The sequence below is a fragment of the Anguilla anguilla genome, chromosome 6 (genome assembly GCF_013347855.1).
Source record: "Anguilla anguilla isolate fAngAng1 chromosome 6, fAngAng1.pri, whole genome shotgun sequence".
In the NCBI taxonomy this organism is placed as follows: Eukaryota; Metazoa; Chordata; class Actinopteri; order Anguilliformes; family Anguillidae; genus Anguilla; species Anguilla anguilla.
Genome location: NC_049206.1, coordinates 47,423,582 through 47,540,549, shown reverse-complemented (window position 1 = coordinate 47,540,549; position 116,968 = coordinate 47,423,582). Strand labels below are relative to the sequence as shown.

Sequence of the window (116,968 nt, the reverse complement as noted above, 5' to 3'; positions counted from 1 at the left end):
GAAAATCGTGTGTATCAGCAAGCGTGCGTGCGAGCGTTGCGCTTTTTTTATTCTGCATTGTATGTTGTCCTTCAGAAAATAAAAAGGTCACACGGTGATCATTTTACTACGACATTCTAAATGGTTGTCCACATCAACTAAAATACTGGATATTTTAGCATGTCAGTTGTCGCAGTCAGTTGAAATTATTGTCTGTTCGAAATTTGAACCGGAGATGTCCCAATAACTGAATTCTGATCATTAGAAGAGCACGTGCGTGTCTGGGGGAGAGAGATAGACCCCCAGTATTATCAACGAATTTATTGTCCCCCTCAGTTGGAGAATATGTTGCCCAGCAGTGTGTTTCTCCCAAAGTTGAAATGAAACATACGCGTATGCCTGAATCCGCCATGCGTAGTTTATCAACAAATTTAATATTTTTGCTGGTAGAGCAATATCCCTGATAACTTATTCATTTCTTCCATTACTAGGCCTATTGTTACGTTTTTCATTTTAGAACGATGTGCTTTGTAATACAGATTAAATATGCATTGGTCAAGTTTACTTTTACTCAGTAACCTTTTAATTATTTTAGTTATTTCATTGTTGTTTTTTCACGTATACGTTCTAAATTATAACTTTATTTCACCACTGTCTGTATGTTCTTGTCGTAATAAGAGGAAGACAGTGTTATTCCTCAAGGAAATTCAAACGTTTTTGCGTATCTTCATGTAAAACAGAGCTTGCCTAAAGTTGTAGGCTATAGCTTACAACTTGCATCTGTTGCATCTGTGGATTACAAACTTACACATATCTCCTAATAACAACAAAACTCAATCAAATTTATGAGTGACCTTCAATGTATGGGCCTATATCACTTTATTGATAGTGATATTGGCCTAGGCCAATAATATACACATATTATTATTATTATTATTATTATTATTATTATTATTATTGGTGTTGTTTATATTGCTGTTATTTGTATTATTGTTTTGAATTTATTCGTTTGTAATGATAATTGTGAACGCTGATCATTCGTGTGAAGATTGTAATCTTGGGGCAAAGTCGTGGCATCAAATTAGCCTAGCTAGCGTCGCATGTTGGTGCTTAGCGCCCCTCCCCCCTCTGTTCAAATGAGAACTTGCAATAAGGAATTATAAGTTGCTACTTCCATGACTACAATACAAAGCCCTTGCTAGCTTCCACTATTTAAGAAAACATGCCGGTGTACAGGTTGGTACAATTTTGTCCAGAAAAATTAAAGGCAATGAGCACAGGTACATATTATTTTGGCTTATTAAGGTTGTTTTTCTTATTGGAGAAATAATAAGCTGAGCTTTTCAATGGCCTTAATCAACGAAAGGAAAACTTGTAAAGCGTGATTTAATCGCGTCCATATTGCTAAATATTTGGCATTAGCAGAACAGCATAGCCATTGGGGTAAAAATTCATCCTAAAATGAAGAAATAAAGCGATTCGATCTGATGCAGTGGAGTAGACTATTGCCAAATAGACATTTAGGTTCTTACTTCAGTCGTGTAACTATTCTTAAAGTAGCATTTGTATATCTACTACAGCGAGCTTAAGGTCTGCTTTGTTTCCCGATGAGCTTTGAAGAGGTATGCTCGCATACAGCTCTCAGAGAAGTGCTATTTGTTCATTTCAGTTCCCGCAAGGCAGTTGAGTTGCTTTTTCTTCCTAAGGTCGAGAGCACATGTAACTCATTTAGCTCTTGGTATATTCTGTCGGACTATTTTCGTTTTGTCGATAGCCAACGCGTCAGTTTCGCATGCCTCCAAAAGCCATAATCTTTTCTCCAAAGAGTCGCCAAGAGGATAGGTGTTTTAGTCTTAGGTTGCATGACTTTAGGTTGCATGACTTCTACTAAGTTGGAATATCCGTGGATGACCTTCAATATCTTGTCCATCGACTGTTATGGTCGGCTCACTAGATTAAAAAGAAGTAGGCCGCAGCCTCTGCACTCATGCCTGCACCGTGCAATTTGTCTCTGTATGCAAATGGAGCAAACCTCTCAACCCGGTGGGTTATTAAGTCAGAGAGTGTGCCCAAGGACCACAGAAGACGCCGACCACGATCACAAACACCAAATCTGATTGTAAATGCAGGATGTCCAGGGTGCACATTTGGTTCGAAAATGATTAGTCTTCCTAGACTTCACAAATAGAACGGAAAGAATGTACTGTAAACACTAAATCGACTTAAATTGCATCTTGTTTCTTCTTGGGAAATTACCTTGCAAAGGAATCTGACATTACATGCGGTTTCTGTTGAAGGTCAGTCACGGTGCTATTTTCATTCATTTTACATATGCTTACTTAAGGTAATGATGCTTAATTAAAAGATTATTTTAGCAAATAAATAAATAAATAAATAAATAAATAAATAAACACTTACAAGCCATAGAAAAGAATATGGAAAAACAAATTCACGATTATATTGTGTGTTCTTCAATCTGAACTATCAACGCGTCGATAGTTTCCATTCCCACGGGAAGCTCAGCATTAATACTATACATGGAATGAAGGAGTGATTGTAGAAATAATAATAATAATAATAATAGCGTTTTAGATAGTAGGACGTGCAAGGCTAGAACCATTCAGAGAAGTAATGTGCGAATGAAGATCGTCTTATAGACTAATACAAATTTAAATGTTTTATACCATATATGAATATTTAAAAATAAAATAAAAATAAAAAAACTTTAATAGCATTATATTATCTGTAGGCCAATGTTATTACCTTTTTACACAATTCTTTTAAAAATGCAATCAAATTTAGAAGTAGTAGAAATACATTAACTATAAATAGAATAAATGGGGCAAAATTCCATATGTCGTGATACTTGACCTATGACCCCCATGAAATAAGCGATTTACATTACAATAAAATTGCATTAACGTTTCACTCAAAAAGAATGTTTCAAGACATATGAAGCTATTTGTGGATGTGCCTATTCCTCAACTTTGTACTCGCTCGACCTATTTTGCAATGCAGCCTTCTCTTTATTATTGAATGCAAAACGAATGCTGTTGGTTGGTTGGACACCTCTCGCACTGAAGAGGTTACAACATTGGTACAAGTTAATGTAAAAACCTGCTCTCAGCAAATGACCAATTTGTGCCTGTATGGAATTCCTCTTTTTTTACAGAATAGTCACACCCTAATATCCAATAAATGCATGTAATACAAAGTTCCAAGTGTTCAAACCAAGACTGGAAAGAAAAGCCTTATGCATTATGGCTCATGGCCTTGAAATGGGCTGTTGGCAAAACTTAAAGTTTAGCGTTTTGTGGCATCACCACCTTTCAGATTGGCATGACTGCACACTTACTCATTCACTGCTTTATTTTTCGTATTTCTATTTAATTTCACAGCAGTATTGAAATTATGTTTCCACATAATGCATTTTATATGATTGTATAGTTTGGCTTTGATGTTTTTTTTTTTTTTTCGACAATGTTTCTCTCTTTTCTGTTGTGCTTTCTTGGCTAGGTTTCACTTGCAAAAGAGGTTATCCTAGTAAAATTAAGTTCATAGTTATTAATTAATTTGTTAATTATAGAAACAAAAGAAGTGAATTAATTCAAATGAATTTGATCCACCCTTCTCTTCATAAAGAAGAGGTAACATGTCAAAGACACAAAACCTACTGCATACTGCGGTGTTTTCTTTGATGTATTTCATATTGAAACAAACCAAGACCAACGTGTAGACTAAGTGCCAACAGAGATATTCAGATTCCATCTCAAAACGAAACAATGTGTTAATTGCTTCACTTGGTTAAGTTCTGAGCACATGCTACTGTTTTCAGTTGTCAGGCAGTCATTAAATTTACAAAAACTTTATCTCCTTAATCCTCAACAGTAACGACAAAGAGCATTTTTTTATTAACTGTGGGCCTAACCTAATTTTATTTTTTATTAAAATTTTTCACTGAAAGCTAAGCCAAAGTCGTTTGAGGTAGAGACTGAATAGACTCCCAGTTGGACGAACAAATCTGCGGTCAATGGAGTACTTGATGCACCCCAGCATTGCTGGTTCAATAACAGGAGAGAGATTTGGAGAGGTCAGTGGAGGGCCAGTGCGCTCGGTGTAAGAGCCGGGGTCCTGAACCGGCACCTCGCTCGCACACCAAAGATGTAAGTGAAACAAATGAGGTCGTTTGTAAGCTGCGAGGTAGCACTTGTAAACTAAAACGATCCAAATTGCCAATTTTAACAACCCGCGGGCATCTAGAAGAAGAAACTTGGATACGAGCTGAAATTAAGTAAAAACCTGTCGGTTGAAGAGATGCAGGCCACGGTACAATCTGACGTGCAAATACTTGTCTCGGTGATAACTGGCTTCATTAAAAGCCGAAACATTCTCTTACAGGAGTATTTTGATCTTAAATTCTGAGTGACACCTGTCCAGTTTGTCCGGCTCCATTTGAAGCCATGCATGCATTTGGCTTTCAAAAGAGGGATCACTTACCCCATGGAGTGTTCCTTATAAACTGTTATATAGTAAATGCATTCTTAAAAGAACATGCCAGCCGTGATACGCAGATGCTGCTCTACTGTTTACCAAGTCTTAAAACAATGCAAACAATGACAATGTAAATGCAATACAAAGAAAGATTAGAAACAGAAAACCACAGAAATACAAAAGTCCTATGGGATTAATGTTTACTGTTTGGGCTGCCATGTCTGTAATATCAAAATCTTATGGAAAACTGGTTAAACAATGCATGTTTTTTTATTTTTTTATTTTTTTTATTTTTTTACCTTACCAAGTCAGGCCAGTAACATTTGTAAACTTTTGAAGTGCACAGCCATATGCATCAGCCATATTTGGGCTCTATCAAGGTAGTGATTATTGCACAGTAAAATGTCCAGCGTTAATTCAACTGTAACATAACACATATAAGTCCAATAGGGACCATATTTACCATGTAAGAGCTGATTTAGCTCTGAAAACTTTACTGCGTGCATGTCAGTCCTTAAAAATTGCATTTTCCAGATAAAGTTCAGACAAAATTCAACAAAATTTCATCTTTCCCTGTGAGAATACAAATCACGAAATGAATACCTTTGTCTGCTTCTGCACATGTAATCATTTGTTTTCATTTTAAATGGAATGGCCCGGCACGTATGTCTAAAATTATTTGAATTGCCATTTTACCAGCAACATTCAAATGTCTTTACGTTCGGGAATACAGCGTAAGGTCGTTTGTGCAGGTAAACGTTCAGTAATGCCAAACATCGTTTTCCTCATAATGAAAATAGGAAAACATTATTTAGCACTTTTAGTTCACTTACAGGACGGGTTTCTCCATCAAAATTGGTGAAGTAATCTGCTATTAACTGAAGCGCCGCAGGGAGTTGCGCTCCACCTGGACAAATGGAGGAATTCCAATAGCGACCTAAATTTTCTTCATTCGCTGAGAGAATAGCTTTGTCGACTGCAGTACGACATTATTGCAATCTACTTAAAATTAGGAAATTTAGCATGTACTAGGCGAAGAGCAGAGGCAAACCAGGCGAAACTTTAAAATAAATCAACTGGAGTTGATACAAAAGCAAATATATCAAAGAATAAGTACTGTTCAGCTTTTTTTGGTCATAAGGTCTTTTTTTTTTGGAAGTTTGAAGCGTAAATAAACCGAATAAGGTGACAAAATGGTGAAAAAGTTGTTTTAGACCGCAACATGATGGGCTTGGATTTGTTTCCCCATTCATCTTGATTACCATAATATAATGTTCTTTCTTAAGGAAATTGTTTTATGAGACCACAATACCTTATGTCTTCTTTTACATTTATTTCATAGTACTCAGTAGTTTGCACAAGCACTTAATGGAATGAAAACTCAGTTTGTAAACAGGACCCATATGCGTAGTCTATGAGTGTAGGATTTGCGAAATAATATATGAGGCCAATTAGGCCGTCGACCAATATACAGTTTACACGATGAAAACAGCAACGTCGGTAGAACTATATTGTTTATTTATAATGATAATCCTAATCGTCACCATCATCAAAGTGTAGACGTCACTCCTAATTTGTAAAATTGGCATCTAAATGATTTATTATTGAAAGCACGGTTACAAATATAAAATTAATTCTTCACTTATTTTATTCACTTCGAGGCTAGTTAATGTGGTTTATTAAATTATGTTAGAGGTATTTGTTATTAAAGAGTTAATTTAATTGTTTCTACTACTGGTGCCCTGCATTCCCTACTGAACTAAAGATGTTCTTTCTTTCTGGCAGCTGTGCTCAAGATGAAACGGTCCAGGTGCAGGCGTGTTTTTGCACTACTTGAAACTGCGCATAGCTACCTTCCACCGAGGAGGTGAGAGGTCAATCCGAAAGCACCGAGTATGTGATCAGCCTCTCTGAGGCCATTTTCTTCCGCACAAGTTTTCATTCATCCACAATTAATTTTACTTAATGGACGAAATGATGCTAATAGGTTACAAAAAAACATGGGAGATACGAAGGAGAAGGAGATGTAGGCTAGGAGCCTAGACGAAGCACTGGGTCCTTTCATTAAACCAGAGGAACACTGGACAACGGAGCCAAAATGGAGGGAAATTTGGAAAACAGTAGTCGGATCATTGCATTTTTTTTCCTACAGTTTATTTCATGTTCAATTCGTATAATTGATATAGGCCCACTCATCACTTAGCTGTAACTTTAGAGAGTGTATGGATTATTAATTGCCTACAGGTAAGACTGAAATCCCCTAAATTGCAGTGCTCATATATGGAACATACCTCCGCAATGGGTTCACAAAGGATGAAACGTTTGGACTTTATAAAATGGCCTGAATCGAAGTCATTTTTGTCAATGCGTTTTTTTATTATTATTATTATTATTTATTATTATTATTATTATTATTATTATTTAGAAAGTAAGAAATTAGTAAATTAAATTAATAGAATATTATGTTTTTCAGATCTTCCTATATTAAAATGTTATATATGATGTCGAAAAAGTGTACGTATTTTACATGTATCAATTTAGCCCAAGGGCACAAAAATTAAACGTGTTTTCAGGTATTTTGAAAAAGAAAGCTATTATCATTTTGTTATTTTATTTAATATTTTAAATGATGATATACCGTAGGTAATTGAAACTAAAATAAGGCAGTTATGCATGTAGCTGAAATTTATTGATCTGTTTGTCCTCTCCAGAAAAAAAGACATGTTTAGTACCTTGAAAACAAAATGAATCACTTTCATGACCCCTTCTTATATGATATTATGCGTAAATCGACAAGTTTATGTCTGTATAAAAGTTCGATTATTTTTAATAAGTAATCAGTGTTTTGTAACGAACACATGGGAGAGAAATCCGTAGGCATGACAACAGACGGCTCAAACAAACTTAAAGAAAGAGGGACTGGTCTTCTCAAATCTGAACATTGGTTAATGTTACAGTTGTAAGTACAAACACATTGTTCTGTGGCATGTATCTTCAATTCTGTACTACTTAATTTAGTGAGTGTTTTTCAGAAATAGTAGCCTACGCCGAAGAACGTAAAAAATATGGGTAGTTATATTTCTCGTTTTATGAAACGATCTGCAACTGATTGTGGTTTCCTCGCTTCATTTTTATAGTAATTGTTGAGCCCAAATGAGCCCATATTTTAACTCAATAAAAAAAAAAGTCTGTGGATGTTCTACTGTTCATCCCAGTTAATCCAAAACTTGCTTAACAAGCGGGATACGAACACAGGCGTGATTTGGTGGATATAGTCGGCAACAGACAGTAGGCCTAAGCGTGAAAATCTTACATGTTTACGTGTTCAATTCCTTAAATCTATCCGCCTTTATTTCATTCTATACTTCAGTCTTGAAAGTAGCCCATTTCGTCGGCAATCGTGGGGCTAAATGCGTCCGTAATTGTGTTCTGCTGATGCACTCAACTTTGAAATGCAAGCCTAGACTATATCTCACCCATACCGCCCATTAATGGTCGCATCTTAAAAAAATAATTTAAAAAGTGTTCAAAATTCAATAAATGAGTTTACTTAAATTTCAATTAGCTAATATATAGCATAGCTTAGATATTCAAGTAATATGCAAATATAGGCTCTTTACGTTTTCATGTGACCAGATTTCATTCTTATCTCATAAAAAATGGAGAAAGGTAGATAAATTCAAAATAAAATTGGCTGTAGGAGCATAATGGGAAAGAAATATACAGCAAACATTGAATAATATGTTCCCACAGTTTCATAGGAATATGACAATATTCAATTGGCATATTCTCGTATGTAGGCCACAGGGCACATTGTTGTTTATTTATTGTGTCATTGTTTCGCTATAGGTATATGTAGTAATTTTTTTTTTTTTTTTTTTTTAAGATATGGATTTTTTGCAATATCTTGACAATCTTGCCTGGGTTGTTTCAGGGATTAGGTGGAGGATATGAACCAAGCATATTTCCTAAGATTTTCTTTGGCATATTTGACTAAGCACATTTGGAAAACTCCTGCCTGTTGTGGCTAAGTTTTCGTACGTTTTCTTGTGTATAGTAGAGTAGTCAAGCAAACACTACTAAAAACGTATATTTGGGAACACAGTGTTATACCAGTATCCAATAACAGCAGCACTAAGTACACACCAATAACAAGTGACAACAATTACTATCCAAATATCCACTGCAAGGACTACTAGCCAACAAATATTAGTAGTATAGCTGTTATTGCTCAAAATAATACCAGTTGTTTTAGAAGTACTTAACAATTTTCCTATCATTTTACAAATACTATAAAACATTAAAAGAAATATTGAAAGCCAATATAAAGATGCAGACAAAGCACCACATTTCAAATCTACAGTCGCAACTTAAATTTATCATCACAGTATGGCAAAAGGAGACTTTAGTGATTGGATTCAAATCTGCCCGGTCTTTAAAAAAGGTGCAGGAACCACTATCGTTTCTGTGTTCCATTTGCTAAACTGATAATAGAAAATAATGATTTCAATGCCATTTTATGAGGTGTGCTTGTTCGAAGTATATTGCAGATATCTCCATGCATGTGCAAGGGCATTATGAAATAGCAGAACAATTTGATGCACTTAATTCATTTTCAGAGTTAGTTATTGTCATCTTCATAAGATTATGCTTTATCTAACTGTAAAATTTAAATAAGAAAAATCAGTTTAAATGAAAAAAATACTAGCATTTTTCTAATTATCCCCACAGGCTGTAGTCCAGTGTAGTGATAAGTATAACTATCCCGTTAGCTCAATCTAATTTGCACAACATGCACTAGAGCTTCCCCTGACTGTCAGGGCCCTGGTAATAACACTGTTTATTCTCTAACCACATTACTTTTTCCCAAAACATGGGGATGCCAATAGAAGGCTGGACGTGATTCCATGTTTCTAAAGCAACAGCCAGCATTTGTTTGTTTGCTTAATCTTTATTTATTGTGTGTGTGTGTGTGTGTGTGTGTGTGTGTGTGTGTGTGTGTGTGTGTGTGTGTGTGTATGTGTGGTGGAGGAGTGGGTGGTTTTTGTATGTGACTGTTTTTGGAATATTGAATTGCGCTTCTCGCACTTTACAACAACAGAGCGCATTTTCGCTGCAAGAAGATCATGGCCGATAGACCTTTGGGGCCTTTTGACGTTCATGTAATATTCACTCGAAGCCAGGTGCTCTGCTGAGAGGTCCGAAAGTTTGACAGGACTTTGTTGAATGCACATCATAGAGGGATGTAGAGAGCTCACCATAAAACGTTTCATGACTGCACAATGAAGGTTAAAAAATTCCGACTTTCGACGAGGCGTGCGGTCGATTGTTCTGGCTTTTGCGTTTATGAATCTGGCATCCAGCGATATTTCAGGAAACAGACCAAGCAACGCAATTACACAACTCAATGACAAAGGTAGCTGCAATACTCTAATCTCCAACCAGGTGGGGCTTAGCACAAATACACAGTAAATCTTTTTTTTTTTTACTAAACAAGAAAACAGTACATGAGTTGAAAACCATCTTGGTGGTATAAAAGGTGTGTTTTTGTGTTTTTTATTGGTTAACAATATACGCTGGATCCTCTCCACTCAAAGTATTTCACTGCTTAGTTCTGCTGCTTTGTCCTACATCCATTCCAGATTATATAAATTTGAACATTTAAAAAATATTTTTGAAAATGTGGTTGTAAGGATTTGTGGCATGCTCATTGGAGTTAGGAAACAGGAAAAGGCGTGGCCTGGAATGAGGCATGTTTTAGCAGAAAGAGCATGTGATCCTTTTTCAAAAAGCAAGTGGCAGCTTTCGTCCAAAGATGACTTTACTGCTTTCAGTTTTAACAAATCCCATTGTTTTAACCCTTTCATAATATAATGACAATGTGATGTAGGCTATCATGTTAATCATAAACTCAAATATTAATGCACTGAGATGGAATACACTAAGGAATGTGATCTAATATCTGGTGCATAAATATAAGAAAAAAGCAATCAAATGTTTCCTACATCATATCCAATAGAACGCAGTCCACAGTGTCAAATCAGTGTTGTCGTGAGGCCTGACTTCCGGTGTCACAACTGCCACACATATTTTGTTGTAATGTGGAACAGGCTTGTGTCTTGTGTCTGTTTGATTGAATAGCACTTCTCCTTCATTTGAATGAATCGAGGCTAACGGCTGTACGTGAAAGCACTCGGTTCGGTTCACGGTGTCTTCACTTCACTTGTGCCCTGCTTCCTTTCCCAGAACAATAGAACGCTGTTTCACCCAGAATTCAGATGGAGGTCCAGAACACTAAATATTCAGTTGAAAGGAACATCCAATCAAAAAGCTTCTCTGCTTAATGTCACAAATTGTTTCTAAAAAAAAAAAAAAACAACAATAAAATAAATGTAACTGTTCAACCTATAAGCACAGAGAGAAAAAAACATGCGCCAAAATATGTTACTATGTGTGGCTGTTTGTTAAAGTCAATTCTGATTGTTTTACAGGGAATATTAAGTTTTATAAGCATCCCAGTCAGTAAAATATCCATGATGACAGGGAAGGGACACCTGGAGATGCATGCTCTTTTACTTGTTAAGTATAGTTTTTTTTTTTTTTTTGGTGTGCTGGCAACATTTTATTATCTCCGCTGATAGTGAACACGAGTTCCTCCAAATGGAACATTTTGATGACAGATAGGCCGGGATTAAAAATGATGTTCAGTAAAACCTTTGCATGGCTGATGGAGAGCCATCATTTGTATTCATTATTGCAAATACAAAAAAAGAGAGATTAGAGAGAAAAGAGATGGATCAGGTGTTCAATGGGTAACCTTTTTAATATTCAGAGGACCATGTGCGCACCCCCTTACAAATCACACATTTTGAGGGTATGCATATGAGGGGATATTGTACAGAGAAGGCAGGCATTTTAAGCCCGAGTACTACTGGTGCCAGATGTGTCCTTATAACATAAGTAATATAAATAGGTAATATCCTTATTACACAGGTGATGTCAATAAATGGTGATAAATGAAATAGAAACAAACATGGTAACATGAAAACTGTACAATTGCCATATGGATTTAGTGAAAACAAGGCTGATATTGCCAGCCTTAGGAAAACCAGTGACAGAAAAGTTTTTGTTTTTCTTGTCAGATCTGCACTAATAAATGCATACTTTTGAGTGTGGAGTTCTGTTTCCTTCACTTCTGTGATGTGGTGTGTTTGGCATGTCTCATTTTTGATTGCTGTTTTTCCTGCTGCAGCAGTGAATATAATTAAAACAGAGTTGTTAGATACATAATTATTATTTAATTTAAAAATGATTTCTGAGTATACACATTATAAATACAAGTGCACACATGAAACCATAACACCAAATGTTATTGTTTTACATATTTTCAATTATAATACAAATATTATAATCCATAGTCTCCATTGTCTTCAAACACAACTTTTATTTTTTTTGTCAGTCAAACACAGTTCATAATTAAAATGCTACAAACATGAGACAATGGTGTATTTTTGTCAAATAATTATTGATATTGCTGAATATCAGTGATACATAAACAGGCAAATGCAAATTAAGTAATTATCATATTTTATTGTCTCATTAATGCATAACTGGGCAATTTCAATTGAACCCATCCTTTCATTAGTGTTCATTCTAGTGACATTCAGGAAGAGCACAGATATGACTAGGTAATAAATAGCACTTGTTTTTTATTGAAGAGTAAATGTGCTATTGTTGATGAGCTTCCTTAAAAACAAGGTTTTCAACATAAATAGCGTACAATGCATCGATAAAATGCATGGCTACTAAAAAGGGCACTTGAAATACTGGAATAAACATGAATATTTACAAGTAAGAATTTGATTTTTAATATTTTCCATAAAAAAACAAAGACCTAGGTTAGTTCTAAATTAGATTTGCATATGCTTTCAAATGAAACAAGTTTTCAGGTATATAAATGTTCAAATGCATCCCACAAAATAACAAAAAAAAAGAAGAAAAGTGCCCAACACACGTTGTTGCAGACCAGACTTCATCAGTACTAGAAAAAGAGCCAATGTTGTTTCAGGGCTCTTGCCTTGGCTGTTGCAGGGTAAACTTTTCTGATTGAGACCCGTCTCAAACATGCAGTCATTTGCCATTATCAAACTTTGAGGCCAAGTGGCAGTTCTCAGTGTTGGCATCTCAGTCAAATTGATTTCTCGGCCTCACTTTCTGAAGCGTGCGTTACGATTCGTTTAGTCGGCCATATAAACACTTAAACTCTCGAAAGGTAATAGATTTCTCGTCCTGGACGTCTATCAATCTGCGAGGGAAACTTGAGAAAATTGGTTTCATCATGTCGGGCAACTCAAGCCGGGGACATGAAACGCGGATAGAAAGGAGGCACAAAAAAAAAGACAGGAGTTCTCTATTGACGCAGTAATTCAGCTTTGCTTTGTTCCAGGGCCGCGGTGCTGGCACTAAGTTTGAGTGCGTTCAACCTGTGCGCGTTGAGCAAAGCACGGTGGACGCCGCGGCGCTCTCGTGATGCACTTTTTTCCTCGCTGAGATCGAATGCGGCCGCGTCCGTCCTTCGGCGTGTCCGGCTGAGGCCATGTCAGGGGGCCCTTTACACCGATGCCTGCGTGAATCGGCCAGTCTGCCGCAGGATCTTACTCCACACCTATTTCTAATGCAATGAGTTCCCTTATTACCAATCTCACCATTGCACTATCCATCTAAACGCTCGTTCTGTTTCACAGGCTTTCCTCTCTTTTATTTAGAGTCTGGTTCTTATATGCATCTGTGACATATCCTTTTCACTGCAAAAACCAAAAAATACAAAATACAAAAATTACATTTAGACTTCAAATCATATTTCTACACTTTTTGGTTAAATAAGACAAAAACATTGCCAATGGGGTGAGACAGTTCAACTCATTTATAGATTTGCCAATGGGGTGAAACAGTTTCACTTGTCAAGCAAAAAATAACTTAAAGCAAGCTAATATTTTCTATTTGAGAAAAAGAAATAAGATTGAAGTCTCATTGCAGGATTAAAACACTTGTTAAGAGACAGACTTTTCTTGCTGTTTTCCCTCTGTTGTCTGCCTGGTTTCACCTACCTCTCTCCACTATTGGCATGACACATATACTGTAGGCACTTGTGTAGCCAAAGCATAGGTTATATAATATAACTATGTACAATATAGATGATAGATTATGGATTAGTCAAAAAAAATGGCTGCTTTAAGAATGCTACTTTAGCACCCGGTTCTGCTCCCTTCCATCCATCCTTCATTTGCTCAAGGTCCCGGTTTAGTGCTCCATTTATGGAATCCTGCAGGATAAACAGCTCTGGTCCAAGAGCACTTGGAGAGAGTGTGTGTGCATTGGGAGCCCCGTTGGCCATCAGTCAGACTCCAGGGCAGACTCCAACCTCCCCCCCCCCCCCCCCCCCCCCCCCCACATCCCCCCCACCACCCTCACTCCCGGGCACTGAAGCGTGGGCCACCCCAGGGCGCCTTCGCTCCTGGTCCCCGGCCCTAATTCTCGGCCCGGACCGGGACCGCTGCCCTCGACCTCTGACCCGTTACAGCCGCCCTGATCGCTCGCCGCCATCGTATTATTCACCTCTGGAGGACACGCCGACGTCCACTTCACTCGAGTGGCAGCGGTGACTCACGGTGCGGATGAAACAACCCCGCTCGCTCTCTTTGTGACAGGGTTTAACCGGCGAAAACAACGAGGTGCGCTGTAACTAAACATAACGATAAAGGACGACAAACATGTTTTACTGTTCACGCCAATTGCTTTAACCAGACGGCAATGTTGACAATGTGGTGATACTTTCTGTATTTCTGTGTGTAAATAAAGGTTGATTTTTGAATCCCTGAGGTCAGGATTAATATTATACCAATTACAGAACGATAACAGTGTTGATGCGGGGCCTGCGATTATTCTTGCTAACACACTTTACAATCAGTTTTGAATAAACATGAGATTGCATTATTACACAAATGCACATACAATTCATTGTGATGTCAAACGGTGAGTCCAACACACTGCTTACAGCAACACTGTGAGGCACATAATGCTAGAGTAAGACACAAAGCAAGCTGTATTAAAACAGGAGACTATAACGAGACCCAGGATGCTAATTCAGTATTATTGCTCCTTTCCTTTGTCTATCTGTACTGGCATTGCATTGTTTACTTTCCTATCAAAGGAAACATATTAATCAATTAGAGACAAACATCATTTAAAATGAACTCTGTCAAAGATATCCTGGAAGCCCAAACACCTGCATACAGAGTCCTCATATTAATGTCAATTTTTCTTTTTTTGTTTGACCTACAATCGCATCCAGTGCTTACATTTTTACACCTTTAATACCTGCTAAACACTTAGTAAACGTAAAAACAGCAGTTTCCTTGTCAGGATTTGTATGCACAACACTTAGTGTCAAAGTCCTTAGATTCTACTTACAGCATTACTAGGACCACTTCAAATATGATGTAATAAAGAAAACACATTGTAAAATCCAGTTACATTAAAAAAAGAAACCTGAACGGTTCATAGCTCTTGCTCAGAGCAAACATCCTTTCTTAGGTTTCATACAAATGGCATTCTGAGGTCAGTGCTAAAATAAACAGTTTAGCCAAGCTTCCACTGAAAGTTGGGCTGGTTATGTGGATCCAGACTGTCTACCTGTTCTGTGCTGAAGGGCTCTTGTGAAAGCAAAGGAGGACATCCACGTACAACTTCTGACAGAGTGGTCTTAGAGCACTAGCACTGAAGGAAACATTCCCAGACATGACCGAGGGCACCTAATCCACAGCCATGGGGGGGGTCTGGAGCCTATCCCAGCCTGCAGAAGGCAAGAGGCCCAAATACACACAGGACAGGTTTCATTGTAGGGCCCACACACCATTCACACACACACACATACACACATATATATACACTGTATGTATACATATATATATTGTCCATTTATAGCGAGGCAACAGTGCTATTCACTGCACTACCATGCTGCCCTACACACACATGAAGCAAGTAATCATGCTGGCATTTACAGTTTGCATATATGCAGCAGTAACAGCAAGATAGTCACTTTCCTCATGTATGAAACACTGAATTCCAAAAATTATTATGGAGCTCGAAATTTCTGGATAATAATGGAAAACCAGTCTCCTGTATTAACATGGAAAACTGAACTGAATTACATTCCAATGCCAATGGACAATAAATTCCCACAATGTCATACTGTAAACTGAACACCCAGTACACACTGTGATGGAACACTGTACACCTACAAAATTAATTTTTTCACCATTTTTTCTGTCCTCCCAATTTGGAATATGTTATTGTATTTCCAAGTCCATCTCATCAATTCAGCATTCTCAGTAAATTTAGGAGGGTGTGGACAAGCAGTTCTTGTCCACAGCTGGCACAGACAGCCGTGCCTGGTCGGTCAGATGGCACTGAAGTCCAATGAAGACACTGATGCTAACTGATACTCTCTCCCTCGCAACTGTTACGGAACCCTGAACACGTGTGTACCGATGGAACACTGAAGACCCGCTCCGTGATGGACTGCATAACAATGTCTGAGTGCATTGCTGGTCTCGTGATTATGACCTGGATATTGGTGATGAGCACTCTGAGCAGTTGTGATTTTCATTTCGTTTCTCAGACTAGTGTTTAAGTATCGGGGAGAAATTCTACCAGCTTCAAGTTAGATTTGCATATTGAGGCAATGCATAATTGCACATTGAGATCACTAGCTATTACACACATCATTTAAATATAAATAATCTCATTTCTGTTCATTATCTGGTAGCAAATTTAATGATGTTCACCGTTAGCTGTGGGTCACTGAATGTAGGATCACTTGCCAACAAGACTATTTTAGTTAGTATCCTTCTGACTCACAACTCAATATATTGGCTTTTTAATGCTCACTGAAACATGGTTAATACTATAAACGTGTCCTGCTGACTACAACCAGTGTTACAGGTCTGGGTTACATGGACAAGGCAGATGACTAGCGCTGCCATATTGGAGCCCTTTTCTTGTCACTTAGTGTGCCTTGTCATCGTTTGAATTACTGTCTACTTCTAAAGGGCCATTCCACATTCAATGCCTTGGTTTATTGGCAACCTAAATCAAATCAATTATTCATGTCTGAATTTGCTCAAGTGATTGTGTTGAAATACGAGATAGCCGTTCTTTGTGATTTTAACGTTCAATTTGACATTGAGTCAGAGTCTAAGGTTATGGACATTAATAGTCTTTGGAACCTATCCCATAATTCAGCAGCTAGATTTTCTCATCTTGTACGAGCAGGACTGAAAGATCTGCAAGCTCTCTTAATTACTTTACAGACCATTGAGCTGGCTGAGTGCTTTAACAGCCATGTAAGAATGGACATTGCCCTTGCTGCAAATTCATAAAGTTCCACATAGACATAAAACGCCTCGGAATAAATTATGCAGTTTGTACCCTGAAAAGAATATGCGGCAAATAACTGAAATGTACAGCTGCAAATGTTCAAACACTTAAATATCTTGAAACAGAGTCAGGTTAATTGTATGATGTTGCTTGTTAGAGATCCTAAAACTATTGAGGATAATAAAAACAATTCAAGTGCCCTTTTCTCTACCTTTAACTGCTTAATGCATCAAATTATATATCTCATACAGCGAGCTTTATAATGTTTGGGACAAAGCATGCTTTTTTTCTTGATGTGGCTCTGTACTCAATAATGTTAGTAATCAAGCAATTCAATTCAAGCCACCAACTCTCAGTAATCTGGTAGCCTCACTGTACTCTGAAGAGAGACCGCCCAGTCAAATGTCATTTGGGAGAGGTCGACCAGACTGGAGGGCCCTAACCTCCTTGGGGAATGAGTCCATCGGAGCTTGTGCTAGAATTAGTTTTTTCAGCGGAAATGTAGTCAGCTGCTTCACTAGTCTGACAGGTAAGTGAATCTGCTGCCCCATGCAAGGACCTGACTGTGGTCTGAGTGAGCTCCCTCCATGCGGAGAACTTACCGGTATCCAGAAGCGGGGGACCAACAGTGGTGGAAACACTCCCAATGAAGGCAGACTTTCTCAGCTCACTGTAGTCAGGCTCTGGAGCTGTGATGGACATGCTAGGCCACTGATCTGCAGAGGGCAGGCTAGGCCATCGATCAGCTGAATGAAAAAAAAACTCTTGACCTTGATGCCATTGATGTGGGTGCGCTAGTTCTTCCAGTTGCAGGCCCTGTGTTATTTCATCTGCCGAGTTGTTCGCTTGCTCCATGTATCTCCGGTTCTCTTCATCAGTCAGGTTCTCAATCTCACTAACATGAAAGCCTTGTAACAACAAGATTCTGATCTGATCCAATGCCGGAGTGTTGTGGAGTCTGACCAGAGGGTGACTTGATGGACAGACACTGTGAGTTCTGTCTGGAGAACACAGAACAGCTGGGCACCGGTAAGTGCCATGCAAAACTCAAGGTGAGGCATCGACAGCCGCTTCTTGGGCACGACACAAGATCTAGTCAGCACAAAAAGACACGCAGAGCATAAACTGTGCAGCAGGGTCTGCATACATGGTGCAGCAGGGACTGCATATTGTTCCAAAGGGCAGTACTTGCCACGCATAGATGCTTGGCACCTCTGTTCCCTCTAGGTCCCTCCAGATGATTTGCAGTGCATGCTTGTCAGTAGGCACAAGTGGATCTGATGAAACATGTTTTATATATCTCCACTAACCGCCACAGTATGCTGGCGAAACCAGAGGAGGACACCAAGCAGGGATGGCCCTGATGTCGGTCCAGGCAGGAGAACGCCATTCAGTGATTGTCCTTGATATTGGAATGAACAATTGAACACAAACACATGCCTAACAGAGAGTGGATAGACAAAGCAAAAGTTCAAAGGCTTTAGCCTCACCAAATTTAATAGCTCGAGAGTTCAGTATGGTGCCTAGTTCACACTGAACAATCTGCTGGGGATGGCTGTACTTATCGTGCGCGGCTTGTAGGGCGGTTGTATATGGACTTGAGTTGTGCATATAGGCTTTAGCAAGGTGGAGTGCACTTGGTCATTAAAGGTGTCCTAGAAGCACCAGGTACTTATACTCCTATCAAGTGCCATCTTAAGAAGGGTGAAGTCACTTTCAAGGCCACTCTCGAATGTGGGGAGTATAGGCTTGGGGATGCCGTACGATGACAAAATCAACATTTACATCCCCAGGTAGCTGTGCATGCTCAAAAGAGAACAGTGGCAGGTCTGGAGCAGCATATGGTGTTGCATGCTCATAATAAGGCATGCAGGGCCTGTATTAGCCTGAGGCACAGTATAGGCTGAAGTCGATGATTGGTGCATAACGTCCAACAGTGGTGTAGTGTGCTGCTGACATGTGGTAAGGTGTCACGGGCACTGGGTTAGGAGGAAGAAGTGAAGGAGTTGCAGCAGGAGCTATGTCCTGCGACGCAGGGGGTACCACGGGGACTGGTGCTGCTGAAGGAGGTGTAGCAGGAGCACGGTGTGATGCCACAGGGATTGGTGTGGCTGAAAAATGTGCAGCAGGAGCAGGAGCTGGGCGAGGGGGTAGCATTGTCATATAGCAGAGTTCAGGGATGAACCTCAGTTCAAGTGCTGACAGAGAGAGGAGATCACTAGTTCTGAATGACGCAGGATAGTAGCGGTAGAGCAGCCTTCTGATGAAGACTGGTCTAACTCAGGCGGTGCCTTGGCACCATTTTCTCTGAGGAAGGACGTGACAAACTTAGCTACTTCTATTTAATTTTCGATCTTCTTCAAATGCCTTCGCCTGTCTAGTTGATTGGCTATGGATCCTCAAGCTTCATTTGCTTCCTCCTGTAGATGCTGTGGTTCCCAGACTTTGGCAGTGAGGCATTGGCATTCAAGGTCAGCCTTACAGTCATCCCCTGCCTGCTGTTGCAGCTCCTCAAGCTCTATGTGCTTTATCCTCTCTTCTAGTAAAGCTAATAGAATATCTGTAAGAGCTTGGTTGGGAAATGCACTCAATGATGACTGTACTGAGCACACACATGACCTGGAGGTGGTTTCACTCCTTTTTGTTGAGGTCCCAGTTTTGCCACTCCATGTTCCTTGAATAAGTGTGATGCAGTTGGAGGTGGATCCTGGTGAGGGAGATATTCCACTTTGTAGTCAGCCAGGTGTGTAGGGGTGGTGGTCTCCGTGGGGGCATCCATATGGCTAATGGGTGGATAAATGCAGGAAATCCCACACGTCAGGCGATGCATAAATGCACATTGAGTCATTTTCCAGGAGAGATTTAATTGCAAGTGCAAAAACATATTTGTGAACCAATTATTTTTATTTGTGAACAAGTTACATTTAGTGTTGAACCAGCTACATTTATTTGTGGATCAGCTGCATTTTATTCTGGATCAGCGACATTCGTTTGTGGATCAGTTACATTTTTTTGTGAACCAATTACTTTATTTGAACGTTACAAAAAATATTTTTGAATCTCATTTAATTTGTGGAACGCTCATGCTATTTATTTATTATTTGTTTACGAGACAATAATTCTCCCTATACCAGAGCTACCAAAACACTGCATACTATACATGTTTCAAAATCGAATCGTTCTACCAAAACACAGGCATTAGTTATCTTCCAACAAGAACACTTTGTCATTCATAACACAATGACCACCGCAACGACAGAAAAACACAGCTAGCATTGCACTAGATCATTTTATGTCAACCTTTGAAGTAGTGAATAGTTTTGGGCTCTCTAATTTCTCTTAGCATATATATTTTTATTGTGTTGCTGTTGATAGTATAAGAAATATGTAGATTGTGTCTGACATGCAGTGCAGTCAAACACCCTTGCAGAACACATACCTTACCTGCCGATTCGCTGGAAATTTCTCACAAGAGAGCCACTGTTGTGTGGTCCAGGTTTGGCTGCGCTCTCAGACCTGCCTCTGTCAATGATAAGACTTACCGCAGGATCAATTATAGTAGCCTACAGACTAGCCTGTGCCTGAGACGGCAGCTCTTGGTCTTCCTCTCTGTTGTTATTCACCATGCATGCATATTCCTCTGCCTCTCCAGTCCACTCTTCGTCCTCTGTCAGCCACTTCTCTATCATCTTTACACATAAATCACTCCAAAGATGTCCCCTTTTCTCGTAGAGATGGCAGTGGAATTGAAAACACCAGGGTAAGTCTCAAACTAAAATGGGAATGTGCTGTGGTTGATCTCATTCAACAGTTTTTCACCATTCACCATAGCCATTATATCTACTTTTTTAGGATTTTGAATATATGACAATATGGTATTTGCAATGTAAGAAATTGTTGTGCACTTCAATTTTTTGTTAGATTTTTAACGTAAATTAACAGTTTGGAAAAGAGGATGTAAACATTAGCAAAATGGGCTGTAGATACATACAGTTTTCACAGTTTGCACATTACATATCCACTTATACCCATTCTTGCGCCCCAGAATTCCCCAGGCATTACTTGACCAAAGTTCTGGTGAGTTTTCTCGGGAGAAATGTTTTAAACAGGAAGAAGGGGAAGAAGGTTTGATCCTCCAGGCTCCCATCCCTGTCTGTTATTGGTCGTCTGGCCTTCCGTGTGGCAAGTCATTTGGTAATATATTTTTGTGGTTGCTTGGCTCGCCCTTCTCTCTGTATAAGAACATATGTTTTGAAGAGAACTTTAGAAGATGTTGCAGTACAATGAATTTCAGCTGCTGTACATCATTCCATGCATTGCCAAATAACCTTCATTTTGAATTAAATAGCTTATGCTGTTTCTCCAAACTGCTAAATCTTCTCTAATCTCTGCAAAATAGAAGATTTCATGCCAAAACTGCTGTAAACGAAATAGGGACTGAGATCAACAGCTGTAAACTCAGTTTCTTGCAACTCAGAAGTTCTTTATCAGGCTATTATAGTCTTGCCATTTAATTACCATTATCATTCTATTTCTGCTGGCACTAAATTCTGCTCAGGCGGTGGTGGCAGGTATCGTGTTCTCAATTGTAAAAACAGAAAAAGTGTATACTTTGTCTTGATGACGATGTCCTCCGAAGAAGGTGGGTGGTAGTGAGTATAAGTATTCTGATAGAAAGGATTGGTCTTGCTTTAAATACCTATTCCTGGATTAGTCAGTCTCCCTCATGACAGCCTTCATTTCCGATTCCTGCTTCCATTGATTTTATATTACTCAACACCCAGCTCTAATTCTGGTCTTAATCTAAACATTTAAAAACCTAATTCATTTTCCAAAATCCAAAGCTGAAGTGGGCAAACAAATAAGAACAATTGAAAAGCAAATACCATACCTTATCTGTAGATGTGTTGGAAAATTATTGTCAATTATAACAATTGCAAGTGTTACGGACCACGAACAGTGATAAACTGTACGATTCATGCAGCTTTGGCGCCACCTCCAGGAATGGTCCAGTAGTTCATTTATTTATATAATTATTTATTTATTTATTAGAAAACCTCTATCATCAAGACACTGCTCAATTTATTCAACGATTCATCATTTTGTGCTCATTTTCTATTGCTGTGGGATTATTATTTTTCATTGGAATGGTGGGTTTGTAGATTAGAGTACTAATACAAGAAATGCGCCACTTTCCGTGCTGAAGATGGTACCCCAGCCTACTGTACGAAATATCAATTAATGATAGCTAAAATCACATTCATCTGCGTTAATTTACCCTACGGCGAATTTGTTTTTATTCCAGAACATTTCTGTTTCTTAAAGGTACGAAGTTTGGCAACGCATCATGGCGCCATAAACTGCAATAAATAAATGCTGACTGGATGGGCATAGTTTGTTAAATTCTGGGGTTTTTTAAACACCTTACCTATATTAACCTAATTCAACTGATTGCGATATATTGATTTCAAATATATTTCACTGATACATTTATTAAAGACCTCTTTAAAAAGCAACTCAAGAGCATGTTCAGATCTTTTCAAAATAGTGACACTTCTAACTGGATTCAGCACTGTATAATAAGTTGTACAGACTGTAGAAGAAGAAGACGATAGTTAGTCAGTTACGGATAAAATATAGGTAAACAGTAAATAAATATATGTATCTATATCCGTTCTAAAAACAAAAAAGTTTCAATAAACTATTCTTTCCATATACAATCAGTGGAAAATGTTCTTTAGAAGACCTCTGCCTCCACCTTGTGGCAATAAGGTTCATTACCAAACATATTAAATGAAAAAAAAAAAACACCCACCCCACGTTTTCAGTGGTATTTTCATTGATAGTCCATGCCACAGTAGTATTTGGGTCTTATAAGGTAATACCTTATTAAGTTCATTACTTCTATTAAATGAAAATCCCCTTAAAGTACAGGTATATTCTCGGTAATTTCACTATATTCATAAATGTTTTGTAAGGGTTCCGAACGCCATTACTCTGAAGTTTCTCAGTTTCAGAAATGTGATTAAGCTGTGTGTTTGCTGGTGTCCACGAGACAATTGACGCTGGGGCGCTTTAGAATGATTGCATTAAGTCAAATTAATCACACTGGTATGATTTGATTGCACTGTATAAAATGCTATTTTGGGCTACTCAAAACAGAAAGAGAGAATATATTAAACCGAATACACAAGTAAATCAAACTTCAACTTCATTCTGATTTAAGTAACACAGTGAATTTTAGTATAGGCGTGTATTTAGTATGATTGTCCAATTTTACGCAAATCTGACACTTAAAAAGTCCACATCTTTCTCCATCTGAATCAAAGTGTTACTGAGTATTTCGGTTGTATATGGACCAAACAATTGTATACATCGCGAGGACATGAACCACATATCTTTGAGTGGTATCAACGGATATCTACGAAATATTTTCCAAGGAGACGCTTAAGTGAAATATGCCACTGTCATACCGACAAAACACAAACAGGATATAAGACACCATGAAATGAATGGTTCTAAAAATGTGCGCGTGTCACAATGGATGCAGATTGTGGCGAACAGACAATAATCATTCTCTTTCAGTAGGCAGAGCATGAGGGGAGAAAGAGAGAGAGTAAGAGAAATGACAGGACTGTTGTTAGCATAGCTATATCAAGGAAGAAGGACTCCCTGTTATCTGTGAATGGGGGTTCTTTCTCCAGAATAGATATAGCACGAATTTGTAATTCGTTTTTCTTTGAGAGACAACAATGGCGCATTTGAAAGCGGAGCACAATTTGGGTCTTGTGAGAAATCCTTTTCTCCTTCCCCGGCTCCAGCTGGCCATATGGAATACAGCGTATACAACAAGAACCACAATGGCACCAACTGACGAGCAAGACAAAACCGAAGGATACCTCTTCTTACTGAATCTGGGATGTGTTGGCCAATATAAATGAAATGAATAGTACTATAAAACTGCTCTCTCTCTCTCTCTCTCTCTCTCTCACACACACACACACACACACACGTTGCCACTTGAAATGTATGCATACAACATCTACAACCTCCAGTTTCTTGCCACAGTAAGGTGTGTAACGATAGGCTGCGCAAGTGTTCCTTCCCAGTCTGTAATGTAAGGTCAGTGCATCCGGTCACGGTGGAATAATTTAGCTTAAGTGGAATCTAAACAGTGTGTACAGGAATAAGTGCAATCGAACGAATTGCGTGAAAACAGGCTATACACAAAAGCCCCGACCTTATCCAAACGTAATGCGCATTGTGCACACACAAAAACACACACCTGATCTGAAAAACAGCTCATCTGCATACACATATAAACTCGAAAATACATGAAGGACCACGTGTCTTTCACTTGGATTGGATTTGGATTACAACTATAAAGTACAGTATAGCCTCCCTGTGTGTGTGTGTGTGTGTGAAAGGGAATTTGTAAATAATTATGAACGCCATATGTTGTTGAGATTAAACGTTTAAATATGTCCTATTACAGTAATTTAACCGTAATTAATATTTAGCAATTTAGTCGGTTACCTTACATTGCATTGGTTGCTATTCAGTAATTGACATAGCCTTGACATAGCCTATACGCCTAATTCAAGCTTGATGTATGGAATGCTGTTGTGCATGTAGAGCGGTGTAACTCACAAGTAAAAACTCAGTGGCCTAGGCCGTTCCAAAACTTGATGAATGTATATTTTCAGTTCAAGTTCCGTTTTGCAAATAGACAACCCCCTTGAATGTTCTGTGGTCATTCACTGTGATCAGTATTCTGAAATCATCATGTTTGTCTCGGTGATGTGGGATTAGTTGTCAATTATTCCTCTTCTTGGGTAAATACACTGAAGTTTTTATGTGGGTATTGTGTCAATTCGATCGTCCAAACAGGTGCATGTTTAGTTGCAATGCGCACGGGACTCATTTTCTTCCATTCCTTCCTTTTGTCTGTTGTTACGGCTTTAAAGTTTTCGATGTCATTTTCTATCCATGATAATTCAGCAGAAATCACAGAATGCTTTACTCATGTATTTGTATCCGTAAAAGTAAATGTTGCTTTTTGAATTTAGGCTAAATCGCATAGAAGTCGGTATAAAATCGAAAAAAACTGGTTAACTGTCAACTAACAAATGCCAGCATAGGCCTACATGATGTGCCAATCTCTTACTTTACTTTACTTTTATAATACATTTTTAGGCAAATGAAAAAAAAAACATGGTGCACATAACTGTTTGACAAATGCATGTTAAATGCACTAGTAAGATATACAACCTCGAGAACATGAAAGTGGGAGCCTTTTAAATTGCTAACCATGCACACAAAAGAAGCATAGCTGGCGAAGCCCTCTTCCGTGGGTAGATTTCCCTAAATCTTGGTAGCTTGTAAGAAATATGTTACTACGACAATACAACAATATGCTCCAATACATTATGTATGTTTAAAACGACTGTTATTTTAATCTAGTTTAATCTTGTAGTCACATATTAAAGTCCATGTTCGACACCCAGCGAACATGGTAATTTAACGGCAATTTATGAAAAATATGTATTATTATTATTATTGTTATTGTTATTGTTATTGTTGTTGTTGTTGTTGTTGTTGTTACAAATTCATAGGCTATTTATTTATTAGATACATATTATAATAAATTACTAAATTGTAATATGAAAAAAGCTTCATCCAGGTACGTTTAAAATGCTCTCTGATCGCGTATCTTTGTCTAAAGAGAGTTTTTGTTTTGTTTTTCATGAAGAAGATTAATCGGCATCCATGTTAACTCCATAAAAGGTGCTTAATTACAGCAACATATTTATAATGAAAAATAGACAAAATAATAGGACAATTTAAAACTTGCCAGGGTTTATTCGTGGCCATAAATAATTAGGTTCAATATAAAAGAAAAATAGCTGTAATTTTAAAGTGTTGCGCGTGCTTGATACACGAGTGACATTAAAGAAAACAGGCCTACCTATAATACATTAGCATAATTTACCAAAAAATTACACGAGTATTGACATTCTTAGTGATAGGCTTGACCCGATTTTTACGACGAACATTCTGTAAACGTTGCGTAAATATCAGCTTTTAAATAAAGTAGCTGATATTTTTCAAACTTCAAACTGCAAATACTTTCTTTTCCTCCGTATCTTTTCCTTGACGCAGGCCCCTTGCTGTCTCAATAGTTCACCAAGTCCAATGCTGCACCAAGTGATGCGCTGCGGGAAAGTGTGACATTGTTGCAGAACTGTAATGCGCATTATATTGCATATGCTGGAGGGAATGGGCACTGTATGCTGAGAGCGGGATCCCAGTCTGAAAAGTCAGGTCCTGAGCTTTATGGGAGTGGCAAGGCTTACCGTCCTTGACCAAGACAGGTATAGCTACACGCCGTGGGGAAGGGAGGTGGACCATCTCCATCCCTTTCTCCGCCCGAGCTCTCTTCATTTTATAGCGATGGTTCTGAAACCAGATTTTCACCTGAGTCGGTGTCAGACGGATCAAGTTAGCAAGGTGTTCTCTCTCGGGTGCCGAAAGGTATCTCTGTTGCCTGAATCGCCGCTCCAGTTCGTATGTCTGAGCTTTGGAGAACAAAACCCTCCTTTTTCTCTTCTTGCAGGAGTCACTGGCGTTGCTTGAAGTTTCTTTGTCATTGTCTTGCGATTCGTCGGCGGAAGGTTCGGGTGATTTGGCAGACAAGTCCTGGCGAGAATTAGCTGACAGACCATGCACTGCATGAAATGCAAAATAAATAAATAAGAATCCATATGAGGATTAACAATTGAGTGTATTAATTGAAGTACATCTATATGCAGTATATCTATTTACAAGTAGTCTACACATATACATGGTATCATGCCTCCATTTTTCATAATGCTATAAGCTTAGACTGTTAAAACCCAAAATATTTCAAAAAGAAGAGCGTCGTCTAGTAATTCTGTTATATGGCCCTGGCTACAGGGCATGGGGTTTGCTATAGTGGAACTTCGTTTTAATGGAAATAAAATAATACTCAGGCATGATTTATAGGCTAACAAATACAGATTATAGGATGGCGATACTTTTGTAGATAGATCACGACAGATTCGGTAGATTTGTCGATTCAACACTCATCGTGATCAAGTCGAACAATTAGGAATAATTCTGCAAGATAATGCCAAGATATCTTGCAGAATTGCCAAGACAACGTAAAGCAGACTGGCGTGGCAGAAAATAATAATACACACATTAATGCTTGCAAACAAATGTAAGAAATTCATTAGGATGTATTGTAATCACCCAGGGATATCGCAATACCCTCCCCAAATTAACAATGAAACATCCTTACAAATCCTTACAATTGACCCAATACATTGAAATATATCTATTTGCAAGGAACGATTTATCTTTGGGACAAAAGTAAATGGACTTTAGAGTCTTAAAAGGCACTTACATGAATATTGAAAGCTGTCCGTTGTGGCAAGCCATCTTGTATAAGGATTATCACGCACATTATAAAATGGACTCTTTACAGACAGGTTTTTAGCATTTTCTAAGGGACTTTGCTGTAACACGTCAGTCGGTTTTGTTTCTTCGGATCCCTCTGTATCCTCCTCTGTGTCCTCAGTTATAGATCCGTCTTCATCATTCGTATCAGGGAGGTCCAGAATGTCCTTCACAGAAAATCCCGTCTTCGTGTTGGTCAACGACATATTCTGTGGTAATTTACGCAGGAAAGTTGCGCCACCAGTTTGGAAATACGATGTTCCAAAGCACAAAAAACCGATTCAACGCTTAGATTATAAAACAGTCCGAGCAGTGCCTTTTGAGATTGAACAGTTGCAGAAAAACGTAGAACGTAAGTGCTAACCATTGGCTGGTAAAGTAGCGGAAGATTCAGTTCCGTAAATCCAGGAAGCCTGCCCAAGACGACGGAGGAGTTCGTGGGTACTGTGCTGCTGCTGGGTACCAAGGGGGAAACAATCACTTATCGGACTGATCAGTCCATATAAGGTTGGTTTTAGCATATGAACCTGCGGCAAAAGCGTCCGAAACGTAAAGGGTTGGCCACACGTGGGCGGGTCCAGAGAGTCAAGTGGATGAAGACTGTTTGCGAACGTGAAATTGTGGGTTTTGGGGGAATCCGAATCTCTGCCATTGGCGCTTCTGGATATGATAGGTGGTATAGCGTGTCAATTCATTATAAAAATGAGGAGAGTCAGTGTCGTATCTTGTTTACATGAACGCTGATTTGAACACATTGCACATTGTCGGTGTTTGCGATAATTAGCCTGTGTGAGAGTTGAACTATATAATATGCCAATGAAATTCAGCAAATGATCATTGGTCACAAGAGCTTAACTGTGGTCTCAACGAAAGACAATTATTTTCTTTGCAAAAGACCGAGCTAAGTAAACCTCTTGGGTCAATATTTTAGCTCAGGCTTAGGGACAAGGGGTAGAAATGAGCTATTAAGTCATCACTTTTGTTTGTTTCAAGTGACAGTGTTCTTTTTCTCAATGAGCTCTCTGGATTATTATAGTTGGTCTTTTGAGTAAATAATTCACGCAAAACCCCAAACACACTATAAGAAAATATGCATACAGAAGTATAACTACAATAAGATTTATATGTTGAATACATTAAACTAAATAGGCTACGGCTAAAGCAGAAGGGTAATTGGCCATAATTACTGATCATGAATTTGGGGATGATTACAGATTTTGTATATGGTTTTGAAGCAAATATGACTTTTTGTAATGTTTGTTAAAGATTTTATGAATTCATACATTTTACATTGGTTGAAGCCTAGAAATAAAAGCATAATTTGCGAATTTCCACTCTGTACCACGTCTGTTTCGTTTAAAAGTGGTATCCTGTCTAATGCGTGCTTAGAGGGTTGCGTGCATTTGGGTGTGAGTAAAAAGTCAGATAAATAGTTCAGCTTTGCAGGGGTTGAACGAATCATGTTAAAAAAGAAAGAAAAACTCCAATTTAAGTGTTTTAGAAATTTGAAATGTATTCCACTGATTTCTTTTCTTTTTTAAATTTCTTTTTAGGCTGGAAAGAACGAGGTCAAATATGCTTTTTTAATTAATGTTTTGGAATAGCTGTATTCAAGCACATTTTGAACATATTTTTTCTACAGTACAAGAGAGACACTTTTATTCCTTCAGAATTATTTTCTGTATATTCATTTAAATACGAAAGGAATTCATAATTTTTTTTATCTGATTATTTGTATTTCTTGCCTCTAATGCAATAGGCTATGTGACGTGGGTGACAATGTTTCACGTTTTTAACAAGTCCTCCGGGCATCCTGGGTGGTCGGACCAGGGCAAACACAAATACAAACCGATTGCTAAGCTGCAGACAATGAGAGAAATGTAGACAAATGTCCGGCTCCTGTTGGAAGCTTTTGTGCAGGCTCAGTTTTTGCATTTATTTCAGGGGCGAAAGAATAGATGATTGACGCCCCTGTACAATGTGTTCTAACTGTTTGGAATAAATCTGAGGTTGTTCCTAGTTGTCATGGCATTCAGCTGCTTTCAATGGACTATCTCTTCATTGATCTCTGAATCCCTCTACAACATTAAGGAAAGTCCTTCATCTTCTCCCCCGCCCCCCCCCCCCCCCCCTCTCTCTCTCTCTCTCTCAAGATCACAACTGGGCCAAAACAACTCATCCTGAGGCGAAACATTATTTTTTTATTCTAAAATATACGAGCATACGCCATTATTCTAGTTTGTATTGCAATTGCAATTGCTAATCTACAAACTTGGCAATGCATTTTCTAATGCACTATAAATATTATGGAATAACAACATTTACTAAACAAATAATAAGAACAAGTTTTTTTTTTTTTGCTTAATTACATAGACAGTATAAATATTAAATTATAGTACAGATTTAAAGATATAAATATATCATTACATTGTGTGTTTTGTTACCTACAGTGGTGCCGAAGCTTTGAACATACAATCTGCAAGCACCACTTCTGCTGTTCGCGCAAAATATTTACTAGGCCAAACAATTAATGGTCATTTCTCCCATTCCTGAACCCGTTTCACTGACTGAAAGCAGCTAATAGGTAAATATTTCCCAGTCTAGGCCGAGGGATTTGCAGTATGATTAATCAGCAGCAGTCTAAGATCAACCATGGTTCTGATGACAATGGCTCCATTGAAGTTAAAGGACATAGACATGGTAGAACTGTGACAGAGGATTTGCAAGGTTATAGCCTGACCTCCGTGTCCAAGCAATTCCACTCAATACAGATATTCAGCTTACCCTAGAGAACATTAAAGGGTGCAAACAATATTTAGGTGTGCGAGCACGAGCCTGCAACAAGAGCGTATAATGTTAAATTGATTACCTCACTATAAAATACTAGAATTATAACAAAGTCTAGAAAATACGAAAATAACGCAAACACAATGCAATATCGAAAGCTAAAGTGGTTTATGCAGATTTTTGCACATGCATAACAACGTTTAGGCCATGCATTGAAAATGAAGACCCACCCAAATTGTTGAACTGCTGTTCAACAGCAAGCAGAGGAGATCACAAGTGCGGCTCATGTACGGTTATTTGTGAATGTAGTTGAACAGCCAGTGGATGACTGAATGAAAATGAGGAGTTCATGGGCCTAAGAAGCCGTGGGTAATTTCAAGAGCCCTAACTTGTGTTTACAGTCGTCCAAAACAGGGTTGTTACATCAGAGCAAGCATGCGGGATATATATATATATATATATATATATATATATATATATATATGTGTGTGTGTGTGTGTGTGTGTGTATAGAGAGAGAGAGAGAGAGAGAGAGAGAGAGAGCTAAAATGGGTGGAATATTTTGTCGTGAATAAACTAAAACAAACCTACTTAATATGGAACCCTTGAGGTAGATTTACAAGAAAAGTGATCATGACTTCCTCAACCGTATAATTCCAGAACGTAGAGCCAACGCCCCCCAGTTTCGAAAGAGGCAAATTAGTTTCCCTTGGGGGTGCTGGCAAGAAATCTTTACATTGTAAGGATTTTCCCACACGTCTATGAATGATATCCATGCCAAAATGATTTTCGTTTCGTGCCTTTAAAGACTGACCTTTGCTTCGGGCAGTCCCCTTGCGGCACAACTTATTTCGTCCGGTTTCGTATTTGTTATCTAAACCCATTTTGTTTGATCTGATTTCATCCATTTTATATCCATTAATGATGAAACATGACGAAATGGGATTATCGCTGCGGCCGTGCCTTGAGGAAAGAGACTTCTCATTTTGCCAGACAACCAGTTAATTTGGAACGGTAGCCTAATATTCATACAGGCGTTGCGTGTTCAATTTTATCAGCTTGTCTGTAGCAAATTTCTGAATGGCTCATGATTCTTAATCACTATCAAAGTAATATCCTTCAAATCGAGAACCTCTGGTAACCTGCGTTGCGAGCGACCTGCTTTAACTAAATAGGTCAATATAAGATGCCACTTTACATGTTTGATTGATATAGTGAGGGAGTGTGATGATGAAGGAACTCCTACAAAATCATTCAAATCACATGGATATTAAAGCCAGAAATAATATTTATTGTTCTCACAAGACACACACTCCGTAGTGACACCCTTGTACCGCCAAGACATGCATAGTACTCTAGTGACATCTGCTGATAGTAGTGAGCTGTAGAAGGAGATCATATGCGCACAATAGCGTCTTTGTTGAAACGCCTTAACACGCAATACAGACCACAACGAAGAATCCTTCTGACGAAATTAACATTTACTCCTGAAAAGTGAAACGTTTTAAGAAATACGTTATTTGTGATGTGTAGGCTATTAAGGCGACAGCGTTGTTTTTTAATTTAGAATTTTTAGTTTTTTTTTTAATTAGGCTATTTGGGCTAGGCTATATGCTTGCTAAACTTGAATACACTCTTTAACTTAAATAAACAAGTTATACCGTTACCTTTTTGTTACTGTTACCTTCCCATTAAATGTGACATAACGTTATAGATTCTTTAAATTTATTTTCCTAGGGTCGCACAAAATCGTTCCGCTCCTGTGCCTTACACACATACTCAGAAGCCTAAAATGTGGTCACATTGTAACGGAAAAATTTGCACAGTACACCGGCGTTCAGTGATATGTTAACTCTGAGAGAGTACATACTCTGACAGTGAAAAATTGATTACAGCTGGACTCACATAAACGGTGTTCAATTGCATTTAATTGTATTTACTACATGTACTGGGTTGTCTTTTTGTGTGCATTTGACGTTCTTATATGTAGGCTACTGTATCTCTACGTGAGCTATGCACCAGCGGAATTACTGTTTGCATTAATGGACAATAAAGTTTTGAATCTTGATGAATGCAACCTTAATATTTATATAATTTGATATAAAGACCACATGCTAGGGGTTAGTCTACGCAGTTGTATGCAACAACTCCTTGGTTTCCCTGTAAAGTAAGCGATAGCTTTGTTATAGAACTGCACATTTTGCAACTAGATTAAATTTATCAAATTTGTCACAATTTCCGGATTATATATGTACACACCTGCATTTGACTGTGGCGTAAACATAACCCAACCAAAATGCCCCATGCAAGGTAGGCTATTCATAAAATCCCAGGATACGTATTCATTAAGGGAAAAAAGGAGGGTTCATGTGAATGACTTTCCAGAACGTTCCACATAAATATAGTTATAAATAATTCAAAATGAACTCATTCATGTATGAAAAACCTAAATGACAGCCCTAAATAACAGTCAATAATTTAGGGTTATCGTTCCTGTTATCACCTTAATACAACGCAGGCCTAAGGGATGAGAGCGCTTACCCTAGCTAACCTTCCAGAAATGTATTAGGAATCACAAAAATGCGTGTTGGGTAGGCTGTGGTTACTCGCAAAAAGTAAGCAAGAGAATAACATGAAGACAGCTAGTTATATCATCAAATATGAATGGAAATTCTTAAGGCACAATCCACTGACTAACGGAGCGTAGTGTGTAATATCACTGAAACAGGCAATTTTGTTAAATAATTTAATGTTATACGAGCGATTAGCTACTTCCGAAGGCAGCGTAAAAACCGTTTGGGATGAATAATCCAACAGTAAAGTGTACGTGGATTCATTGATGTTGCGCTCTGTTGCCTATTCAAAAAGTTATCCCCTGTCACTCTCCACGCGGGTTCACGTACGCGTGCAGATGCCCAGGTACCTTTGCACCCCGTTTTGTTTACATTGCATTTGTCTTCACCTGTTTTCTCGTGCGATAAAAATGTACCATATGTTCATCCACGATAAACTCGATGTGCGTGCAAACACAAATCCGGGGGAGGGTACTTCTAGTCGACGTGCTTCTTCGCAACTGGCTTGTAAAGTAAGGTTATTCTTCGCAACTGACTTGTAAGGTTGTTCTTCGTTTTCTGGTTGTATTTGTGTGTTACAACTCAGTTAAATATCGTTATCTACGAGCTATTTAGTTTCATTTGTGATAACAGAACGCGGACTCTTAGCCGTTTTAGATAAAAACGAAATGTTCTTTCATTGTAAACTCTCAATTATTATCGTTCCCGGCTTACGCCTGCAAAGTAGATCAATCACTTAGTAACTCAGTGCAGATGCCGCGAGGCCAGGTGCAGCATGCTAGATGACTACTATATCAGTCACGGTGATATAGGCCTATCAGTTGATACAGTAGTTCAGATTAGCGGGGCTACATTTTACATGTTATTCATCGATTGTTATTGTTCCAATTTGCAGCATTTACGCAGAAGGTAAGGAGCTGAGTACACTGTCAAAATTATTTGAGATGCATAACCCTTTGCTGCAAAATCGAGTCAGTATAGTGTAAACATAATTCATTCATGGCACTAATAGAACATGATAAAAAAACAAAGGAGCATGGTCAGTTCAGTATGAATGCTTCAAATCTTTATATAAAAGTATGCATCGACATTATTAATACTAATAATACTTACAGCATCATGAGTAATGGTAGTCATAGTAATAGAGATAGAAATAGTAGTAGTTGATAGTGGCAGATGGTTTACTTTAGTTGCAATAGTGTACATGACTATGGAAGGGGTAGAATATCTGTTCTTCACCTATACTGGTATTTCATTATTTGGACCAAACCCTCTCGTGACCCACAGTTTGGGAAAGACTCATTTAAAGTGGTCAATTCTGGTTTTAATATGTATCTCATTTTGAGGAAGTGCAGAAAGCGAATGCATTTAAAATACTAATGGGATTCATAGAGGATGCACTCTCACCAAATGTTCAATGGACACAGGGCCACACTTGTGCATTCTGTATAGGCCGAGCAAAGAGGGTAGACTCCAGATCCACCACACACTAATGGACACTATTTGGTGGCGCAATGGTAAGCGCTCTCATCTGAAAAGGGAAATTATTCCTTTCTTAATCAAACGGGCTGTGAAAAAGCCTGTATTGCATGGCCCGTGAATAGGGGTCTGCATGCTGAGAGCTATGGGGAAATAAAGCCTTATTTAACTCGCAAGTAGACAATGGGGCCGATTCAGATCATCCCATAGTTCTATCATTTCTTGTTTGGAGTGACATGTAGAGATGTCAAACAAAGATGTGTGTCCAGAAACTGCTCAGACAAACCTGGTTAGCGGATCTCAGTTAGAAACCCACCACGTTGTGTGTCCCCAGAACCAAGTTTGAGGAGCGCTGCATATTGCATATCAGAAGTGTAGCTTCACGTTGTATTAATATGTAAGGCTTTCCATGTTGAAAGCCAGTCACACTGTGCAGGCTGAACATATTATTACGCTACTGTTCCATGCCATAGTAGCATAAAGTGTGATCTATAGCTCTTTTTTGCATAAATGATTTGGGAAAAATTCAACAGCTCTATCACTAAAAAGTATCCACACCATTGTGTCTTGCAGAGAATACAATGAAAGGTCTAAGCAGCAAGAGTGCATCCATAGAAGATTTCCATACAAGTCCCCATAGCAAATTTGAGTGGCTTTTCTAATGAAGCTTTAAACAATTCATTTAAAAAAATCAGTTGTCTGGAAAATTAATAAAATTTTAAACAAATTATTAGAAAATCAATTGTACAGTAAATGATTAAAAGTTCTAATCACCTATTTTCTCATAGGCAAAACCACCTACATAAAAACAATGGACTACAGAGCCTCCCGTCTAGAAGGTGTTTGCTACAAAATGTCTTTGCTCATCCACCTTTTCTGGTTGAAATTTAAAGGCCTCCAATTAGTAATTCTCTCAGTATTTCCAAGCAACAACATAATTTCTGGAATACATGGTACAAATTGTCATGTTTTGATGTGATACATATTCTCCTAATGATATACTTATGGGGGTTAAAATGTAGAATTGGTGCCCCTCATGGTGTGATATGGGTCTCAATCACAATGTATCTGCTTGAAGTGGGGTTACATATACCACTGACACCTTTCCAGAATGGAAGCACACCAGCGACTCTGAAGGTCAAGGCTGAAGGACTGCACAGGGATTGTTTTATCGCAAACATGTCCATTTGCCTAAGCTGTGCCCTTGTGGTTGCTAGGTTACAAATGAACAGAACATGGTGGAGCATGCACCTGGACAACAGAGGTAAGATGTTGACTTTGTGCTAAGTGCCTCTCCAAATGAGACTGCTTCATCACATCATATTCAACGCAATGCTTCTAGAGGTTAACTGTAATAGTCCTACTGGAAAAATATGTGTTTCGAGACTGTGAGTCACAAATTTGCATACCAGTTATTGTGGGTGACGAGCCAATTATTATTAGTGTTTTAATTGGACAGCACTACAGGGTTGATGTTATCCCTGGTGCTTTGTGTTTAAATGTTTCTGGAGTGCTTGGACCTCCCCTTATTAAAGCAACAAAAAGATAATAATACGCTATCCTACCCGAACACAGGCACTGAGCCACTCCACAGATCATAACTGAATGGGCAGTGGAGAGGAGAGGCTCTTGATAAATCATACCCTCGATCCCACTGCACACATGCAATTGTTTATAGTGAGTAAATTCATTCTCTTTCTGTTTAAAGTCAAATGTCACACAAACTGTTTTGACTGTACCGGCAGGAGCACCAATTGTACATATAAGCACGTCACACCACCACCCAAACACTGGCCTTTTAGCAGACCAGATAACTTGCTCATTACCCCACACATTGCTATATCACCTGCCTGTATGTGCCTAAATGTCCTTTACTAATGAGGAAATCACAAAATGTGAACCTTCGTAAAATACAAGTCATATATTTGCACACTTGCCTATACTGCTGAAGCATTTTGTGTGAGGAACTCCTTAAACATAACAGACATCGATCCGGTTTCCCGAACATGGATTAAGCCTAGTCCTAGACGAAAAGAAAAATTCAATAAAGATCTAAATTGAATTTTTTTTAGTCTATTACCAGCTTTTTCCGGGAAACCAGCCCTTCATGAACTTCAGAGTACTTACTGTAGACTTTAGAAAAATAAAAAACTGCACTTATTCATTAATGTACAAACCTTAGGAATGGCAAAAGCTCCTGACTTTATTTGACATAATTATTTGTGGTCATTTCACTGTTTTTTATGCTGATATTCCTTACAGATGACACCTGTAGGTCCAAGTCTGATGAAAATCTACTGAAGTTCATTTTGGATGCCAAAGTGAGCTCTCTTTGGCATCCACCATGAGACACCCTCCACCATCAGACACCATGGGAAAGGATGTCCTTGTCACAATGAGGCCATATTGATCCAACTTCAGAAGCAACAATGCCTGTGAAGAGTGCCTGTAAAAATGCATGGGTGAGCCCTTTTCAGGACCAGGTGCATTTGTGTGTCTGTGTGTGTGTATGTGTGTGTACGCGCATGCGTTCATGTGTGTTCAAATGTGTGTGTGTGTGTGTGTCTCTGTGTGTGCAGTCTGTTTGAATGAGCATGCGTTGTCTGGGGAACCAAGATGATAGAGGACACTAAATGGGCTTGTGTTAGAGTGGACAGAAAGAGCTGAACTCCCATGAACTGGGATAAAGTGGGCTGTCAAGTGGTAACCTTAGCCACTGTGTCAATCAATTTCACTTCAGCAAGACTGCTTTAAAGAGAAACCCACACTGGAAAAGATGCATCATAGATATGCCGCCCTATGAATGCTGGAATTCATAGGGTATCACTGTCTATCAAAATATGTGACCCTATGAATGCTGGGATTTCGCTGATGCCATTGTAGGATGATGATTAAATGCAAAGCTACAGAGATAATAACCTGACTGTTGTTGAATTAGTTTCATGTACCGGTCACACTCACACATTTATCTCACAGCCTGCAGGTTTTATTGTTACTCGGCTCTTAATTTGTCAATTAAAGCAGCTTAATACAAATATAACTCCCTTCTTCTGCTTCTTCTTGAGTCTGAATTGGTTGCTGATTTTTTAAGTCTTTAAGGGAAAATCAACACACCCAGTAGCTCTCCAAGATCAGCATTGCAGGCTGTTGTTCTATAAGGTATATGCTGCCCTCTGCTGGTGTAATGTAATGATTTAATTTGGATGAATTTCACAAGTTTACTTAAATTCATGCCTTCTATAAGCTTTGTTTGAATTTCAGGTCTTATTGTTGGCATCGGACTTGTCTTTAAAATCCAATCTTTTCGGGCAACTGTCTGCACAATAATTTTTACAAGTGGCCAGAAAGACTAGATTTGTGTATTTCAGACAAGTTATGTTTCTTCTTTTTGTCATGATTTTTCTAAACATATCCTGTGTTAGTAACTCATTATATACGTTTATAACTCATCATATAAAGTTTTAAAATGTATTTAATAAATTCAATGTTAAAATAGATGTTAAAATAAAAAGATTTTATGTATTTGCATGCTCCTGATGAGCAGAGGCATTTATCTGAACTCTCAACCAGCCACTGTGAATATAGCTAATCCATAATTCATACATTGACAATTCTACATGTGCTACATATTTATTGGGCCACCAGTGATGATGATGGCAGTGCTGCAAAATTGCAATCCTCAAACATGTTGTGAGACATGCAATGCAGGCAGATCGTTCACTAGTAAATGCGAGGGTGTTGGCACTGAACTGAAGGTGATTTCATGGCGCTTTTTTTTTTTTTTGCATTCCTTTGGGCCCTGAAATTATTGTTTAGAAATTATTATTACATGTCACATCAATCTAACATTTCACAAAGAGACAGCATTCTCTTTTGGCTAGATGGTTTAAGTGATGGTTTAAGTTTGATACTGTAAAAGGAAAGGAAATTTCATCTTAGTGCATATTAGATACCAAAACATTAATCTGGAAACCCTAAGTAATGACTGCAGACAGTTTTGATGCAGTGCGCCCAACAATACCATAGCAACAAAGCAAACCTGTACAACAGAAAGCTCAGCTAAGGCCAGGACCTTCCCTGCATGTAAATATAGAGGAAGCTACTGTTTTGAAGTGCCAGACACTCCCTGAAGATTAGAGGATACAAGCTACATAAAACGTTCCTTTTAAAAGGCTGATTGAACAAGACTGATAATTCAAAGGGCTTTCTAGCTCAGGCTCTGGGTACCCCCACTGCGTGCTGCATTTTATAAACAAAACTGAATTATTCACAAATGTTCATAGAATTGTACAGAATTTTGCATAATCTGTAATGACGTGGTTTTTGAGGTGGGAAAACAGAGGAAATGAAAGGCATTTCTCCCATTCATTGTTGTTAATTCAGACCCGTATAACCTTCCTATACAGGCCAAACCAAGTAGCCTTCATCTTCGTGCATTTTCAGTAAATTAATAGCCAAAAATGACATGAATTTTTAGATGGATATGATGTGTAGCCTCAGACTAGCTTTAGGGGCACCACTGGAAATAAACACAAAAGTTTATTAAAATCCTTCACTCTGATAATAACATCAAGATAGCTCTGTTCTCACTCAACTGTAAAACACGGATCTGGATTCAAGAAGCCATTTAATAAAATAACTCGTCAAGACAATGAAACCAGAACAAATGCTAAGCCTAGTGGAACAAGACCATCAAATATCACACTGGGGAATATGCTGCAAACTGGGCTCAAACTGCAATTAATATTTATTTCCAGAAGGTGGCATCTTTGGGTTGACAGTACACGCTGGCTTGAAAAAGACATGTTGGGCTATTTTATCACACCTCTATAACTGTACGTGGTGAATAAGTAATCTTTGCATATTTCTTTTCACACAACATGAATTAAATTTCCTGACCATACATGCTACCTCTGATGATTTTGTCTGATCTCAAGCAATTGTGTATGGACTGGATTTCCAAATCTGGCCTGAGCCATCTCCAGATTGGATTCTGCAAGTAGGTTTTTCGGTTATTGGCAGAGTCAAGAGACACTCTGCTGCAGAGCTGATCTTCAGGTTGGACAGAATATGGCACTTACGCACATGATAATTAATAGGCTACAGAAGAACTGGGAGAAATATGATCTTGGTCTGTATAACGATAATGAGAAACATATGCATACATTTGGGGGGGGGGGGGGAGACATGACAATTCTTCAATATTTATATCAATATCATACGAAATCATTTTCTCAACTCTCAACTAGTATAAGGACATATGAGCTAGGCACATGCACAGATAGACACCAACATATTCTGAAGCAAACACCCCCTGCGTCAGCACAGTACCCCCCCCCCCCCCCCCACCAAGCCTGATTTTCAGCATATGTCCTCTGTGCATGGCCCTGATATATGACCTGTGGGTCATTCGTCTCCCCAGTTGAAATTAAACCTATGGCTACAATAAGAAATAGGAAATATAGCACATTGTAAATCATGTAAGAAGGTACAATATATCGCATATATGAGCAATACGTAAAGCCAATTCATTCACTGTGCCGGAGTTGTGTGTGAACAGGCCATCGTTAAACGGCTTATTGAGTCAAACACTAAAAAATCTACTCCTATTCAGGGCTGCGAACACCACTGCAGGCATTACTGTTTTGACCAACGCGTTTATGAAAAAAAAAATGGCTCCAGTGGATTTGTTCTTTGCCGGTGAGGACTGGAGGAAGGTTCACCTGTCTGTGGACATGGTTGGATGGTCATCCCCTAGGTTTGGGATTTAAAGCGACAGTGCGTCCATTTACCGGAGGGCCGAAATCCCCGGTGCATTACAGCTGCAATGGGTACCACTTTCTGAGCCAGGGTGCTGCATGGGACCACAGAATTTTGCCTTAAGGGCCGTGAATTTCTAACCATGTAACTGAAGATGCTTTGTGTTTGCTGATACTGCATTACATTATCATTATTGGCCCTTATTTTCACCAGCAGGTTTAGTGTGTTTATGGTAAATGGACTGCATTTATAAGCATAAACCGCACAGGAGCAGCTCCAAACATGAGTTCGCTTTTCATCAGAGAACACGTCAAGGTCATCCAGTCTTTCTTTCTGCTTTTTAGTCCTGTAAGGTGGAATGTTCCGGCAAAGTAATATGCACACACACGTGCGCATACAAACCCAGAGACCCTGCTCTCTGGTGGCAAGACATAATAGCCACCCAGTGACACTTAAAATCTTAAATATCACATTGTCTTTGTCTATTTTACGTTCTTTGGCATTTGTTCTTTCCATTTTAAGTTTTTTTGCATATTTCTGAAAAACCCATTTTATTGTATATTATTATTAGTTGTGGAGACTCCACAACAGTCTTTTAAATAAACAGATAAGCCTGGTCCTCTATAAAGAAAAGACCAGTTAAAATGTAATGTATTTAGAATATATATATATATATATATATATATATATATATATATATATATATATATATATATATATATATACAGACATACTTGTGATTCTCACATTAGTAAAGTGCCTATGAGGACAGATAAACAGATAGAGAAAATGAAAAAGGGAGAGGCAGTGGCTCCTGTGAAGGAGAGGCAGGATTGACCTTTCTGACAGACACATTCTAATTCACCCGCATCGCACACCTACTTACAGGTCGATGCGCCAATCATGTCACCACTTCACACCGCCTTATCGACAAGATCTCAGCCATCCCCATTCCACCCGAGAACAGCACCCATCTCATGCCATGGCTCACCTAAGGAAAAAAAAAAACCTGAGCAACTGCCAGAGAGAGAGGAATTAAGGCCCAGCTGAAATGTTCAGGTCCTACTCAGGCAGTCATCTCACAGACCACCCTGTGGAAATCCAGCATCGCTGCTTAATTACGGTCTCTAATCGTAAAGTGTCTTTGTGAAGGACGCACTGTGACAAGCTCTATTCAAATGGAACTGAATTAAAACTGAACTGAAATGCAGTTCAATGTCGAGGTTCTATAAACAGAGAGTTTTCAACTATCACGTTCATGTCCATTACATTACAAGTATTTAGCAGACACATTTACTTGACATTCACCTGACTGTTCAGAACCACAGTGAAACTACATAGTCAGGATACTGTACAATGTGGACACACACTGAAACACACACAAACACGCAAATACATACACACACACACACACACACACACACTTTTTTTTGATGCATCCTTCAATACTTTCAGGTGACGCAAACAGAATACTTTCCACAAAACCTGCTGCTTCTGCTTGATTTGGCTCCAGTTCAGAAAAAAAGGACAGGGAAAAAATGGTGAAATAAGGACACCGAACAAACAATTTGTGTTACCTCAAGCACGTCAACGCTAGAGGTGTAATAAGGACACCTTTAAATTACAGTCTCTTAATTTATCTTTCAACCTATTTTCTTTTTTGGTAGACTAAACTAAAGACACTTTTCATTTAATGCTCCGCACCTAGCATAATACTGGTCAGTCTAAGCTATACACTTGTTGGAAGAAAAAAAGAAAAAGAAGAACTGAAATACTTTCCAGTTTATTATTTAACAGAACATAGAGAATCTAGAGTTAGGACAGAAATAAATGCCAACATAAAATTAATTTAAATCCCATAATTTGAACTCTAATTTCACTAATCTGAATTTGTAATGTTTAAACTGATGTAGTTAGTATTTTGTTTGATAGTATTTAAAAAATTGAACTTGAATTCCATAACTAGAATTTGTATTTCACTATTTGAAATTGAATGCAACGGTTTAAAATTGAATTCGGTTTTCATTGCATTCAATTTTCACTTTTAATAATCTTTTAAAGTTAAAAAATCTCATTTGTTATGCTTTCAAATTGCGTCCTTACAATTCAATTTCAGTTTTCTGTAACACACATCCATGTACTTGTATGGCACTAATTTCTGCCTATACTGCAGTGGCAGCATTTGTCTATGTTTATAAACGCTAGACTATCCCGTTAGAGAAGAACATCATCTAAGGGAGTAAATCTGTGAGCCTGTGTACAGAACGAATAAGCAGCAGGAATGGCATGGTCTTGGTTCCAGCGGGAGGCTGCAGGCTTAAATCCACTGAGAATTGATTTAGTTGTATCTGGCAGTACTTCAAGTCTTTGGCAAGACCCTCATTTTTTGTGCACAATTTTATGTCAAATATCTCAGAGAGATATTTTTATGGCATTTTTATTTGCTTTATTTTTTATTTTTTACCGATTATACATTTGTTATAACGAGAAGAAACAAGACAGGAATGGAATCAAAAAGTATGAGATTCAACAAAAACATCAGACTGTTCAAAGGAAAGCCCTAAGCTCGAAGAGCAGTATATATATATATATCTCTATTAAATGTTTCAATGGCTGAAGACATTGGACATCAAATGCTTAACTCGTCGTATAAACATTCTTTCTGGACTAGGGGAAAAAAACAAAAGGTCTGGAACCATTCAATGATTTTTCTGTCAAGTGGCAGCAATCGTGGCAAAAAACTAGAAATGAGATATGCTCTCCCACTTCTTTCCTGACCATTTGTGCCATTTTTAGGAAGGCTGCCTAGAATGAGCTGTAAACCTGCCTCAGACGCTTTTCAGCCTTGTCCATCACTACAACAATCGCTGTTCATCACAGCATGTCCTGAAGACACGCCCCTTGAGCCATCGCAATTCCAGGGATTCAGCAGAGGGCAGAAGCGGGGCAAAGGGCGGGGCAAATGGGGGGGGGGGGGGTGCAGAATAGGCTGTGGCACAGGCAGGCTAAACCTGTTAAGGTGCAATACCAATGGCATACTGGGCCCCTCTTACACAATGCAGACTCAGACCGATATTGCTGTTTTGGCATGTTGCTCAGTTAGTTCCTTGGAATATTAGCCAACATCATCGGTTTATCTTACATTACCATGATTAAAGACAAAATGACAGGGCTGCTTACTCATTTCACAATCCTGTGGAACAACCGCTCAACGTTAAAAAATAATAAATGTTGATGGAGGATGTACACAATGGCTACCTGATTCACAAGCAGCCCTGCATGCATTTTTGATCACAGTACAGCCCATTTAGCCCCAGACAGAACACCTTGTAACTTTGGGCAATGTCTTTCTTTTTCTTTTTCTAAAGCATTCAGACTAATTACGCAGATGACTTCACTGCTGAAGATATGTATCACTGGAGGTATTTCTGACACACAATAATGCACTAAGAAGTCTTGTAAGTCTTGTGTCGGTGAGAAAAGCCTGCCAGCTGTCAAAATATCAACCTCACAAAATGGCATTTGACCTCATGTCCTTGCACTCATGTACCTTACCCCATTGTGATGAAAACCACACTCTGAACTTATGTAATGTTGGATACTTCATCTTTTTTAAACTCCCCAGAAGGCTAAATGGAAATCCAAATCCAGTCAGATGTTTGAAAGATATTTCGGAGTTTTGGAATACATGCGCATATTTGTTTTTGTTCTGGAAAACTAAGTACCATACAAACAATAGGAATTATAGTGCTTGTTACATGGCTTCAACTAGTTGACTGTTGGATCCACTTACAGTATCTCGATTTTTGCCATCTAGCTGATTACAGGGACATATCCAAGTCAGTTAGTCAGTGAGTGAATAAGAGATGCTACCATTTCCAAAAATGAATACAGGTGAAATGATCACCTCAACAAGTGAAACATAAAATACCACTTAATAGAATGGCAATGGGGTATGCTAAAGTTATCTGAATTAAGGGTTCAGTGTCCACTGTGACCATGGATACTGTGGTAGTAATTTACATTTTCCTCCAGAGATACCCCTATTTCCTTCATACTTCTTGGACTTCTCCTTCTCAGTTTTTATGAAAATATTTACTCGTTGGCATTCAAATCCTTATCGTGTTATTTCAAGAAGGCTGGGTGCGCTTTCATCGTTCGAACCTGCATGCAGAAAACCACAAACACCCACCGTCAGGGGGACGGCATTTGTTAACGAAAACATAAAACAAAACAACTGCCTCTCCCGCTACTCTTCCAGCAGAAGGGAACAAAGTTTGTACGGGTCACAAAAAACCCTATCAGATTTCTAAAGAATGCTTTGTGGAAAACCACATGCTCTTTTTCAGAGCAGGGGAAGTGGGGAACAATGTGAGCTCACTGAACAGTTGCTGCAGAAATTCAAGGACAGTGCGATTCTCCTATGAGCACGTGTGCACTCACTGCCTAAAAACCTAATTTACGCATAGTGTAGAAGCTGCGTGTATTTGGATGAGAAAATCTTTCAATCGGCATTGCGACTGTCTTTAGCGATGTGGTGAGCCAAAGAAATCGGTTATTTTCAGCTTCAAAATTCTAAATGCATTTTTTGAATTCTTAGAGTTCCAAAATCCAAAATAAGCTGAAGATTCACATTTGCAGTGTTTGTTTCACCCCGCACTGAATTAAAGACACCATCCGTGGTTTGCGTAGCCTATCCCCTGCAAATATTTACCGATGAAATGAGTTAATAAAATGCACCCGTACATGAATGATGCTTTCAACAGACATAATACATGTTCAAGATGTTTCAGATGGTCAGTTTATGAGAAAAATATTGTGCGTTCCAGCTATTTCAATCCTTCGATAAGTAATCCAAGATGGCTGCCAAACCCACAGAGACTATTTTAAAGACCACGGTGATGATATGACATTGATGCTGTCTTTCAGATTCCAGTGCCAAGATTGCACTATTATACGGGTAATGCTGACAAATATCGAGTCTGGCTTTCGGAGGAAGACACAAGGTTTCCATAAGCTTATTAGCCTTAAAAGGAAAAACTGTCAGAAACCATACAGCTCTCCTACGTCTGATACAAACAAGGCCCCTCCGAGTCCTTGGATTTTTTTTGGTTTAGCGGCAAAACGATATCACACTGCCCATGACAGCATCCTTTAAATTACTCTCTTCAGGGCAATTCCCCAAAGGCTCGGTCGTTTATCACACGCAGCGCGGAGAGCACACTCTACAGCTAGCATGTGCTGGCGTATGTGAGAATGCACAGCTTCTCTTCAGCTGAAAGACGCCGCAAAATCCTGAGAGCCGCCCTCATTAGGACTTTTCATATTCAGAACAACACATTGCAGCCAGGGCCCGTGAATGATTCCCTCATCGGCTCCGCCATCTTGGCTCCAGTGTTCACTGGTCCACAGCACAGAGGGGCCTGGATCTAAGCAGAACTTAATGGGAGCCTGGCCCCAGTTTTCCCTTAAGAAGAATCAGTACCCAGGTAATTACTCCATATCTGGATAATTCATTGGAAGCAACTGCAGCTCTGCAGTCAATCAAAGTGTAGTTACAATGTAATTACACAAGAATTAAAGTGGGTCCCAATTCTAAAACCAAAACTTTCTCTCAAGCGTTCTGGCCCGCAGTGTTCCCACTCTTTGCTCAAAGTAACCAGAATTACGGTCTAACAGCTCAGGATAATAATTTGGTAAACATGCTGTAACAATACAATGTTAAGTGGCAATTGTGTGGCATGTCACACAGAAACAGGGAAAATTACAATGAAAGTCATATCAGAATGGAAATGTGGCCTGAAACAGCTGGGCAAAAAATCACTTATCCCCTCTGATTGGACTGTGACCCAAAGGGTGTTTATCCATCTTACACTCTACATAAAATGTAAACACTATTATTTAAGATGGATGGCATGGTGGTGCACTGTTGCTTCACAGCAAGGTCCTAGCTGGGCCTGTGTGCTTGCATGTTCTCCCTGTGTCCATGTGTGTTTCCTTCTACAGTCCAAAGACATGCAGGTTAGGTTCAACTGGAAAGTCTAAATTGCCCCTAGGTATGAGTGTGTGAATGAATGGTGTGTGTGTGCCCTGACATAGATGGGCGACCTGTCTAGGGTGTAATCCCACCTTTCACCCAATGCATGCTGGGATAGGCTCTAGCATCCCCCATGACTGTGACCAGAAATAAGCGGGTTAGATAATGGAAACATGGATGGATAATTTCAAATCCCAAATGTAGTCAGGTGTGTTCTCTACCACAGAGCTTGTAAATGAATGCAGTTAAAATATTAGCCTGCTTTAACTTTTTTTTCACTGATTGACTAATTTTTCAGCACTGGTGGTATCACTAAAGCCTTAATGCAAATTAACAGAACCAAAATACAGCGCCTGTACAGATTTTGTTCCAGCGGGGGGTGGGGGGGATTGCCATTACAGGGAGAGGTGACAACAGAGGGAGGGGATAGCCAGTGTCCCAAGGTTGCCAAGTGGAAAAGTGCAGCAGGTTTGTACACATATGCATCTATGGTGGGGTTTTTTTTTTTATATGTCCAAATCAAGCCTAATCTGAGTCTGTTTAACACTTGTGTTTCTATGATGCGAAACATTATTTGGCAAGAGTCAACCATGTACAGCATTAACTCTATTAAAAAGGCAAACAAAGCTTCATGATATGAACAGAATAGCAAATAAGGAGCATACCGAAAAATGATTAAGCATTAATAGATGATACATTTCAAGGCAAGTATTCAAGGACTTAGTAGTTTGTGGGCGCTCGTTTCATTCTTACATGATGTAACAAGTGTCGATTTCACAAGAGAGATATCCCGTAAACGATTTCCCAACGCCTGATGAATTCACGGCTGCTCGCCTCGCATCGTGAGCACGGGAGGCTGTCGGACTGAAAAACTCCACGCACGACGTGATTTGTAAATATTCAGTAGCCAAGCTGCTGCCGACCAGTATGCAAAACATGAAAACAGAATGGCAACAGTGCCTTTAAGCTGTGCTTCATGGTCACTGAAGCTGTAAAGAGAGGGATTAGAGAATAAAAGATACCACATGATCTGTGGCACGGTTGACTGCGGTAAATAAAGACATTCATCATCGCATTGCTGTCCCTTTTTATTCGAATTCCATTGGTTAAAGAAAATACTTTGACGTGACTGTTTCAAGTAAAATACTGAAAGCTGGTTGCTATAAACAGGGATTCCTGCTGCACTCTAAAGTTACTGGGGTCCATGAGTTTTACTTTCTTTTTCCCAAGTGTTTGACCTCTCCACTGTTTCATTATGTCCACATTGTACATTCTGGGTACAGTTTATCATAATGCTTTACAGAGAAGCGGACAATTAACATATAAACACTACATTTTATTTGCAAGTATTTTGCATTGCAAGTATGGTTAGTGCAATGGTAATCAATTTAGAGTTAAAATAACTTTATATTTTTATCATTTAATGTGTATCATTTTAAAACTGTTATGATACACACAATTGTGCAGATAAAAATATGTATTTACAAAACTAAATTCATTGCCAGGAAACACTGAATCTTCTTTCCATACGTTTTCCAGTAGGACGGAATACAGGGACTTTTATCTGGCATTTATCGAAAATTACTCCAAACGGAAAACGAGGAATGAGCATTACAGACGGAAATGACTGCGAGATAATTTGCCGGAGGTGGTGTCCACATGCCCAGCAGCTGCATATCTCCGTACTGTACAAAGGGCTTCTGGCAGTTACTGGACTCACATGACCCGTGATCGAGCCAGGTGTCCGTGACAACCAGAGGAACGAGCGCAACTATTGGACTGAGTCCACTGGTGATGTCCACTGTGAATATCAGCAGAATTCTGCCCAATCAGTGGGCCTCAACCAACGCGATACTGCATTGTCCATTCACTGCAGGACACTTCAGTCCATCCTGGTGACTGAAGAGAATTACTAGGTATAGGTACCTAGATTAAGTGGTTGGAAAATGGCGAGATTGTTGGGCTGAATGGCTTGTTGTGTTGTATTGTGTCGTTGTGTTGTGTTGTGTTGTGTTGTGTTGTGTTGTCGTGCCGTGCCGTGCCGTGCCGTGCCGTGTCGTGTCACGCTATGTTAATTGGTGTTGGGGGAGAGGGGGTATATATTATCCTGGCCATAGATTTAATTTCCTTCTGTGTTACTCTGGAAATAACCCTTTAATAAACTGTGAAGTCCTGTTGTTAATTGCTTGTGCCAGTTTCCCAGCCAGGAATCCATTGAGGGTGCCCTAAAATAATGCCCTTAAGCAGGAACATTTCATTTGTATAATGGCGTCACATTTCACTGACACCAGGAAGTTCACATTTACAGAGGACACAGATGAGCGTACTTTGGACCCCACCCAATAGAATACACACAGGTTCTTGCTACAGTTGAAGTACACTATTTACATATAGTGAACAAGAGCACAAAAGCACAACTTTTTGATGCAAATTCATGCACACACACACACACACACAAACACACACATTGATATTTCCAAATGTGACTTCCTTCTGTACGGTAATGCAAGACGACATTAATAACATATAAGTACACATCCAACCACACTGCTTGCATTTCTTTCCAGTACCCAAGTGGGTTGGAGAAAATCATTTTTTCACTTGACTTTCTGAGCTAGTTTAGCAGTGAAAATGCCTTCTTCTAACAATAATAAAAATAAAGAAAGAAAATAGCTGGCTATGAAACCTAAAACACGGTTTGACTTTAATTTGTATAAAATGCTTTCACCAGGGGACACTCTTTGACCAGAGTGTAGCCTGATGGTGTACCAGCCTACAACTCAGGGTTAAATGATTGAATCTCTGCATGAATATAATTCCTGAAATAATTTCTTTTTCACATGAGCAGAGCACATGAAGGAATAACTGTATTATAATCTGCGATTGTTTCCTGACCTGCTTCAGAAAGTAAATGGTTCCACGTTCACCATGGAATATGTGAGTGACTTCCTCCCTTTCGTGCAAGTTAGAACAAATTGTGAATTGTATGCTAAACAGATACTCTGAACTGTCTTGATGATGAACACTCACACAATACACCCATATTCTTCTTTATTTAAATGACAGGTGGGGACACACAGGATTAACTCAGAACACTTCGCCAGTGCCTTAAAGTTAATTTCCTTTTAAGCCTTACCCCATGTTGAAGCAGTCTGTTGAATGCATTCAATCCTGGCCCTACCTAACGTTTTCCTGAACTGGGAAATGAGATCACAGAATCCAAAATTTCCACACTATCCAATATAAATCTCTGTGACCTGCTGACACTTCCTGGGGCTTCTAAGTAAAGTAGAGGCCTGTTAGTTATCGCTACTGTAGCTACACCGTGGTTGAACGATAACAGCTACGCATGTCCATGTAGATAACAAAGTTTCAATTTAGCTCAATGGATTTTCAAATGTTTCTTATGGGAACTCGTGCATTTTTAACTACAGGTTCAGTAGAAGATGTTTTACGAGTGCTATAAAGGATTTTTTGTTCTGCAAAATAAACATAAGTTTCATAGACTTTCTGTCATTTATGCAACTAAAAAAACTCTGCAACCTTTGGATTTATGGACAATTGGGCTGCAATAAAAGGTTTAATTTGGCCCAGTAAAATGTTCAGTGTTAAATCAATACAAAGTACATATGGTCCCATTTGTACGCATATTTGCTTTGTTAAGGTTAAATTAACACTGGAAATTTTCAAATGTACACTTCTCTGTTAAGTTATTTACAGGTTGTTAGAGGAAAAAGTGGCCTAATTAGGCAATTGAAGTCAGGCATATACACGCAGAGCAAATTGCAAACTAAATCAAGCACTTTAGAGGAAATAAACACCTTTCAGTTACTTCTCAACTCTTTCAATAAACATTTAATGTGACAAACAATATATAATAAAGAATATGGAATATACGTTTTTGTAATAGAAAAATGTATACTATGTCATGAATAATCAAATAATATTGCATATCGAAAAAGGAAATGCAATGTGGGTAAAATAACCTTTGACTGTCTATGATCTGGCCTCATTGAAATCTGCTTCAGCTCAGATGAACAGGGTGAGGTTCAGTTACAGCATACACATGCAAAAGTGTTGGTAGCATAATAATTACACTTACAGGGCCAGTTCTGCAGACACAGATCAAGCCTTGTCCTAGACTAAATTAAATTATAATGGAAATTCTCCATACAAAATACAATTTAGTCCAGGACTAAGCTAAATCTGTGTCTGTGAAACCAGCCCATAATGAAATACAATACACTACCCTGAATCCTAATGGGAATCCTACCATCCTGTTATAGGTGCATTTTATTGTACAAAAAATCCATTGAATTAACTCAGTGTTGTATTGTTCATTTGTATCATTCCTGCAATAACCAATCAGACATCAGAAACAGTTGCACCTGACCATTAACCTGGTAGCAGCAGGTAGTGCCAAGGTCTAGAACCTTGAACCTAGAAGAGTGCCACTGCATCCTGGGAAAGCTTTTTTACCGTGAGACTGCGGCCCAGTATCACACATCCACGTACAGTAGAAGAGCCTATTTTCATGCATTCAAGAAACACTGATGTGAAAAAAATATCGGTAACCATGGCAACTAGGTTCCAACCTCTGCCTGACTTAATACGCGCACACGGATAACTTGTCCAGACCTCGGACGGCCTTGGGCTGCGAAGAACGGGCTGAAAGATGTTCCACAACATGCCATTAACACACAGCGGACTCGTGTTACATCTAAGAGCTCCTCTGTCAGTGACACATGCAGGCTAAGAGGCGGCGGACTCAGCCAAGCTGAATCCGCGTCGCCTGATCTGGCCACAGATAGGGTCTTTCCAAATGCACACGTCATTTCACACAAAATCACCTACTTTCATCGACAGGCTGTGACACGGAGGCTCTTTGCTTTTAGAAGCGTCTTTTTCGTGCATCCCTAGCTTGTGTGTTTTACTTCTATTCTGAAAGACAACGTATTGTAAATTCTTCATATTTTAAAATGATAATATACTGGAATTGCACGAAGGGGTGCAAGAACTGAAACACACAGCCTTCGTGTTAAAAGCGTCCAAATTGTTTTCATGCTTCAGATCAGAGAACAGGTCTCATTTAGTCTGCAACCTTCTAGTCCTATCGACCATTTTCCTTATATATAGGTATCTGCTGAGGCTAGCCCCTTTCTAGATAATTCACTGATGTGGAAAGGCATCCACACAGCATTTTGACCAGGATCATATGTGCACTGAATGGTATAATGTGCAGCAGTTGTGCTAAATATCTATATTTCAATTTCAGTGACACTGAAAACACTCCATTCCCTTTAAATAAAATACTACGGTAAGTAACTTTTTAATTTATTTTACATATCATTATATAATTTAGAAGTAAGACCGATATAATACATTGAAACTGTGCATTCTTGTATTTTACAGAAATTAAGAAGGCATAAAAATGAATATGTGAATAAAATAATGAATAATTCATAAAAATTACTGTTACAATATGGGACATTCGGATGTGGTCCGACCAATGCAATCTCTTTTGAAGAACGACAAAAGCACAAAAACGCTGAATAGCTAATGGTAGAAACGATTTTTTCACACATTTACAGGCATGGCTATAACACACTCACTCACTTGGTTACATAAGCGTTCTACAATATGCATTTTATCAACTTGTTTTGTGGCAATAGTGCTTTTAGCTTGACAGTACAAATAAACAAATGCAGCATTGTTTTTATTCCGGTGCCCGGCATAGAGAGCATTTCTATGTACACCCAAGGCATTAATTATCAATTATGCTTAACAATGAGGAAATTAATTTAAAGGGTTATGCTATTTCAACACACCTCGCCAACAGACAGCAGATTTATTAAATACATTTTTAATGTATAAAAATTGCTGTCAGTATTACATTAGCTTAGCCGTCTTATAAATGAAGACAAAACTAAATAATTTCTTAGTCTAACACCGTAGAACTTTGACCACTTAGCTGTGACGCTACTCCACACCACTTCCAAGTAGACAGACATCTGTCCAGTTCAATACCTTCTCGCAACATCATTGCTTTCTTTTCATTAACATGACGAAACGCGAGTGTGCCCAATTATTGAATGTAGCCCTGACTACAAATAAAATAATATTTCACACAGGCTACAACTTAATAAAGCCTATTTTGAACGTGAAACACAAATTGTTTATTCTGTGGTCAGAGCTGTCATTTTCTAACAAAATTTTCCAAAACGATATAGAGTAACTTAATCTTTATATAGAATATTACATCAGATTCGCGATACTTTAAATTATCTTCTCTAATAACTTTTTTCGTAGCATTTAATATAAAGAGTCAATAACACACTTAATGTAACACGTTTCTACGCGTAATAATCCACGCTTGACCTGTCTTATAGGCCTAATGCGTAACATTTCATTGCTGCATAGATATTAATCTAAACAAATAAAGAGCAGTCAACGCTTTTTAAACGGGCAAGCAAAGCAAGAAGCATTTGTGGCCAATTATAAGATACACTGTCAGACAAAAATCGTTATATAGCTACATGACTCATGATGAAAAATGAAACATACCTGAAACCTTACACATTCCCACTTGATAACGTGCTGTCCTCCGTTCTTAAAAATACCACTATTAGCAATAGTTCAACCATCGCCAGAAACTTTTCTCAGCTTCGACGTGTCGGTAATTCACGGTTGCACGAAATACAGCCCTTGTAAAGTCAAAATAATCCAGAGGGGGGCGACTTTGTTTTCGGGCATAAAATGGCTAAATTGTTAGTGTTCTGACTATAGCACGAGCTGGACAGGGATTGTAATAAATGACTCAAGTAGGTTAAATGGCTTCCTCACCGAAGCCAAATATATCGCCGTAACGCGTTACATTATATGCCCTCTAATAGCATATTACCTTTTCATTTCACTCGTTGTATTGAATTAATCTACAGTTTAATGTTTTTCCCATAACAAAAATCTAAAGGTGGGAACGAAGATACTTTTTTTAGATAAATGCTTATTAATGGAATTTTGTTTATTAGTAATTTTCGCGCGAACGCGGTCGATCCACTTATGCTCCAGTTCCATTAATTTAAATGCTGCTGTTTTGAAACGAGGTGATGTTTTCCATGTGTCTCCCCACAAGACTAGTTGTGAACGAGCTGCGACAGAACGAATAGTGACATAGCACGTTGTTACCCTTGTATCGACAATAAAGCTTTACAAGTGACATTTTGCGATCTTATAAATGATGCCTTCTTTAGGCTACTTACACGGGAAACACCGATTACGCAGCGTTATTTCTCTCCTTTGGATTGTTGCCAGTTCATTGTGTGTAAAGGTAATAAGAATTTCACTTAAGGATGGGGCTGAGTATTCTGAAGGAAAAAAAACATTTTATGAACTGATGTTTGGATCCTAATCGGCATCCAGTGATAAATACATATGCAGCTATCTGTCTAGAGTCGCTTTATACTTGAAGCATCAAATGTGCAATTAAACCGCCTGCCACCAAACTCGTGCGTCACATTTTCTAGTAGCCAAAATTACGTGGCTGTGATTTCAATCAGAAAGAGGACGACCATGATACTACATGTAAAGAAAATTCGCATTTCTATCAAGTAGTTAGGCTATAGTTCCATGTTTTGAACTTGGTAAAGTTGACAAAATTATGCAACTGAACTGACTGAAAAAGTCCTGCTGTTCTGAAATTAACTGGAATTATTTTGAATCCCCGCGTATGATGATACAAAATGTACTTTTTTCTAAACTTAGGTTTGCAATCTAAAGACTGAGCAGTAAAATTGTATTATTGCAGAAATTGTATCTCAAGATAGTATTCCATATGAATACGCTATTATTTATTTATTTTTAATTTCTGGAGTCGATCAAGCATTCAGCGTTTTCGTTGGTAGAAAAGCTTCATACAGATTTGAGTGGCCATATAAGTGACAGTGATTCATATGATTGATTTATAAAGCGGTGCACAATGCCTCTTAACAATACTATTATGACTGTCAAAACCTCAGCCGTCTTTCGTTTGTTATATTCGTTTAAAAGATAGCTTACGACAACGATGCAGGGGATAACATTATGTTTCCCTGGAATCTCCTTGTTAGATTGGATTTTTTTTTCTTCTTCTTAAAAAACGACGTCAGCCCAAGTGCTGTTATTCTGTTTTATCCAAGTAAAGAAGGCCTACTCATAGAGGTTGCGATGCGCATACCGGAATCGTCTGCGCTTGTGCGAAGTAGCCTATCCAAGTTGAGGGTAACCAATGAAATCAAACCGGAGCTCCCACTGTTGGATTGACGTGGATGACGCGTCAAATTAATCCGAGCACTTCAGACTCCGGGACAGGCATATTTGCCATTATCGGATAAAGATCACAGTGGCCCATTTGACCAAAACGCGTTCTTCTCAAACCACTCATTCTGAAGTGGGAGTGAGGCACAGAAAGGGAATTACTCCGCGAGACTTTCAACTGATTTCGTTTTTCCTCTTCTCCTGTGCAGACGGGACACCCAGCTCTTTTCAGCCATTGAACGGCAACTACTTGAAAGACGGCATCTAGAACTAGAAGCAAATGGGTATGCATTCGCTTTTCTATGGCTCAGTGGCAGAAAAACTGTAGGATCAGAAAGTCTTTTCTTGTCTACACGGTAACACATAAAACCAGCATTACATTGTTCCCTGGAATATAAGTTATATTTCCTTTTTAATGCATGCATTGTTTTTTATGCTTGTTTTCAATGCATGCATGTCTATCTGCAAAGTTGTAGTTTTAAATATAAAAATGTCAGTTGTGCTCCTTTATTCAGTTTACCTTTGATTAAATAAGTAGGGCGACTAGTATTTGTTACATGATACTTGTCACGTGAAGAACTTCTGTGTCAAATTGCTAACATTCTACGAGCTGTAATATTATGAGTTTAAAAAATACTATCTATATTTGGTAACCACGCAACATAATCTCAAAGAAGATATTAAGATTATCATAGTGATCGTTTTTATGAATCGCGTATTTTCTTGCCAAATGATAGACTACCGAATTTGTTTATCTTTTTCTAGATCAGACATACGGAGAAGTGAATCAATTAGGTGGCGTGTTCGTCAATGGAAGACCCCTGCCCAATGCCATACGTATCAGAATTGTGGAACTGGCCCAACTTGGAATCAGACCCTGTGACATCAGCAGACAGCTCCGCGTCTCTCATGGATGCGTGAGCAAGATTCTGGCTCGTTACAATGAAACTGGGTCCATATTACCCGGAGCCATTGGAGGAAGCAAACCCCGGGTCACAACACCCAATGTGGTTAAAAGTATAAGGGATTACAAACAAGGTGACCCGGGAATATTCGCGTGGGAGATCCGGGACAGACTTCTTGCGGACGGAGTTTGCGACAAGTACAATGTTCCGTCAGTCAGCTCAATTAGCCGCATTTTAAGGAACAAGATTGGAAACCTCTCCCAGCCAAGCCAGTATGAGAGCAGCAAGCAGCCCCCTCCTCAGCACGCGCTTGCATACAATCACATGTACCCGTATTCATATCCCAACACAATGTCACCCACTGGGGCCAAAATGGGCAACCCTCCTGGAGTACCAGTTACGGCGGGCCATGTGAGCATCTCGAGGGCCTGGCCTTCGGTGCACACAGTCAGCAACATTTTAGGCATCAGGGCCTTCATGGATCCAACAGGTTTGTGCAATGCAGAGGTGGATTTTTATTTTGTTTTATATATATATTTTCTAGTTTTTGGGTTACATTCGTCATCATTTTTCAGTTTGATGCGTCAACTCATTGGTTTTCACTTTAATACATGACAGTGGAATTACAGTGTTGTTAACAAATGTAGTTTTTATTGGCTGCGAGGAATATGCATACTTGTTAATTAGAATGTGTTAATATATTGTATACCATGGAAGCAGGATGGCTTTAGAAGGCCTTATACAAAAATATTTAGGCTATACACTTGAAAATGGAAAACGAGTAGCAGATTGTAAGGAAAGGAACCATGACCAAGCACTCCAGGCACATTTTTAGAATTCTCTTTGACTCACCACCGTTTAAAATGCAGAACAAATAATAGGTTATATGTTTTCTTATCGCTATAGACCTGCTTTATCTAGAAATAGTTTTTCTTCTTATTATTATTATTATTATTATTATTTGTGTAAGTGGCTTGAGTGATACATTTTATACGTCCTTAAAATGAAATCGTGATATTTCTTCATTCTATATTTAAGACTCGATCTGAGTATCAAATGACTTATTAAACTTTAGCTTTAATAGCGGATGGTGCAATCATCTTTATAAACACGGGCAACAATTAGGCCAAACCGATATAACATCTAAAGCCTGTAGCTTACATTAAATGGCAAATAATTAAGATTCAGTGTTCTCTGTGTTGTAATGGATGAAAATGGGTCGATTGCTGAGAGCATTCATTTAAATCTATTGCGAATTGCGCAAAAATATCTCACAGTTGACTTGCATGCAGCTAATTATTTTCAGTAGGACTTCACCACGGACATGCGGTTCTCCCTTTGCGTTTCACATGTTGTATTGGAAATTTACGGACTTTTTTAAAGAAGAGTTTGCCTCAAAAAAGTTTGTATAAGTGAGCATGTAACGGTTTTCAACAGCCATTGCCGGAGCCGAAGGATACCCACCGAAAATGGAGGACTGGGCTAGTGTTAACCGATCGTCGTTTCCCTCAGCTCACGTTGTCAACGGAATTGACAAATCAGCTATTGAAACGGACATTAAATACCCACAGGTAAGCACGATGAAATAATCGACACAGCAGCTTATCAAACTACAAATGAAAACGTTAAAAGCAACGGTGGACGAGCCACAATGCCTTTCAATGTAGTGTTAGCTGTAACTCAAAGCAATACGATTCTGGTGACGTCAAGGTAAACGTGAGAGTTATGGAACGTTTGTTTTTTGGAGTTTAAATTAACGCATGAAACAGATGTTCATTCCGAAAGATTGTGTGTGTGTGTGTGTGTGTCTGTCTGTTTTCTTGATATTGAACAGTCTTATATTGTTTCTATATCTTTAGCCTTCGTCAAATCTATCCAGTTATGTCCCAGCCTGTGCCTATTCTCCCTCCAACCAATACGGAGTTTATGGTGGGCCAGCAGGTAGCTACGTTAACCCAGGGCACCATTGGCAGTCTCAGACCGCGGGTCTTTCCCACCCAAGTAGCGGAGTGATGCATGGGGCAGACATCCACTCTGCAATGGCCTTCAAACATCCATCACGCGACGGTAAGCGTCTATTTGATAAAGGTGAAATTGTGTGCTCAGTGCAGAGCGCTACGGATAGACAAATATACAACTTAGGAAGTCATCTGACTGATTCACACTATCGTTATGCTTTTATTCTCCTGTAGAAAAATGTGTAGGCTAGTGTTACTAAATTATAATTTCACTGAACCATGTTCAGTGTAAAATATGTCGACCTAAAAATAGGTTTTGAAACCTTTCACGTGGAGGTTGACACCACGTTTTTAAAATATATCAGAAAAACACCAATCTGACCTAGTCTAATAAAAATAACTAGGCCTACACGGCATTTAAAAATCAGAGTAGCCTATTGAGTATGGGTCTACCTTGTAGTTAATTGATTTATGGTAGCTAATTAGGTTACTTTTAGCTGTTGGATATCTCCCTTCTAAGGCGGGAGATATCCAACCGCTAAAAGGAAGCGAACTAGGCCTACCGTGTTCACTCACCCGGCAAAACTGGTTGGTCTCGGGAATATAATCGTTTGTTACTTCTTCATTTTCGCGACGCTAATAAACGTAATTCAATAAAATAATTCATTTGAAATATTTCGAATCTATTTACTACGATTTAAAAAATGTTATCGTTCGAATAGTCCAATATCGTAAGTTATTCGACCCTTTGGAAATTAAATTTAGTAGTTCGTAGCTTTCAGTACCGAGTGACGCTAACCCTAACTAACTTAATTTTCTGTTTTATTTTTAAACCCATCTAGCGACAACACAACAGCGGTGTACGCGTGTGTGCGCGCGTGTAACTATTAAGTAATAGACCCAAGCCTATTACCCGTAGTGCTTTGACAGAATGTTTCAGAGCGTATATAGCTCTGAAAAATAAAAATAAAATTAAGCCATTTTGTCAAGTCATCAGAAAGAGTATCAGAGTATATGAGATTAAACGTATGGAAACTATTATTATTATTATTATTATTATTACTATTATTATTATAATAATTAATATTAATTACATTCTGAGAAGTTTCATAATTTATATCATGCAGATAAATATTAGCGTAAAAGTAATATAAGCTAATGACGATATTACTTGGACTGGACCAGGCCTTTGACAGCACGTGCCTAAATACAGGCCTATCGCTCATTTCACGGCTTCCAAATAGGTGACATGGTTATGGAAACGCAACGTTCAGTTGACCGAGAGAATTACGACTTATTTGCTATATAAACAGGCCTCTTGTTTGTGTTCTGCAGGAGACAGAAAACCCCCCAGCCCCTTAAGCAAGCAGCAGCACGAGGCATTGAGCAGCGTACACGGACTCACTCTTCCTACCTCAGCATCTTAACTTCATGAGTGGACGCAACGCCACGCAAGAGGATTTCAAATGTCTCGTAGCTTAGGCTACAACAGAATCCTAATTTAGTTGAACACATTTCAAGAATTCAAAGAGTAAGTGAAAGCACTATTTATAAATTACCAGTCATAGTGTTAACTACCCTGGGGCCCCAGTATGTTCTAACGCACGTGCATATAAAGCAGCCTTCAAAGGAATAATCTGAAACAAGTGCATATTTTCCACGTGCAGCGATTCTTGTTGCTAGACGTTTTTCCATCGTCCAATTTTTGTTACCTTTAATTTATGTACATTATGTACGACAAACCAATAAATGCAACAATGATATCATGTTAGAACATTAGTTGTATCAATGTCATTAATGACAATAATAAAACAACGTATGTGCAGAACTATATTTGTGGATTATCAAACCTGTCATAATTAATTTGTGGCTTTTGCAAATCAGACAAAAAGGTTAAGATGTGGAAAAAGTCATCTATTGTATTGTATTTCTGATTGTAAATGTAAACTATTTGCGAAAGCTTTAATTAAATATTTTTTATAAATCTTTTTTGTAAATATGCTAAATAAAGGCATCATAAAACCAAGAGATCCCACTGAATAACGCTGGAATTGTTTCCAAATGCCTACACATCCGCTCTGTTCATTGGTCACAGAACTTCAAGACAAACTTTAGGTGGCTACCCTGGTTACATAAAACAAATTTAATGGGTAGGATGTATGTTTATTCGTTGAAAACACGATTGGCCTGGACTGTATGCCTACGCCCAAGTTTCTTTATATCAATGGCACGTGATGAGTTGTTCAATGAAAGAAAGATAGATGAGGCATTTAGTGTATAGGTATGTAACACACGAAACAAATAATTTCTTTGTATTGGTGTTTTTCCCTTGGACAGTCGCCTTAAAATCCTAATGGAAGTTAGCAGAGCTTCTCTGATTTAAATGGTGGTTTGCACATTTCGGCGGCTCTCCTGATGGTTTCTCTGCATATTATTGGATGGAAGCCATAGGCCAAGACTCTATGGGTCTTACCTTGTTGGTTGATAAGTGATATAGGTGCAAAAAAATCTGTTTATTTTATATGCTTTAACACATGCGTGGGCATACACATAAAAACATTGTTATTATTGTTGCTATTATTAGTAATAGTAGCAGTAGTAATAGTATTAAAATAATAATGAATTGTTGTTATTGTTGTTGTTATCATTATTATTACTATTATTATTAGTTAATGATGAAAAAAATAGGCACACGTAAGTTAATCACACATAAAGAGGTCTAATGTCGGCCTATTTGTCATGGACCATTTACATCAAAATTATTGCACGGTCTAATCTAAACTGGTAATAACAGCTATTGTAAAGTTATCTTTCAGGGAAAACAGGTAAAGTTGAAGGCAAAGATAATACTATGTGAATACCCATAGCAAATATGTAGACCCGGCGTGAAAAGTGTCATTTCGTTCCGTCAAGTTGAGCACCAGTGGTGGATTATCTCAGTCGCTTTCCGGTCAGATAACGTTAAAGATTTTACACTATAAGTGAAGCTGGACAAATAATAAAAATGCTTTGCTGTCTCAGAAACCCCCGAACTTTACAAAAAAATAACTATTCCTATTTAGTTGCAGGCTACTTAGTCGAGCATTCTGTATGTATGCATTAGCCTACCTGTTCGTTATGCTTATGGCATATGCGAGATACGTCTGAAGGTTGCATGACAAAAGAATAAATAAATTATACTGAGAGGACGATATACAATTAATTTTTCCTAATTATGAGACTAAATATAGGTATAAGCTGGGTGCCCTGAACATTTGGCATCATTTTAAGACAAGTAGGCTATGTGCTCTATGCTTACATTTTATAGCGCATTTCAAGAGAAATAATTTCAGTTCGTCATGGATAATCACTTGTCAAAGTGTGTAAATAATGATGCATAGAATTATGTACAGAGCAGGCAAAGTCTGCGTTAATGATTGATTATTATATTTGTTTTTCAAAAACAATGCAGCTGAGACATTGGGGTCATTGGGACTTGCCTTGCTTTCGGCTTGTACGTGGAATATGGGAACACCAGCCGTTTTAAGGATGTACATACGCAATATTGGGGAAGGAAGTGGGGAAGGTTGGCATTTACCGGTGATTACGTGCCAGTTGAATGTTTGATTTAAGCTTAGAACAACAGGAAATATGTTGGGGCTAGCAGTTTTATATGGTGAGCATCATGTGCAACGTACTACGGAATGCGTACAATGAACCGTGGTGAATCTAAAACAAATAAATTAGTAAATATATTTAAATAAATAAATAATTAAATGAGGGCAACAGCACCTGTACAACACCCATGTTGCGCCTTATTTTACACAGAAAACACAGTTCTTGTGACTTTTCAAGGGGGGTTGGGGGTGGCAGCTGAGACTCAATTCTTTTCAACAACACTGAATTAGAAGCGTGATGTAACAATTTCCATTACTCGCTACCTATTCTCTCTTTAAGTCTGCTGTCGCAAGTATAGTATCTTTGGCTGGATAATACGGCTTACATACTCCATGAGTGTACTTTGCGTAATTGATGTAGTTATTTAAATGACTATCTATTTGAAAAAAAACCCTGTCCATTATTAGAAAAGACTTTCGTTAAATCGGAAAATTAGCTAAATATATTTTTTGAAAGAATGTAACACCTCAACTTAGAGCAGTCGTTCCCAAACATTTTGAGTACAGGGCCCAATTCACGAGCAAATGTATGTAACGTAAGCCACATCTTATTTAACATGTGGATTAAGATATGTTCAAGGCCAACACAATTAAACGTTTTACCACATTGCAAACAATATCAACGGGGCTTGCAACTGCAGTGGTGTTTAATTTAACTGGGAATGGATTTTTTTTTATTTATCTCGAGCATTTCAAACGTCATCTGGGTCAATGCAGTTCTGTGCCCAGGAGAGTCGCGGGCAAAATATTGTTCAGTATTTGCGCATGTTTCATGGACCTTGCACCATTTTTGCTAACCTATAAATATACATAACTGCTGTGGCGCCTATACTGTTTTCCACATCAAACCTTCTCGCGGCCCACCAGTGGGTCTCTACTCGCATTTTGGAAACCGCTGGCATAGAGGCCTCAAGACAAATATCACTTACACACAACAAAATAGGTCTCCGAAACACTTCTATTGGCACTTATATTATAGCGAACATATTGTATGCATAAGCCATCGTCTTGCTTAAAACATGTTCCTGTAAAAAGATTTAATAGTGGAGAATTTCTAGGATACTTTTACATTAACTGAATTCTTATTCAACATTTTTAAAACGTTTCTTAAGAGACCCTGTCAGTTACTGAAGTCTTATTTCCTAAATGCATGCACCGTTTACTGTAAAGCATATACAGCGGTATAAACGTTCTTGCCCAATTCTACAGCACCACCAAAATTACTATAAATAGTCTAATATGTTAATTACAACATAATATTGATAGCCGTATTGCATTGCAGAAATTACAAGCTGCTGCATTAAAACTGCACTGATAATAAGTTACGTTTCATAATAGATTTTATGAAAAATGTTGGGATGAACAACTAATGAGAAGGGAAAATGGCTGACAACCGGCTAAGAACACCTTGCACCGACAGCGAGGTCGATGTGGGCGCTCACAGAATAATGCACGCGAGTGTGAAGCTACGCAGTAAAACTTTATTATCTCCCAGAAGATAATGAACTCACATGGGAGTCTGCAAACAATATTTTCACTGGATATCGACGGTCAAGAATTAGGCCTATTTAATAAATTCAGGAAAACGATCGACAGTTTAATTGGACAAGACAAAACTACAGAAATGAACCAGCTCTCTGAACCAGTTAATTATAACGTATATAATTATAATCATACACGGCTTTACGCCAAATTTCCTGAGCTGTGAACTACAAAACAAGAACTTACATGTGCATAAGGAAAAACAATTTATAAGTGACAGTAGTCTTGGCGTACAACACAGTTCTGAAAATGTGAGGTGAAGCGTTTCCTATAAAATAATTGTTTTTGCGTGTTTTGGCTATTGCTGTGCTGTGAAATTTTGTGGACTCACCCTTGCAATAATTCGCCCGTCGAAGTAAAGTACGAATTGAAGAGAGAATGAATACGAGTAATTGTGTAAAGAATCAAATTCTATATGCATAAGTGCTTCAACAAAATGGATACAGATATCTGAAAAATCCTGATGACTGGGGAAGAAGAGGGGGTAGCAAGGGGTAAAACAACAATAGTATATCTTCAGAACAACACACAGATGAGAAACAAATAATGAAAACTTGCAAAAGTACAGTTGTGGCTGATCATTGATCGCATATGTGGTCCACTTTAAATGTTTGCGTCACCATGAAAATACATGGAGACCTACGACATCATATAACATGTAAAATCTCAATTAAAATAGTTGTTTAAGCATAAGGCAAGTGGGTACAAGCTTTAGGTGCTTTTCTGCAGAACGAATGCACAGTTACTTACTCATAACTACCTCATTGGAGAAGATATGGGTATTTATGTTGTGTACCCAAAATAATTGCCTGTTTGTTATTGACCTGCTCTTGTGCTTTCAATTTCAAGGAATTTTTTTAAGGAATTTTAGGAATTAATAAAGGACACTACTGAATAAATTTTCTTTTTAACCTGCAGTAAAATAATGAATTCTATTGGAAAATCCTAGTCATATCAATCTTCATTTGCGTTTGAAAGTGCAGCTCGTTTTAAAAGTCGAATAAAATACACAAGTATGACTCATAATAAATCATAAGATACATCAATAGCCCTAGTTGTGAAATTTTCCGTGTACGAAAAGATTAGTCTTACGGCTGTACATGTTCGTGAAGAGCTGCGTAAATGATGAAAAAACAACTATAGGCAAGCTCGTTGAAAAGTAAGGACAGAGTCATGGATCGTTTCTTTAAAATTATTGGGGGTTTGTGATTATACATAACACAAAAAGGCATCTACGAAAAATAGTTTACAGAACGCGCAGCATCTGTATTATTACGGACAGAGACTGTGATCATTCTAGCCCTTAGGCCTATCGTTTCCATATGTCCATATGACTACATAAAATCATTTCAAAACCCGAGCAAAAGCGCATGCTTTGTCAATAAAGCAGTAAATCAGCACGGTTTTTTGTTCATCAGACGTAAATCAGAAAGACACGAATATAGCCATAATTAGTTTAATTAATTTTCAATTTACCACGTCAAAAGAATACATGTAAATAAGCAACAGGGGGTATATATTTTTTTGTTCATCGTAGCAATAGATCACAGGTTAAATTATTTTCTTTGGCCGTTATACATTATTATACTCTCTACACATTTAGTTAATTATATATCGCATTGGCCTACTGCAGCTATAACGGAAAACAACTACAAGATTATACAAAAATTACGACTCTTTTGCTTACGTTTTCTAATGCATTTAAAATATTATTATAGCTTAATTTTGTTCCCCAATTCAATATTATTGATTGTTATTGCTAAGGAACAACATTCATTCGAAAAAATTATTTATTAAAATCTACCATTAAGTTAATGAAATATTTTTTTTGCACAATGCTTTTTTGATCCCCATCTCGTGAAAAGTTTGATAGTTCATACCCAATGTAAGCGTAAGGCTTTCTCCGCGACCACCCCCGAATGTATTTCACTGCGATGCCCGTTTGTATGACTTACTATGTGTGAGAACTGCTAATTGCTCACACATTCGACTACCACTCGCCGGGTTTGTTTTCAAACAAACCCTTGACATCACTGCTTCCGTATTAGTCATCTGTATTAGTAATCTGTATCACGGCTTAATAAAAAAGACACTGAAATAATGAAATAGTAAAATAAAGGAATTGAAGAATATCAGAAATTCTGATGTGGTTCAGGAAGATACAGGAGACAAGCACACACAGAACACAGGTGCAGCTTTTTCTCAAGTTGTGCTTTTTTTTTTTTTGTAAATGCAATCAATGGCATAAAATGTTTCTTTTTATGTCTGGTGTTTCACTAGATCTCAACACTTCTCCTCATGGTCACAAATGGTGGCAGGGATCCTCAGATCCTTCTCCCTAGTGCTCTTATTCACCCATAGTAAAATGTAAGATTTTGCATGTCGACCTTGCCCAATGTCAAACATTGATGTTGATTATTTAGGGACGTGCATGGCTGAAAAGGCAAACAGTAAACCAGGTGGCTTACTGGGAATTTGAAAAAACACTCCCATATGCCGATGCTCCAGGAGTTGTTTTTTGGCACGCCTGGTTCAGAGGGCTATCCTTTGGCAAAGGAGATCCCTCTGGTAACCAGAAATTGGGCATCAAGATGTCAGGGGAGGTAGTCCATTGCGATGTATGGAGGACATGTGGAAGATCCTGAGAGTGGAGTTTGTCTGGTCTCCAAAGCCAGGGAAACACTGAGAAACCCCTTCTGTGAACGGGGTTGAAGCGAGTACACACATTAGCAGCAGAAAGCTTCCTTCAGGCTGATGTTTTGTTTGCTTGGTGTTCAACTGTGACAAGCTTTCCTCATATGCCTTTGGGGATTGGCCACAGCCCTACCTGACACATGGTTTGTGGCCTTCTGTCTGTGGGGGGACTACATTACCAGCAAAATGGATAATTAATATGTATCTATAACTGAAACTTTACAGTTAAAGACCATTGTAAAATTTGAATTTTGAAGGTCAATGCAATGGAAGGGAGGTCTACAGAAACAGGTCTCAGTATCTTAGTTCTCAGTATCAGAGAAGCAAACTATTGACCCAATATGCAATGTATGAATTTTCTGATAACCCTGACAGAAACTGCCAATCAGGCATATGCTACGAATTCAAGGTATTACAGGTAGGCTTGTATTTCATAGTGATGGAGCTGAGAACATTGCACCTTAAGACTATTTAGACTGACCTGACTGGAGGTGAGCAGACAGATGGCTCAGAAAATCAGCTGTATGGTGTTCATTGGTCCAAAACGGACGTAGTCCAGAGCAGTCTCCCAGTAGTCTACATAGTCAATCATGTTCAGCGATAGCAAACAGCCAATCAGAAAGAATGTTAGAAAAACGTGAGGATCATTTTAGTATCCATGTGAAGCAGTGAAAGTGAACATAGGTGCCGGCAATTATTCCATTATTCAAAAGTGATGCTGACAACAGCTTTTCCATAAATTAACCATTAACCTTTCAGACCTTCCAGGTTCAAACTCAAATATAAAAGCAAAAAATGTTTAGGCTTGTATTTTGAATTACAGCTAATGCAACAAAAATAGCCTCCTGTGCCATTGTTCTGCCATCCAGTAACTACCATCCCTATATAGACCATAACTAATTCCCTTTGCAAGCAGGGATATGAGTGTGCCCCTTTCTGTTCACCAAGGCCTTAGTTCTGGCTTACTTTAGGGACATGCACAAAATTATTTTCATTAGTAAATGATATGTTTCCTAAGGCAGAACAAGTGGTTTTGTCATATTTTATTATAAGTATATGTTTTCTGTCTTTAGTAGTGACCATTGTGGATATGAGATACATCCTCAATTCCCCACATGAACGGTTTATATTCAGCTGTTATAGCATAGGCAAGCTAATTTCAATTGGCTTTGCATATTAATCATTCCATATCCACACAGAATCTGGTAGGGTTGATTTTGAATATTTGAATGGTAATTTACTTGAATGATTCAATGATTCATTTAATCTACTGATTTGTGTAGGCTGCTAATGAGCCAGGGTGGCAGGGCTGTATGGGGAACTGGAGTTTCATGGAGTGCATTCAATTCCCAGTTACCCTTGGGTAAGGTCATTACTATAACCCGCATTGCTTCAGTAAGTATCCAGCTGTGTAAATTGAATGAATGCTAAATGTAATTTGTAGAAGACTCTCTGGAATAGAGGATCTGCTAAATGCAGAAAATGAAATGTCTACATTGCAATCACATCACTTTGGGGAAGCTGATAAGTGTCTCATGCAGTTAATCTGATTATGTCATTATTTCTGGAAGCTTGTGCATGTCAAAAAAACTATAAAGGTGCGCTATAGGGTAAATAAACAGTGCTTGCTAGCTGTAAAAGACCACTGTTAGTCTTGAAAATTTTATAAATTGGCTCATAATAATATCAACAACAACAACCATACTACTACTACTACTACTACTAATAATAATAATAATAATAATAATAATAATAATAATAATCACAACAACAACAACAATAATAATAAGAATAACACATCAGGAAAGAATAGTAAGAAGCAACACAAGCAAAGCAATAATGCAACAGAACAAATAATACTGAACAGACAATGATGATACTGCAAAAGCAAAGAGCTGTGTTTTGACACGTTTCCTCATTCGTGTTTGAAAACCTCTCATGGAGGAAAAAATTAAGTCCTCAGCTTCGATTCCACCAACAGTTTACTTTAACTTGGCGGACCTACAAATAAATATTATGAATAGATACTCGTTTTCGCAGATGTGGTGTGAGGGGCCTGGGGAAAAAAATGAATCAGGGGAAAAATTAATTCACAAAATTAACCCTGCTTGTGGAGAGAAAAACAAATATTTTCACTTGTTCGGAAGTCAAACTCAAGGGCAAATGCTGATTGAATCCAGAACATTATTTCTTTTATATTTTAAAAGTTGTAGAATATGGTTCTTTGTTCTGTTTCCAAGTACAGGAGACTTAAGTGAAAACATGGACAAGATGGCTGATTAGATAGGCGTAGCTAATGTCTAGCTAAAGCATGGTTAATATAGACAAAAATGTCCGCACTTATTTTTCTTTTTCAACTGCGGAAGAAAGTCGCTCTCAAGGCACTCATGCAGATTATTTTTCCCATTTAATCTTAAAAGGACGCACTGGAACTGCAGTATTTAATTGATACTAATGGTTAGAATACTAAGCTTCTCTTGTGAACTGAAAAAGAGAAAGCAATTTGTCCTCAGAAAATTGGAAATAAGAAATGATACTATATATCATTCTTTTTTTTTCCACATAAACAGTTTATAATTGCCTGAAGTGTACATGGGAGAAATCTGGCTTCCTTTGCAGACACAAGATCCCAGTTTATGCTTTGACACTTCTCAGAAGGCCGATCCCTGAACTTTCATCATTATCATAACACTACCAAACATCTTCATAAGAGGAAGGCAGCTATCCTTAGCAGAGTGAGCTGAGTCACCTGTTAAATACTATAGTGACGCCACTCTGTTCTCTGTACTAGATGCGATGTAATTTCAGGACAGACTCAACGAAAACCAGATGACCCTGAAAGAAAAGATTATATCTACGAAAACTGTATGAGTGGAACTGAGAGGAAATTTGGCAGAAAAAGACCACACTTAGAAGTTTTAAGGTCAGCTTCTGGATTGTTTTCCAGCCCACAGCTATACCTCTTAGATGTAGCCATGTAAAACCATGGAGCTAACTTTTCTCAAAATACATATTAACCTGTACAGTACACAATAAAGGAACAAGCCAATCACGAGATGCAGCAAAATGCAAAAGTAATGGGAGAGTGACACAAATTTTGTTTTTTTTGGCTCTGTAATCCAGCACATTTGAAATTAAATGAAACAATGAATATGAGTATAAGTGCCGGTGTCGGCTTTAAGTTGAGGGTATTGACATCCATATCGGCTGAACTTCGTAAGATTTACTGCCCTTTTCTAACACAGTCTCCCTGTGGTGGACGCCTTTAGGGGAGTAAAAATAATTGGACAAAAGGACATAATCTGAAGTCATCATATTTAGTACTCAGTTACAAATACTTTGCATTTGATGACTGCCTGAGGTCACTTTTTTTTTTTTTTTTACAGGTTTTAACATTTTTTTAACAGTTTTTAAATTGAAGCATATTATTTCCTGTCTATAATTCTTACTCAGGTGAACTTTGTGGTTGGAGATCTATCGATTGTAAATTGTTCAGGAAAAAAGACGGAGGAGGCTTCTGAATTACCATAGGATATCTTCGAGCTGCAAGAACTTCCCACCTCTACCCCATCCTCCCATACCCATACCCATCCCCGCCCCTACCCCCCCACTTCTATTCAGATGGCTAAAGAAGCATGAAATTACGCTTGTTAACACTATAACATTTTTCAGAGTATACTCATTCAGCTGGCGGAACAGTAAACTAGAATTATGGTTAGAGTGTCTGTGTGACCTCAGTAGCAATTGTGTGTAAATGGCTACAGATAGGTGTGTTTCATGCATGTAAGAGAGATGGTTCATTATTGAGAATTATTTATTGGACTCTGGATTAAATAAATAGATTTTTGTGTGAGGAGAGCCAAATGATTTAAAGTGCGATTATATTTCATTGTGGTAGCCGTGTGTGTGTGTGTGTGTGTGTGTGTGTGTGCCTGCATGTGTGTGAAATACATGACAGGGGTGCGTATGCCTGCTGAGCATTTAAGATTTCTTTTTTTAAAATTTGTGTTTGCGTGTGTATTCCTCCAGACAGCGCCTTAAATAAAATCTGTAAGATTTCCACTCTTAGCTCAACAACTGGGAAAGATGGTGTCATCAAAAACATCATCTGTATCATGTCAAATCTGACTCAAATCTGAGTTTCATTCACTCTTTCATGCCGAAACCAGTGTGCTTACTGCGACCGCACACAAGCTGTGTGGCACTAATACCGCTGTCAAAATTAATCACCTGCCAGTTCCTTTGTGCGAGATGATATATTTCAGAGGCCGTAGGGCAGAGCTTCCTGCACTAGGAGCAGATTCCAGGTAAGAAGCTAGTTTTGCTGGCTAGTTTTCTGAGCAGTGAAGAGTCCTGTGGTCCACAATCAACTCTAGACAGTGGCAATGGTGGCTGTGGTTGGCAGACCCACAGAGAGGCGTAAATTGCCCATAGGATCACCCTGGTAAGGCATGCTTGGTCTGTAATTGTTACAAGACACCAGCACCAATAATCAGATCTTCTGGCTCGGTGCATGTACTTCTGTTTTGAATTTAATTTTAAAATAACTTGGGAAATATAAAATATGTAAACAGCACATAATGAGTACACTAGAAGAAGAAAAAGATTTGTTTTTGTGCATGTATTTTTTTTCTTCTAATAATTAAACCACACATTTTCCGTTTGTCCCTTGTGGAAAGGACATTTATGCTGTTGTTACACATTGGATTGGTCATATTTTTTCCGGCAAAAAAAACACGTGGCACATTGAGTAATTTATCTGCCAAACAAATCCACGCCAATTTCCTAAATTAATGCACACAATTTGATTTAATTTCTCATTTCTATCTATAAATTGTGGATTGGATTTTCACCAAGTTTGGTTTGTTAAACTGCACCACATGTCCTCTAACTTAGCATGATTGGTCACTGGGTTCAGCAGTCATTTTCTATTGGCTAAAAAAAACTATATACTGTAAGCACACCAGCCAGCTGGCAAATATTCCCGATCTGCAGTTTCGAGGTGGCCCTTATGGAACTCGCACTCATTTGACTGGCCATATGTTTTGGATTTTGAGAAGACTTTTTACATTACGTTCAACTGTGTGAACTGCCAGGCAGATTTACTCAAAACGGTTTGTCAGATGTATCTTGTGAAATGAGACAGCTTATGGCTTCAGTGCTGTAAATTCGCACGGCATTAGATCCAGCTGTCTTTCCTTCACTGCCTGTATGTTCCCACTGTGATATAAAGTGATACACCTCCTCATTCACAACGGGTTCAGATGCCACCTCATGCAGGTAATACCAGAAAACACAAAGCCAGACATTTAAACATTATCATTTCATCCTGTTTTTGTTCATTTCTCTTCAGAGAAAGCATAAATGGCTTATCTGGCCTGCATAATGGTAGCTTGGTTCTGATGCTGTGTATCATGTCTTAAAGGTATTCCGTTACAATTAATTACAATAATTACCCCTTTGCTGGGGGAATACTGGTATTTCAATAGTAGTTTTGTTCTGAGTCTTCCAATTTCAGCTCATTAGATCTTTGTTAAATTTACAGGAGCAGATGATCTGTTCTCCATGCAGTATTTATTTATAGAAAAATGTCTGCATCAATTGTATCTCAGTAAAAGTTACATTAATACAATACGACAACTACAATTTGACACTGATATTTTCAGTTCTTGCTTCGCCATCTTATTATCTTGCCATCTGTACATGATACACATCAATAGTCAGTTTGTTCCACACCATTCAGCAAACATGTCATTTATGAAATATCAACTATGTGTGACACAGGTGTTATGATTGCTGCATTGCTAAACAGAGGATAAGGTTAAATGAGGCAAGAGGCAAGCCGATTTTCCTGAGACCTTTCCCATTCTGACTGTGTAAAACCGGAGTGCATTCTATGGGACAATAAAAAATCCTTTATGGTGCTTGGATGCACCAAAAAAATCTTTCATTAATGAGCCCATTCTTTCCTCTCATGAGTTTTTTTTGTTGTCAATTTCATTTAATTCAAGTTCTCTGATCACAAAAATACAGCAAATGTTAATTGAGAAAGTACCCTGGGTAAGAAATGAGACCATGCATCTTGGCAATAACATATTAGCGGCTTAAAGGTGGTAATAACAGTAAATCTGCTGCACTTTCAATTGTGTGTACGTGCACTTATGTGCATTTGCGTGTGTGCGTGTGGTGTGTGTGCACGACATTTGTGTTTACAACACTTGGTGGAGCAGGAAAAGTTTCAGATATAGCACTAGAGAAATTGGAGAAGAATGCAGAAATACTGATCCAAACATGAGACACGGCGTTAAAAAAAAGAAATCGACGTCAGCAAGGTCTGGAATGAACATTGTCACCATGGAATCATTTTGAGTGACACAATAACAAAAGGTAAAAGATCAACAGAATCTCAGCTTCATCAATCACACAGTGTCATGGAGACAGGTGCAGACGCACCTACTGCCGAAGGAATGCAAGGACTTTAGAGTTTGTTTCTGTCTCATGTCTTTCTCCAAGTCTTTTTTGAAGAAGCTTCCCAAATTTGACACCATCTGGCCTTCATAAAATATTTCATAGCCCAAGCCAGTTAGTCCGAGGGCCCTTTTATATATATGTTTCTTATATAATCTAGAAAATCAACGAAAAAAGAATTGGGTAAAAAAAAATGTAACGTACGTGCCTGGTCTTTCAATATATACATAAGGCATTGAGAGTGACAAGTCTCACATTTGAAAGTGTGTAGGCACCAGAGAAATGTCCTGTTCAGTCCAGGGCATCCCTCAAACACGAAACGAGAGAGAACAAATACGATAAGGCAGGATGAGGCCACAGCAAGAGCGGGAAAATGGGTATTATTTGATAATTCCATACCGTCCTTATTTGGACGTACAGTAAAGCTAGCTCTCATTCTCTCATGGTTTTGACATTTATTATCAACACGATTTGGAAATTCTCAAACGTGACGTGCTCTCATCGTATGTGGAATGCAACACTGGGAGATTTAAGAGACAAGAGCACGGCCTGTTCATGTGGTTACAGTTTAGAATGCTAAAACATGCCAGCTAGAGTTAACATGCACTGGAAATATTACAATTACTGTTGCCCTTCTGCTCTTATGTATGTCTACATATATACATGTATAACTGTGTATATAGGCTTTGAGTTTGCACAGCTCTACATTTTATATATGCATTATTATTCTAATGTAAAATTTTTTCCATAATTTTCCCATTATTTGAATTAATCGGGCAATTCATTGGATTTTAGCTCTTAAAATTTGCCTCAGTCTCACATTTGTTTATAAGAATTATTAGTTTCCGAAAAACTCTAAATATTATTTCAAAGGGCAACACATGACTGAAATTGCATCAATCACTGAAGGCTTCCTCAGAACAGCTCAGGCTTACTCATGTCTCCTGGTTTCTTTACTTTGCCATTACCCCTGCCAGTGAGAGGGTTTTTTCCCCCAGCCGTTTGCTGAAGCAGCCCCTGTAGCCTCCGCCAGGTAATGAGACCTGTAACGCGATCCGTGTGCAAACAGCTCCATTTTGAATGGGAGAGCACGCCATTTACCGGGGCAAGTCCCAGCTTTGCTGGAAAAGAAAAAAAAAAAAAACAGGCTGACAAGGCAAACAGCACCCACTGAAAACAATCTCCTCCTAAGTGTTTTCAAATTCATCATCAGCTTTATCTTTGAAGGAGTATTTACAACCCCCCCCCCCCCCCCCCCCCCCGATATCCACTGGTCAAACCTGATCTCTATTTTTACTCCAAACCTGTGTCCGTCATATTCTGGAAAACACAATGAATTTACGGTAACTCCCCCACCCCCCCACTGCCCAATATAATACAGTTGGCCCCAGGTGCAGACTTGAAATGCCTGATTTACACTAAAGTGTCTGGTGAAGCCGTCTTCTGTCGGGTCCAGCCCTGTGTCTTCTGTGGAATTGACACCCAACCAGGCAAACAGTGGAAAAGAATGCATGCAAAAGGGCTTTCCAATGGAGAAAACACCTGTTTGTTTAGGGATTAAAAACATACATTGAAGACACTTGTACATTGTTGGTTTGCGTGCCCCATGGATGACTGCCTATATATATATATATATATATATTTAGGTTTATTTATATATATATTTAGATTTATTTATATACTGTACATACACACACACACACACACACACACAAGGTATATATAACATAAATACTGACTGTGGTTGTATATGATGTACATTGCAGGATATACAGTATCTTATAGCGCACAGTGCAAAATGCTGGGTTTTCAATTAACAAACTTAACGAGGAGGGATCAAATGTTTCCTGTCAATAAACTGTACTCTATGAACGTTGAATTAACACTGAATATTTTACTGCGCAGACAGATCGCTGTTGAGGCTAATCATTGAGTAGCACACAATGATAGATTGCTGTCTATGATGCAACGTTCCTGCAACAACATATCAAGGTTGGCACAAGCACCAAGTCGTCCCTTATCTGTCAACACATTTACGTCATTGTGCTCATTTATTTATATTTTGCGACGAGGAACTTGTTTAACCTCATTAATCGCACCTCGGCTATGTCAGGCGTCAAACGAATGGACATCTGAATGTTTCGCTCTTAAACAAGCACAGACTGCAGGCGCCGCGAGAGAAGCTACGGGTTAGGCATGAAACCACACGCTGGCACCCTTCCCCATCCCTCTCTCCGCAACACACCTCTCTCTCTCTCTCTCTCTCTCTCTCTCTCCCTCCCCCGTCCATCCGGAGAATGGTCGGCATACGTCGTCCATGTTTAAATAAAACAGTCGATAAAAGTTCTTGAATGTGAATCTGGACTCATGTGTGCCCCTGCCAGTTGATCCACTGCAGGCCTAGAACAGACCACCAACCGCTGCAGCAGCCATTGGCCTCAGTGAAAACCCTGCTATCAGCAGTTACCACCACTGGTAACGTATCACTCTTCCACTGTAGTCCACGGGCATTGGCGTGGCTTTCTAATAACACTCACCTACTCATACAGTTGCTGTGATGATGTAACATAAAGCACTGTGTCTTAGTCCATCATTTATTGTATTTAAATAATATAAATATTTTTCACACATGAATTCACAATATTCTGGATCTCAAGAAACCAAAAAAAAAATGAATTTAATAAAGTTAATAGATTTTGTATATTTTATTTCCTCACAGAATACAGAATGTGTCTTTCCATTTCACACAGAGAAGGAAAAGTAAGACTTGTAATATTTTATTTATATGTATAATTATATATTGTATTGTATTTAGCTCTTACAGTATTTACACGTGAAACATGCCCTGCTTCAGTGCTAGGCGGTATAAATGCGTTTCGGTTTTCAGCATGGGTGATTCTGGACTAACCTGTCAACCCTCAGCCGGGAACCGAGTCCCTTCATGGGAAATGCAAGCGAGTCATCGTCAGCCTCCATCCCCCCCTCGGTGGTTATCTCCACCTGGCTCAAATTACATCATCCATTCTCCGCAGGGGACAAAAGGTGTACGTGTCAGCAGGGCTGAAGGAGCGCTTCCTTTGCCTCGTTCCTGCTTCTCCCGACACGGACGTGAAAAAGATCTATCGGTTTCCTTCCACAGGTAAGCCCGGTCCTCAAAGTCAATTCTAAGGCTGTCTCCCCTTCTCTCCTTCCCCCCCCCTTACCGGAGAGCATTGAGCAAACACCGGCCGGGTCAGGCGAGGTCCCCCCCCCCCCCCCCATTTGTGAATGGTAGTCAGCATTCCTGCTGGTTTGACTTTGCACACAGAGTTCTTCCACCATAACACGACTGCAGACACTTGCAAAATATACAATCCCGCTCCTGCCAGCAGAGAAGAGCACATTTCTCATTGGGTGGCTTTATTTCCCCAAAGACTGAGTCTGATGCAATCATAATTAGCATTCAAGCTGCAATTCATTAATTTCAAACTAACGAAATAATGGTTTTGCTAGTCGTAGTGTCAAGCTCCTTCGAGAGATGCTGTTTATAGAAGAAACATATTTACTAAACACAGTCACATCATGGTTCGAAAAAACAGACCTTTGAGAATAAGGTAAACAGGATAGCAAACACAGAGTTTGCTAATTACGAAGAACAACTAAAAACTGTCTCTGAGAGAAACCTCCTTATTTATTGAAGCCTTTAAATACTGAATTAAAGTCAACACATAGATGTCTGACAGACAGGCAGATACCACTGATCAGAGAAAGGAAAGGTCTAAACCGTATAGTAGCATTTGCCATCAGACGTGGTGACCATGCCAGGGCTATTTTTGATTTCCAAGGCAATGCAGAAAAGGCTGTTGCCACTGTATTACCATTCTAATGAAAAACCTGTTCGAAAGAAGATGGAGAATGATGAACATTGAGTGGTGCATGTAATTATGACTGATTTATTATGGCCAATTGTACGACTGAATAGTGGTAGATCTAACACAATCGGTCATATTTAATACAATTACATCCAAATGATTCGCCAAAGTTGAGAGATGACAGACCAGCTTATCTAAAATAAAGACTTACAGAGATGAGTCAGACATAGTCACTCCTAGGGGTTTATGGGATGTGTGTGAGTGGTTGGTTGTGGGTGTCCCTTTGTCAAAAGCTGACAGAAGATATGATCTGAGCAATATTTACTGAAAGACCGTGGTTTGGAACTGGTCTTAGAGCAGGGGGAACATCTATTCCAACTCCCAAATTGAGGGATCGAGGGTGCACGAGCAGCCAGAATTTTGTCGGATGATTTAACATAATCAGCACGAATCCTGTCATGTTGGTTTTCCACTGGTCCATAGAGACCAGGGATTTTTTTTGTGACAAAGTGAGAAATAACAGCTTGCACTCATCAATGTCATCGCATTCACCTGCTCACATATGTTGCAGAACAAATAACATAACTAACATTTATTCCTCAGAATACAATCACAAGGAACACTGCAGGAACAGTCTAATAACATTGTTCGGTTTCGCAATTCCAATTTTTAAATTACTGCCAACGATCATTCACTTAATTTTATTCAGAAACTAACATGTAACAACGTTAAATGAAACAGGCAATCAAATGCTTATTTTTAATTGTTCCCTGTGATGTTTTTTCATGACTAAATGATAACCATCAGGAGACATTATTAGTACGTTTGTGTTCAACATGCCTGGAAGGTTTTTTTTTCTGTTACTTTGACTGAACTTGTTTGGGACAGCAAATACATTCGAAGACTGTTCAGGGAAAGATCTCGTCATGATTTTATCTCAAACTGGAATCGAGAGCTGCCATTAAAGTCATCACACAGAGCAAGCTTTTTAAATTCCTTTCCCTCCCTTTACTGTCTTCTCTGTACATCTGCAGCCACGATTAATCTTTGCCATGCTCGCCCAGCGATGTCTTTCAGATCAGTTAAGACAAAGACCTGATACTGTATAGCACAGAAAAACAAAACGCATCGCCCTTTCTCTCCGTCTCTGAGAGAGCCGCCGTGCTCCTTTCCTCCGTCGCACGGAAACAACAACACGAGAGGTCGAGTGAATACTCCTTCCCCCCGCGCGGCGTTGACGGGCGCCCATGAAAAGAAGACGGATGGCGCGGGTGTCATCATCGCAGATGTTTGCTTTATGTCAGAGCCGTTCCGAGAGAAGGTTCACGTTACTAACACAAGAGAAGCGAAGCCCTCGTGACTCCCAGGCTCGTACAGTGTACGGGAGCGCGCCGTCCAGGGGACCGCGTCGAGAACCACCAATCATACTTCATTCCAAGTGGAGCCAACTCGAACAGGGATTCACCACAATGTGGCTGGACTTCAAACCAGTTTATTTTCTTTCTGAATTCTGAACCTAACTGACCAAAATGTTCATTTTAAATGTTATTTCTGCCATGCTTTGAAATTGGCCTCTTTGCTACACCATTTGAGGAATAGGCTCTGTGGCGGTCAAAGAGCTATCAATAGAGTAGAGGAAGTGGCAAACTTACGTTTATTTGACAGTTACCCGGAACTTGACATGGTTCACAAACATCCCATATCAAATAAGAAGCACATTAGCAGTCGGGCATTTCATGTGGATGCTCTAACTCTTATTCACATGAAAGCATTTTAATAAAAGGAAGAAAAATAATTAGTGTTAAGCAAGAAACACTGCGGTATCATCATTATTCAATTATTAAATGTTGGCCACCCTCGCTTATGAAATGCTGTTTAAAAACTGAAACACTAGAAGATGTTCACCATATATTTGGCACTCTTTACAGTGTACATCCCATATACAAACATTCACTGTGAATTTTGGCTGGTAATAGTGATAAATAAAAATACATAGTAAATGGGTTCAGGTGGCTATGATTATGCAAGACATTTTCACTTAATTTACTGCATCAGAAGCTTTGCCTCTCCAGCGCATGTACTGTATGCTGCGTCATTATACTGGCCATTCATACCAGCCATAATCATAGCCATCAAGCTGATAGCAATAAGTTTGTTTTAAGCTTTTATTGGCCAATACAGTCAAAGCTATGTCACTACCATGCATCCCTACTTCATAGTCCCACAGGACGTCCTTTATGTACGCGTGCACCATGGGAACATCAGCAGAACGAGCCGGTGCTTTCCTAAAAAGTTAAAGAATTCAGAAACATGCAGAAGACACATTTAGAAAATTATGTTTTCTGTTCAGTACAATAAATCATGTCACTGAGGAGCTAGGGAGCCAATAACTGGGGAGCTATTACAGTAAGCTGGTGCTTTCTTATTGTATTTATGTGCAATATATTTCTGCACCTGAAGCCATTGAGGATGTACGTGTCTACCCATGGGTTCCCGTCAGGAATCCTCCAATCAGAAGAGAGGTGCGGAACAGAGATGGAATAATACAGGAGTAGATAAAGCTCATAGCATTTTGCCCTGTAGTTTTACTGAAGGCTCAAGCGTCTGCTCTATGATCACAGCTAAGAGCGCATCCACACTCGCGCGTGAGGGATGACTGCAATTGAAGCCTTCTCGAGTGTCCATATCATCAGTACCCATCAGCACAGGTAGAACAAGAACAAAGGGAAGGGAAATCTGGCTAATCCGTTAAACCCCCCCCCCCCCCCCCCCCACACTCGCAAATATTGGTTCGCCCTGATAAAACCGCCAGCCGTATCAGGTTCAGCACGCTGCTGGCGGAACCACGATGGCTCGGCTCCCCTTGCCGGGGCATTGTTGTCTGGTGTTTACCGGCCTGACAACAGCAGCAAGCTCGAGGGGGGGGGGGGGTGGGGGGACGGGGACACACGAGGGGATGCATGAGTCTAATGGGGGATTATAATCTGTGGCCCTGTTTGCAGAGGGAGAGGGCTGTGTCTCCCAACCGGCTCGCCACGTTCAGACCGTCCACGGTTTCTCACCGTAGCGTTCAGTATCGCGCTACCACCAAAAACTACCGTGAATCGATCCTACTCGCCATCACGGCCATGACCACAACCGCGTATCTTATCGTCATCGCCGTTGTCATGATTATCTTCACGCGCACCACCGTTGTTGCACTCGTGCAAGGCAGGACTCCGAGGGGCAGGTTCACAGCCGGGCCGAGAATCGGCGTCTAATGAAGTAAGAGCGCGTTCCAGCTGAACGCTCGTCCTTCCCCGACCGTCAGAACTCAAACAAAGCTCAGTGAACCAATATATCGGCGCCCCTTTCACTACTGCAGAAGCCTCCTGCCGTTCTCATCTGTTTACCTTGAAGAAACTAGCCTCACGCACCGTTTCACTCAATCAGCAACTGATTTCCGGCAACATGAAGCAATTACGATGGCACTGACGTGCGATTATGACAATTTGTCCGTTGTGTATTACGACGACCGCCAGTTGTGCGGCTTCTAAAACATCTCATTTACAGCGGTCTGTCTGCAAAGCTATTCTTTTAAACACGCAAGGTATTCATTTTCCTTGAACAAATGCAAAAATAAACAATGATTTCAATACTCTGTCAATTAAATTTCAATCGTAAAAAATGCTTCCACTGATGTTTCATGTCCTCTCTTGTGTTTTCCTGAATATTTGAGCTTGCAAAATCATTTGCAGCGTGTCTCCAAATTGTCTTGCACAACGTACTTACTGAAACGAAGCCATACAATACTCTCTATATGTACCACTTTCAAATACAATTTTCATATGTCAAACACAGTACCAGACTGTTGTGAATGACAGTATAACACAGTGACAAACAACCCACAGATAATTACAGAACTTGTATTTTTTGTCAGCACTCAGAAAAATACAAGTACGTGGAAGATTATTCAACCAGGACAGATTCACCCTCCAGCCGCTCCAACATCTAAACCATTTGTTTAAAATAAAAATCACGTTTGTGATCCTTCTTTAGGAAGCATCTGTACACAATGAAGGGATTTTTGGCTCTGAAATAAAAATGCCCAACATAATCAACAGTCCTCGCTCTGATGAGTAACAGTAGCCCTGCATGGGATTCAACCAGCTGTAAACCCAGGGAACAATGGGCCTCATTCACGAAACATGCGTACGATCACATTCGATCTTAAACTGTATGTAAGAACGTTTCCAAGAACATTTCGGCATTCGTCATTTTCTTCTTATCTGTATTTCTTCATGGCTGTTTCCTTATGCTAATCACATGAACAGGACTGCGCATGAGATTTACAACCAGCATTCATCACCATACTCACACCCCTGGGATATGCACAAAAACAAAGGCCTGCACGCGTGTCATGAATCTCATATTGTTGTTTTATAGGAACATTTTTAAGAATAAAAGTAAGAATAATATAAGAAAAGTTTTGTGAATGAGTCCCAATGTCTCCCGTGTAGGACTGGGGGCCTACTGCTGCGGGCCTGAGCCCCCATGTGGCCAGCGCTGGGATAGACCTCTCCCGGAGCACAGACCCATAATGCACAACCCCAACGCTGAGTATTTCATACAGACGATGTCACTTCCTCCTCCAATCCAGGTCTGCAAATGGTTTTTATTTTCCTGCCCTGAGGATTGTTTTTCTGCAGTAAAAGATGTGCCCAAGTTTGGCATCGCACCCCCACACTGTCTTTTTTTTTTTATTTCTCATAACATCCTAAAAATAAAGAGAAAAATGTCATTCACTATTATAATGTAAGTCTGATAGAAAGGGGGATAAAAAGAACAAAGTCCAGAAAAAAAAGACGCTCATTATCAGTTTAAGTAATGATTGAAATGGATTTTGAAGCAGTGCTGGTAAAACTGAGCCTTCTTTTCATCAGTGCACAGTAATGAGCACAGTACTGCATTCCGAGTACTAGCCTATCATTTGCTTTCATCCTCTTCCGTATGAAGAGCTAGAAGCGATTCCCGACAAGAATATAGAAATCCTTCGATATCTTCAAAGCAACCCGAACTCGTTGTGCAGGTCCTAGCCAAACACAGCTCGCTCAACTTGAAAAACATTTCTACTTTCGCAAGCCCCGATTTTTGTTATTTTGTTATTACACAACAACACAATGTTATTTTGTTTGCACATTGTGGTCAGTTATTATGCTTAATGTCACGCTGTACTGGAGTTCAACATTAATTTAAAATATAACAAGGAATGTCATTAAGCCCTAAACGCCCTGACGCCTTCCCTTTCCACACCCTAACCTGTTTTCCCTGCCGTAGGATTACCGATTTATTTGTTTGGAAGCCGTAGGTGTACCAAGGTGTGTCATATCCTGTAAATGTAAATCAAGACTGCCCCAAAAAGGGTAAGTCATGATACATCAATACAATTCTGTGTAGAAAGTGTGGAAAGATTAGCCCGTTGTGTTTACTGCGGCTGTTACACCACAGCTCCAATTACACGGCAACCGTACGCCATTGCAGTGGATGCCCTGCATTTTTTCCCAAATTACCTTTTAAAATAATTACCGGCACGGCCATTTTGTCTTGCCATACAATCCATACGGCCACTGTGCCCACTGGAAGAGAATAGAACAGGACAAAAATAAATGAAAAGAAAATCCTTGAGGTAATCTTGCCAAATCCTGTTGTCAAATGGCGGTTTTCAAATGTTTTTAATTAGCTAGCTAGTTATAAATAGGCAGGTCCAGAAGTATTGGCACCCTTGAGGAAAAGGAGGAGGAAAGGCTTAATAAAATAAACAACAGAGATAATCAAATTCATTTATGCTCATATGGGAAAACTGCTCTATATGACCAAAAGTATCTGGACACCCCTTGGTCTAGGACCTTTTTTCATGGTTTGGGCCAGGTCCCTTAGTTCCAGTGAAGGCAAATATTAATTAATGATCAAATAATTCCTTAATAATACCATGGTACCAGCCATATCATCTTATTCTAAGGTACAAATTAACAGTTTTGATTCAACTTATCTGCCACATTTTCCACCACTTTATTTATTTATTGACATAATACAAGTGTCTTGGATGACAAAAACATGTTGCAGTGAAAATATTTTCAAAAATACTCTTGATTTTAATTACATTGAATGTCACCGAAGTGTAAGTTTCAGCACAGTAGAACACATGAATTTTGAGACTCGTGTCCCATTAAAAGGATGGAGTGTAGCACAGTGGGTAAGGAACTGGGCTTGTAACCGAAAGGTCGTAGGTTCGATTCCCGGGTAAGGACACTGCCGTTGTACCTTTGAGCAAGGTACTTAACCTGCACTGCTTCAGTATATATCCAGCTGTATAAATGGATACAATGTAAAAATGCTATGTAAAAGTTGTGTAAGTTGCTCTGGAGAAGAGCGTCTGCTAAATGCCTGTAATGTAATGTAATGTAATGAAAAAGATGCATTGTAGGGTCATTGGAGGTTGAGGTAGAAATAGACAATACATTTGTTTGCTCCAGTCACTTTCGATCGTATGAATGGGATATGTGCTTTTGCACTGTGCCTTGTGGCCTTGATATCCTCATTTTGAATTTGATTTTGAACCTGGTGCCCCATGAAATTTAGACTTTGCCAAGGTCAAAGCGACCTTGCCCTAAAAATGATGAAATTCGAGGCCTGTTACACAGTTACACAAAACCACTTGTGATCTGCTTATCGTACTTCAAATTTACTGTTTATAAGGAGTTTCGCACTGTTTGGTTTATAATTGCAATGATAAATAGGAGAGGAGCACAGACAATTGCGCCAAACCACATGAGATGAGATGGGGAATAAAAACCGTCACACAGATTGCTCAGATAGCCGTGTAGCAGCCTTATCCCAATCCCCTTTGAGTTGCCTACACTGGCATGGTGACCCTGGAAACGTACGATTCTTAGCACGACAAGGAATCAGAAACCACGACTACACGTCGCTTAGCTTGTGCGAGACCGAGCAACCATCGAATGAGAAGCCGTGTCCTGAACAACAGATGCAAGATAGGTTTGCAGATTGGAGCAGGTAACGAAAGTGTTCTGGTTGATGGAACCCAAAGGCTCGGCTCTTTTCAGGTGTCTTTTTGATCTTTTGTCTGACGGGTGCTGCAGTTCTCCTTGATTGCTGGAGAGCGCCAAGTGAGTCAGCCTGCGTACCGCGTCTTACCGTAAGTCGTGATTCACGTGCAAGTCCTGCTCGTTTGTCCGCTTTAGCGGAATCAGACAAACAAGGCGCACTTGCACGCCAGTCTCGTCTTGAAGCTGTACGCTCAGCTTTTTTCGGGAGTCTTTTTGATCTTTGGCCTGATGGGTGGTACAGCTCTCCTTCATTGCTGGAGAACACTCTGCGAGTCGGTTGGTGTGCCATATCTAAGGTCGTTAAGCTGTGATTGGTGTGCAAGTTCAGCTCATTAACCCACTTTTGTGAAATGATATGAATTCACATTAAACCTCCCCATAGCAGGTGGTCATCTGGTTAGGCTGCAGGTAGCACTCCTGGTACAACTCAGAGTCTGAAAAGGGCAAAGAGGCTGGTCAGTGATGTTTCTGTACTTTCGGTCCTGAAATACTCATGAAATACCTCTGCTTCCTGTCAGCTGATAGCATCTCTAATGAATAGTTGCACGCCACATGAGCATGGAGCGATAAGCATCGCGTCAAAGTAGGGGGAGCGGGGGGCAGGGGGAAAGGGTAGAGCCCGCGCCTTAAAGACGATCGCAGATTCCATCTTAACGACCTGGACCCCTTCCACGATGCCACACACCCTGCCGCCGCTCTCCTAACAGACCTGCGCCTGAAACAAGACCCGGGCACCACCGAGGGCTTCCACCGCCCCCAACCGCCCCCACCCCACCCACACCTTATTGCGCGAATGTCCCATGCGTGCTTTTTTGGGGGGCCCCTTAGCGACCGCGTTCCGATGGCGGGCTGAGATAGCGACGCGCGAGCGCCGGCGGGGTTCCCCCGCGCCGAGTCCGCACGGCGTGGATCGACCCGCCGCCGCCGCCACCCCCCCAATCCCGAGAGGACCTTATCGCCACCATCAGGCCCAGAGACTGCGTGCAATTTCGCAAAACGCTACACCGATACCGTTAATTGTTTTAATGGCCGTTTCGGACCCTCAGGTATTAAGGGCATTAGGAAATTTCTAACATTCGCATTGTGCAGATTTCTGGAGGTGTAAAAATGGTGCGTTTTTTTGAGAAGGACCTCCGGCACAATCATTCACAGAATGTCTGACGCTGTTCGCGGCTGATTTGAGCACTGCTGTAAATTGCATCCTGTCAACACGTTTTACATCGAGCTGAACAATCCTTCATTTTTCTAACCCCTGAAGGCAGACGACAGGCGTAATTACTCAATTACTTTAATAACGCTTCTGTAATGCCCTGTATTTAACATCGCTCACACTTTGCCCGTTGAGTTTTCTGTCACAGTTTCACAGAACACTACATCACACACACTCACATTACTAAATATGACTTAAAATATAATCAGGATTGCTTTGATTGCTGTAAGACCACTATTAACCCTCAGATACCTGTATGCAGCACATCACAGCAAACTGTTCAGTGTTAAATCAATTCTATAGCCAGTGTGCTCATATAAACTCTGTTAGAGTTAAATTAACACTGTGATCAAAGGTGTATTAACTGACCTATTTTGTACATTTTCCTATAGCAACATTGGGACTTGCTTACTTTAGTTACTGTCTATGAAATTCATCATAAAATCTAAATAAATCAACATTTTCCTAAAAACTTCACAAAACAAAACAGAAATAACAGTAGAACCTCAGACATATAAACCAGAATTATATACTGACCAAAACGGGCAAGAACCCAGAAGGAGCATCGTCAATTAGGCATTTTCATTTATTTAAATTTTTTTGAGACTTTTCATAAAAGTTGGCAATGGTAATTGTACCAGCTTTTAACATGATTTTAACATGGCTGTTATACCCAAGTGTGTAAGTCCATAGCATCATAATGCTATTGGGTTCATGTCAGGTGAATGGGAGCAGCATGACTTCTTCCTACCAGGAAATTCTACACAAAGTCTGATAAATGTAGCCATTCATCGTCACTGAAAAATGCAAAGGGCTTCAGGTAATGCAAAGCAAGGCGTGATATTCAGGCATGATATTCCGTAATAGTCTATATTTTCCACGGAATGTAATGAGAATTCTACCCGTCTTCATCTACCATTGTACTTGAATAAACAGAGCCATGACTCATAACTGATGACAGGGCTGCACTCTGTTAATGTGACGTTGTTGTACATTATTACCTACACTGTAGGTGAGTGAATTGATGGACCATATGAGTGATGTTTGCGTAAAACCAGAACAAGTGAGGATTCCTTTCCACTGTAATTCCTTCACATGGGTAAGTAATGGGCTACACAGTATTTAGTCCTGCAATTATCAATGAGTAGATGATTGGCTTGCTAACTTTTTGTTTACAAGTCCTCTCCAGGAAGCTTAGCCAATTGCTCAAAAGTATAGTCATTTTGTGGCTTTTTTCTCAACCACGTCTGCCACTGCCCTGAATGTATTCCATGTCTACATCAGTTAATCAGCATCATAAAGGAACAAAAACGCACACGATTAGATAACAATATAGTATTAATTATGCAGCAGTATTAATAAACATTATACATACTGTACTGTATAATAATATAGTGTTATAAAGCTGTGTTAAATATTGTACATACTGTACTACATTAGTATCCTATGGAAGACATTGGGGAAACAATAACAATATAGAGGCTCTTTTGAGAACCAGAAATATTTCCTTTTTTTCCTAGTGCACGACAATAGCTGTGTTTGGAGTTTCCTCTATGCCACTCTCACATTCCCCTAGTGGGTGGGTGAAAAGAAGAGCCTTACTTTCCAGCAGTCACTCTCCCCAGAGGTGGCACGTCACGTAAGGCTAAGCACTTATTCACAGTAACTATGCTCCGCTGGGCCTGTATGGAGGGCATGGCAGGTGGCGGAGGCCTTATCGGACGGAGGACCGATCTAATCGCGGCAGCCATTCCCAAGGCCTCATCTGGGGGGAGATGAGCGCCGTGTGTGCGTCAGGTAGTCCCTCACATGCAGTTCCAACAAAGCCTTAAACCTCCCATTTAACCATTTAAGTGTTCTGAGCGCCAGGACTTACGCAGGAGTCAAAGTTCTTTTTACTGGAGGACCGGAAAAGTAAAGTGACACATTTCTGCTTGTTATTTTATTATCTCTGCAATAAATAATTACGCATCGTGCCGACGGAGTAACAGTTAACAGCGTGTAAGTGGCATGTGTATTGATCTCAGGGGAAAAGGAATTTGGTTCTCATTAACCTTGCCTTAGCTGTGAAATCCGATAGGCTGTCCCGAGCGGGAGAGCTAAAAGCCCCCAGCCCTCATCCTCGGAAGGCCCATTTTAAGCCCTGTCCATCCTAAATCCCTAAACTAAACATTTTGAGAGTTCCTCTTGATGCAGTTAAGCCCAGCTTTGCCAGTGGATCCAGGGGATTAAAAGATTCACGACCTTGCTTGCTGATCAGTTGGCTGCATTTCACTGAGCCTACAAAGGTTAGGTATCAAATCTCGTTGATTACTCTATATTATAAAAATCTATCCTACTGTATATTAAACATACTGAACATTGTCGGGTCTGAGATAAAGCTTGTAAAGAAAAAAAAATAGCATTCGATTAAAAAAGTTTTAAAAATATATGTTGGCTGACTATTTTTGAATTGCTCAGTTTGATTTAATATAGCACATATACACCAGACTGTAAAGAACATTTTAGCTGCTTTGTGCAGTGTGTAATGCATTCTTGTGTGTAAACCAAACAAACTAACCAATGAATAACATTTTTCAGGACTGTGAAAGCAATATAAAATTAGTGAAGTTGTCTTCTTCCAAAAGGCTTTACACCTAATATGCGGTAGGTAGTAAAACTACTACAAAAAAATGGAATTTGCCCTCTGGTACAATGGCTACACATATCGTGTTAATCATATTCATCCATGGAAATAGAGAATTCTTGCTAATATGAATGTCACGCTCAGTCTAAACTTGGTCAATCTGAATGGGATTTGTTTACAGATTGGTAATCTGTTAGATTTATCAAAATGAGGGCCCACTGAAGATGTGCAGTGAGGTACAATGTTTTCATCTCCCAGAGATCAACCTGGGTGGTAGAGCGGAATCCCTTCAATACGGAGCACGGTATCCTACAAGAAGGCTGTACGATACAAACGGCCATGTAAAGGGTCTGATTCACACCTCGATATCAGCTCTGACTGTAATCGCAATCACAGAAAATTTTTTACAGAAATGGGAATGAACTGCATTCCACCTGGCTGGATATAAAATATCCCACCTTACATCCCCAGAGTTAGGCTAGCTCCTGCATTGTGTCTTTTAACTTTTGTACCTGTGTCTCCCTGACAACACATTTTCTTTCAGGAACTATCTGAACAAACTGTACAACCAAACGAAACCACAGAAAAAACTGTGGCACATTTCTGTTCTCATTTCAACTGATTTTCTGTAAACCTCTCTTACAAAAACAAAAACCTCAAATACAAACCATTTACAAATCTGTGGGTAAACTTCACTTAACACACCTACAGTAACAAGTTCCTCTAGCTGTAACTACGTTTATTCTCATAGCAGCAAAAAATCATGGCTTTATCAGTCAACTAACCTAATTAGCATTACGCAGATGCTAACAGCATTAAAGAAATACAGTCCTTTGAGATCTATGAAGCTCTTCCTGGAGAAGTGCTAAACTAAGCTAATGCGAATGCGCAGGAAGTAAAAAAAACTTCCTACAGTGCGGCTGGCCACTGAGGAAGAGGACCGGCCCCATTTAAAAACACAGATCCAGGGGCAATCCCCGTTCCCACGGGGGCCCTCGGGCTGGGCGCGTCGGGCGGCGCGCTCAGGTTCGGGGAGGAGCGCTCGCCTCCCCCGGACGGCCGCGGCCGTGACAGAGCGCTCCTCGGCCTGGGAAAAAGGAGCCTTCCATTGGCACTCATGCTTTTCGGTGGCCCTCTAACCCGGAGCAGATGTCCACAGTAAACGCCGCTGACCCGTGGAGGCTTCTGCGGTGCTGGTTTTTTTCTGCAGTCAAGAACTCACATGTGAGGGGATCGGGCTGGTCAACACCTGACCAAACTGCAAGGTTTACAATAAAGATGTTAAAGCACCTTTTTTAATGTGCGTGAAGGGTCCATGCCAGAAATAGAAGAAAACCTAGCCGGGTAAAAGCAACTGCTCATGTCCACAGCAAGCTCCTGAGGGAGTTGCCTTCGAGTTCTTACAGTCTGTCTGTTGTTACAGGGTCTGGGGCTAAGTTATGACCTATAAAGTTGATGCTATAATCTCTTTGCAAATAAATGAGCTGAAGGACATTTGCAAGCAGTGAGGCACTACTACTGCATGTCTTTTCCTGGTTGGGGCTCAAAAGTTGGATTTTAATTAAATGAGAAATCCCCATGTAAGGTCATCTAGCACATTGTGGATCTGGGTGTCCACCGGGCTTGGCTTATTAAAATGGAAGTCAATATTTCATATCCAATTGCACATTCTCTGAATGTGGTAAGATGAGGTATATCACGGCTACAGACTTAGCACAAAAAATGATCCAGTCAACAACAAATGCACTAATACTGAGCAGATGTGATTCTTTGTTGTACCCTTTCTGAAGGTGAACACGGTACGGTCCATTAACCACATTTATAGAACCGCAAGAGTTAGCGCAAGTACAAAATACCCTTGTAACAAACAAACAAGCAAACAAACGTTACCTCTGGAGACACGGCTATCCCCTCATCATTAAGGGTGGTCTCCTTTCAACTGCCACGCAAGAGGGGAAAATACCTCTTTGCATGCTATTAAACAATCTCAGGGTCAGATAAGAGCGCTAATCTACTCAATATGTAAAATGTCTCTCTCTTGAGTCAGGCTGAAACAATTCAAACTAATATTTACCTTTATAACTTAACCTCCTGAGACCCAGCGGAAAAAAAAAAGGTTTCAGTACTTTAATCTTTTGACATAATACAAGTGTCTGGGATGGCAGAACCATGTCGCAATGCAAATATTTTCTAAAATATTATTTATTTTATTTTTTGTAGCGTATGTTTCAGCATAAAATAATATATGTTTCTTCAGATTAAGAGCAGATATTCATGTCCACTACAGGGGACAAAAATGGATTTCTGGGTCTTAGTACGTTAAGGCACATGTCCTACCTACATTACTATGATGCATTATAGCCACCTTAATACACCTCATGGCCTTTACAGTGGTGTAACCGTAACTGTCAGACGACAATTAATTTAAACACTTCAGAGTGAAAATATGGCCTACTTGAATTACCATTTAAAAACACAAATCTAAGCAGTTAATGGGGAGCACAAACACAAAATGACGTACAATGTGCTGGGAAATTAATATATGGTACAATTTTTAATGTCTCAATATTTTAAACTCCATCTCCCACTCACCACAATGTGGTGGTGGTCAATGCCCACAGAACACTCATTATGTTAAACTAAGCGCCTGTCCATATTTGCTAAACTTCCAATAGTCCACAGTTCAGAGACCGCAGAATTAATGAAGAAATGAGGACTTCCAAGATTGACGGCCGTCATGGGAAATATAATAGCACATGCTTTCCAACTTATGGGAAAATTCATTACATTTAACTTTAGTTCCGGTACAAAAGCATAGCCCAGCTGTGTAACCAAGCGTCATCATAAGCTATAGACTATCAAGTCACATGACACAAAGGATACTGTTGAAATCAAAAGTGACCAGAGACTAAACGCACGTTCGCCATAACCTCATGGAAGCATCTTGAGCTTGACTGTTGCAAAATGCACCATTGCATGTTCTGAAATCAATACTTCATGCTTTGTTAATTCATGTTGTCCTCACTTCTGAAAAATATGTTTTTAATTGTGGTAGTACTATTTAACAAGTATGTTACTGCTACTGTTTATCACATATTTCCTATAAATCACAGGGACATACCGTAGATGCACAACATTTTATAATTTGTTGCTGCCTTAGTAAATTCGCTCAGTGTTAAATTCTTCCATGGTCAGTAAGAGCAGGGAATATTTAGCATTACACTGTCTTTCTATCTGACCTCTTTTCTTTCTTATTTTCACATAACACAAGTTATCACTATTCTAAAAAACTGGCTTCCTCATCTTTTCTGACATTTAACCATAGTCTTCAGTTAAAGTTCCTGAGGCTTACCTAATCGTTACTGTCTTTTATTTAATCTTTGACATTAAAATGAAAGGCCATATCATTTTTGATTTTCTTAAAAATAACAGAGCCTTACATTTTTTGTTCAACAGCTGTATTTGTTTTGCAGCAGGACTGAAATGGGCCCTTAGCTTGCCTCAGGCTGTTCAGACCCCCAAAGCATCTCAGCATGTTCATCTTCATCCCTGTCATCCTCACTGCCGGGCTGCAGCACCCCCGCTACGCGAATGTAGTGCACCCCTGGGCCAAAGTTGCCTGTTAAGTACCAGAATCAACACAAACATTTATGAGGCTCTGAAATCAATCAACGTTTCCGATGTCCTCCAAGTATTTATGTATTTATTTATGTTGCCATAAATCTAGGCCGGGGGACCCTAAGAGCATTATGCATCTGAAAAACAGCGCATTGGTGGTCCGTGGGTTGTTCATTGTTAAAAACGCATTGTTTTTCTTTCCCCATGACCTCTGGAAATATCTACAGCAGAAAGTTTTCCTCACCTCGATCCTGGAAATACCAGCATAGTTAGATTTTAGGAAACAGCTGTTGGGAGCCATCTTTATGAGTCATTATGTAGAGCCGTTCCCCCAAAAGTCCTGAGCGGGTCCCATTTGTTTTCAGAAGTTCTTGAACGCGCAAGATTCCATCTGAGGTATTTGAACATCACTGGGGTAGAGGAATACTTCAGCCCCTGAATCAATATTTCATGTCTTAGAGTAATCGCAGTTGTGCAGACATTAAGCTCTTAATGAAGCCATGTACACTGTTTTATCCCCTGGGTAACTGTATTAAGGGACATAGAAAGACTAGCTTGGGGACCTGCATTTTTCATGGGAAGACAGTACATTCAGAGCATTTAAAAAACAAAATGATTCACTAATATACTCATTCTGTTGATATGTCTACTCAGTGTGCAGTGTACTGGACTTGGAATTGTTTTGTTAAATGTCAGTAGCAGAGACCACAGACATAAAGCAAACAATTTCTTGTCTCATAAATTATTGGCTGATAAATGACACATGCTTTTGAAGTCTTTGTTCTTGCTAGAATGGTGCCCCAATTTAAGGTTTACACCATTCAAAGTGTACATTAAAGCAGCTGCTTTCCTACTGAAGCTGTCATTCGCAATGCAGAGGTCCTAATGAGGACAGAAAAGAAACACTGTAACACTGTACACATGTGAAACCGGACACTGTGTACTACACAGTAAATAGCCTCCATCTTTTCAACCTCCACTAACAACTTCTTTATTCGATTATCACGAAAGGTCATAAAAATTCTTCACCTCCAGTAACAATGTATGTTGACACTCATTAGGTGAAATGAAACAGATTACCTCCAGTGCAATTAAATGTAACATATAGGTTTATTCCTCCGGTAGGTCTTACTTAAGCATGTCCTCTGTCATTCTGGCGCGTGATCCTGTGCCGCAGATTAAAAGCCTTCATTAACTCTTAAGCGGTAACTTGGCTGTTAACTAAGAAGAGACCGGCTGGAATTGTCTTTACCTCTTTTGTCTATATAAATGATACTTCAGATTAGACTACATGTATTCTTAGAATCCTACCATACAAGCTACCATGCAAATATTTAATTTCACATCTTATTCTTTTTATGCTGCTGTAATCCCAACAACCCTGATACAAATTTGCTTGAACAAATTACAATCTTGTGAGAATGCATGAAAAGAATCCTTATTGTACATGATCGAACTGGTCAGAAGATGGAGTTTCTTTCCTGTTTGTTTTATTCATTTAACAACAGCTGGAATAATGAAGTACTGAAATACTACAAGCCCTGAAGGACTACTTAGCTCTTCAACTGTCACTGGCAAACATGGAGGTTATGCAGAAAAGGAATGCATTGTTTTAGCGCATTAAAGAGGTTTCCTTCTCTACCTTGCAATTACACCAAAGCATTTAATCTATGAAACGCACCATTGCATGGTATGGCCGTCAGTATTTCTACACAGAGTAACCTCTCGGCATGAAGGAACACACAGTCTCGTCAGGTTGCTAATCACGGGCCAATGAAAACATGGCTAGCAGATAGCACACACAGCGACTGAATGCAAGTTCTCAATTCCAAGATGTGAAACATTAGGCCTTTCTATTCTGTATAGAATGTACAAGACTTCAAAACACCGTTATCACTCCACGCAGCACACATAAATATCTACATATAAAATTCCAGCTAATTGTTCACAGCGGTTAGAGAAATTGTGTTTCCTCAACACTGTGCAAAAATGTATTTGTTTAAGTTCCAAGACAGCTTAGTTTACTTTGCATTTCTTTCCTTCAGAGTGGCGTGACAATGACACAATCACATCTTGATAATTACGTTTTGAACTCAACCAGTACCAGGAGCCGGTGAAGTACAACAAAGTACAAATTTAGTACCACAAATAATATCTAAAATTATATTTTAGATGTAATATAATAACATAGGCTTATTCTCACAGAACTTTGATATTACTTGCCAATGGAGTTCAGCTCTTTTCCTTAAAAATAAAAATAAACATACATTTTAAGAACTACATAAATAGAACTTCTATTTTCATGGAAGCTGTGTAAATGTTTGAAATCTCAAAAATTAATTACTGTGAATTAATATGTTTGTACTTGTGAATACATAATTTGTGTTTGTAGGAGTAGTTTACAGCTGCCAAACTTAAACAGTGTGCAGTGGCTTTTGTTCATATGTTAAAAGCAAGATCCGTCAATAGCATTGATGCAGGTTATATCACTAACAGGTAATATCGTGTAATTTCCCAAACAATATGGGAAAACTTATTTTACATAAGGATCAATTTATACAAAACCGGAAAATTATATAACGTGATGCTTTTTTTGTATGATTCCTTTTGTATTTTCAGTGAGAGAAGTGCATGGAAATTGAGTGCCACAGTTACAAATACGAGTTTTGTTTTATGGTTAGCACACAACTCAACATAAATCTAACAGGAGCAGTAGGAGGGTGGAGGGATAAACCTAACCACTGTATATCATGGGTGTTCACTGATTAAATACAGATGAAACAAACGAAAAGGACACTTAGACGCTACTTACAGTGCAAGTAACCGATATTCAATAGGCAGGTTAACTGGAGAGATATGGCGCCGTGCACCTCGTAAATTAAGACACTGATCAAGCGCGACAAGTCAAAATGTCTCCCTGCATCTTCCAAGGACAATAAAGACATTAGAGAAAAATCCATGTTAATACGAACCACATTGACAGTCTTCCATAAAAACTGTAAATATTTCAAAAAGGACCTTCTATTGCCTACAACTTCAAAAGTCCCAATCACAATTAAATGTTAAAGGATGCTACATTCCTGCAGCCAGTGTACCTTATTATATGCCACCTGAAGAGAATCAACCCTGTGTATCACAGAATTGGTGTAAACTTGATTATGTACAGCCCATACTATCGAACCACTTGATTAGGTACAGCCCATATTACCTTATGTACGGCCCACATTACACATAGTATATATTCAATTATTACACAACAAAAAGAATATTTTAACACGGCAGCCAATTAGTAAGAATAATAACTATAACAGTTACAACAATAATGACAGTTATCATGCGGCAAAAGCTATGTTCATATTTTTATTTCATTTAAAAATAAACTGAAGCACCAGAGCTTATAACCATTTAGCTGACGAAGCTACAGAAAATGAACAAAGAAACCATTTTCATACCGACAGATAACATTTCATAACAATGCACAAGAATCGGTTCAGTTAAGAAAAGAACAATTCAGCAGCCACCCTTGTTATCGTTGAAGCAGCCTGCCGCAAAATCGAGTTTACGACAAACGCTGCTCGTGCTGCCCGTGTGACAGCGGCAGGACCACCCACTCCTGCAGTGGTGAAGCGCGGTCCGGAGAGGGCAATTAAAGTACTTCCTCAGGTCACACAAATCCCACTTGTTAAAGCTGTAAACTTGGGGGAGGGAGGGGTCAACCCAGCTGGCCGCGGCCCAAAATCATCAGGCCAATACTGGGAAACATGGACTGATTGTACTGCGGCCCCGCCACTAGGTAGCAAAGGGCAACGAAGGGGGGGGGGGGGGGGGGGGGCTGGGGGGGGGGGGGGGGGTGCTCCAGCTATGAAACATTCTTTCATCTGTCCGTGTTGTTTTTCTGTGTGCGTGCATATGTGTGAAAGATCAGGAGCATGGAACGTGGGGTGAGCAAAACCAAGCAGGATGGACAGGATGGTGTGTGTGTGTGTGTGTGTGTGTGTGTGTGCGTGTGTGTGTGCGTGTGCATGTGTGTTTGTGTATATGGATGTGTGTATGTGTGTTTGGGCCATGGGGGCAGGGCATTTACTGAGCAGTGGACATTTTTGTATTGATGTTCACAAACTGCCAGTATCACTGATGTGTTCTGTCAGGAATTATGTGTTATTAATGACAACACATATCCAGGATATACCTACAAAAAAAAAAAAAATTTTGATCTCCATTTAACTGTCCAGCATTTTGTTTGCAATCAAACCTCTCGCTTATGCATGTTTTGCAAGCAAACCTGCATAAATTCTGACTGTTCATAAGACTGCAGTGACTCATAGCAGTTCAGGGAAAAGCCATCATTGAAAGGAAGTTCTGTGTAAAAATAGTCATATCATTTTCATCTTTTATGAAAATCATAGTTTGCTTAAAAACTGAAAGAAGGTCCCTTTGAACATTTTCTGTGCTGCATGTGATCTCCGCTTTAAACCCTTGACCCACTCCCTGCGTGAGAATAATACATTTCCATGCTACCCTAAAGCACAAAGCGATTCTGTCCAACCCACAATGCTTAACCCCAGTGGTGTTGCAATACAGGAACACATATGGAATAAGACCTATCATAACAAAATGGCTGCCAAGTTCATATGTAGTTACTCACATCGGCAACAATGGCCATTGTGAAGTCAAAAAATACCCGTGCATCATGAGATGGTGGCAGGATAGTGACAGATCTGAAAGGCCGTCCTTCTACCGAAATGATTTTCCTGCTTCTTGTTTTGGCTGTGAGCCTCAGAACAGCAATAATTTAGACTATTTGCTTGATTGCTAACATTGATAAGGGGGCAGTGTTTACATACCGCTCAGTAGCATGGCACAATTCTCTAATTGTGATCAAAGATGCTGCGGCAAGCTGTCCCTCCTCACACACGCCCACACACTCACTCGCACCCAGCAGTCCATTCACAGGTGAAACGAAGTTCACTACAACAAAAGCCTCTCATCCGTGAATATGACTCGTTATGTCCTGACCAATTCAAGCTATCTTTACTATCTTTCATCTGGAAGTGTTCCAAAAAGGTGTAGAGTAGGCCTAAGTGTTAGACTGGGCCTCAGGTGCAATGAGTTCCTGCTCATCATCTATCAGCTGTCAAATTCATCATGTGTTCCCCTCACCATTGCTATTAGTTGTGTTATGGCAGTAGTAAACAGCCGTATGAAGTGAGAAATAACCTATTTACATTCATAAAATAGCATTAAACATAAAGGATAGGGGACTAAATATCACACAGACAAAAATTATGTCTCATTTGATAGGGGTGGGCTGGAAATGGAATCTAAAAAGGCACTGAACACATTGTATGTTTTTACATGTTAACTGACAATAACAACAATAATAGGCTAATAATTGAAATCACACAAACAATTCCCCAAAAGATAATGCTGGAGTAGTGCCATATTTATTTCCGGTTAAAACGTATCGATATCCCCATTGCTACGTAAGCTTATATTTGTTATTGTAACACAATAAGTCAGTTTTTTTCCTTACGAAAACAGTCCTCCTAACATACTTACTTAGCTAACGTCACACAGTAGGCTACATCCATCTTACCAGAAACGCTGACGTGAAGCCATGGCCTGCTCTGAAGGAGAACCTTACGTCCGGGGAAGTACAGAAGACGGGGCTGCTTTGTAGGTCAGGCTTTGCGTGTACCTGCAGTTACCTTGTGTATTTTCAAGGGCCAGCTCGCACAAGTCGTGCAGAAACTGAAACAGAGTAACATGGATTTCACTCTATATCGCCTGGTAATGAAAATCGGAGGAGTTCTGTCGCACTAGGAAGTAGCTGCTGTAGCCTAGATGTGAATAGCTTTCGCCTTTGCGGTTCCGTTCTTTCATTTTTTTTTTTTTTTCTTTTCTGACGCATTTCAAGTAGACCCAGACTCTTAAATTATTTTCTTTTAAATTTACCAATACTTTGTAATGATGTAGTGTGGGATACTGTGGAAATAATGTAGTGATATTTTTATTTTGTATTTTGTTTATTTGTAACATAATAAACAAACAAAAACACGCAGTCACTTTACCACTGGAGCCCACAAATTATATTCAAATTAATTTTTACTGCTTTGTTCTACTGCAGTATGGTGCTCAAGCTTAACGGAGACGGAACTTATTTAGAACAATTACATATTTGATACAAATGGCCGTGTTATTGTTGTTTTACTTTGTTATACATGGCTGTGTAAGATATTGGTGAATCATTAAGCACATCTATAATCCGTTAATCCTAATGATTTATTATCTTGTGGTTTAAATGTATGGCTTTTCTCTGGAATAACTGTTTACCTCAACGAGCATAACCATGTACAAATAAGAAACATTGGTTTTATACGTGAGGATTTCTTAGAATTTTCTTTATTCTTGATTGATTGCCTTGCCAATCTACTTAAATAATAATGAATTAAGGCCAGGAATGGCATGAACGGTGTTAATTTATAAACAACCAAGGAGCCAAATTGTCAGAATCTAAAAAGCAAATGAGCTCTTCAAAAAAATTCAGATAGGCTACTGGTGACAGACAGGTTCAACCTAAGGTAAATAAAAGGCCTGTTTCTAGCTAGGTTATTAGGAAATGTTCTACATTAATTTACTAGCAAATAATAAGGTGTGATAAATCACTTTCCCATTTGAAATGCTTTCCCATTTTCATCTGGCAATAGCTTAATCCATGAATAGTCAACTGGCTACAGTTTGGTTGTGCTGTACGGGGGAATGTGTGGGTGGCTTCTGGAAATGACCCACACTTATTAAACACAGAAAAAGCACTGTTGAGCAAAACCTCTTGTGGAAATGCTTTGTTTTTCTTCTTAACTTAATGGCGCCAATTCCCATTCTGCTGAACATACATATGTTTTGACAGGTCTTGTGATAATGTGATAATCAAGGTAAAGTAGGCCAGCTGACTGCAACATGGGCAGAACGATCCAAATTTATTTTTGAAAGTAACACGTATTAACTTTCCAAACACCACAACAGTTTTAAAGCTTCACTGGCTTTTGTCATCTGGCCAGTCACTGCGCCCTAACTATATAAACTCTAAATAGTGCCTCGGTATTCCCTTTGATGGAAAAATGGCTAACCCAAGACTTTGGCTGGTTCAACTTTCCCTATGGTTTCCACAATGTAAAAATCACAGACAAAATCATGCATATGATATATAAATTAGGCAGTTACAGAAAAATATAATATGTGATGGTAAAACATGGCATATATAATGTATAAACCTGTGAATGTGTGCAATTCTGCATTCATTGAATGTTTTGCTTTTTGAACATCATCAGTGATAGAAACACAAACTTTTCAAATTGAAAAGCCAACATCCAACATTTTGGGAGTCTTGCATCTAACCTTCTTCCACAAAAAAAACCATGGCATACATGCTCGTCTGGCTAGTAAAATGATCAGTCTTGCCATTGAAACTCAGGTGAGCCCTGTCACAGTCTAGCCTTCTGAGGCTCTAAAATATCTTGATTCAATCAATGTTTGTCCTTAAATTTGACTAACACCTTAATACAATTGTAGGTTTGCTGTTAAGTGACTTTTTCTAACTTTGTGAAGAAAAACAACAGCACTGTATTTATTCACAAGCATGAGCTAATGTTCACTGATTTCTGGTCACAGTTTCTTCCACAAAAACCGCATCCATTCCCACAGCGAGCTCTTATCGTGCTCGTTTCAGCTTATCACGTGACCTTATCAAGTGTCCTTGTGTCATCTGATACACAACCTGTGAAAGATTACTGTGATACCTAGCTGCTGTTACACCTCTTTGCATTCGCAATTTAGTCAGACTATGCTTTCAATGAACAAACCCGGGTTAAAACCATGTGCTGAGCACTTGGCCTGTAGTTTACTCTGAGGGAGTCCGAGCCGCCCCAGGTCTGTGATATTTCAGGTCCAATGATGCTTACCTGAGGTTCACAGCCTAAACATAAACTTTGTGGTTCCCACCTGGTGCTTATTCACATGAGCGTAGTCATTTCCGTACAAGTATCGATTCCACATTGCTTTTACTAATGGATAAGATGGAAATTCAAGGAATGGGTTGGGTCATTGCACAAAATGAATGGCAATAGAGATCACCTGACCCAATTCCCAGAAGTTGGCTGTTATCATGTTTGGCTATTGCATAGTCATTTATAAATGTTACCCATGCAGAGGTAAGTCATACATAGCTCCTCTGACTGTAGGCAACATGCAAAAGCTAAGGAGGTTTAGAAAAAAATATCTTGCCAGGGTGTTTAGGGCCATCTTCAAAAGATATAGCCCGCAATGAGGGGCAATGATGAACTTCAAGATTTTTTTTTTCTTTTCTAGGGCGCAGAGGTGAGAAGACATGCTACCAGCATCTGTCTTGTTTGTAAGCAAAGCACAGAAGACAGATGATCTGGCGCAGTAAATCTACGGGCTGTTATAAATTACCAGCAGATGAGTACGATAAAACTTGTCAAAACAGGCCCTCCCCCTCCGAAGCTCACACCACTGATGAAATTGCTAAAGTCAAGATAGTCACCATTCCTGCAAATTGAGTCCTATTCATTTGGATTCAAATATTGGGTTGTTAAAAACAAATAATTAGCATGCATTATACACCATCATGACTCCACATTGCCCATAAGTATTAGTATGTGACTGAATGCTGTGTGTCCCCTGCGATAGATTGCTGACCTGTCCAGGGTGTATTCCTGCCTCTCACCCAGTGCATGCTGGGATAGGCTCCCTCACCCCCCGTGACTCTGACCAGGATAAGCCTGTATAGATAATGGATGGATATACAGCATTGTGTACAGGACCTTTTTATTGTGCGGCATTTCCTGTAGTCTCTCAAGGACAAAGGATGGGCATTGCATAGGGAGCAACACAAATGTTTGTTTGCTGTAGGACAGAGCCCTTCGCTTGCACATGGAGGCCAGAGGAACAGGTCTACGGTGTTTGGTGTCCATGGTAACAATATCCCCTAATGTTCCTCTTCCTTTGTTTTTTGACTGCTTTTGAGATGAAACCATGTTTTTTCATAGTCTTATCTAACTATAATAATCTTGAAAAATAAAAAAAACCTTGGCTTTAAAACGGCTGTATGACTGTTATTATTTGGAAATGTCAAAATGGCTGTCATGAAATGATAGTTAAAGGTTAATACTAGTAGACAATGATGTATGAATGATGAATTATGTTTATACAAATTATTGACACATTTCCCCACTGCAACTCTAATTGGCTCAAAACAAAGATACACAAAGAGTATCCAAACCAAGCCATCATCTTGGTCGCTGAAAATTACAGAAAGGCAACATAGCTTTTTATATTTTTTATTTATTGGCAACCAGCATGGGGCTGAATATGTCCAATTCCAATTGAGGGGAGTGTAGAAATGTGCTCCTACAAAATGTGCGGCGTTACCAGCCTGCTTTTCTTTCCCACACTGCGGCCCACAGCTAAGCTTGCATAGAGCGTAGTCGGAGGAAGACCTTCCATATGCAGCTTCGACATGCGGTCCACGGGTGCCCGAACGACCAGAAGGGGTCGCTAGAGAGAGGTGAAACATGGACCCCCTGACCAACTGAACCCATATCCTGGGCGACGCAATGGAGCTACCAGCCACAGTCAGCACAGGCACGCTCCAATGAGGTTCATCCATGCGCCGCTGTGTGGTGCCTTTAGCCACCCAGCATTCCATCATTTTTGTTCCTTGCACAAATTAATACACAGACTGAGGGAAATTATTTAGTTTTTGTTTCCTTTGCTGGAAGCTACATTAAAAAAAAAATTATTTTCACACAAAGCTGAACTGTTACCAAAAGCAAAGATTCAGGTGATAGTGTTATTGCTGGTGAATTAAGAAACAACCATAGTGCTTGAACAAACAACCTCACAAGATGTATACTTCAGTACGGCGACTGAAACGCCAGCCAAACCACCAATGGAAGTTTTGAAGGGTCCTGCTCTCTCACTCGTCAGGCCCTTTTTTTTTAAACAAGCTGTATCTCATAATCATCATCACCATTACAGATGAAAGCAAATAGCTGATTCAAATTTGTTCCAATTGCTGCAATTAAATAACTGGTTTTGAGATGCTATCTGCCTTTCTCCCCAAAAATAAAAGAGAGAGACTCAAGCATTAAATAATCATACCATCAGAAATAATTAGGGTCCAACTTTGATGTTGTTTATAAAATCTTGCAAATACATCAGGGGTCGGAATGATGTTGGGGACCAACGTGGCAGACGCCGGGTTGCCATGGCACGGGATGGTGGGCTAAGCCCAGACATGGCCCTGGACCACCTGGCACAAAAATCAGTGGGCAGAAGATCGCTATCTGAAACCTTTCTGGGAATACATGCAGCTATACTGTCGTTGCATAATGGTACTGATAGGAGGATTACTCAAGGGTTGAACTTCTGTAGAACCGAAGAGTGAGTAGACGTTGGCTAATATACCAATGTAGAATGGAGCCCTGACAGAGAGATATGCATACATTTACAAAATCCTGTATTCAGGCCATTTTCATTTGGAGGGTGGAGGAAGTTAGAGAGGGGATTTTCACATGACATGGGAAAGCCAATGCACATCATGTTAATGATCTTTGGTGAAAAATTATCATTTTGGTTTCAAAAGTTTTTTTTAAATCTAACTGTTCATTCATTTTTGCAGACCAGGAGATTAAAACTGTTTAACTTATAACACATACCTTCTGTTGTATCGCATATGGGTTTCAACATCAACATTTAATTTGGGTTTGATGAAGGAAAAATGGAAACAAAAAGAAAAAAAAAGTGGGTTATCAAAATATTTCTCTCCATGACGCCCATCATTTCACAGCTGAGGAGCATCTCTGAGGATAGTTTTCAGGCTTGGCAGACTCATCCTCAAAATCCCTCTGGTTTACAGACTGCTGCGATCCCACTGACGCATACCGAACAGAATACACCCAGATTGTCCTGGGCAGTCTCTGAGCTGTTTCTTTAGTTGGTGGAAATTACAGGGAGACAAATAAACAAGGCAATCATTTTCCCCCATCTTGAGTCAACACTACACGGAGGTCAACATATCTGGACGTCTCCCCCAACCGCTTTATCCCTGGAGCCACAGCCCGGGTCAGGAAATGACATACACTAGCAGAAATACCTAAGATGGACTGATGTGGATATTTCAACTGTTTCATCTTGAAACAGGAAGTTGCTGGCAGACCCATTTAGAACAAAAATTATCTTTGTCTTTTATGTTCCAATTAAGAGTGCAATGAGGTTACAGACATTTTGTGTGTGTGTGTGTTTGTGTGTGTGTGCGTGTGCAGGGGCTTACGGTCATTGATACAAGGGTGGGGCATACGCCCTCACCCCCCTCCAATCATCATCATCCAAGTTCATTCAGGATATACATATTTTTTTCAGTTCATTCTACATCCTTATCGACTAGACTTCTAGACCGGGTGAGTAAAGCATCGTTTTATTTTAATGGTACCTGCATTATTCACAGTTTCCCCTGGACTGCGATTGCAAACCCCACCACAACTCCCCCCTTCATTCCACGATTACAATTCCCCCTCCATCCCCAGTCCATGATCGTAATCTTTTTTTTTAATCCTCTGTGTGTGTGTGCGTGTGTTAAGTAAAGCCTTAGGTAACAAGGAATCAACAGAACCAGTATAACAAGGAATCAATGCTCACTGAAGTTTTATTTCACTGACACATGCAGCATTCTAAAATACTGTGGTTTTCTGTTCAACAATAAAAGAATTACACAGAAAAGGTGTAGATCAAATCAATGCAAATAGCAACTGAAATCATAAAGCAGTCCTGATTCTTCATTAACAAATATAATTATGTAACACCCTCTCAGTGGAAGGTTCCAAAAGGCTCTTCTGTGTCTCCACAGATGAAATAGGTATCTAGTTTTCTTTGTTGAGCAGAATGGTTCAGTTAGAGACCTTTCACATATCACCTACCATAGCTTCAATTGTGGCAGAGAATTCAGCTATCAACTCCCTATTCAATGAGAAATGTTACACTGTAGACTATTAAAACATAATTTGTGCAATATGCCTTTCATCAAACCTAGATACCTTAAAGGTTATGTTTCATAGTCTAAGGAACATCCTAGAAGTCAAATTCCAAGCAAAATTTTCTTTCCAGTATTATTTGAGATCAAATACCAGGGTGTGAAAGTTCTCCATCCAAAAGCCCTGTTCACCAGCATCAGTGAACCAACATGTACTGCAGTCCTGCAAATTGTGATTTAAGGTCAGATTAGGCAGAGGCAATGGTTCAAGTTTATTATTCCAAAGGCTGAGTCGCAGTAATCACAGGCTCCAGCACTTTGGGACTTGCTGCAGCTACTGTGGAGAAAGAGAGCGAGTTTCAGGGCCATTTTCTCTGTGTTTACATAAACTGGCCAGTTACGTGCATAGTTTCCTTTAGCACCAACCATGTGGGTCGCAGTAGTTTATTAATGTAGTCCACGTAATTGCATAATTGAGTTATTCAAAAGCCCTGTTTGTTTTTACTGAGGCCATATCAAAAGCTTCAAAATGGCCCCGGTCAAATTTGAAGAACATTTGGTTCTTAAGGTCACATTTAGCTGTAGAAAACAAGGAAATTAAGTCTCCATACATAATATCTTGATATCAGTACATGAGCTCAGACACTGGGGTAATTACAGATAAGTTTCCCAGTGCGCTGCTATTTTGCTAATTGCTAACGAGTCACTGCTTTAAGCTTTATAAACACCGTTCTCATTTGGCAGTATTTGCACATTTTAGAATTACATCGTGATGAAAAAAAGTGTAAATATTCAAGGGGACCAAAAGGAAACTCAAAGCACACAGGAAGTGGTTCAAAATCTCTAATGGCACCCCCACCTTCACCTGATTCATATACTGTAAGGAATGTCTGGCCTGCCTAACAGCATTTGCAGACCATCACAAATATATATGTAACATCACTAAAGCATTAATGAAAATTAAGTAGGTGAAGCAAGAACCAAAATACAACTCCTGAATTCACACAAATTACAATCACAGCAAGGCCTAAGAAGATAAACCTAAAACCATAAAACGAACAATAATCTGATATTGTTTAAGGAAAAAATATTCTTTATTTTACTGAAGGATGTATTGCCAATTTGCACTATTTTCTGCATTGTCTTCAGGGTCATTTGAAATCTTCATTGCTTTAGTGTGATGTATTGTGGAACCTTCTTTTTATCTGGGATTCCAATGATCTCATGCGTCAGGCTTTTAATTCGATTTTTGAAACGTGATGCCAAGAGCTTCGCACTGTGCAAAGCTCTATTGTACCAAATATGATGTCTTTATTGGTAGACCGCCTCATCTGGTATTAATCTATAGTGATATATTTAAAGGTATATTGCTATTTCCATTTATTTTTCTTAACACATTACTGTGTTGATTTTGACTAAATGTACACGATCATATGAGGATGGTTCAGAAGCCCAAACTATAAAGGCTACAACGTTCGCATCAAGCCTGTAATCTGGTCTCCATTTGACCGTTTTGAAAATGATACACGGCAGCCACCTGGCTTTGATTGTTTCCCACTTGCAGGCTGGTTAGCGCTGGCTAGTTTTTATTGGAAATTCAGTTAGCGTGCTTCCTTCATCCTGCGTGCTGTATCCCTGTGGCTCGGCACACAGCCTCATCCCTGCTTCACCGTGTATCCCCCCTTCCCATGGTCTCTGGGCCTGAGAAAAGCAAGCCAGGCGAGCGTGAACAGTGAGCTCATCCTTCACGAAGACACCTTCTGAGCATCAAGAGCACCAGAAATCTACTTCAATGAAACAGATTTTGTACAGCGCTATGAACTGCAGTGGAATGTTGTAATGTTTCCTTTGCCTATACATTTATACCTGTATTATCATTTTGCTTCCAAAGGTACATGACGATTAAATTATTATATTTTATAATAGAAATAATAATATATTATATGCCTTATTTTTTTTTTAATCATGAGGACTGATATAATGTATTATTTACATTTTGAGATAAAGCCTTATAGTGACTTCATTCCATTTCGTTCAGTTCTTTTTTCTCCAGAGTAACACTGCAGTAGATGTGTTAATTGGCTGTTCAGATTAGGCCTTGCACATGTGTGAAAGAGACAGCCATGTTTACTCATGGTCTATGGCCTATGTAGTCAGGGCAGAACAACGGGGCAATCCAGGTTTTTGGTTTGGCTGCTGCACTGAGGTGAGTGGGTGCACACAACACCATTGTCCCAGGAGAGGACACTACAGTCTGCTTAGCATACCATAGCATAGCTTAGCAATGCTCACTTCTAATATTTATCATAGCGCAGTGAATTTATTGAATTCCACTTGTGTTTTTGTTGAACGTTAATGTTTACTGAAATATTTCCAGGCATCCATCCTTTGAAGATGTGTGAACTTTATAATGGAACAGTCCTGTAAATCCATGTAGTTTTTACTAAAGATGAATGCTGTTTTGACTATATTCTATATTCATTGAAGAGACACTTGATATGATTGGCACATATGATTGTATCTAATGATAAATTGTATATTGTAACAGTAAATTGCCTACATGAAAAGTTCATTAGAAATAATAAATAAATAAATAAATAAATAAATAAATAAATAAATAAATAAATAAATAAATAAATAAATAAATATTATTATTATTAGTAGTAGTAGTAGTAGTAGTATTGTTGTTGTTATGTCTGAAACCTTCCATCTCTGGGCACTGCATATCAGTGCCAGTCAGTGGCAGTCAGTGCCAGTTGGTGCCAGTCAGTGCCATCACTGTACCACAGAGCTGCCAGCCAAGGCGCTGTGGAACCGTCAGGGCTCCATTCCAGACTTTACTGCAGACCAAACCATACGGCCCTAAAACCCTGGAGGGATCACCACTCAGCAGCTTCTAGAATATGTCTTCTGTTTTGATTTAGGATAATATTTTTTGGCATGTAGGATGAGAGCGAACAAAGGCATCGAATAAGCTTTAAAAATTATCTATCTGTCCCTAATATGTTTAAGATGAGGTCCTCGTATAAGTTAGATCTTCCAGATGCATCAAAGAACATATATTTCTGCTCTTACAATGGCACAAATGATGATATAATGAAACATCCAATAACCGGTCCACCGCAATGGAAACCTATTTATGGAAAAAATAAGGCCTCAAAAAGAACAAGTGTCACCAGAAAATAACTGACAAAGGATGAGTGGAAATCTGTGATGCTGGAAATTGCTGAGAGTCCCAGGTTTTGTTGAGCTATGCTGTAGCTACAACCAGACATTTAATTTAATACAGCGGTTGGGATGGGACTTTTATTTTGTGGGGTAGGCTTCAAAGTGCCAGTGTAAACAGAGCTTGCTAACACTGTTCTTTTAGAAATAGCTATAACCAAAACAGGAAATATTGTCTTCTGTAGGCAGTTTGATTAATTTTTTATTTTTATTTAGCATACATTTATGTATTTCATTTTATATTAGAACAATTAATCAAGGACTAAATGGTTTTTTATTGTTGTTTTGTGTGTTTTTGATAAGTGGCTTTACAGAATTCATATTGTAACAAATCAAATCTTTTGGTGTTTCGTGTTTGCTTGAAGTGTATCGTTGTCTCCTCGGAGGTCAGGTGATTTCCATTCTCGGGCCTCAAGGTAGCACAGATGATTAGATCAAGCGCGCGGCCTTCAGCGCGGCCAGATTAGAGTAGAGTCTGCTCTTCTTGAAAGCAAGTCTGGAAGCGCCTCTAAAAACAATGGTCTTTATGGCCGACGCGACTCGTTTAATCGCATGACTGACGGTGAATGCCCACATTTCCTCTCCGCTAAAAGACACCCACGGAGTGGAGCTATGTCGGAGAGGGACTGCTTACCTTCAGCGCCTGCTCTCTCCCTGAAAGTCCCACGTCGCCGTGCGGCTAACAGCTTACGGAAATAACAAAAATATACACTTCTGGGCGGCTTAAATGATTTAATAGCTGTATTAATTAGGGCGAGATCAATATAACCAGACTAATAATACGTGACATCCATAGCTTTTCAATCTAGAATTGAAACGTTTTGGTTAAGGTCTACTTCTCTGTAAGCTCAAACCATGTTGCATGTCAGCTGTCTCTCGTTAATTAATAGTTCGGAAGCACCTCATATCCAGGGCTGAAAGATAAATATTTTTTAAGCAGGTAGGCTACACAACAAATAGCCTCTCACACGCTCAGCTATTGATGGCAAGTAAAAATCTACAAAATGTAATTTCAAAAAATCATCACTACAGCCATGGCTGCACTTGTTATTAATTAACTTTTTTTATTTTGAAATGGGGTCATGACGTAGGGCTTGTTTTTTTTTTTTGTTTGGGATATGTTCCATTAATCCAAACAATTCTTTTCTCAGCAATGTTTGAACTCATGTGAAAACATGCTGATGTGGGCATAAATTTCACAAAGAACAGAAAAATAAATTGTGCCTTACTTTTTTTCTTCACAAAATAATTTCTTTCTATTTCATTTCTCCATATTATATCCTTTGTGAAATTATACTGGATTTGGAACAAGCTACAGTAAATTCCTTTTCTTGTCTTGCATGGGCTGTACCATAAATGCAATTTATTTGAATTTCATTTACTGTGGCAGGGCGGCTGAGAACTTAACGAAATAATCATGCACTGAAACAGAAGCGTGTAAATGGAGGATAAGGAACGGGTCAGATCACATTACTTTTTTTGGGGGTCATATGGCAATGCCTATTTCAATTCATCACGTTGAATTCAAAGACAGCCTTGCGTGCGTTCGGTTTCACTGAGCGCTGTTTTATAGAATCCTTTCCCCGCTGATTTTAACGAGTCATCAAAGGACAGAAATTTACGGTTAAATTGATTTAACCTCAGATATTAAGGTGACAAAACATGCTTATAGTAAATATGCGGACTAAACTGTTGTATGTTCTAAACGGATGGGGGAGGAAAGGAATGTTTGTCAAGGTATATGAGCACAAGACTTCTATAGTCTTCTGTGCACAAGCCTGGTCCACAGTCTGTATGGCAGGTAGAGTCGGGCATGTATGGCTTAAGCCCACTGTCTCACAAGGTGAGGAGACAGAACCAGACCAGTGTAGCCTGGATTTATAGAGACTGAATTGTGTGTCATGCAGGCTGCCCATGAGCCAGATTCTACAGCACGTTCTGTATAAGAAAAATTTAGACTCTGTGGGGCATAGATCTTTCAGCAATGATTACCCTTACAGTCAAGCCCAGAAATGCTGATTGTAAATCATTATTATTTTTATTATTATTATTTTATGTAAATAAAGGCATTTTCTTCAAAACCATACTGCATATAAGTATTTATTTCGAGATGTGTAGTAAAAAAGGACTTTATGAAAGACTTGAAATTCTTGTCATAAAATTTACAAATGTGTCTTTACATGACTGAGGTGAAGAAGCAAGCTGAAGAAGAATAAACCAGAATGTAAAAAAAAAATATTTATGTCTTTCACTGTATAACTGAAGCTTCACAGAAATATCTCATCCATCATTTTACATTCCAGCAATATGGTGAACTTACATAGCTTTACAAGAATAAACTAGTTGATTCTAAAATTAATTTAAAACAATGGATATCAGTTGCAATTATAGATTTTAGGTCCAATGGTCTTTCAGTAATGGTATTTTCTCAATGGAGAAATTGTGGGTTGTCATCTTATAACTGTTAATTGTGGACTGACAAAAAATAATGCATTAATATCTTGATTAGTTGATTTATTTATCATGTTGAATGACCTATCTGTCATTTAGAGCTTGCTTAGCATTACCAGTGAACCTCTGTGACCAATTCCCAGTTGTCAGAAATAAAATAATTATTTTGGAAAACATTTTTATATTCAACAAATCAGTATTGCTATCTGTTAAACTGTATTCTTGCAGGAATACTTTTAACAATATGATATATAAATATATAATGTTATCATTAGAAACAGTCTGTTTTTTTTGTGTTTTTTAAAACACCTTTTTAATTAATATTCAATAATTAGATAGATGGGATAGGAAAGGAAAAGCCAGTCTCATATGTTTGTATTAACTATAAACTTCAGGCTGTTTTTAATTGATATATGTTCAAAACCAAACAGAAAATATATATATGTACATTTTCTGTTTGGTTTTGTTTTTTGTCCATTTTAATAGGCTCACTTTCAATATTATATTTTTAATCACATTTTTCATTGCCTAATATTTAATTTCCAAGTGCATAATTGGTAAATTAATTGAAATTACCAAGATGTATTAATCTTCAGTCTACTGCAGAATTAAATGTAAGTAATTTTAGTTACAACCAAAAAAAATGCTTTCTCATATTTGAACAAACCACTGTTAAATCAAAATAAACCTGTTTTATGGTATGAAAGAAAGTCTTTAAGCCTTAGTATTATGGGTCCTTGAGATAAAATGCTTACCTATGCGGCTTATTGAAAGCAATAAAACAAATAATAATAATAATAATTATTATTATTATTATTCATTTTCAAAATTCATTTCAATAATCATTGTATTTAAAGTGTTTTTACATACCTAGAGCTGTGCAGAGAACAACAATAAAAGCATAATAAATTATCAATAAATGATTAAGTATTTAAATCACACAGTCAAACCCAGGGGGACTTCATGTTAACACAAGCAATTGTCTTAAAAGATCTCATGCAAATGTCACATGCATTAAATTTCTATAATATTGAAAGCTCTATTAGGATGAAAGGATAGTTCCTAAAGACCCACTGTTTTTTAATCTGTTTTTCAGTTATTTCTGTACGTACTGTACAGAACAATTAGAGTGCATTTATAACACTTGTTTTTGCTTTCTATTTCTCCGCATAATTATCCTATGTTCATGTCTTCTTACTCTCAGTATCACACACAGTGCTGTCACTCCACAGACTTTTTCATGCCATTTATGAGCCTAATATGTGAAATAATAGATGCTGTTGTGTGTCGCAGCCAAAGCAAATACGCAAGTGTGAACACCAGATACTTTCAAAATGGAGTAATCGTTGGCTCATTTTTACATGAATCCCCCTCCCCCACACCACAGATGTCATCAGGTATGCTAGACCCACTCTGGATCAACATTCTTTTTTCCTGGACCATAATTTCATTTACATAAAAAAGAGGAGAGGAATGGAAAGAGGGAGAGGGACAATAAAAAGAATCAAAGTTGACAAGCCAGGCGTGCGTTTACAAGCTATGTGCTCTCGGCTCAAAAGATTATATGCTGTTAACCTTGAATGAGAGCATCAGAATCTCAACCAAGGCACAGAATAGGCTATTCTCCCAATTTCCCCATTGCTACAAAGAGGTAAATTTAACAGCAACACTGCCACCTACTGACTGATTCCTGACAACATTCTATATTTCGCCTTGTTTCAGTCTGAGGAATGGTAAAGTGATCTTCCTCAAGCCTATAAGGGATATTTGCCTGTCAGCAGCAGCATTGTGAATTTCTCTAAAAGCTTTGGACCACCAAGCTGCCTCAATAAAAAATGGTTGTAGATGCAAAGAAAAGGAGCTACACTATTTATATTTTCCCTCTGAAACTATTTGTAGATACAAATGATATATTTGAATTATGAGGAAAGCAGGAGCACAATATATATGTTCAATAAAATGTGGGGTTTACGGTGAAAGTTGGTGAGCTCAATAGCTTAAGCTGGCTAATATCTTTACCATTTAAAATGACATCGATTTGGTTGATTGTTTTTGCATCTGGTAGATGTTGGATGAGTTACCTAATTCTTTATTCTTGCCACTCTTTCATAGATGAGCCCTTTTACTTATTTTGTAGACACAGTATTCAAAGATGCACAATGGTGACAACACAGTATTCAAAGATGCACAATGGTGACAACATGAATGATAAACACTATGAATATTATGATTTTATTTCCTTAAAATAATTCAGAAAACCTTTGCCACAAACAACACCAATAGTTTGATCTGTGACAAGAATTGGTAGTGTGAAGTAAAACAGGTGATGCATGACACCCATTTAGTATGAAAACACGTCTCACATCAGTTGAGACAGAATGTCAAACATTTAACCAGTTAAAGAAGAGTATAATTGCATTGCCAGAGTGTGACATCTGAATTAAAATCTGCCTTTCGAGAAAAACCTAATCTGTGTTGTAGCTACAATCTTGTGACTTGCGAATTATTTTTGCAATACTGTTTTAGCAACAAATTTTAAATGTGGAAAAACAACACCACTTGATGTGTGTGCATTTATATGCGAGTTAATGATCATCAACTTCGCCAACTAATGTGTCTTCAGAGCATCATCTGTTTTATCTGGGCACTGGGAGTGCTTTCTTTATGAATACTCAGCACATGCAAGCAGCATTCTTATTTTTGTGTGTCCCCTGGATAGTCATCAATCATCACTTAGTTTGAAGGTGTTGGAAGAAGATTACTAATAAACCTTATGTTGTTCTGGCTTTTGAGTAAGGACACTTTATTAAATCTGCCAATTATTTATTTCTGTGGATATGTGCATTTTATGTGCATTATTCGCATGTATGTGCATGTGTGTACGTGCAATCCCAGGATGCACCACACGCAACACAAAACAAAAATCCGTTTGAAAAAAGGTATGCAAAACATTCCTGTTCACGATCTCTTGTTCTTCAGCTTTGTTTTTTTTCCCTCCATCTCTTCTCTCGTTCGAGCATTCTCACTCGCGAGCTTGCCAAAGAGTGACTCAACAATCAAATATCTGCTATGGAGAAATAGAACATCTAAATAAGAAAACTATCAGCATGGGAAATGTAACCAGAAGGCAAAGCTACCTGCTGTTTAAACAAATACGATTCCATATAATTCTGTCACCGTTCCAAAAAAGCCTGCCTGTCTTAAGGAAGTTCCAAAGCTCCAGGGAGGACGTTTCTGTCTTAGGGGACGCATAAGTAACTACTTGCCCGGAACAGACGTTTGAATGTCGGAGCTGGCCACCAGCAGCGATGCATAACAGTTTCTGATTGTGTGAAGATCATGGCGGAACTCCCCGGAGATACTCGACGCTTGGGTGGCGCTGGACGTTGCTATGCTGAGACGCAATCGACTCATATTAGCTCCTGGAGAATCGCTTAATGTTTGTCAGGCCTGGACTTGGTTCTCGACGCAAAATCGCTGAGTACGTTTCTAGGGAAATGTCCTCGGTATGGTAAGACGTTTCTGCGCAATAGTGATTTATCACTGCCACAGAAGACTTTCAGTTGTTTTATAAAATATGTTTGTCATACTGTTGAATACAAAAATAAAATTAAATGTGTTGTCTTATCTATGTCTTTGATGGTAATATATATACCTGCAAATGAAAAAATGAACAGTCAGCGTTCCTTATGAACTTAAACTAAAACTCTGCAATATTTTTTTTACACTGAGGGGAACACTTTGTTCCGCAGTTCCAATGACAGAGTTGGAATGTTCCATGATGACTTTTTTGCAGAACCCCCTCGTGATTATAAACATGTATAATATGTATTCATAATTTGTTTTTCACACTTCACACATTGTTCAATGAGCCTAATGTATTCTTTTTTTTGACCTCACTTTGGTTTTTTAGAGTTGCTCTCTTGCAAAAGCACCTGCAGCCAAGGGAGAAAAACACTGGACGTCTTGTGAGGGCTGAGCGGTCTCTCTTCACATGCAGCCAAATGGCTGCTCGGGGAACTGAATGGAAGTTGTAAAAAAAAAAAAAAAGAAAGATGAAAAATAAAACCCTGTTTGCCAGCGGTGGTGGCCTCCTGGTTCCCCAGGTGGATGGAATACAGCTGAAATCACTGGAGACGTTTATATTTTGCAAGGAGTCCAAGATCACTCATCTGCTTGGGTTAAAAAAGGCTGTTCTTCCCCCCACACATCTGAAATACCGCTCAGTAAGGCACATGCAAAACAAATAAAACTATTAGTGCCGTTGCTGCTGGATCCAAAGTCAATTTTGCTGAATTTGCTTTAATTCAAATAAATTTCATGGCCATAGACCTTGCTTGTATTGACACCATCTTGGCTCGCTGGCACCCTCTAGCCAATGATTTGAGAATCCAATGGAGCCCAAGGTGAGCCTTGGTACCAAGACAGGGTCAATAGTCAAAGTGCATTTTCCCCTTGCCACCCCATACATGGCATTATTGGTGTATTGGCAGTACTTGCATTTAAAGGGGGGGGGGAGGGGGGGTCACAGAAGTGTTGAACGATGGGAAAACTATTGTGACTATTCCTTCCTTCCCAGTCAATATGACAGCTGTTTTTCCTGGCCACCTACGCTCTGGTTTCCTGTTTTTCCTGGGGAGGGTGCTAATGATAATATATTCATCAACTCCGAGGAAACTGTCCGGCGCTCTCTATATTTCTACAAGGCTTCGACCGAGGCCCCAGGTGTGTTCATAAACGCACCCCAATCCCCCAGGTGAAGCGGCTAAAGGCGAAGCGTTTCGACACATGGTCCTAGTTTATTGACACCTGAGCCCGGGGGCGGAGGGCTGGGGGGGTGGGGGTTGGAGAGCGTGGCATTTAATTTAGGTGCCCTTTCGAAGAAACCCCTGGTTACATCATTCACACAAACATCTTATTCAAAATCCAGGTGCCTCCCACTGTATGTTTTGTTTGGCCACAAAAAGGACTTTGGCGTCCAATACATCACACGTCCCTTCCTGCAACTATTTAGGATAGGAACTCCAAAACTCACAAATGCAGTATGACTGAATGTTCCAAAGATGTACCAGGATACTAAACACGCAATATATCTCCCCGCCGTTTCCAAACAGAAATAGATTTCATTGGATTGCTGGATGAATCTGACCTCAGATTTCCATTTTGGAGGGGAGAGCGGAGCTCCTACTGTTTTTCTGTCTGTTGGTGGCCCGGGGCCTAATCACCCAGATCTCCCTCGGAGGTCGTAAATAACGCCGATGAGACAGATTCCTTGTGTTCCCAGTGACGGCGCGCAGCGATTTTCTGTGCGGCCATGTTTTGACAGCCCTGACTCTAAATCACGGTTTTTATGACGGCTGGGAAAAGCTCGGGCTGCTCGCGGCGCTGATTTACGGTCATTCGAGTCTGGAGGACACTATAATTTGTGAACCAACGTGAAAACAGATGGAAAGAGAGATACCAGAGGGCCGTCTGACCAATGCATTCTCACCGCCGCTTACAAATGGTGTCCATATGCTGCGGAACCTGTTCCAGTTAACGTCTCTGTTCGCATCACAAGAGCTCGCTAAAAATTAAAAAGAATTAAATTATAGGTATATCAGTTTATGTAATTAAATCACTTTTGAACCTACCTGCACATTTGTGGGGGTATGTTCAATGGTGGTAAATTAAAAAGTACATTATTCTCTTTAATTATATATTAAAAAATAGCTTTGATGGGAGCTGTTGCAGCTTGGGAAATATCTTGTGTGTGAGTTAACCTAAATGGACAACATTAATGCATCCAATAAGTACAAAGTACTGTGCATAGTGTGAACAAATATGGATTTTTAAAATATAAATGAAACCAAACACTTGACGTTGTTTTCAGCATAAGAAGTATAAGAAGTAATGTGAGGTATCCTCACAGTTTTTTTACTGCTGTTGGGCAACAAATTAGGATGTAAGCATTTAAACTCTTCCTAGGAGATGATTTAAGTTGCATGGTTCAACAGTCAGGAGTAATTGGCGACTTCAGTGTGCTTAACCTTTGGCAGCTGAGCTGGATTAAGATTTACATTGTCTAAGAGTTTCCACCGTTAGTGAGTTCATATGGACTCAGTGTTACCCTGCCAGGATCTTGGGTAGTGGCTGGCCTGATATGTCTCACTGTGTATTCACCGTTACGGGTTTCATCAAAGGGAGCACACCCACGTAAACCGAACGCAGAGCTCTGGAGGGAATCTCAGGGCCTGGCTGTCTGGCCGAGGGGTTGGACTCCGAGACTGGCTGATTTAGGAGGCGCGCGATGAACGCTCGTGGAGCACGGCCGCCGTCAGGCCCGCAGCTGCATGTGGGACGGGCCTGGCGAATCAGGGCCGCCTGCACAAAGAGAGGGGGAGATAAGCCAAACGCAGATGTCAGCGGCTTCGGCGGAGGCGGAAGGGTCGGTTATCAGCGCCGAGAGAGGAGGGTGAAGGAGGGTGGAGCGGGTGCGGGGGGGGGGAGAGGAGCGGGGAGAAAACAGTTTACAGGAGATATTTGTGGGGAGGGGAGATGCAGAGATACACCAGACAAACAGAAGGTGATGGAAGGTAGAAACTTTAGGGCATGATAGGGAGGAAAGTGACAGTGCGTACAAAAGGGGAGAGAGACCAACAGAATGGAAGGGCACAAAGGCTTTAAATCAACACTGTCCTTAACTTTAACTTGGTGAATTAAAATAAAATTCCATATGGGAGGGCCAAAAGCCAGATAAAATATTCAGAAATGTCATGTTTTTCATTGACTACCTTTAAACTGTGAGCTTTTACTAATTTACTGAAATGAAATAGCTTGCCTATGTAATGTATGTGCACAAGTACTGTTTAATTCAGATCAAGGGCTCTTCCTCTGGAAAACACATGCACCCAGATGAACTTCCAGACATACCAAGCATATAATCATCAGTCAGTCTGAGCCTACTATGCTCTAATTAGGTCTAACTGATATTGTTTTTTCAAATATTTCAAAAAAATATTTCCACAATTTTTTTTCTCCATGTTTTAAAAAATTATTAAGTACTGTAGGGCTTTAACTCCCAGCTCAATATTCATGTTTGATGAATATTGCAAGAATAAGATGTTTCATTTTTCAGCAAGTAATCCTAACGTTTGAAGTAACGTACTGCAATACTTTGCTTAAAATTATCAACCGTTCAGAAGCACTGTACCTTGAGCAATGGTGAAACTGGAGAAGGTTTCCTGACCTCTAGCGGCCATACGATATATAACATGCTGCATTACAAAAGACAGGAAGTCATTTTCAACCGTTTATCTATTAATCAACTGTACACGACGCAACACAGTGAATCACCAGAGAACAAGGTAATCTGCTAGGCATTTAAATTTTCACGTTTAATAATTCATGTTTCATAATATCAGCCAAAGAAATTTCAGAGGGTTTGCCCTCAGTCAACATCATTGCTACGCTAACGAGCAAAGTTTGGGAAATAGTCCCCTACGCCTGTCTTTAAATGATTAACGTTGCATCATCCATTATCTAATGCCACCAAGGAAATCCCGGTGAAGCGCACAGTGATCGCATCACGCAGAAATGTTTCTTCGCAGGCTGTGTGTTGGTGGCCTTCTTGGCCCGGCTCTAGAGCGCGAGTTTTCCTCATCACGGTCTTGACAGTTGGCGTGTCGTTGGGAAGCCGAGCCAAGGGCCCGGGCCCAGGGAAAAAAAATCAGTCTTTCCACCCTGCCCCCGTCTGGCCTGTGTGCTCTTCCTCACCTTAATTCCTGAGAGAGTCGGCCTTCTCGAACGGCCATCCGAAGAAGAGGAAATGGCCATCCCAGCTGAGCATAAGGATATACCCTATTAACATTCCATGATGATTTGGCGGGGGAATAGAATGGAAGCCCAGTCATTCTCATTTTCAGTGGGAGGGGACTTTTTTCTCCAATGGACAACAGCACTGGGGTGAGAGAGTAATACTGTACTCTACTCTCTCTCTCTCTCTCTCTCTCTCTCTCTCCCTCACATTCCATAACAGTCATAATACTGTAGAATACAGAGGAGAATATCGCATTTCACAAAAAATGCCCAACAGCAAAACTTAAATTTAAATTTAAATTTGTAATTGATGTTTATAATTGTGGAAAAAATGCTATAAAATTTATCTCATACACACAGCTTCTGAAATCATATTGTCACTGTACAAGCCACTTTGGAGTTGCTGAGGTGTTTTCCTGCTGTATACCACAACCCCCCTGAAGGCTGCCTTAGCAGCCATTTTAATGCTGCCTAGTCATCAGAAATTTCTGTAAATGTCTGAAATATCATTCATCACACATAAACAGTCAAAGCATACATTAAAACTGACATAATATCATATATACCCGGAAAGTGAACTATCCCTTTAATAGATATTTTTTTACTGAAATAACTTACCAAGGCCAAACATCTAAAAAGCCAAAATATATAAAGCACAGGTTTTCTTTGAGGGTGTTTTTCTTTTTGTCAGAGTTCATCTTCTCATCCAAGGACTCAGCATATTTGACATGTGAGAGAAAGCAATGTGGTTTGTGGGGGTGGCGAGACTTTCCTTGCAAAAGGAAAACAATTTCAGACAATTGAAAAACCTTTCAAAACTGTGGAAAAGGATGACATCTTTTGTAAAACATGAACATCATGGATTTTTTCAGTTTAAAAACTTTTTTTTAATTAGAAGCCATATGCTAAACTGTGACGATGATAAACTTAGCATTTAAGATATAAATAGTTTCCCCAATGAAGACAGGCTCTTATATGCTTTTTGTAGAGTATCTTGAATTAATTTATCACTATAATAAAAATGCACTTATGCATAGTCGTCCCCCTAAAACGGGGTACTGTGTATGAAAAGGACGGTAATTTGTACACAAATTACTGGATGTGGGTGTATATATCCTTAAATTAAAACCGTCTGCACTTTGACCTCATATTGATTGTTTCATTTCAAATCACACGGAGCAGTACCACTCATAATGAGTTCTGCCAGCCAAGCCCAGTTTGCAACTTTGCACATACTCTGCCTTTGAAGTTTACTGGAATTGCCACTAGTAGGTGCTGTTGCTTTAAATTTGAACGGGTGGCGGTGGCTGTGGCTGTGCTCGTGTTTTAGCATATAAAAATATATTTTAAAATGTTTAAAGGGTAAGTTTGGCATATGAGTGGATAGCACCAATTCATAAGTTGAACATTTTTGTCATAAAGTAAAAAATTGTATACATGGCATTTGGGAGGTTGGTTGGAGATGACCCAGTTTATATTAAATCTGTCGAAGGACAGA

The 116,968-nt window shown here is 39.2% G+C and overlaps 2 protein-coding genes and 1 long non-coding RNA gene across 3 annotated transcripts; 2 read left to right on the top strand and 1 right to left on the bottom strand.

Annotated features, from left to right (window-relative positions):
• Positions 1-25,746: 25,746 nt before the first annotated feature.
• On the bottom strand, positions 25,747-95,832 carry LOC118229209 (homeobox protein Nkx-2.2a-like). Its single transcript, XM_035420987.1, has 4 exons — positions 95,548-95,832; positions 40,875-40,979; positions 27,338-27,599; positions 25,747-26,636 (listed from the first exon to the last, which is right to left on the bottom strand). Exons 3-4 carry the CDS (start codon positions 27,594-27,596, stop codon positions 26,092-26,094), a joined length of 804 nt encoding a protein of 267 aa, XP_035276878.1. The 5' UTR covers positions 27,597-27,599; positions 40,875-40,979; positions 95,548-95,832; the 3' UTR covers positions 25,747-26,091.
• Positions 54,403-59,184, top strand: LOC118229208 (paired box protein Pax-1-like). Its single transcript, XM_035420986.1, has 5 exons — positions 54,403-54,601; positions 55,083-55,712; positions 56,660-56,793; positions 57,082-57,289; positions 58,516-59,184. The coding sequence occupies exons 1-5, from the start codon at positions 54,598-54,600 to the stop codon at positions 58,605-58,607; spliced, it is 1,068 nt and encodes a 355-aa protein (XP_035276877.1). The 5' UTR covers positions 54,403-54,597; the 3' UTR covers positions 58,608-59,184.
• On the top strand, positions 95,554-99,010 carry LOC118229210. The gene is made up of 3 exons (XR_004765624.1): positions 95,554-95,631; positions 98,316-98,430; positions 98,658-99,010. It is a non-coding gene; the product is annotated as an uncharacterized LOC118229210 (long non-coding RNA).
• The last annotated feature ends 17,958 nt before the right edge of the window (positions 99,011-116,968 follow it).

Coding starts and splice junctions, on each gene's coding strand:
- LOC118229209 (XM_035420987.1), bottom strand. CDS start 27,596: ATGTCGTTGACCAACACGAAGACGGGATTTTCTGTGAAGGACATTCTG. Junction 26,637..27,337: donor GGACAGCTTTCAATATTCAT/GTAAGTGCCTTT, acceptor CATTTCATGCAG/TGCATGGTCTGTCAGCTAAT.
- LOC118229208 (XM_035420986.1), top strand. Junction 55,713..56,659: donor GGCCTTCATGGATCCAACAG/GTTTGTGCAATG, acceptor GGTTTTCAACAG/CCATTGCCGGAGCCGAAGGA. Junction 57,290..58,515: donor CAAACATCCATCACGCGACG/GTAAGCGTCTAT, acceptor TGTGTTCTGCAG/GAGACAGAAAACCCCCCAGC.